Source organism: Malurus melanocephalus, unplaced genomic scaffold (assembly GCF_030028575.1).
Source record: "Malurus melanocephalus ecotype Western Australia unplaced genomic scaffold, MMel_1.1 scaffold_299, whole genome shotgun sequence".
NCBI classification, from domain to species: domain Eukaryota; kingdom Metazoa; phylum Chordata; class Aves; order Passeriformes; family Maluridae; genus Malurus; species Malurus melanocephalus.
This window is the reverse complement of record NW_026623531.1, coordinates 429,604-537,288: the sequence shown is the minus strand read 5'-3', so window position 1 is coordinate 537,288 and position 107,685 is coordinate 429,604. Positions and strand designations below refer to the sequence as shown.

General features: G+C 38.8%; 2 protein-coding genes across 7 annotated transcripts in view; both read right to left on the bottom strand.

The window, feature by feature from the left end:
• Positions 1-7,174: 7,174 nt before the first annotated feature.
• On the bottom strand, positions 7,175-100,607 carry USP54 (ubiquitin specific peptidase 54). Of its 6 annotated transcripts, none has more exons than XM_057377099.1 (23): positions 100,535-100,607; positions 54,242-55,071; positions 51,689-51,781; positions 41,698-41,832; positions 40,552-40,665; positions 40,302-40,384; positions 38,310-38,415; positions 36,253-36,399; positions 34,741-34,890; positions 33,351-33,519; positions 31,927-32,097; positions 27,779-27,910; positions 27,114-27,494; positions 25,853-26,087; positions 24,949-25,088; positions 23,739-23,912; positions 20,737-20,856; positions 19,398-19,590; positions 15,711-17,164; positions 13,446-13,564; positions 12,206-12,346; positions 10,519-10,705; positions 7,175-9,787 (listed from the first exon to the last, which is right to left on the bottom strand). In XM_057377099.1, the coding sequence occupies exons 2-23, from the start codon at positions 54,386-54,388 to the stop codon at positions 9,135-9,137; spliced, it is 5,244 nt and encodes a 1,747-aa protein (XP_057233082.1). In that variant the 5' UTR covers positions 54,389-55,071; positions 100,535-100,607; the 3' UTR covers positions 7,175-9,134. The 6 variants fall into 6 exon arrangements, with proteins under 6 accessions (XP_057233082.1, XP_057233083.1, XP_057233081.1 ...); XM_057377100.1 differs by lacking the exon at positions 100,535-100,607 and adding an exon at positions 100,209-100,449; XM_057377098.1 differs by lacking the exon at positions 100,535-100,607 and adding an exon at positions 78,303-78,483.
• Positions 100,608-105,745: 5,138 nt separating this feature from the next.
• The window catches only part of MYOZ1 (myozenin 1), an 8,335-nt gene continuing 6,395 nt past the window's right edge, over positions 105,746-107,685 (bottom strand). The window contains exons 4-5 of the mRNA XM_057377046.1: positions 107,145-107,304; positions 105,746-106,303 (exon numbers count right to left, since the gene is read on the bottom strand). Coding sequence (XP_057233029.1) covers positions 106,072-106,303; positions 107,145-107,304 — 392 coding nt within the window. The 3' untranslated portion in view covers positions 105,746-106,071. The remainder of the gene's footprint in view (positions 106,304-107,144; positions 107,305-107,685) is intronic.

Below are 107,685 nucleotides of genomic sequence, written 5' to 3'. Positions count from 1 at the left end.
TGGATTAAACTTGCTTTGAATGAGACATCACAGAAAAACATTCAAGGAAGCAAATGAAACTTTTAAAACGATAAACCCTTGGGGTACTTATTAGAGCAGTTGCAAGACCAAAGTTTTGGAAAAAAAGAATTCTAGTAATTCCATRCCCACAAGTAAAATGTGTGCCTGCATGCAAAAAGAGAACTGGGATACATTACAGTATCATGGAAAAAATCCTGGATGACTATTTGGGATTTAATCGCTAAGCTTTCCAGCAGCAGGAATTACGATTTTATACCACATGTTCTGCAAATGTCTGTCATTGTACAAGCAATTTAGAGGGTTTTTAAAGAGAACAAAAGCTCATTTCCTTCAACAGCAAGGATGTATATCCATTCAGACTGTGCAGGGAGAGCATAGGACAAGAAAGGGCAGTACATAAATGCTGCTACTACTGATTTTAACATTAGTTGAAAGTAGATGGGCTGAAACAAAGAGTGGGGGAATTAATAAAGTCTCATATTTAAAATCAAAATAAGTCCAGTAAAAAAAAGCAGTTTGAATATCTGACAGCATGAAACAGCAGAGAGCTCCATAATATAAAAAAAATGCATTTATCCATACATTTCCAAACACACAGGGAGCCRGAGACCTTGCTGAGTGTTGTCAGGAATCTCCACCGCATCTGAAATGCAGTTGCAAGAGATGCCTTATTTATTTGTTCACTTCTCTCAAGAGCCTGCAGCCATGTCCCCTGAGGTGTGAAGTAAAAGGGGCTGACACGGTCAGAATGCTCATCGAGGAAAAACCACAGCACAATATTATTTTGTTATGATGCTGTGCTAGAAGGAGACTATCAGCTTCTAGGCAGCATATCTACTGCCCTGCATGCTGAAACACTTCCAGTTATATCCAGGCATCACCTGAAGAAAAGGCTCATTGCATGAAATCTTGCCGGGTTTGTTCCCCCCAATACATCTGGTTGGTAGGAAAAATGGTATTATGTCTCCCTACAAATTACCCCTCCTAAAAACATTAAAAATAATTATTTTACCATTTTTATTGACAAAAACAGCTAGAAAAAGAAGTTGGCTAGCACAGTTACCTTAGCATTTTATTGTCATTTTTTAGACATAGTCTGTCTTATATTATTAAAATGCTCAGTATATGCCATTGTCATTAAGACATCATCAAAATCTTCATTAGGCAGACGYATGTAGTTGCCTCTCTCCCTAAGCCCTTTACCTGGTCCTGGAAGCTATTCATGTGGTATTGTCTCTAAACCTGTTAAGAGACTCTGAGAGCGAYACTCACATTGCCCCAATTTACCTCATGGTGAAGGCAAAGATGATTGATTTSATACATCTTGTGTTCAAGGAATCAAACATCTCCCACCAGCACAAGTAGCATTATGATTGTAGGAACTTATGATGTAATTACGAACAGAAATACAGGTAGAAGGCAGTGTGCCTTTGTAATCTTGTGAGTTCCCCACAAATGCCCACAAATCTGAAAAGYAGTCACGTTTTACTTCCTGTTCAGTTTTGCCACCAAGTGGCCATTCTGTTCCACACATTGCAACACCAAACTGAAAAAAAAAAGCCCGATTATTTCCTATTCTGACAGTATTCCAAACCATTACCTAGCTGCTAGCACTGAACTGCTTTCTGAACAACTGCTTTCGTAATGGAGAAACAGTTCAGCAGGAGAAGCACATGGAATAATCAAACCAATTCATCTCCTTCTCTACCATGGGGAATGGGACCTTTCGGGATGCAGATTATCACTGATTTTCTTCTGCTCCATCTCAAAGCAGTACCTGCTGAAGCTGCATGCCAGAGCTGTTTAAACAAAAAGATGCAATGCCAAAATCTAGACTTTCCTCACACCTCCCCTGATGGATGGCTGCAAGGTACAGTAGCAACTATGTATTTTAGTTAATCGTTGCCCCAGACAAGTGCTGTTTACTGGAGTTCAGGCAGAAGTCAGACAGAAAAATGATTATGTGAAATTTTGTAGCCATCTCGTGCAGGGGGACAGATGATCAGAAGAGTCTCTTCTGACTCTAGCAGCGACATACCTTAGAAACTGGCACAATATAATGTCCCAGAATCATCTAATTACCCAAGAACTTCTTGAAAACTAAGAAGGAAATTGATTCACAGGAGAGAGAGATATATTCCAGATCCCAAGAGAAAGATGCACAGAACAAATCTTGCAAAGATAAACCAGGTCTGAGAGGGGAAGACRTGATATAAGCAGCAGAGTTGGATGAAAACTTTCAAGAAGTTGTTCYATTTCATTGACTCTCACTAGTGATTGTTTGAAGCTGTCCCTTCCAAAATAYTAAAAATGGTATTCAGGTTGGTATAAACAGTAAGACTGCCTCAAAACCAGGCATATATTATTTTAAACATATTTTCACATATTTCTGTACTGAGTTTCAATATCAATACTTGAAAAGCTTTAAGATGGCACAAGATTTCCATCCTGTTCCAAATCAGATCTTTTATGACAAATGTCATCATCTGTAACACAGCGGCATTTTCCAGAAAGGTTGAAAGCACTGTCTTAAGCCAGCATCACAAAGTGATTATCACTGCAATACTACAGCTCCCAGTGTCATACAGGATTGAGAAACTGCACTCACTTAAGAGGAAAACCGAAACAAAATTATTAAATAGCTGCTGCTACAAAAYGACAAGCTACTTGACTGTAACAGACTATCCTGTCCCACTCCCTTCCTGCCCACATTTCTGTCATTGCCTGATAACCTCTGTGAACAGGCTGAGGAAGTACAGACTATGTTAAAAAAGCTAGTCAAGGCCACAGGTATTACTTGCATTATAAAACAATTGCAAAAAACAGCTAAAGCAACCCAACCTGACTCCAGAATTTTAGGTGATTTTTACATTCCAAACCCTATCAGCCACATCTGTAATTTAAATTTCACACTTCTAGAGTGATGGCACCTCAAACTCTTCCTTGAGTTCCTCAAACCATCACTTTCTCTGCTTAAAGCATTCCTTCCCCTGCCCTTATTATCTAGTTCAAACTTTTCCTTCCTTAGCCTTAAGCAATTGCTCTTTCTCCTACCATCTGAGACCAACCAATTCCCTCCCTTCATTTATCTTACTACCTTAATGATATTAATAGACTATTAATAGTCACCTCTACTCACTCTAAAAATTGAGTTCACTCTGCTTTTTGCTGCCCTCCTTTGTGCTCTCTCATTTCCTCAGCACCTCCACAAGCAAGAGACTTAACTGACAAGGTACTCAAGGTAAGCAGGTCTACGTATAGACCTTGCAAAAAACCACAAAACACCTCACACTTAYTGCTCTCTAACAGGAAGTATGACAGAAAATAATGTGATACATTTTATTAATTTTTTTTAACTTTGTTGATCCATGAACATGATGTTCTACAGATCAGAGAAATCCCATAAATCAATTTTAAAGGAAAGCATGGGGGGAGAACAAACCCACAAAAGGCAGATATGACAACAACTCAGTTGCTKAAGAGTTCATGCACTCTTTTCTCACAAACTTGTCTGGCCATTGTTACTACATGGTGAACGTGCAACTGAGCTTTCAGCTTACCCCTCTGCATCCTCCCAAATTCCTGAGACCAAACACCATGAACTACTGGTAAGAATTAACTGTTACATTGGGATCGGATAGGGCTGAAGAAAGGGTTGAACAAAAAATTACCTTTGTAATTGGGCAACCCTGAGGTCATGAAAAATGTTATGCAGAAAATGGTATCTCAAGGATATCCCAAAGGATGTATCAAAATAATCYCACGTGGACATTTAGAAGCTCTTCCACTACATATTCTTTCCTAGTAACTTTATATGCAAACAGACAATTCTAAAACCACTGGGGAGATGTGGGCTTCCCCCACCACCCACCATGAGAAGTCATTACAATTTTATTTTCTTGTCTGTAACACTGAGCTCTTCACATGAATTACATCCTTGTGTTCAAATCAGTATCTTACTGATCAGTCCTGACTCCCATACACATGCTTTCTTCTCTCTCTTCAGATGAGTAAGATGTCAAAAACCTGGCTTGTTACAGCTGCTGTATTAGATAGTTTCTTTTAWGCTTCTAAAGGCAGTTATCCAAAAGCAGTCTATAGCACTGAAATAGTTGTTTAATGTAAACTGAGATTTTTTTCAACTACTTGGAGAAATTAATTGAATTACCAAAAAAAAAAAAAAAGGAAATATATATTCATTATTTCATCCCATTAGAAACAATACATAGTGCCATGAACAATTGGTTATTTATTCTTCAGTGTAYTTTAAAACACATACCTGATTCCTAAAAACCTGCAGCTGACTTAACTGTAGTATAAAGTTACCTTCCATTTGACTGACATATTTTAGATCTTTAAAAAAGTCAGTCTGAATCTTCACAGGGATACTGCMTGTTAATATGCTCATGCTTTAATGTGCTTTCAGCAACTTAAGACAATCTTGAATAGTTCGACTTTAATTTTTTTTTTTTTAAGTAGCAAGAGTTCTGTGCTTGGAGCTCCCTCAATTGACAGTCRCATAATAATTAACTGGTACAAATTTTGCATAAAACCCTGGAATGGTACATTGTCATCAAAATCTCTTTGCCTGAATAGTAAAGAAATYGCTAAAAATATTGCTAAAATTTAGCAATATTACATTATTCTTAGTTATTACTGGAGTACAGCTTTATTGTGCTCACTTTTCTCAGGTGCTCATATTTAAAATTATTTTGATCAGTGATACATACACACATAAAACTTCTCAAGCCTGTGATTCACTGGTGAATCATCTGGGACTGGGACAGCCAAAACTTAAGATAATCCTCCTTCAACAAACCTAATCCAAGTTAGTTTACAAACAGACACTTGACCTTATTCGTGAGTATATTCCGTGCTTACTCACTCAAGAATTAATATTAAAACAATTCTGTTGATGCCAATAAGGAAGTTTGTGTTTTTTCAGCAGAACTTTTCCATTTGCATCTGCTTCCACAAACATGCTAGTGAAAATATCATTGTTCTAAAGTGACTGCATAGCTGGCCTTAGTATTTTTCCTTTAATCAAAAAGCAATCTTAAAAATGTTTCTAAGTTATATTGTTTTTGTTTTAAAAGGTCAAAAAAAATTTCAATGAACTAAAAGAATGATGCAGATAGCAAGAAAATWAAAAAAKAATTGATCTAATATGCTTTCCTAAAATGTTTGCTGAAAGGTAATTCCATCAGCAATGGCAATGGTAAAGAATTAGCCTTTAAAAAGCATTACAAATATCTGACTAGACTTGAAAAGATTCTGTACTACAGAGTGATAAAATGCTAGAGGCAGCAAGCACAAATGGATGAAAATATCACACTTTTGTTTTTAACCAACCACAGCATTGAATAGGAGACAGCACAGTGTTAGGAGACTCCATAAGACATCTGACTTCAGTGAGGTGTTTGTAAATYCAAAGCACCTTTTTGTCTTTGCCCAAGCTGGCACAAACGCAAACTGKCCAGTGTCTATACATATGGCAGCAGTATGAAAGTGCTTTTGCACAGTTTCATTTATCATGGCAGGAATATAACTAAAGATTGCTACTAAGAACATTGCCTACTCTCTCCATCAGTCAATCTTCCCTTCTCCAAAGCTTCAGCATCCCAACGGTACCGAGGAACATTTCTGTACAAGGATCTAACTACTGAAAGAAGGAAAGAAAAATTACACTGATTACTGAGTGTTCCTTGAAAAGAGACAAATCTGAGCAAAGATAAGCACATTTTCTTTCATTTTGCCTTTTTCACCTATCCATCTGTTCCTTCCTATTCCAATCCACCCTTTCTTTTGCTTTCCTTCTTCTCCCTGTACCTCTGCCCTGTCCCTCTCCCTACACAGCATTAGATGCAAAACCTGCACGAATTCCAGTATTCTGGAACCCTGCCTGTCCTTTCTGTGCCCTACCCAACCATCACTGTTAAGTACATTCCAGCAATGTCAGCAATCGGGGAAAATCTCCATAAGACAGTTCCTCCCCTCTTCCCAAATCTCTCCATTTTCATGTGGGTGCAGTAACCTTTGTTTAAAAAGAAACAGGCACTTCCCTTTTCTAAAGCAGAGCATTTTGGATGACTCTCAAGTGCTGCACGTTCCAGCCCATGCTCCATTGGAGCACATCCGCTGCTCAGCAGGTCTGWATATGACTTCCACAAACAGCAGGTACAAACTTGGTTGCCTTCTACAGAAGAAACTGTGCTAGCTAGTTCCTCTTCCATACACAGAAGGATCATAGTTACATAATTTTGCTACTGCTAGGACACCAAGTAACTTTTCCTTTCATTATTGCCWTTTTTTTGCTTCCTACAGTTAGGTCTAAATGCACATTACAAATACAATGAAYGCTTACAGAAATATAGGGAATAGGAATATTATTTTTAGGAGGACTGACATTCACTTATTTTAGAAAGGTGAATTTAAGTGTGTATGGCATTTTTTTTTAATTCCATCCAATAACATAGTCTTCAGCCAGGGACAAAGAAAAGGTTATATTGGATCAAAGCTTACAAACTGTAAACTCTTAAGAATTCTAAATAGCTGCTGAATTCCAGTGGGAACTCCCTCTTCACCCTTCCTATGGGCAACAGTGAACTTTAACAAGCTATTAAACTGCTATGTAATTGATTTTTGCACGGTACAAATATCACTGAAAAGACAAGTTAGTCAAATGAATTACAAAGCAAATATTATCTTACTGACCTTACTAAAATTTGTGGGCACAAGCTGAAGTAATGGTATTTTTTCAGTCTCACGTTTTCTCCCATTAATGTTAAATACATTGCTGAATGTCCTTCAGTTTGTTTCCCTTCAGATGTACTAATACATTGCCCGGTATGGACCCAGCTTTTCCTTTTCAGACCTCTGGCTAACTTCAGAGAAAGAAACTGATACACCAAGGACATTTAAAAGAGTTTTGAAACATGATAGCTAGAACTATAATGGATTAAACACAATAGTTCCCTTAAAAAAACCCACCTGGTTACCACTGATTATTTAAATAAATTGCATCAACTCAGATTTATTCTGCAGAGCTTTATGCAAGCATACTTCCATTCTTTCCTGGTCACTAAAACATAATAAAGCTACACACGCACATTGCCTTTAGTTTCAAATTTTGTATTTTATTTTGATTCTTGAAGAGATTACTTTGTACTTTAATTTGGAGCTTATTTTTTTAGGTAATCAAGACTATTCAGTCTCAGTCTGCAACCTGATTTTTTACAGGTGTAGTCAAGCAAAGTAAATATTTATCCATGTCCTCATTTCCATCCTGGAGCTACTACAGCTTTCACCACTGCTGAAGGTATCAAAAAGATGGAAACAGAAGTGGCTGTGGCACGAGAGACTAACAATTCTGCATCTGTTGGGAAACCTGAATCAAGTAGTTGTTTCAACTAAAATACAAACTCCATTTGTTTGTATTTAGAAAATTTGTTGAAAGTTTCCTATTATGAAGTTTGCAAAACCATTATGTAAAAAAAGTCAAAAAGTCATGAGGGTTTTTTTGGACTAAAGGTGTGGGAGAACAGTGTTTTGTTCCGGTAACCACTGCTAGTGGGGCAGTTAGGTACAAATGAGTATGCAACATGTAAAATGTAGTTACCAGAGATTACAACAACAACAGAAACAACAGTAATCATTTCAAAACAAGAGGCTGACAAATTACACTGAGAAGAATGAGACTCAATCTCAGGCTAAAMAGCAACAAGTGGTGGATTCCACTAAGCCCTGAGGGGCAAACCATGAAACGAGAGCCAAGTCCCTCGGGTCACGGAGCACAGGGTATGAGGAGCACTGCACATGACAGGACAGGGCAGGGCAGCCCTTCCACCTGCACTGGCACTGCCACAGCTCCACTTCCACTCCCAACAGAACCATGTACCAGAACAAGCATGGAACAGAACCCTCCATGCTTTTGAACACCTCATATCCACCACACCTGGAAACATCTGCAGAGCAAGAGTGCAAGGGTGATAAAAATGAYACTTCTCACCACACCAGTAATTTCTAATGATTTTTCTGTCTATCTGCATGCACTATCTTGCATAGATGTAGTAGTCTTCCTTGAAACAAGTCAGTCTCAAAATACTTTCTGAAGGACATTTAATTACTGTCCATTATATGAGGAGAAATTTAAGTACAGAGTAGGAATGAAACACATCAAGTCCAGAGTCAAAATTAGGCAAGTCCTCCAATCTAAGTCTTTATTACTTAAAGTTTGTTAATGAACTTGAATAAACAACTTAATCATGTTTGGTCACGTGTGAGAAAATTAATCAGAAGTTTCCAGCCAGCTGATGAGTAGAGCTAAACAGGAAAGAAAGCTCAAACACAGACAGGTAAATAGAACTATTTTCATAGATTTATTTGAAAAATACTTACAAAAGCAAGTATGTTTGACACTAAAATAGTTAAACTTATTCTGTGTTTACATTGGTGTAGTTAAGCGTGCAGCATTAACAGTCTTTTCTGTTTGAAGCATTGTTAGTTTGCCTTACAGAAGTGGGAAAAATTGGGGTTTACTGATGAACAATGTCTCCCTGTCACTTCCTCTGCAGCAACTACAGCTGCAATCTCTGTATGAGATCTCAGATCATCAAAAGCTGTGTTTGCTTTACTGCCACCTGCCAAGTACAGATTTACTGGAACCTGGAAGGTGAGTCAGGCTTTTTTTTTTCTCTAGGAAGGAACAAGAGAGAGGAAGAAAACAAAAGGATTGGTTTCTTTATGTGAAGAATTTACCAAAGCTACATTTAATGAAAAACAGTCATTAAAAATGTCTTTTGTTAGTCGCCATCTTCCTTCAAAACATATGCACAACTCTGAACTTACCCGTAAGCCAATTACCATTCCTATAGCACTTGTTTGCTAGGAGAGGCCAGGACTAGAATAGCTAAGATTCCCCATCCAGACAGCAGTTCAGTAGTGTCAGAAACAAAACACAGTGCAATTAGTTTCCACATACTGTATAGCTACATTTTAGGACAAAACTGGCACAGATATTGATTGAAAGAGTTTCCTGTCTCCATGCAATCCACACTCTGGCAACAACCATAGTCCACAGGGCAGTGTAGTGGGCACATGGAGTGGACGGGATCTCACCAGCCRTTATTTTGCATGGTGCCAGTAGCTGCTGCTGCTCGAGCCAGCATATTTCTGTGTGCCTCRGAAGCAGAAGTCCCATCCATCACACGCATTGGCAGCATTCGCCTTCTGCCAGGCTGAGGGGTGTAGCTGTTCTGTCGCCAGTCTTCTTCTGGRGGCATATCAACTCTCCTTGGACCCGGGGCCTTAGCGCAAGAGGGGGGCACAGGGCAACCTTGAGCAGCACCGGGATCCCAAGAAGGCTCACGTGGTATTCTTAAAGTGCTGTAGTCTGTGCTGGCTGGTAGTCTGCAACCGATGGTGTGAGATTCATGCATTTGATGTTGTGAAGGCTGCTGGAGGAAGCCTTCCTGTAAACTCTTGCCTGGCTGGCCAGCCTGTTTCCCCCAGAGCACTGTTCGCTTATCTGGTAACGTGGCTGTTTGCCCAGCAGGGTAACTTGTGTTCAGCAAACAGCCAGAGACATTTGATGCTCCACTTCCTAAATGCAAATTAACAAGAGGCTTTTGCCCCTGGGAGAGGGTGCCTTTGGGTACACAAGGGAGACTCCCATAGCTCAGTGCCACACCTGGGTAGTCTTCACCTTGGAAAGCTTCACCCCTGTCAGGCACAACCAGAAGTTTCTGGATGACGTTCTTCTGATCTCCTGAAATAAAGTCAAAAAAAAAAAAAAAAAACGGGTTTGCTTAGTTACATTTTTTGTTTCATCCTCTCTGAACTTTCAGCTGTGGCCAGCAGGTGACAGAGAAACAATGAAATCACTAGTACATCCAGTTACTGGCTGACATGCAATTCTGAATAAAAGCTAGCTGTACCTTTTCCAGCACTCATTTTCCTCATTGTATTTCCTCTCTTTATCCTATTGCAGCTGCTGTCACAGATTTCAGATTTCTTTACTAGCCCCTTGTGTCATCATAGAGTAGCCCAACAAAGTATTTCAAGGCTGGTAAAGCAAACTGGTTTTGATGCTGTCACAGGGAAAATAATTCTCATGCAGGAATTAGTTATTTCTACTGGCACATGTGTGATTCATGGGAATGAGTAACTTGTGGAAGTACTCTCATAATGGCAACAAGGTGGGGGGTCTTACTGGTACTTTTATATTAAAGCAAATACCTCACAAAAATATTACTACTATTCGATATAAATCCATCATAAAATTTCCATAAAGGTCATTGGCTTTGGTTATGCACATTTAGCACAGAACCACAGAAAAACTCCAAAGGGCAGAGAAGAAGAAATGTGGTATGTCCTTCCAGATTTCTGGAGGAATTCAGGCAGATGGTGAAAATCCATTATGAAAGACAAGAATTGAGGAGCTGTATTTCAGCAATATTTCTGATCACGAAGAAGGATGAAAAGTCCTGTGATTATTACCTGACAGTTTACGTGCCTTGCCCACCATGCTGGGCATCAGTACATCATGGGGTGGGTGCTGCAACTGGTTTGGGTTGTGCTTGGGATCAAAGGGAAATACAGGAGGATCATGGGGGAAAGGAAGGGAAGTGGAGCTGGAAGAACGGTGGCTGGTGTCCACTGGCATTTTCCTCGTATTTGGTGCTTCCTTTTATAAAATGAGAAAGGAGAAGAACAGAACATAAAATGATGAGTAAACACAGAGTTGGGTTGAATCGAGCAAAGGTGGTATTGATCCAGGGAAGAAAGGGATGAGTCACTGGAACACAAAAACATGCATCTGCATAAGAAAATGACAAATAAAAACTGCATCAATCCAGTAAGGCTCTTACTGAAGTGGTGGGCTACTTAGGATCATTAGACTGGAATTACACCAAAAAGAAAAAGCCAAAACAAACACAAACCACTCCCGGAGTTTTGGTTGACAAACTGAGTATACAAAACAATGTCAGGCCACTCAGCATTGGAAATGGTATGCTACACAAAAGAGATGATTTMTAGAGCTGATTCTTCCTTTCTATTTTCTAGCAGGCTTTACTGAAAGCTCTGGTTCCAGACTACAAACAGATTCACCTATCACAGCTGAAGTATTTACCTGGTTGTACCATTTCCCTCTGTTAGGAGATACCTACCCCAAAACGCAGGGATGGCTGAACGGCACAATAACAAACCATGACAGACTTGAGCYCAGTGCCTAACTTGATGAGTAATAACAGACAACCATCTTATTGGCTGCTTGTGCTGTGGGTATAAAACCTTAGCAGAAAGAGTGGGTCTTGGACAGCTAGAGGTTTTTAATTGTTTCTGCCAGCAYTTGCAGGTATGTGTTAGAGCCCTTAACTAAAGCACGCTGAGCAGCAAGTTCTCCAAAGTTACATATACTTAGTTTATGATACACAGCAGAAAGATGCAATTGGACCAACCCATCTAAATAACTGATTCTGCAACTGATACTCTTCTACACCTATTACACAGTTGGTTTCAAATAAAAACTTAAGTACAGTTGGCAAAAAAATCAGTTCAAGCCAAAACTTGACATATCTAGTCATGTTATGTTACTAAACACTCTGTTACTGTTTTTCTGACACTTTTAAATTGCATCTAAGACTACTTAACAGAGAGGACAAAGGAAAGATCAACCTCCTTACTTTTAGTTATTTTCTGTATGCAACTGTCTGCATGTTATGCACCAAGTCTTGAATTGCCTCCCCTTTAATGCTGACTTTTACTCTCTAAAAATCTGCCTGCTTAATATACTCACAAGAGAGCAGAAACTTTCAGACTGGTATTGGTTTGTTTCTTTGAAATTACAGGTGTATGAGAAGCTTTCTTAAAAATACTTTAAGTCAACTGAAAAAAAAATAAGTTTATACTGGGTGTTTTTGCATTCTGGCAAGTAATGTCAGCTGTCATGCCTATCAGCYGCAGCAGCCACTCCTCTGCAATAACACCTGAAGAAGATGGCTTTGTTACTTATATAAAAGTTGACTTTTCTTCCCAAGAGAGAACAAAAGAGACAGGCTTTTATCATGGCTTATTACTGAGTTGTCTTCCGTCTTGTTTGTTAGGTACTAAATACAGACAGAGAAAACAGCAACTCTACAGACAGATGATGGCTCTTTGGAAAGCTGCACATCATTCTACTTACAAAACTGTGAGAAGAGACCAAGGTCTCTTCTCTGTTTGAGATAACTGTCCCACTGAGACTGCGAGCAATGCGACGGAAATTCTCTGCACTGTATATTTCCTCCTCTTCTGGTTCCCTGCTATGTTCTCTGGTATATGTGACCTGTGGATAATATTACACATTTCAAACAAGGTTCTTCATAATATCAATTCTGTACATTAATTATAGGGAACAGATGAATAGAAACACAACAGAGCATACTTGATTGATATTTAATGACCTTTTCTTTCTTAAAATCCTTCATTCAGGTACTACTTTGAAAATTTAGGATTGAGTCTGTTTAGATCTGGTGATTAAAAGTATTATTCCTGATAGCCCTTCTTCTGTCAGTAAATACATGGATTGATTTATCAAAATGAGATTCGTACTTTTGTAAATATCTAAAGCCAGAACAAAATGTCTCCAGTGGGATGAACCTTCCTAAAAGACTGACTGCTGCTACAGGCATCACTGCCTCTGGAAAGACAATCATGGCTGCAGCTGACAGTCATCATATAAACAAAAACTACTACAGTCATCTCATTAAAAAAATCTAGGATTATTTGATGAATGGTGGAAGCTTGTTAATCTTATGCTAGCAAGGGAAATATTTATTCCATTTTTCCTTTCCTTTGTTCTATAAAGGAACAGACTTTGAACTCCCTTTATCAAGTACAGAGATATTACAGGAAATGTCATTCTCTTTGAAAATACTTTCATGTCTTCATATACAGGCATTGATATGTAACTGCCAGTTATTTAAACAGTTGCTTCCCAGGAAAAAAAGGAAAAAAAAAAATCTCCCACTCTGAGGTGACTAACTACCAACTGCAAATACCAAATTATCCCCCACTTTAAAAATATGTAGTGACACAGTGAAAAAAAAAAGCCTGTGCCCCTGCAAGTGATAACATTAAGGAGCAGTTATCATTGGTTGTGACACAAGGGAGTTCACGTCACTACGTTCAAAGAGACTGGAGCTTAGTTTTCAGGGGTGTGTTCCTCCAAGCCAAGATTTGGATCATTTGCATGCAAGCTGCACAGACCACAAGTCACTGGTATTTTAGCTAGCTAATCTTTAGCACTTAAAATTCCCTCTAATATTCATATCAATGACCCCAGTATCTTTTTCATAATGTATTTCCTTTGTCCCACTGTAAATTATTTCTTGCACAGGTCAAGTCCTTCCCTTTCCAGTACATCTTAAGTAACCAAAGGTCACCTTGGAGACAGAAGAGACAGTGGATCCACACAGACTGCGCTCGATCTCCGCTGTTGGGGTTTTCGAGAGACCCATGCCAGCTGTAGCAGGCAGCTTCCTCACATTCAGGTTCACAGGGACTGGGAAGGAAAACACTGTAATTAAATTCAACGTCTGCTTGCACATTATGACATATTCCTGACTATCTTAGATCTGACTCCAGCAAAGACACAAGGACTATGTACACAGAACAAGAAGTCAGAGTTCTTTGGAACATTAATACATCAGCTAACTGCCAACATTTCAAGGGAGACAGTCTGTCAGGATATTGTGCCTACTTCCCTGGCCCTTCTGCAGGCTTCAGGAGAGCAGTTAAATAGTTAAAGGTGTTATTTTAAACTAGGATCGCTACAATTGCTTCATTTCAATGCAATGGACAAAAACCAGTTACAATCCTAAAATTTCTCACAGAACAGACAGATCAAGGACTAATAAAACTGGTCACAGGAAGTTCCTCTGTAAAGGAAGAAAGGTGATATGCTGATAACACCTTTTCTGCAATGAGGTGGTTGCATTTGGAGAAGCAAGTCTTAGCTTTAGCTCTGCTGAAAAGCCCCCCTAATGAAACAGGCATTTTCAACATGATTCTGAATGCAAAGGTCTGAAAAGCCAGTTGATACTTTGAGCAGCATTTGCAAATGAAGAGGTAATCCAAGTTAAAAGAAAGTAAGAGCTATCCTAGACTCAACTCGGGTGAATTTCATGCAGTTCGTGACAGTAGATGCACTGGTTCAAACTTTTCAGTTTTATACAGGATTTGCAGAACTTAGAAAGAAATAACTGAAAGTTACAGCAGACTGGAAAATCGCAAACACAAACTTYACTTTAGAAGAATAACCATATCTCATATCCCTCATGTATGTGATGGGAAAATAGGAAAGGAAAGTCAACATAAGAAATGGGTCGTTTGATGACAGAACTCTGGAACTCTAACACTAAAGCAATTAGGCTTTATCCTGGTAGATTTCTAAAAGAACTGCCAAAATCAGTCAACTAAGTAGGAACATGTAAGACCTTCTGATTCAAGTCCATTCAAGAGAGTRTCTGCAAAGTTGTGAGGTCAGATCCAGCCTAACTCTGAAAGAAAATCAAAAGGGTAACAAATGCTAAATGGCCACATTTTGATGTCTTAACTCGTCTGTGTGTGGACTGCAAGATATGAGAGCTCCAGAGAAAACTCAAGCTGTTAAACAAAAACCTGTTCAAGAGTTTACTGCAGTATTCACTCTGGTCACAGCCAGATTGTCAGGAATAATGGAGGCTCCACCTCCATGGGTGCAGGACAGGGGAAAACATGTCTTGTGTATGCATGGCAATATATATCATATGTGTATAGCTATGTCTGTGTCATTTCAGTACCCTTCCAATTTCAGGCTGCCTTGCATTTAACCAGAAAGTTCATAGCTTTAATTCTATGACACAGATTATAAAGAAATAATTCATAGCTTTAATGCTATGACACAGATTATAAAGAAATTTGCTTCACTTGTGAAGCAGAGAAACAAGGTTGCCCTATCTCAGGCAAGAGATTAGATCATTTTAAGTGGAACTGGACTCCTGTCATCAGATTCTAACTGAATGTCTAACAGCTGGATGTCCTCACCAACAGAATCTGTTCATTTTCTTTTGGCAACAACTAATCCACAGGGTCTCATGGATCTTAGTACAGGTCATTTACCCTCAGTGCTGCTTTCACAAGTCATTTTCCAGATTTTAAAGCATGCAGTCCTTAGTAAAATACAGGTTCAACTCTCACAGATCTGGAATCACTTTTAAAATTAAGTTATTCCCCTCAGCTAGGTAGATATTAAAATCTCAATTACAACACAATCAGTTAAAATTCATCAATGTGGAAAACATTAACATCAGGCAYAGAAACAGTTTCTTAAACTCCAGAGGCGATGTAGGACTTTCAAACAGCAGAATTCATAACCCTGACGTAAGAGCTAGTTCCCTACTTGACACCAGAATCAATTATTTCTATGTTACTCTTAACAGATGTTGCTCCCCATTTGCCAAGATCAACAGCTACTCCGCAGCCTCCCCAGGCAGTGCTATCACCGCTTTCTCTAGTTAGCAGGAATGTTCCAGAGTCTACAACCTGGATTTTTCTGCATCTSTGCACAAATTAATGCCCGTTTAACTAAATCGACTGGAAAATGCATCTTCACCTACACTGGAGTACACAGGCAGGTCAACCAAGAAAAACAACTGCATCATTCTTACCTGATTGGTCAAATGGATACCTAGCACTGTCCTGTCTTCCCAAGAAAGGCCTAGTGGCCTGAGATGCCTGCAGACTAGTCTGATAGAGGGATTCCAGTTCTGAGAGCTCCTGTTCTGTGTCTTGATTCCACTGTGGATGCAGATGTACTGGGATCCTGCTCAAGTCATCTCCAACTGCTCTCTGATCAGAAAGGAGTGGACTCCTCCCAGGTACAGGAAGCCATTCAGTATTCTTATTAGCCTTCTGAGAACTGTAATACCTAGTAACATTATTCACCCAACGGTCCACAGGCATAGAGGCAACCACGCTACTAGCAGCTCCATCATCCACCTCTTTCATTCCTCCATCATGACAGTGCCTTTCCACGCAGGGTGCAGGGTCTGCTATATTCTGTCCACCTCTTCTACACAGTTCTTCACTGTGAGAACAAAAACTCATAGAAGAAACATTTTGGGCACTAAAACCCTTCAAAGAAACTACCCCATCCCTAATATCCACAGTTGAGTGTAATTTTTCAGAAGATTGGTTTTTGTTTTCTTGGTTTTGATGGATTAGCTGTCTGTAACCAGAAGATGAATGGTTGATGAAAGATTTTTGTGTTAACTTTGGAGACTTCTCATCCTGACACACTGCAGTAATCCAGTCTTTTTCATGAGTACCTTTTCTCTGGGAGACTGCATGCATTTTCTGAAACTGCTCTGCCAAGGAGCGAACATGTCCCTTTGTACTAAAAGCCTCAAATTTACAACCTTCTGCTGTGCCATATTCACCCTGTGAGGGTAATAAAATCTCCTGGCTGTTTGCTCTGGAGTACTTATTTTTCTGCAAAGGATCCAAGGAGCACTGCTGTGTTGGGGATGAAGTTGCAGGGGTCACTGCATGATAGGCCCCTAAATGATCAATGCTGGGCCGCACTGGAGAGCTTGCAAGTTTGGAACAAGGACTGTGCTGGCCATCCTTTCCAGGAGATGCTGCTTGTGGTGGATGTGGACAGGGAAACAGTGCAGGCAAAGACCCAGAGTTTACTGTGTTAGCCTTGGATTGGTACTGAGGTGTGAGAACAGGCATTATGTTATGAACCTCTTCTAACTTGCTGCTGCTGCAGCATTCCCTATAGTTTTTTGGCCCTGCGGCTGTGGTGTCAGCAAATTCCCCATTATTATGGGCATCATTCTCAGTTCTTGCAGACCTCTCTGCCAACCCTTGCCTATAGGGAAAAGAGGGAACTTGGTCATGAAAATCAGCAGAAGCAGACTGGAAGTTTGGAGAGATCCTGTTGGATGGATTGCTTTCAGAAGGGGGCAAGGAGGAAGACTCTGGATATAATGATGAGTGCAATTCATGGCAGGAAGCAGGTGGGTGGAAGAAAGAACTGGACCCAAATTCCACTTCTTTGTTGGGTTCCAGTGGTACCTCCTGGCTCAGCAGTACTTGGAGCGGGCCAGTCTGTTCACTAAAACACAGAAGAGTAAATGATTAGCAGTAGTCATTGCTTAGGTTTATCCCTAGGGTACAGACCTTGCGCTAAGTGACATACAGCTCAACACACTTAGCTCACTGTATTCGGATAAAGACTCGGCATTTATTCACTAGACACATACATGCTAGTCCTTTGCCTCTAACTTTGTTTTCCTACTCTAACAATCCAACTGAACCCATTTCATATTTTTAAGAGTACTTYGCTACAATTAGGCTCTATATGAAGTACTCTTGTACAGCACCAGAGGCATTTCAACCAGCACATTGAGTACATGAGTAGGGATAACTGTTAAGAATGGTAAAAATAACATTAATATAAAATAAAGTAACTGTTTTCAACAGCAGCATCTTAGTTATCTTTTAAAATATTCTGGACATGTTTGGGATCTGCACATGAACTGACAGTGTTTCTGTAAAGCCCCCTCTCTCCAAGCAACTCCATGAAGAACAACTTGACAAATGGAAGGAACAGGCTGAAATTTTTCTTGTATCTTTATATTCTCATTTTTGAGATATTTATCCAAAATGTTAAGTAAAGTTCAAGTTAAATATGTAACTATTATTCTGCAATGATTTGTATCCTAAGCATACTGCTAGCAAATAATTCATCCTTTTATGTACCAGTGCAAGACAGTTATATTCTTGGGTCATATATGTCCCTRGCATTTTTCTGCATTCAGTTAGCATTTTAATATACAGACAGGTCAAACAGTACTAAGTCCATTGCCTATGAGAAAACAACAGACTACATCAGCTCCAGCGGAAAACTTAAGGCAACTGTAAGATCAGTGCTTTGTTTCTTCCTTGAGATGCAGGAAAGGAAAGTTACCATGAAGACCTGGTTGATGTGTATAGCAAAACAACATTATTTATGATGAATTGCACACTTTGTAATGTCTACTATATTATTTGCATCAAAGCTGGAGTACAGATCTCTGGCTATGAATAGGGTTTTGTTTTCATTGGCTGAAATGTTAACATTTGGTTGGATATAACTTTTTGCAGAAGTAATGCTCTTCACAGAGCAGCAGTGAGCAAGTTTAGCATTAACAAAACTAGTTAAGAAAGTGTCTTTCATTTTCTTAGAATTTGCCAAAATGCCTATGTGAGTCTGCATTTCTCCTGTGAAAGAGGATTTAATGGACCCCTGATTGACAAAAAGATCAGCTTTCATTACATGTAATTCAGGTACTGCAAGAAAAGAAAAGAACGTTATGAACTATAGCCTGGCAGGCGTGCAAATTAACTGGGTTTGTATATAGCTGTACATGACATTTTACAGAAAGGAACATAAAAAGGATTCTCATCCGAGATTTTATCTAAGCTTCTGATATTACAACATGTAAGAAAGGGGAGAGGGAAAAAAATAACAGTTGAAGAAATAGCCTAAAAATTGGATAGGGATGGTCTAGTGCTAGGAGGGAATGGCATGGGAAGAAAGGAGGATTAAGCTGCATGCTAAAGAGGGTAGGAAGAAAGGATCARTTATAGCAGAGAGTTAATTATGCTGTAGTTAAAGTCAGTATGGAAGAAAGAATCATGAARAGACACTGAGGAGTGCTGGTAAGCCAGGCTACGGGATGCTGGGAAGCACAGAAAGAAAATGAAGAATGATGGAGTAGTCAAGGTGACAGGATCAGGATCTGGATTCAAGAGTTGTACCAGTGCACCACTAGAGAAGTGGTCTAGAAAGAAAAGATCAGTGTACTTGACAATTTTCAAACTACAGAGCACTAAACACACTGGCYGATGTTCCCAATATAAAAGCAACTATAGCAAGATTTTTACTGTAGTATAGTCTTTTACTGACCGAGTCCTGAAACTGCTCCTGCTTATGAACAGTCACATTTYATCCTAACACACCCCATTCTTTTATCCAGATTATTGTTGGTTGTATTTTTCCCTTGGTGCATGAGACATCAATGCTGCCAGGTACTGACTGCTACAATTCTCTGTCACAGATCACATTTTGAACACGTGCACATTGGACTTTTCTATACAGACTGGGGAAAGGGTGGTGGGGAGGAGGAAAATGGGGTAATTGACTGTTTTATAATAGGATTTAATCTAGAGAAGAAAAGAAGAGGGTGTAACACAGTAGGACTTGGACTATCCGGGGAAATATATACATAGTTTGCTTTTTGTTTCCAGACTGCACTGCTTGCAGATGCAGCCCGGCTCCGGGGCCAGTGAGGGACTCGCACTACCTTGTAGACTGGGCCATGGTGCCGCCCTGTGGTGGGTGGCAGGCTGGCGGAGGCAGCGGCTGCGGTGGCTGTTGGTGCTGCATGCGATCCTGGAGGCTTCGSGCTTTTCGGATACTGATTTGCAGCTTCTTATCGACTAGGGCTCTGCTGTGAGTGCTAGCGCTGGCATCATGCATGGCAAGTCTTAGTTTAGCTAAAATGCAAAAGAAAACATAGCAGAAAACAAACAGAAAAAAGGAATAAAATTGAAAAAGAAAAAAAAAAGGAAAAAGATGCAGCAGGAACAAAAAACATGGACCATGCAAATACTGCCACAAAAGAATTCACAAGGATGCTACTGTTTCTATTAATGCACATTCAGCTTAGCCAGGGGTACAAACACATTAATTGAAACCAAACCAAAATAAAATTTGAAAAAAATCCTTGTTTTAGCCCATTTTCTCATCCCTACACAGAAGCTCTTTCTAACCCTACCACAATGATATTTCATTCTGTCAACTACTCTTCACCTGAATCCTCCATACTTCGGACTCTTTTTATGTGCAGGAATATCCAGCTGGGATTTGAGATTCCTTGCTGGAATGGAAGCTAACAGAGTTTCCACCACAGTTGTATGCTGCACCCTTTAATTCTGCAGTCCATAAAAGCCAATTCCTAAATGCAAACAGCACAGGAGCTACCCACCCTGTCTGCAGCCATTCCACACAGACAGAGGGGAGCATGGGGTGAGACAGCCAGCCAGTCATAATGGAAAAACACCAAAAATAAAATGAAATCACATAGCACACATTCTCAAAGGTCACAATGCATTTAAGCACTTCGATGTCCTAATGCTTTTTTCTTCATGGAAGTTAAAGTACAGCATAGTTCACTCCTGCTAACCCAGAGGACTCAAGAGTGGGCTACCATTTTCTTCCTATGCTACACCCTCCRTGAAAAACAGAGGAGCTTAATGGCCTTTGCAATTTGGCCTGCCAAATGGGGAAAAATTTTAAGGACCAACTGGCAAGGGGAACCACCTACCAGGGTGCTTGCTGAAACACACCATAGAGCACCAAAAAGGGTWCATCAGCACCCCAGTGCTTTTACTACCTTAGCACTGGCGAGAACAACAAAATGAACGCAAACATGAAAAAGGAGAGATGAAGAGGAACAGGACTAAAATCCCCAAATGGGAATGCTTAYAAAAATGAGAAACTCTGTCTATCTGCATGTTCCTAAAGATCAGCCAGATTCCCACTKTACTACCTGACCACTTAATGTGATTTAGCATTTCAGACTCTGTTCTGTATTAGTACACAGTCAAAGCGCAGTAGCTCAGGCGGTTAAGGTTACTTACATATAGCTTCGTTACAGAGAGCCAAAGCTGCAGCACAATCCCCCTTCTGCTCCTGATTCAGGGACTCTTCAAAGATTGAATCTGCCTCCTGCATCGACTTCTCAAAGCCATCACTCCTCCCTGCAAAGGGGCAGCACCCTTCATTTTGGTTTCATTCATTGCAGAACCCTCACTTACCCTCAGCCCATTTGTGACCGGCAAATCCTTTCACATGCGGGTTCTTGTAGAGGCTGTGCACATCCCAGCCTGCACCACCTAACCCTCCCTAAGCAGAAATACATCTTGAGCACCCTGACACACCCAACATCCACACAATAAAACAACGTGAAATGGATTTTTTCCCTCAAATTTTCTTTGGTTGAAAGAGTTGTAAGGGCTTATTCTATCTTTTTCAACGCTTTGAATCAGTACAAAAGATGGTACGGACATATCACAGAGTCAGTTCAAATAACCTGTCAAGTAGGAATTAAACTAAATTTAGAATCAAATCTAAACCAAAATGTATMAGTAAAAGAAATACAGTGGATCCAGGTTTTCTCATTGTACGTTAAGTTTCCTGACAAAACCCATCAGTCTCTTTTTCATCAAAATAGGAACAAACTGAAACAACTAATGTGTCTGGGGAAGAAAACTCGGACGTGARTGTGAACATAAATACCTGCATGAAATACTTATATAACCAGCTCAGTACATACACCTAACTGCTGTAAGTAACATACAGAATACAAAAACTCAACAGCCTTGTAGCTTGAAAAACAAGATGTATGAACTGAGAAGAAAGGGACAACTGTCAAGAATTCTTCTTGCAACAGTTTAGAAAACAGTRCTGGAGAAGAGAAGGATAAATCATCTTTGGACACAAAAAAACCCRGCATCCTGGCATCATAACATGCATTTCTGAGAGGAAAAAATGCCCAMACTATTTGGTGTCACCTACCAGGCATTATGCAAATTATGCACTAAAATGTAAACATTCAAATGAAGCAGGGAAAACAGAAACTGCAAATTGACTTTTTTCTTTCTTTATCAGCCAACAATTAATTACATTGTCTCAATCTGCATAACACATACTATGGCCTGCCCTGCTCCCCAACACCCCTGTGAACAGATGTAAATAAAAACTTCATATAAATCCCAAAGAACCTGCATGAAAAGCTAGTACTGGAGAGAGAAGTGAGTTGTTAGAGCAATGAGTTAATCAAGCAGCACATTCAGTTTCAAAATCAAGGCAACTGAGGCTTGCAATCAAGGGCAGAACACTAAAGTTAGCTTTCTTTGCATGAATTTAGCAGTTTACTTGAGGGGAAAATGAGTCACAAGTGTTCTGGAGTTCTGCACACAAGCAAGCCTTCCAGGCAGTCAAGCAGTCTGTTAATGTTAAGCTATTGTATCTCTGATTGGGGTGGAGAAAGACTTAAAAGGAATAAAACAGAGGCTTTTCTAGATCTTAAGTCAATGCATCTGAACTCCTCAAACATTCTACTGAATTCTTTTTTGAGTAAGCATTAGTCTAGTTTACCTTGTTTTTAACAAAGAAAAGCTAAGCAAACTTTGCTGCTACCAACTAATAGAAGAGATCAAAACCAGGGGTAATATACTGGAGAATATGCTATTTTCTTTCGTGCAGGAGAAGCAGAGAAGACAACATGCTCAGCAACAGAGGTTTACTTTTCAATTTTTAAATCATTAGCATTTGTGTTGCAGAAGTAAACACTGTACTAATAAAAAAGAAATCCATCTACTCTGGTACATCAGAGTTTTTCTCTTGGTTAACAGCAGGGCATAATAGGACAGTAAAGCGTAACTGATGGTCAGTAAAACATTCTCATGGAGATCATGTTATTCAGCTGCCATTGGCACAGAGTCATTCTGGCTGCTGCTGAGCAATTGGCATGACTGTAGGGTGCACAGCACCATCAGGATTGTGTCCAGAAYTGGTGCTGCTGTGGGCTGTCCCTCTCCTTCCTCCTTGAGCAGCAAACCAGGAACCTCAACTCTTTTCTACATCAGGTTAGAGGAAGCAGCACGSAGATGCCAGGAGGCCTGGCAATCACAGGATGCCATGGCAGGATTGCCCTGATCATGCAGACATTCCTTAGACCAGAGCCCAGGTGTTCACCTCTCCTGGCTCTGCTCACCCTCCAGTGACCCCCAGTTAGGTGTTACAGTATGTTTCAGGGTTCACTCTTGACTGAGTCAGTGCATTTTATCCCACCTTCCTCCTGAATCCCCCTACTGGCTGATGGAAATTCAGGGCTAAAACAACGGTATTACATGTGAATCCTGTCATCTTCCCTCTGCTACAGCTGCACCCTTCAATTAAACCTCTTTTGCTGCCATCTCCTGCCAGAAAGATGAGGAGCCTTGGAAAACACAACCAAACTTCAAATTTGGCTTTTATTTTTTTAAAAATTCTTTTTCCCTAGAAAAGCTATAYAACCCAAACCCAGCTCGGATTTTCAATTAGATCCAGCCAGAGCACTTATCCCCTTGCCACCCCTGGGGGTGCACAGCTGGGCAGGGAGACAAACTGGAAAGCACAAGAGCAGGGACGAGCAGAATTGTGTAGGGCTGAAAAGGTAYTAAAATCAATCAGAAACAGAACAACATGAACAACCTCTGCTGTGGGTGAAGCTAAGATGCCTGAAAAGTAGAAACAGCCCTGCTCATTCCAAGATGCTGGYTAAAGGCTTACAGCTAAATCTAGATATCATACTATTAACAATGTATATCATTGTAAAAATGGAAAGATGCAGATATACTAAGAATACCTCTACATTACTTTGTTTTCTCATTTAAGAAGAAATTTGTTCACAATATCAGTTTTTTCACTTTCCACAGGTTTGAAATGGATGATATTTCATCACCTGAAGGTACAAAATTATAATGGGGAGGTGGATGCGGCGAGAGAGACACACACAGAATTAAAACAGGAAATTACATTCAAATGTTAAAAAGCTTCAGCACTACCATCCTGCAAAACGTGGCATTCAAAAGGTTACCCTGATTCTGCAGTTCATCTAGATCCATGAACCTGCTGGGACGGGGATTAAAGCCTATTGCTGCCTCCATTTCCTTTTCTCTCTTTCTGCGCAGTTCTTGCTCATGGGCTCTCCTTGCCACCTCTTCTTGCAATTCATCCAGCTCACTCTTTAAAGGAACAAAGATGTCTCCACCTTCAAAACAAACAAACCAACCAAACTTTTTTGCTAGCTACATCTCTTAGAGTATCCCTTGAAAGACAAAGWAGTATTAATGGAGAATAAAATTAACATTAGAAAATAATAGTCTGACAAAGCAAAGACCACAGAATTTTACAACATAAATTTTCCTTTGTTCAATTTCTAAATTTTACTTATAAACCCCASCCAACACAGCAGTGCTTCAAGCTCTCCTGCAGCACAGCCTAACCCTGGATTCACCGACCCAGGAAAAGAGCAGATGGAACAGGGAGAACCACTGGAAGAAATGACCCTAAGATGATGATGAAATCTTGAGGCTTCTTACTGTGTTTTAATTTGTAAATAATGCTATGTCAAATTAGTCAGATCACTAGCATTTGAAAGTTAAATGGATTCCAAGTGAGATGTTTCTCATCTAACTGCATAAAACGGATGAAAATGGAAGGAACATAAAGCATATCAGTATCTTACACAACAGAAATCCATCAGCTGTCATTCTCAGTTCAACGATTACCAGTACTCAGAAAGTGTCTCCCCTCCTGCCTTTCCCTTCCCCAGACTCTCTGGAATAAAGCACGTCTCAAAATGTGACATTAGCAGAAAAGCTTTGCCTCAGCCCAAACATCTTGTAAAAAAACATTCACAGTTGTGACARTTTTGAATTTTGTATAGAATTACAAGCTTGTTTTCAGGACTCTACTAAGTTATGAGTTATGCTTGGGAGGGTATTTTTGACCAATGGCTGAATACTGAGTTATAAGAAAGAATAGGAAAAATAGCTTTATTTTGTCAGGTAAGTCAATACACAAAAGAGATGGCAGAACAATTAAATCGAAGGAATATTCCAAAGAAGGCTTTTTCCAATTCCTTCAGGTAAATCTTATAAYGGTTTCTTGTAAAACTGTTATGTTCCTCAGAATCTCTTTACCCTTTCCTTATAATTTCCCCATGAACATAAACATCCAGAAAGTGAAGAACAACTCCAATACAATTTTACCTTGCACAACCACCCCTACAAAGTGTATCTTACCATTTCCAATGGTGTGTGGGCTGTTTGTCCAGCTCCCAATTGATGAAGCAGACTCCACTTCCAAGATGCTGCTACTGTGAGACTTCGGGATGTTACGCCAAGCRGGAACAAATGCACTCGGTCGCTTCATATGAACATCCCTCCAAGAAGAGAGTAATTACAGTTTACCATTTGACTAATCTCTAAAGGAGAAATTGTATCTACCTTTTTCGTATCCACACAAACAYACACTGGCATTTTATTTTATTTTTAAATTAGGTCTACCGTAAGAAAATCTTGGGAGAAACAGGGAAAGAGGAAGTTAACAAGGAGGACAGTAATTCTATTCTCCTCCATAAGATTATGCAATAMATATTATAATTGTGGTCCCAGAATTGTTCAGAATCGATTCTTACAGCTGAAAATCTACAGTTCTGGCCATAAACAGTGCMAGTTTGTGGYTACCTGAAGCTTCCTAAATCAAGGAAGGAAAACACATTGTGCTATTTGTTTTTACATACAAATACTGCAAGTATGTCTGAAACACAAATTTCTATRCAAGACTATTGATTTCTCATTTTGTACAAGGTGTCCATGAATCAATGGTTTAATTGAAACAAAAAGGACTATGAGCTACTCAAAGTACAAACTGTGGTTTAAAACTACAGACTAAGGCTACAACTATTTCAGATGAATCACTTCAGACAATATTTCTCACTCAACYRAGCCCCATTTTTTTSTCTTCTCACTRRMRRKAAGTTATCAATACACTGAAAAGAAYAGGCTCTCATTTCCCTACTATTTTTCACCTGTCCCAATGCAGCTGTATTTCAAACTAGGACCACTGCCTTGCAAAATGTTCTACACCATTACGTAACAAGAAATCAAGACATCAGTCATGCCAAACAAAGTTTGCTGCAATTACCTGTGGGTGCTTGAGCTTTCAGACAAGGGCATGTCCAGACTCACTGGGCTGTTGCTGTTGCGCTCACTGCTCTCGTAGCCAGACTCCATCCTCTGTATTAGATGAGGATGCTGATCTGCCATATGGTGCTGGGTGCCCCGGCCCAGCACACCACGCTTGTATCTGACATTTGACTGGCTTGACCTCGTGTCGTGAACAGCGTGGTCCTTCACCTCATTCTCAGTAAGTTCTTTACCTGTCAAGATAAAACAATATAGCTTGGTAGAAGATATAAGCTTCAGTACCAGCAGCATGTTAGCTTCTCAGCTATGGTTAAACCAGAAGCACCATCCTTAATTTAGTGTAAAACTTGCAATATTAAGCAAGAAAAATCCAACACTTTTACAGCTTTCCTAGCAATACTTCGCAATAACCAGTTCAACCAATTCATCTTTGAATCTTTCCCCTTTAGTATAACTTACCATATTCCTCCTAAGATAATTGCGCCTGTAATGAAAATCCTTTCCTCCCCATAATAGCTTGCATTTGTACAAGGTAATTTTACAGTAGTCAATTGTATTTCCAGCACTCTGTCATATCTATTTCAAATCATTGAAAAAAAMCCTTTTCTTTACATTGTTTATTTTGCTATTTATCATTTATTCCAGCTTATATAGAGGACAGGAAAACTTGGGCTTTTTAAATTCTTCCTCACACATTTCCCTGTCTTTCTATCTAATTCTTGTTTGATTTCCCTTCCTTCCCTGGAGCTGTGTTCTCTTCAACTTCCCTATACATATTCCTTTATGCCTCCCAATTATTTTCAACTGTCAAAACCAGCAAAGCTGAGGACAACGTCTCCATGTAAATGCTGCACAGCTTCTAAGGTGTAAAATATTCCCACATAAATCATCACTAGCTTCCAGGCTCTTATCCTCACAATAAGAACTCTGTACTGATACACAAAGTACTTTCTGCACCATACTTTGAACCATCAAGTAAAAATACCATGGTGAGCCAGAAGAAAAACCAGGGCAATACAAAAGGACGAACTTCAGACATTTAGCCGTATAGCCTGTGTCCATTTAAGCAGGGGAGATGGTAATATTTCCCTTATTATTCCATTAGACAGAAAAGGCAGCATACAGAAATCAGTTATCATACATGCAGTATGAATACCCACACAGGAATTAGTTTTCACAGACATGACTCACCACTGACCTAAATTTCATGTTCAAAATTTCACTTCCCACACATTCTGAAATAAATCTCAAGCTCTTACCTGCTTCTTCGGAGAAAGGGCTAAGCTGAGTGTAGCCACAATGTTTCCTCTTGTCTTTACTGAAGATGCTGTCTATATTCAGAGATTCTCTTTTGGGTCTCCACGTTGGCCGGTACCTGCTAGATGAACTGGATTTAGACTCGCTGCTGGTACTCTCCACTTCCCAGTCTCGAGTGTGTGCAGACAGGCTTTTTGAGGGTCGTGTTTCTGCCTGATCCACGCTACTCCCTCCACGAGGGGAAGTCTGGACGGTTTGAGAAACCTGCTGTGGTCTGCTGTGGATCATATTGCTCACTGTCTCTTTAAATTCCCTCAGCCTGCTGGTGCTGCTGGATGGTTTGGGGGCAGTTCTGGGGGCTTGTTTCTCCTTTAAGGTTTCTCCTGCAGTTTACAGAGACACAAAAGCCACAAAAATAACTTCAATTAAACTAGCAGCCCCACTTGCAGACTTTGAAAAGTGCAATCCAAAACAACAAAATTATAATTAAAAAAACAACAGTCCCCAAACAAACAAACCAAAAGAGAACAAAACACCAAAAACCAAAGAGAGGACTAAATAAAGACAGAGATGGAAGAAATTATGAGGGAAATGCTCATGTACACAACAAGAATATTAAAAACATTCAGAAAGATATTGATATTTAAAAGAAAGTAACATCTCTTGCCTTCACTATGGTATCCTGATGACTGAGCCTCATCTCCTTTCCGCCGAGACCGGCTAGAACTCCTCTTGCGGTCTGCCAGCGAGCTCTTCTTTGAAACATGCCTCTGATTGCACTCACTGTCAGTCAGGTGGCCTGAAAGGGGAAGAACACAGCAGAGATGACAAGAGCCTTCAGATCAAGTGCTCACTGCGCTAAGAGCAGCAGGACTCTCTTGCTCCTTAGGAGCTGCAGACACTCCACTGCTAACTGGCAAGTACCTGTAARTTTTTGGTTTTGTCTTGGAGAGGATGTTCAATTTTTAAGGTCATACAAGAACAACACAGCCCCTCCAAAGACTCTGCTTAATGACAGCTTATCCACAGGCCAAGGAAAAGATTGACTCTGCCTTGTCTTCTAATAGTCTAAGGACACCACTCTTTCTTGCTGTCAGTTTTAATGACCATGAACATGAAACTCCTGAGGACATCTTGCTAGACATTACTCTGTTGAATAAAGACTCAAACACACGAACAAGCTACCATCTAATAATAAATTACTGCACATCAGCATCTGCTCTGTACTAACGATCCATCTACACTCTCTTTGCCTGTAGCAATCACTAAGTAATCTGAGTTAGTCTAGTCTACAGTGAAGAAGCCTCACTTGGCTCTCAAGGGCCAAGCCAGCTAATTCACATCTGCCACAAGCTAAGAGCACATGCACAAACCATGAACATGAATGAACTGACACACAACATTCCCTTACTACAGCTTAAGTGTCTGAGTGTCAGTATTTTCTCTTGAACACAATTTACTCCCCATTTCCTCACATCAAATGTGAATTAAGGCTATTTACATCTCAGGTTTTCTGTATTGCCTTTGCTTAATTTTATAGTTCTCACACATTCACAGTCCTAAACCTGCAAGCACAAACACACGCATGGCTTTACTCACGTGAGTAGTCCCAAGCAGAGATGCAGGATAAGAAGGGAATTTATGAATAAGATACAAAGACTTTTTTCTAGCCTTTATATCACAAATTTTTACCTTGCATAGGATGACAGAAAACAAAAATTCCTACTAGCAAATAGTAGCCTAACAGCCCCCAGACTACAAACCTGGCCCTCCTGAGCCTTCTCCCTTCTCTAGAGATTAGCATAAAAATCAACATTTAAAGCAGATTTTACATACAAAATTGTACCTTCAACAGTTAAACCAATWAACTGAAACTACAATTCTACTAAGATTTTAAAATAAATTCGTGTGAAGGAATTGAAACAATAAAAAGCAAGCTACACAAGGCTTGTTTTGCTTTTCATTTGCAAAGCAAGTTTTGTGGCCAAATTTTTTAGAAACAAGCCGACTGTGTAAAAGAAATTAAGGAAGCAAAAAAGGAATGCTGGCAATGAAGACAGAAGATGTATAGCATTTTGGTGACTGAACATGAGTCTGTGCTTTGGAGGGWTTTTTTAATTTCCTTTATAGCATGGGCTGCAACATATCTTTTAGGAACTTCAAGAGCAGTATATCTTATACCTTGTAGTGGCTCCCCTCAAGACAGAAGAGACTTTTGTTTCATTTCAGTATGCACAACTTCTCTAATAGTTAAACATTCCAATCTGATATGGATTGCTGGTCAGCATTCTTCAACTACTAAGAGAAACTATTTGACAATATTTACTGCTATAAGCACTATCTTGGTGTTTGCATAGAATAAAGCCCTTTTAGGATTAGGGCTGCTAGCTTTGCATTAGTATTTTCCCCGCTTCCAAAGATCGCAAATATTGCCGCACTGTCATCAGACATTTAATAGCCACAGAGGAGATGTCAAGAATCAGAAGTCTGCAGGACCCAGGCTTTTTTGTCTTTATTTGGACACTCTGAAACAAAGACTAAATGCAACATAATGTGTGAATATAGGAATTAAAATCCCAAGAATATAAATTAATGCTTAACATTCACTTTTCAAAATTCACTAAAATAACAAGCCCGGACTTCTGAGTGCCTAACAATATACTTGAAAGGTGTCTCTTGATGAATGTATCACTTAAATACTTCATCTTCCAGACTTGGGATGGCTTCACAAGCAAACAGCTTGTTTTCAAAAGAATTCAAAGGAAAAGTTTGGTTTTGCAGGAGTTATGTGTGTGTCTAAGAACATGTTAGAGAAGAAAATGAAATCAAAATGAATTAAGACAAAACATCCCCTACTCCCTCCCCCTGAAATCTCAGTTGCATGAGTAGGGCACCAAGAATACGCACATTTTTCTCAGCAGCAGAGGTTGGTAGGAGCAAAGAGAGGGCTTATGCAGCCACTCTCCTGGCCCCATTCTGAAGTACCCAGGAGCCTGAGGTCATACAACCCAATGGTGCTCCTTCCCCGGAGGATGATATGGGATAGGGTCCATAATTTTCTGGGCTGGAGTAGTGGGCAATTGGCCATTAAATGAAGAATCCTGCTCTTGCCCAGAACGATTCAGTTGACAAGTCAATGTGGATGGCTTCTTTATAGCCCCACGGATCAGCATTTGATGACTGAGCAGCTGTATTAGTTGGCAGACTGACTTTTTTTGGAAAGGTTGTGGGTAGGTGAAAAAAGAGGGGAAATGCCCAGACAAGTAGCTAGCTAAGGGGACAGACTGACAATAGCTAAGGCTGAATCAGGGAAGATAAGGACAACTGAATTTAGGTGGAGAGATGGGCTAAGATGAAGGGAATAACACAGGATAGAATCAGTAGGAGAAGAAAGAAAAAGAAAAGGACAAAGTCACCAAAAATGACAGAACAAAAGGTTACATGCTGAACTTCATGCTTACAATGCTTGCGACCATGCCCCTTACTCTCCTTTGCTGCTCACTTCTGCATGGCAAGTTTTGCAGGCAGGAACCTAATCCAATAAATTCTGTGCCATTTTGGCAGACTATTTAAATAAAATACTACTAGCACTTTCAATTCTGTCTTCTTTGTACTCTGAAGACAAACACACATTTTGTATCCTCATCACTCAATTTCTGTTCCAACTTTCTTTTCTTTCTCACACCCTACCTAAGACCATCACTGATCCCTACAGAATTAGGAATTCACTAAAATATTAAAAGGACTGTTGGGCTACCTTGTGAATTTTACAGTTCTCACACATTCAGTTTCTTGGACCTCTGATGATGAATGCAAGAATACTGAATAAAATGAACTTTAAACCTTTCTTTCAGATTTTGACATACCACAGATTGTTTCAAATGAACCAGTGATGATACAAGAGAGCAACAATTTTACAAAGTCCAAAGTGGTGTGACAGCTTTGACACTCTGGCGCTACYAACAGCTGCTGATTTAACTCTCAGGTCTTCTTAGAAAACCTATTTAAGGCACAATAAAATAACTTTCCAAACAGATATAGCAGATCTTATTTCTGATGCCAGAGAAKTCTGACCGTAGCTTACGCACTACTTTTTTAGAAGTGATGTTAGAAGCTACTGTAAGCAGAAACAGGCTGACTGTGGTCACTGGCCATGAATAATTGAGGTGATCAAGTGTTCAGACTTCCAGTTAACCTCTTTTCAACTCAAGAATGTTCAGAGAGACAGTTCAGCTGCCCAAAGGAACATATATACAGATTGTCTTCTCACTGCATATTCCAGCTTAACTTGCTTTCATAGCACAGGCAGGACATTATCTTATGCTCCTCACTGGTGCAGCAAACACTACCAACACCCACATACACACAAAGTCCTTCGTTCCCAAGTATGAGGGATTCTGGTGATGAAAGCRCCTTTCCCAGATAGCTGCAACTCCTGAAATTGAGTAACTGCCTGTAGATGAGTAAGCAGCACACACGACACTTATCAAACCCTACAACGGGGTGGGGTTGTCCAGACTCCAGCTCACAGAATAGTGTAACAAAGAGAGCAGGCAGTACTGTGCCTAACAGAAAAACAAATCTGTAAATTCCTGTCTGCTAGATACAAATCCACAAAACCCAACAAGACCTTTAAATCATGCTATTTTTGGTGAAATGCCAACAGTTCACTACAGATTAAAAATTTAGGATATTAAACACTGTTTACTCTTCTATTATAGGTTATGTGTATATTGAGAGGTATTTTTTACTAGAAACCACAGCAGTCATCTTATCTAATGACAATAATCACACAGATGTAATGGCCTCTGCTACCTGTGTCCCTGCTGCTTTGTGAAGCTGCATCATTCTCCACATTGTAGATCACTGTCCCCTGGGAGTCAGAGGAGAAGTGACTGACCACAGATTCATGGTGTGCCTGTTTGTAAGGATAGCTCTCTGTAGAGGAATCTGTCCTGGTATCACTCGAGATGGAAGGTTCTCTCCCTGGGGAAGAAAGAAATGTCAAGGAAGCCATGTCAAATTTCAATCTTTTTCAGCTATTATGAAAGTCAAGAAAGGCTAAAAAAAAAGAGAAGATGGGCAACTATGTAGAAATTAACAGAAAAACCAAAGATAATAATGCAGATGCAAGGACACTAGAGATTATGGAAAAGGTCTGCTCCTTTGCAAGCTGGGAGAGAGTGTCACTCCCTCTGAAAACCTCTTCCTTTCTTCCTGTCTTTCTCTTTGGTAACTCCAAAAATATCAAATCCTTTTAACATGTAAAATTAAACTACATCCATTGGGCTGAAAGTACACATTAGTACCATACTGAAAATATTGTTAGTTTTCAACACAGTTGAGAACAACTACAAGAYGAAACACGCTGCTTCAGGGAAAGTAAAAAAATTACTCAAATATGAAATATTAAGTAATCAATTAAGGATAATAAGATTATCATATCATAATAATTAACAGGTTTTATCTATTATGAAGCAAAAGCTTATCTAGAATAAACTTTTTACTGAAATACTTTTATCTAAAGCAAAGTAACCTTCTCCTTCTTAAGAAGCCAGCATTGATCCCCTACTGTAAAGTATGAAGCACCATGATGAAGTTTAACTACACCAATTCCTGAACTCATTAAAGGAGGTGAAAAGGCAATCTCCTCTCTCCACTTTTAGTACAGGAAAGTAAAAAAGTGAACAGTTTGAAGACTGTTGGTCGTTTTACGTATGTGAAGTATACACTCCTTAATACACAGGACATGAGTTTCATACTCATTTCACAGTGGAAAAATTAAAGAAGAAAAAATATAACAAAGAAGGAAGCCATTCTTATGTTTAACTGCAAACACTGAGCCTGAGGGCACTTCACATTTTTGGTGAGCACAAGTCCTGCTGTAAATAGCCCATTTAAGGATGGCTTAGAACTTTTCAAGTCAGAAACTTCAATCATTGAAGTCATCAGTAGTGCTCCTTTTCTACATCTGCACCACACCAGGTCCTTCACTTTTTTTTTTCCACCCCCAGTTTCTTTCTCCAAACATTTTCGGAAGATTGCTACCCAAACAATCATCAGTCTCAGACCAAGAACAGGAGTTCACAGATGAAACAATGAAAATCCTCCTCAGAATTCTCATCAKCTTTAACAAGCAACAAGGACCCCTGCTGACAATAATACCCTCAAAAGAAGAAAAGCGTTTCACGTGCCACATTTCAGCACGAAGGTACAAGCACAAAGCACACACTGCTTACCCGAGTCCTCGCTGTCATAGCAAGTCCTGCTGTATTGCTGTAAATCCACCTGAGGGGGCAAGTCTTGTGTTGACACTGGAGTTCCTCTTGGATCCGCATAGAGCAGCAGCAAAGGCTGATAGTGACCCTTAATGCACTTTGTCACAACATCTTTCCATTTTGGACCAATCTGAATTGACAACCAAAAAGAAAACCAAGAAAATCTTTCTGTCATCATTTGCTATAGTAAGTTCTCTTTTCCTCTGTTGCAATTCTTTCACAGTTTTATTTTCCACTGACATTAACTCTTTCTATAGTCAGCATTGACCTGGACTCAGCAAGAAAGCTCTTGAATTTAACCAAGCTAAAAACAAGGCATTCACCTATGAACAGATTACAATTCATGCTAAAAATACAACTACRAAAATAATCCTTTCCTTTCAAATTTTTTTCCATAAAAAACTTTTCACCCTCTGAGATGTTCTAACTTTGCAACAACCAAAAAGAATTTGTTAATGAATAAAATGAACAATAAAAGCTATCAGGACAGTAAATTCAAGTCAAAGCCAAATATTTCAGTGTAAATATTTCTGCTGTGACAGACTATCTGCAAGGATTGATAGGCCAGGCACTTCATTCACATAAATCTTCCCCATGTACTAATACAGGTTTCACCTGATACAGTGAACATTTGCTCCACAAATTTGCTCCATACATGAGTGGTCTACTAAAGCACTGCAGTACCCATCCCTGCCAAAACTTTTCTGCAGAAAAGTGTGACTGAACAAATGCATCAGAATTTTCTCCCTTTGAGACTGTGTTTGGCTTCACTACAGGAAAAAAATTTCCTCTCTCACCTTTGTGATTCCATGACTGGAAGGAAAAAAAGAGAGTGGTATGAAATAATGCAAAACAAACYAATGGGTTATAATGTCATGCCAAGATCCCAGCACTGGTTTCTTTCATGTMAAGGACCTCACGCTTGGTGAAAAGRCTGAAAAAAAGCACTRACAGAAGAAGCAGAAAATTTGTTGTTGGAAGCAAGCACTAGGGAAGACTGGCATGTAGACACTTCAGCAGAGTCCAAACACAGGCACTAAATAGCTGCACTCTTATCAGCAAGGAAAAGAGAAATGTGTTAGCTGTATGCCCAAGCAAACTGTAGGTTTTTAAACAAGGTAAAAAAAAGACTGAGAGCCAACAGAAGAGAACTAAGAATAGGGCTTCTGTGATTTCTGCTATGTTTTTGAAAATACTTCACTTTGCTGAGAAAAAAAGGAGTAACAAATCTGTGAATCCTGAGTGGAAAACCAGCAAAAAAATCTCTAAAACGGTAAAAAGAACTATGGATTTACACACAAGCAGCTAACAAATTTCCAACTGATTATTTTCTTGAACATTTTTTKCTCACCTCTTTGACGTGAGCATCATCAAAGTACATCCACTTGCGGATTTTAGTTTGGAAGAAGAAGGTYGAATAATGTTTTCCATAGTAACAGATCATTCCCACCAAATACAGCTCTGAGTGTTTTGCTCTGTCATCAGTTACTCTGAAGAAGAGCTTCAAGAAGGGAGATAAGAAAAATGAAAGGRGAAATTAATAAAGTGCTCAGAATTTTACATAATGTTTTATGTTCAAAGACCACAAAGTATGACAGAGGTGTCAGGTTTTTACTTCAAAAGGTAGAAAAACCAAGGCAATAAATAAGTAATCAAGCAATGTTTAAGCAAACACACACACACACACACACACACCAGATATGGGTTCTGACCAACTCACCAGAGGCTCATAAATAGAGCTGGACTTGGAGTCTGTGTCTACTTGAAGGATGGTATTTACAACAGTAATAAAATACCTGTTACAGAATTGTGGTTCTATTATAAAAATTTTATTCCGTGTCATGCTTGCTGATTATATCATATACTGCTTAAAACATTCATTCACTTTTGCAGAAACAAAGCTGTTTGGACAATAAACAGCGGGCATTTATTCTAGCATTTAGCAAGAGCTATCCAGAATTTAGCAAGGACCTGTTTATGATACTAACACAAAAAAGATCAACTGAAGACAGAAGCACATCAAAAGAATTCAGCACACAGAAAAGAAAAACCCACCTTTTCAATTTAATTGAATTTTATTAATTTAAAATGCACAGGTCTCATTTTTTAGCGCACTAGTACTTTACTACGCAAAGATCACACTTTGATAATCACATTTCCATCAGCTCACACTGATCCTAGTACACTGTGCATTGGACAATACATTTTTTAACCATAATTGCGTGTATATACATYAACTATTTTATGTAGCATCTCAATGCTACAATAAGACTCAGCTACAGCTGGGTATACCCCAAYTCCAATGCATCAGCTAATGTAGAGTAAGTGAATCCTCCAGGGGACAAATCTCTGAATCCGATTTAATCCAGTCTGTCATTCAATCACACAGTGCCAGCCACTACCTCTTAGAGACTGTTCAGTTACAAATAACTCTTACATGTTATGACCAGTGTTATGAACACTTCACCAGAAAGAGGAGCTAAAGGTCAAAAAAAAAAGAGGTGCGAAGACCATAAAACTACATTTTGTCTTCCAAATAAATAGAAATAAACCTCTGTTCTTCAAAATGAAAGAGCACATATGTATTTTCATAGAAATAGCACAACCCCAATCCACAATTTTCTTTCACCTTMAAGTATTTTTACAATTCAGACATTTCCCAAACTGAAGAATATATGGCTCACAGGTTTTTCTAAGGCTTTCAGAGATAGGTCAGAGCCTTGGTTCTGCTCTCTTTTCCTCTATTTATGGACAACAAAAARGTAAAAGTTGGTGACTTTGTATTTATCCCAATTTGCTAGTATAGACTACCATGAAGGAAAAGGGTCTTTTTCTAGGTAGTGCCAAAATACAAAAAACTCACATCTCCCAGTTTAAGGCAAGTTCCCAGACTGTGAATCACATCCTCAGCCAGATCAGAGTGGTCTGAGTCCCAAACCAAGCCAATGGTGATGATTTGTGGCGAGTTCATCAGCACACGACGAATMCGGATCTTTTCCCCACAGTTACTCTGAGGATATAAATAAAACAAGACCTTGAATATAATCCTTCTCTTACTATAATGTTAKAGCAAGGCACTAACAAGTGTAAGTCTCAGAAGCACAGCTTCCAAAGAGGAGGTGGTGAAGCACAGCAGACATGCTCAGTGCTGAGGTAGAGCTTCTCACGTCACAGAAGAGATGTGCTATCAAGACTCTCTGGTATTCTCAATGTTTAAAGTGAACACTGCTGATTCTTCTTCATGCTACTGATAATGATTAAAACACAGAACACAAAAATAAGCTTATTTAAAAAAGATACGCAAGCATACATGGAAGATCCCAGTAACATTCTTTGGAACTRGAGAGAAAGGTCACTTTTGATTAGAATCTCAAATTAAAAATTGTATTTACAGAGACCAATGCTTTACATGACAGTGCCAGAAAAAGTTTCAAAGTCCTGCTTTGCTGTTAAATTTGAGTGATTTCACAGGGTACCTCAAGCATCCCATCTTAGACAGTACAGTTAGGTCAGTATTTATACAAACATGAGAACAGCAGCTGGAAGATCAGGAAAATAAGATTTGCTTTAGTAACTCATAGGAGTTCTAYGATTCTTATTTCCTGTTTTCATTTTTCTTCACAGTTTTTACTTTTTAAATAACTACTACTGCATTTTTGGGGATGGTGTAGACAGAAGGGGGTGTGGGGGGACATGACAAAAACTATGACAAAGTCCATTTGCAACATTCCCTTTTCCCTAAGGCACATGACAAAGGTACCCCTGCAAGACTCCAGGGGGAAAGAAAATCATTTTCATACCAAGAATTGTTTCTCTGGTCTACAGAGTCCAGGTTCTCAATTGGAAATAATAATTTCTGACACTAAAACCAGGGAAGAGATCACAAAGCATCTCTTGCCCAAAGCAATCTAGAAAAATCAACCAGAATTTCAGTCCCAACCACCAGTGAGAGACAAAATGAAAAATTAAAAAAAAAAAACAAACAACAAAAAAACAGAAAGAAAACTGTGCAGGACTCTGATGTTTAAATGTAGATATGAGGTTTTAATATTGAGACTTTACTCACACATGTTTTGAAAGGGTCATTCAAAGCACAAGCAGTTTTGTGTATCTTACTCTCAAATTGTCTTCTTTGCTTCAGCATTTTCAGCATGACAGCAGGAACATGGCATCCTGATAAAAAGCTTCCCATTGTATAAATTTGAGGCCACACTTAGGTAAACCTCAATAGCTAATTTTTTTGAGTGTAAAAAGAAAGGGACAGCAAATGCTGGTACGCAGTTTCATCCAACTGATTATTTCACAGTCGAACAGCAGTTTCCCCTGACCAAGAGTGTCTATTATGTTTCACACATTTTGGTTATTAAAGAGCTGGACTCATATGCATCTTTTAAATGATGAAAAAATACCTTCATTTCTTTTACTTAGATAACTGAGCCACTATTTGTCAACATAAAAAAAAAATCCATATTTCAATGGAGACTTTTAATTAAGGTTTCAGAGTTAGAAATTGGGAGGGGGCCACATGTAAAATGGAAATACTTACACTGCCCCAGGGAGCAGGCACACAAGCCCTCCTATTAGAGCCTGTATTGCTTCACTGGGGATTTGTAATGCACCTAACAACAGTATCATCACAGGAAGCAACAACTATGCAGCTGTTTCCTGCCCTACCTACTAACCAATATGTAAAAATGTTTGATGATAGGTCTTTTTGCGTATTTATTAAAAGGCAAAACAAGATATTAAACTCTTACTTTAGAAATCTAGTACTTATGATACATATAAAAAATAAACATCTATTCCTGCTCTTAATAGTATCTAGTCAAAGAAGCACCTGTCATTACTAATTTTTYCCCTCCTTCACTGAATAACTGTGAGATACTGAATTCACACCCCAAGAAAACAAAGGCTACTCACTGGACAATTTCGCAGGTCCCCCATAGTGCTGGCGTTCTGCAGGAGCTCCCCAAACATATCTGGAGTTGGTTTCTCTCGCCTCTCCAACATACAAATTGCTTGATTGCTTTAGTACAGACRAAGTATGGAAAACAAAAGTTTAATAATAAAATAAAAACACAAACCCATGTTAAACTAGTATACATTTCACCTAAATTTTGTTGAAGTTAAAAAACTTAAAATACTCAACACTTTTTATATTTAACATTGTAGTAGAGAAAAATCCACATAATCATGTGTGAATTACTACATCTGCCGCAAAAATACTACATAAAGAAAACAAGTAAAACTCAAAATAGAAATAGATTGTTTCACTTAAATTTTATATCTTAAAAGAATATTTTAGCTTTTCAATAAATACTTGGTTTCAAAATGAAGTATTTGCTTTAAAAAATATTTCCTCCCCTCTTCAATAAGCACAACTGCAGAATAGTAACACAATAAGGCACACACTTAATAAAATTACAAAAAAAGTACAATACCCAATGTATTTCACTGTCCAAGTTTAAAGAAAGATGACAGTATGTACATAAGAATATTAGTGCTCAAAGCATGTTCAAGCTTAAAATGGTTTCAGAGGTAAATAAATATATTACTATGTATTAGTGCTTTTAAAATAATGCATTACTTTAGATCTATTGTGATATTTCATATAAAATGCTGATTATCACTTACGTAACTATTTTCCCCTCTCTCTAATAAATAATATTCTGATAAAGTGTCTACTGGAACCTAATAAAAAACTACAACTCAATGGAACAGCAGGCAGCAGCCACAAGGGGGATGCTTTACACTCYTGTTACACGGGTGAAGTGATACCTTTTCAAAGATCTGCATGTGAAGAGCAACTATCATTTTTCAAGACTTTTCTTTCAGGCTCTCTAACTACATATCTTACATGCCRAATATAAAACAAGAGGTTATAATCCCAATAAAAACTTCAAGACAGAAACTAATAACAGATTTCTGCCTCAATCAGATTTATTAAGTTTTGAACTGAGCAGCCATCTACTCAAAGAAGACTTGACCAGCATTAGTTCAATCTGCTATAGACCTGGAGCTCATGATCTGCACACCACCTTCAACGAAAGGTCACAGTGACCAGGGCAGTTCTCCCTTAACTAGATTAAACAACAGCTATACATTCATCTGAGAAAAGAGGATTTGAGGAACTGCAGGCTGGTCAGACTCACTCCACCACCTGGGGCCCTGACAGACCAAATCAATCCCATTGGAAATCAACTCCAGGCATATGAAGGACCAGGGGAGTCAGAGCAGCCAGTGTGGACTTACCAAGGGCAAACYGTGTCTGAACTCGAGTGAGAATTTCCCTTTCTGCATCCTCCCCTAGTTATCAGGGAACTGCCCTGTTCACCATGAAGGAGGAAAAAAGCCTTCCAGTTCAGAACTGGAACAGGCAGCCCAGAGAAGTCACGGAATTTTTGTCCTTTAAACACTTTCAAAACTCAGTACACACAAGCCCAAGCAGCCTGATGTAGCTTTGAAGGTAGCCCTGCTTTGAACAGGAGGCTGCAGCAGATGTCCAAAGGTCCTTTTCAATGTCATTTTTTTCAYTGTTTGCCTTATCTGCCTTCTTAAATCACCTGCTCACACTTTAAAGTCTTCCAAAATGTACATGAGTCCTTGCCACTACAGTTGTCAAGATTCAGAATCATAAACAAGCAGACATACTGATCTACGCYGAAATTGCAATCTTCTGCTTCACTAAATCCTCATGTCCTTTATCACAGTTCTCAGAGCTCTACCAACTTTAAACAAAGCATGTTCTAGACATGCAATCAACAAAGATCATAAAGATCAAACTGCAATACCAATACGGGGGGAAAAGAAAAAGCAAAAAAAAAAAAAAAAAAAAAAAAAAAAAAAAAAAAAAAAAAAGGAAGAAAAAAGGGAGTGGAGGCGGAAAGGCTCCATGTGAAAAACTCAACTCACCAGAGTGAGGTTGTGGAAATATAATGTACCATCTGGATGAAAGGTAAYGGGTCAGAGGTGGCACCACAGCTGGTACAAACACACTAGAGAGAAACAAAATACAACACAATATGTTGACAAGATCAAACAGGTATTTCCATTGCAACTCTTCTGCCTGCACACTTCTTTACCATGGCAGTGCAAGTTTTAGGAATGAAAACACAAAACTTGAGTACTGGTGATTGGTATTAAGCATATATCATTACCTCACCTGTTCAAATAAAGTCATTGCAAACTTTTGATGGGAAACACAATGTGGTGCAGTGCAAATATCTTCCTTTGTCTCATCTGCAATGTGGAAGTGAATTCGCATTAACAGGTTTTCCTAGCCAAAGGAAAAAAAGGAAAAAATGCATTAGATAATTTCAACTGCAGACAAAAGTTAAGATACGAGGCACAAAAGCATGTCTGATGCAATAATGTTACAGACAGAAGGCTCCTCCATTTGTGAAAGTTGCTCAAAAACAAAGAAGTTGGTATTTCTTGGATTAAAAAGGAAAATGGCCTCAATTTCTGATTTGAAATGCTGCACCATTTATTTTATTTACTATCACTGCTGAAGATTCTGCTGCTGATTTTTCTGTCTCATTCTCAACCATGGATAGATATGACCAGATGAAAGACAGAGCACCTACACAGTTTTAGAAATCACTCTATTGACACCAACTTCTCATCAACACAAAATCAAAACGGGGAGTAACTAATAAATGAAGAAGCAGGCTAAATTCTGTATGAAATAAAMGGACTGAACATGTTCTAGACATTATTTCATACAACTACATCTGTTTTAAAGTTCCCAGGAGTTCTTGACCCAAGACATTCTCTGTTGCCAACATTAATCAGTGGATGCCATAAGTCTCTTGACACCTCTTCCAACAGAATACCATCACTATCACTATCAGCAGCCTGGGTGGTCTACAAGCYTGCAATAAACAGGCCAAGATCAATTATTTGGCAAAATAGCTCTAACCTTGCACAAATTCCATTGAAAATTTTTCCTTTGAAAACACCATTTCAGAAAACTGGCAAACAAAACGTTCTTTTACCCTTCTGAGGTGATCCTTAGAACTAGAATCTTGGATCATTCTTTTAGTGCAATTGTTTCATTATACATATCTAAAACACACTTGAGAGTACGAGAAGTACATGTGCAAAAGTAACTGTAAAAATGGTTAACAATGATACCAGCATTTCCAAATCATTAGCTTGAGGATCTCTCCGTGCACTTTTCCAGGCCATACATGCAAAGTCWGTTGCAATTTGGGGAAAGGAGAAATGGAGGAGAAAAAAATCAGGGAGGATTGGGTAGTGGTGATCCACACCTGTGCCTGTCAAACCATCTTTCAGTTATACTCACAAAACATTCAGCAGCATCATCCATGATGCCCAGCTGGAAGCGTTGCTCATCCTGAAATGTCTTTGCAAGTGCTGTGCGCAGGGCATCAGAAGGCAGTACCTTCTCACTGCTACACTGAAATTGGTTGAATATACCCTAATAAAAAACCAAAAAGATAGTTAAGTTACTGTATTTTCAAAATATGWCTCCATTTATCTGAAAACAAACAGCAAACATTTAACTTGCTTGGATRCTGCAACACACAGATATCTGTATGRTACACAGACCATGAGARAAAATCCTGAAAGTTCCTCCTTTGAAATTGTATGTACCTTCATGCATTTTTTTCCTTTCCTTTTACATATACAAGGGAAGGTTAGGAGTTGAAGAGCAAATGTCCCTCAGTATCAATCCCCCCTGGATCTTTCTTTCTCCAAATCTTATTCTTGAAGCCAATACAATGAACACCAAAACTTCTTTCCTATTTACTCCAATTTCTCCCTCTCCATTTAACTTTCTCACTTCCAGCTTACACATGCCTCTTGTTTCCTCTTTCAAGCAACCCTTCCCAAACATCTTAGCCCTTAAACAGCCACAACTTGCAACTTGAACACTTTAAGGAATTTACCTTTCATAAATCCAAGTGCATAAAACTTAAATGGCTTTTGTGTCAACATGCAGGAGGGAAAASGCACAACGTGAATAGGAASAACAGTTCCTACCTATASCCAGCTGTTCACTTTCTGCCATAAACCTGCGTTTTTATAACTGTCACTCACACATCACCTGGGTAACCATTTGCAAGGATGAGGAGTTCTAAAAAGACATTATTGTCTCAAGTGTGGGTTATATGCATGAAGTTCAGTACACACCCCCAACTGATTAAACCCCCTCATTTATTTTGTGTTCTTACATGCACATGTGTCTGAAGTATCCAAAACATCATCTGAACAGTTATTTAACTTTCACTATGCCCCTCCTACAAAAAAGGAACATAATTCTCAATGAAAGAYCCTCAGTTTAAGTAAAAAACTTCCAGTCCTTATTTTCATACAAGACAACTCTCCATCATCACTGTGCTCTACTTTCTACCTCATTTCATATGACAAGCAAACATCTTCATCAGTGTCAATCTCAGAATTCTGCTTGTCCTTTCCTATAAATCTTTCCTCACAATTTCTGTAAAGACTGTGGAAAAGCTCAATTCTTACTGCAAGAAAGGAAAAAAAGGATTACCTTTAATTGTGCACCAGTCATGTTTTCTGCCTTCTGAACTTAGTAAAACAAGGAGAAAAGCAAACTTTGCCTGTTTGGTTTACTTTCACATCTATAYTAATCTGCAGTGATCCACAATTCATGTAGGACTTCATCCTTTAATTACAGAAGGCTTCTCCTTAACATCAGGATCTATATCAGTTGAAACTAATCTAAATATTTCCCTCCTTTAACTATTCTTACTTGTTCCTTATCAGGAAATGAGAAGATAAACTGCAAGGTTTGCCAAATGGTACAATCTTCTCTGTTCCAAGGAAGCTGGAAAGAGTGCAGAGCACAGCTGTCACTGCACAGGCAGCACACCAACCTCCACCCCTCTGCCATTTCTGCCCATAGGAATGGTACAATTTACAGTGCTAACATAATCTCACATACATGTAATATGCCTATCCCTCTTTACTGCACCTTTTATTTAAATAATCCTCAAGGTGTTCATTCACGGATGAAGCCCACAGTTCTTCTACTATTGCCTTTATTAGAATGTCACAGAATCAGGAGCAAAGTAGTGAAGAGAAGGCCATGAGGCAATGTCAAGTATGACAAAATACAGGCAATACCTCTCCTCAGGTTTTTTTCACACATACATACATAAAATTGAAAGAATGAYSAAGTCTCTGCACTTAAACTCAATCRCCATTTTTGTCACTCTAATAACTGAGCAAGTTTCATGTTTCATTAGTGAATTTTCTAATTTCAATGAACCTCAAAAAAAAGGGCAGTGAAACGTAACTCCAGCCTGCTTCACATTTTACATTACATGATTTAAGAGCACTTGAAAATATTCACAACTGTGCTTTAGAAATGTGTTTATTCRATCTCACTTCACAGATCAGGAAACTGAGACACTTGTCTAGCAACTGGTCCACAACCTCACTGCCATATGAGCTGATGGACAGGACCTGGTTTGCTTCAATGAGACCCCTCAAATGGCTTTGCACTCCTGGGGAGCGAGAATTACTGCAGGCTCTAAACTAGGTAAAAGGAGAAGCAAGCAAACTCTTCTTTTAAATGTCYATCTTTAAAGAAATAGTATACTTACCATGGAACAAAAAATAATCAAGCAATGTCAAAGAATTCTGTGAAGAATGCAGAAATTAGGAAATAAAAGATCYCAATATGGAAGAATGCTTCCTCAAATTTGTAATGACATAGCACACAATGGTAYAGTCTTATTTAGATTACAAGGGAAAAAAAATCTTAAAACCAATGAGTAATTGTGCATTTTAATCTAATAAAGATCAAATACTATCATGTCATTGCAGAATGCAGTTCAGAGCACAMTGGAACTCAGTGCTTGTAGGAAGTCCTTAAAGCACCTCAAATGGAGACAAAAGCACTTKGAATACAGGCGAGTTTGACTTTTCTTAGGTTTTAGTCAGCGAGGTGGGGCWGGGGTTTTTTGGGGGAGATGAGGTTGTTGCAGTTGATTCCCCTTTACTTTTCAAGATAGGTTCTTTGYTCCCCTTCTGAACAGGCCTTTCTTGTCTCTCAACCTAAGATGGAAGGGTGTGGCATTTCCCGCAATTTCATCATTTTAAATTATCTAAGTCAATCTTCCTCCTTAATTTAAGGTCCTGCCTGTGAGCGATACTGTTAATTGCTAAGACATTTGTTCCATACACAGGTATGAAAGTCAGCTGAGTGTAGACCAGGAAAACACTCCTGATTCTGCCCCAGGATTTCTCACAGCTCCTTTCTTCCAACTGTTTACAGAACCTGAGAACTTCATATATGAAACATTCAACTTCCTTCTGCTCCAAAAAGTTCTTCAACTGAAACTGAAGCTGCTGGAAATCCCATCAATGTACTCACTGCACTGATAATCTCTTTCAATAGCTACATTCCAACACAAATGAGTGTGTCCCTAACAGTGACAACAATATGAATGGATACTGATAAAAGCCCCATGAAAATGGCAAGCTTCTTTTATGTTACTAGTTTTCAGTAACTAAAATCAAGGATGCAGAACAAAAAAATAATTTGTTTAATWTAGAATATAAGAATTACTAATAGCTTATTAATAGCAGTAGTTTGATTTCTACACTGATGACATGTTCTTGGCACATTGGTCAGTCTACAAGCCAAGACAACAGTATGAGCAAGGGATTTTTCATATAAGAAGTCTGTGTTCTAGTTGCACTGCATTCCTGAGGTCTATGMATAAAAGAAGCCCATCTTCCTTCATAAACCCTTCCCTACTGCTCTTCAAAAGTCTGGAAAGGGTAGCACAGAAGGGAATTGCGAAGTAGAAGTGTTCCTTAAGACCAATAAACTCCCAAAGTCCATCTAGCTGCATATTCCAGAAACACTTCCCCAAACACTAAGTCAAGATCAACTCCAATTACATTGTTATCTTCTACCAGCTTGCTCTCAGATGGGTCCAAACCTGGAACTTCCTCCCTAACCATCCCAAACTATCAATTGTAGGGCCTCACTTGGTTTTTCCCCCAGTTTTTTAACTGAAGGCYTCATATCCTTTCTACTACTGCAYGCTGGGCTTCTGACACACATCAGARCAAAGCCAAATGTCTTCYACTTTGRGAAGAGTGGGTATCAGTATGAGCTTTCTAGGTGCATACTGATCAAGGATCAAATAAAGGAAAACAACCTAAGGTTTGACATAAGCAACATTTATCATGCAACTCCCTCAAGTGGAAAACCTTGACGATGTTTCAGAAAACTATAATTTACCTGCATGATCATAATCCAAGTTATTTTTCACCTGGTTCAGAGAATAAAGATAGCAAATATTCTTTAGGTAATTTATGGGATTGACATGMATTCTTGGGAGTTCTTTTAAAGATWTGAAWTTTGCAATAGCTGTGAACACCTCTRTAGTTTTCAAGATCTGCTCCCAATTATCATTAACAGTGTTTGAAATCAACTTCCTCCCTAGGAAAGGAGTATTCCATTTATTTGGGGTAACCTGACATCTGCAGCGTGTAACTAACCATAATGAAACAAATGTAACTAACCATGAAACAAACCAAACTTGATATACAAGCACATGTGACTTTTTAACCAAGCATGTAGAAGTAGGCCGACATAAGAATAAATTGATGTCTGAAGACAATAGGCAACAGCTACTGAATCAGATCAGTGTTCATGCAATGTAAATTTGATTTGTGTCCTTGGCAGCTTTCTGAGAACTAACTACTTCCTTCCAGAATTACGCAGACATCTCTTCTGTATGAGGATATCACTGGAGCTCTAGTGGGATTTCTTTCAAAGAACAAAAATGTTTCCCTCAAATGCCTGAGTATTCCAAACATTAATCAATTGTTTCTGGGTTTTCATGATGGGGTTTTGTTGGTATAATTTTTTTAAACTCCATTTCAACAGCGTGCCCTTTTTACCCTATTCAATTCACTGAACCTTTTTCTCTTGCTTATATTACCTAATCTCTCATTCAGAACATCACAATCTCCCAGAGAAGACTCTTACTTAGTACAACAACCTGTTTCGAATTCTGGCTGGTAAAAATCACTTTTCTCCTATCCAAACACATCAGCCTCCGCCCACAATACTTCCACTAGCTCACATKTCTTCCCCACATTTCCTCATGTTATATTCACCTTCAAGGTTGTAATAAATTCTAGCTCTATTTGGTTTTGTGTCTTTTGATMTCTTTTCAAACCTCCAAGTCTGATAACAATCAACTTGGATTTCCATTTATTCCTTTCCTTTTGTGTCTCTTCTATTTGTACTCACACTGTACCATGAATACTAAGATCAAGCCCCCCAGTACAAACTGTCAAGTCAGGCATCCCTGCCTACTAYCAAAATCAAGTGAAAAAAATACTTTCCACAAGTGCTGTTTAAGAGGGTGGCAGGAACAGAAAAATCACAGAATGTGCACATCTACTAGGTAACAACTMATTAACTGCTTGATCAAGATTAAAACTGGCAATTGTTATTTGGAAGCTTCAATTACCAGTTTATTAACTCAGGAAACTGTACTTGTTGCTAGTTGATTCAGCAGGCAGTTAATTGCATGTGCCATAGAAAACAAAAAGTAATTATATTATGTATTTTGACTACTGTTTTACCCTGAAATCCTATTGTGAATTGAAAAAAACATAAAGAGGACGAAATCTTTGCAAGCAATCTACTACTGTCTCAACCACATGATTAGTATTTCATAATAAATCACTCCATTTCAAGCAAGTGCCTTATCAGAACCAACTAGAGCCATTCCACTTTTTGAAAGCACTGTAAAACTTTACTGTTCTCCATTTTCATCTTRGACAACAACATCATTTCTACACAGAAAATTCACATTCTTCCTGCTTTTGTTGCACATGACAAAACAACAGAAAAACACTGCCCTATTGGAATTTATCAATCAATAGAGCATTCTTCTTTGTGACCTACAAAAAMCACTCTGTCCTATATCCTGGCACTATGGAGCTCCCAGCACAATCCCTGGAAGAAGAACAAACTCTCTGTGGCATGCTCAATACAGTGGACGGATTTCCCYCTTCCTACCCTCTTCAGCTGTGATAAACAAACACTAAAGCAAAGTCATGCTGAAAAGAAAGGAAAATAAACTTAATCATAGTAGACTTCAGCATAAATAATAAATCAAAAAGCTATTCCAGGGTTACAGTAGGCAAACCACATAGTAGTAAGGACAGCTTATGTATTGAAAAAAATATTTAAATGCCACATCTTAAAGAAAAGTGTTTGGGATTCCAGCACAGAGTCTGCAGCTTTCCCTTTTTTTTAGCTATTGATGCAGGGTTCTTTAAAATAACCAAGGAATATGAGTCTGGAATGATTTCAAGGTTTATTTTCTATAAGAAAACATAGTCAGATAGCACATCAAGTTTTAAAATCACTTCAAGAATTTGTGCAATGAAAGTCTTCAATGGGGTACAAAAATTAAATGTGATTCAATCAGGTATGACATCATGTCCTGTGATCCCATATTTGAAATTACAAGTAATGTTTAGAGACTTAGCTGAGCATTTATAGTAAATACTGTGAATGACATCAGAATCCCTAGAAACAGTTGCAGTAAGCCAAGAAAGCATGGAAAAAATACAACTTCTTCAGTGTTATTCAAAGGCTAAATTTAGCTTAGAGAAGAACTATCTTCCTCTAGAGTCAAAACGAAGAGGGTGTCACATTCAGAGCAACATTTCTGAGCCGGAGAAGAGTGTGGACCCTCTCTGCACACCACTGGAGGTGTCACGTATGCTGTGAAGGGACCCTGAAGTGAAGCACACTTGAAGGGGGAACACAACATAGACTCCTCCCCATTAGTATTGTCCCTTTCCCAGGCCAGGCTGGAATCTGAACATGCCAGCATGCTCTGAAGAAGAGTAAACATGTCCTGCCTCCACCTTGCTTGGTCTGGACAAGTATTTTGGGCAGATCCACCTGACAGCATGCAAGGCTAATTACCTCTCCCCAGACCCTAATAGGAGATTTTCGCATGGTATAGAGCTCCAAATTCTGGTGTTCCCACTGGATCCAGCCACTTCTTCTCCCTCATCTTAGCAAAGCCTAAGGCAAGATTCAAGAGAAAGAGGATGTCAAAGACCTGGAGGCTAAGCCAGCATTACTCTGGCAGGACAACAGTAAAAGGCTTCCAGAGCAGAAAGGAGAGCTAGGGGCAGGGGAAGAGATGAGCACAGAAGGGAGGGGATGACCCTGCTGCACCGGGACACAAAACATGCTCTTAGTGATGCTTGCAGTATTAGGTGCACATTAAGCACATTATTCCACTTGTCTTATACAAGTTCACACATACCATGTACCAGACAGACGAACTCTTACAGGAGAAAAAAAAATAGAGCAATTTGAAAATACTGATCCAGAGGGCAGCAGAGAACAAGTAAATACCTTAAGCAGCCTTTTCCCCCCTTAAACTGCCTGMTGAAGGAGTTTATGAAGATGAATGTGAGCATGTCCACAGTTTGGGGCTGTCCCTTGTCAATACCCCTAYCTTTTCTGCTGCATTCAAGCAAGACAACCTATGTTTCTGGTGCACAGAGGTTTTTTGGAGGGGCTGAAGAGAGGTTTGCACCCCCAATTTCATTTAGAGTTAAGCGCCAGCCTTTATAACTCACCTTTATAATAATATTTGACTTGACGACAACACAAAAAGGGGAGGAGGGGAACTCTGAAGTACTTATGTACACACATCAACACTAATAAAGGTGAAACACTTAATAAAGGTGAAAGCTTGGCACACTATCACTGAGAGAAAGAGGTTCTGGAACAGACTTGGGCAGAACATACAGCAATCTCCCATGAAGGACAGACTGTAGATAGTGAAAATGCTAACCTTTTGATTTGATTTGGAAKTTGGAATTTATTTATTTTTTCAAGAATTGGTTACTGCTCACATTCATAAACACATGTCCAAGTAAATCTTTAATTGTTTATGCATTCTTAAGAGTTTTTGTGCACTCTAGGAATTCTGCACGCAGATGCAAACTTCCCAAAAGGTGCAAAAGTAGTAGAGGATTTGGTGCAACATTATTGCTGTATTGGAACTTAAGGGTTGTAACACCTCCCAGAAAGGCACATCATTATTAAGAACTTCAGGTGGGAAAAATACAAACAAAACCAAAACTACACACACACACACACACACACACACACACACACACACACACACACACACACACACAAATCCTTGCAGATATCTGAGAGTGAGAAGAGAGAGCAGCAACTTTTTCAAACACTGCCTAATTTTAAAAATAAGCATATTGCTGCAGGCATAGAATTTGTGAATTCTGACACTCCACCTGTCACTTCCAAGTTTATAATAGCATATTACACACTTCAAGACATCAAAAGCAAGGATTTTACAAAACTAAACATTCTTTGACCTAATGTCTGTTTTTAAAACATGTATCCCAGAGATTCTGTCATCTTCCAGTTTTACTGTAGTGATTTCCCTGTCCTACCAGTACTGCTAACCCACATGCATCTTTGTCCACAGTTCATCCCTCAAGACCMGTTCTGCAAAGGTTCATCCTCTCTCATTTTTCCTGTAATATCCTTTCACACCCCTCTCCCTCTTTTCCAGTTCTCTACACAAAGACTTTCAACTATTATCTTTATATTAAAACCTCAACTCTGGTGCAGAACTGAGAGTCTACTTTCATTCATGGCAGAACCTGTCTGATCTCCTGGTATTTCCTTGATAGATCATGATGTTAGTTTAAACCTCAGAATGGCAAAAGCTTACATCCACAGTAATTTCATAAATCCTTCCTGACCTCATCTTGGATAACAAAGAATTCCAACCATCACTTGGCAACACTCAAGGGTATGACCCGAAAAATACCTTTAAATTATCCCACTGAACTTAATGAACTCAAACCAGATCGTGACTAAGTCTTGTCACTCCCCTTCAAGGAAGAGGATCTATTTAATACTTTATCTTTTCTTTGTCTGAATARCTGTATGTCACTTCAAATGCACTACCTTGCTCTTAACCCACTGTTATATCCTCTCCTGATGATACCGCTGTAAATRTCATCCTGTCTCATCATTTCAACAGTAATGTCTTGAGATGAATTTCCCTTCCAGAAAAAAAATCTCTTACTTCATGCCTTAATAGTCTCCTCTTTGCCATTCATTTGCAAGGGAAAGTCCCTCAACAACAGCCCAAAACCTCACTAGATAATTAATTTCAAGCCTATCTCTACCAGAGCACTTGTGATGTCACTTAACAGCAACAAGACAGCTATTATACCATAAATATTGCCTAAGAATGTCAAATGATCTTAATTTAAACCTCTATTTTTGCACTCTCTATTTTACCATCTTTTGAAGACATGCTGTCTTTACTGCACACAGAATTCATGACACAAATTCTCCCACAATTAATTTATACATTTAGTTGGATTTTACAATACATTTGTGATCAAAGAAAATGTCTCAGTCTCAATTTCAGAAAGGAAAATCATTGCTCAGGAAGATTAAAGCTGGTATGTTCATGATGTTTGCATCATATCCTTTTCTCCCACAAGAAGCTGTGGGTTTGAGCTAGCAAAATTTAGAAAGGAGGTCGCAAAAAACCCCAAAAGTGCTACACATTAATTGATAGAGACAAACAGAGACACAGGATTGCACAATTTACTCAAGTGCATAGCAGTACTCAGAATCAGAGCTAGCATCTAGATCTTACTGCCCAGGCAGCCTCTATGACAGTCAGCTATTGCATCTGCAGCTACAAACAGAATTGATGTTTTTTAAAACAGAGACTACAAAGAGCGGAGCCATTTAATACAGACATCAATATTTACAGTAGAAAATAGCCTTTTAGTCTTACATAATCAACAGTTTTGAACAGAAAAGCTTAGCTAAAGGCCCTCTCCATCCTGACGTTTAAAGTAGCTCTGAAGCAAAAGGGGAAAGTTTATGAGCATCCTAACTACATATAGTAAAGTATTTGCACACCAAATGACAAACTGGAAAATATTAGGCCAACTTATATTTTACTGCCCAAACTAATGGAGGCTTACAATGACATGCACACATTGAGAAGAGTCCTTGTAACTGAAACTTTAACAACAGTATTTTCACAATTTTTTGGCCTCAACACATTTTAGAAACTGTGCTATAAGAATCTAGCTGGACCAGTATCTATCAGATTTACCTTGCTCTCACAAATTTTCAGGTGCAAGTTTGATTATATATACTGGTTAAATATCATAAATATTTCTGTTCAATTTTTTTTAAAAACTGCTTTCAATGTATTTCTAACTTTTACCTTAAGAGCACAGAAGATGCAAGAATCGCCCATACATTTGTGCGTTGATATCTGCCGGAAACTGCGGCGAAAAATGTCCAGGTGCCAGAGAACCTGAAACACAAAAAGGTGCACAGCCAWTTTTATGACTCTGGAATAAAATACTGCATAAACTTCTGATTAAAACTGCACATGCTGAATAAGCCAAGAAGTGTACCTACGCCAACAATGAACATCACCTTTAAAAAGCAATGCATTTTATCTAACTGCAAGTTGATGTTTCAACTTCCTTTAGTTGTAACCTACAGATGTTAATTTATAGTAGGACCTTCCTCTGAATTTCTTGCCACGTGCTTTTAGATTAGAAAACTGGCTTCTTTATCCATGTGGCAGTGCTAGTTTAAACAGYACATGCTCTGACTGCTCCTCTGTGCTGGCACCATGGCCAGTCACTGGGCACCACGAGGCTGAGCAGAGCTGCCAAGGGCATCCCATCGACTGCTGGGGATGAAACTCTTCCCTTCTTCCAATCCTAAASAGCTTTCTTGTTCTAAGCAGAAAGCCCAAATGCTGGAACAATGGAGTGCCAAGAGTATACACATGAACGAGTTTGTGCAAGTAAAAATGATAAAATACTAAAATCCGTTATGCCCAATATTATCATTACTAAGTGCACTCACAGGCCATGATTACTAACCTCAGCCTGTTAGAGGAGTTACACCTTTCTCTCAGGACAGGTACGGCGGTAATAGCAGGTGTGTGACTRGGTACGGTCACAGCACAGAAAAGCAAGCAGCCTTTTACATGTTCTGCTAGCGATAGTTAGAGATGACATTTGATCTAACAGCACTATATTTTATTTGCAAGTTTTACCGCTAAATCTGYGCACTCATGAGAAACTATTCAAATTTGTATCTGTAAAACAGTAACAACACACACCTCWGAGGTGTCTCACAGTCAGCTCTTAAAATGTGGTCAGCACCAGCTATTTCAGCTTCAACTAACAGTAACTGGACGTTCCTGCAAGCCAGAGTCACCAGCCTTTCAGAAGGCAGAAGCTTGCACTGAAAAAGGCCCTGACCTAAATCACGTCCTACCAGGTTCCGGACAGAGCAGCAAGGTCCAGGCTAACATGTGACTTGCTAAATGCTTCATTAGCACAAACAGAGGAACCAAACTTTTAATTTCTGATTAATTTGTCTACAGCAACTGGCTACAAAAAATTTAGCACCCTGACAAAATTTGTGCTGGTTTCAAGAAGTGTTTCCAACTAGAACAGTCTGTTATTTAAACCACAGTAATATGTAACATTCAGTAAACAYATTTTAAAATATAATCTGCAAGTTTCCCAACCTTCATAATTGCCRTGGCTATGTTTATACTCAAACTATCCCTGTACTTAAGGGCCTGGGAGGCAACAGAAGCCTTGAAAACATCTGATTACACACMAACATTCCTGATGAACTTCTGCAGACTTTACAAAAGGACAAAAGAATTACATTTAGGAATAAGTCCAATTTTTTTTTATGTAGTTGCCTTTGGAGTTTAGCTTGAATGTTTATAGAAATTCATAAGAGTAAGTAACAAGCATGCAAGAGCATCTTAGACTAAATGTTAAAAAATTAAGAGAAACCCCAGAAGTATGTATTTTATGAAATAATTACCACCTTTTTTTTTTTTTAATTTAGCTCTGATTATTAGTACTTTCAGTATACGATCTCTCTTGAGCTTTAAAAGAAAAGGGTTTCTGCAGCAGACTAAAGATCAAGTCRTATGTTTTCATTTTCATGTACGGCATGCAGCTGACATTCGGATCTACTCACTCYTGACCTAGGTTCAGTAACTCAGTATTAACAGGTAGCCAGTGATTATACCTTACCGTTTAATAAAGGTAATTGATACAGAACATCACTGGAAAATTTTCTTAGTCCTTATTTGCTAAGATATTAAGCCTATTGAGGCGCATAGGTATTTACATTGGTATTATTGCAGTGGGGCTATATGGAAGCCTGAAGTTAGTCAAGAACCTGACTGTGCCCATGGAAAACAAAACCAAAAAAACAGAAAAACAAACCCACAGTGACACAGTCTGTGCCACACAGACAAGTCATATGAAGGGACAGAAACTGATGTGAAGGGATTTTAAACCCTGCTGCCAAAATGACTGAATCTCAACCATCAGACATTCAAAACATCTAAATGGTGACAATACCTCTATCACTCCATTGAATTTGGCACCAGAAAAGGTTTTTCTACTAAATCAAAAAATAAACAGTCATTTAAAGCAAACTACAAAACAGCAGCCACAAAAGAAAACTGAACTACATAAAAAGGATCTTGYATAGGTATTATCATACCTTGACTGGTTCAACAAAAAAGTTAAATTTACTTTTAAGGAGTACACATTCTGCAAACTATGCAATATTCTATTACTTTAAAATAAATATTCTACTTATATTTTTATCTTTGGTTGACATTCTACAAGCTTACACAAGACATTCAAGTACACTAAATTATAACTACTGCAACACACAGAGGGCAAAACCAGAAACATTCTTTATTCTGTGCTCTTACCTGTAGCGCACTGTTCAGGAAGCAACTGTTCTGTCCTGGTTCATTGCTGAGACCTTTACTGGGTGCTATTGAGGTGGTATTTCGTGGCGTAAACATGCCCTGCACAGTCCCCCGACCCACAGAAAAGTAGTTTCTTTTCCAAGACATCTTCCAGTTTCAGTTGTAGAAAATGCAGGTTTAARCTGATCAGATCCTTCCTTTCAAAACATTTGAAAATGGACCAACATCCAATCTTCTTTAAATTATAGTTTAAACAGTATTTATCCTTTTGCCAGGACACAAGCAGTTTGCTTCTTTTAAATCCAGCCTGGGATGCTATTCTTCATTTGCTTGTTAYGCATGCAAAAACCTCCTTTACAAGCAGCCACATGGAACATTTGCAAAGGGAAGGAATCCATAGTTGTGCAAGTTCATATTATGCTGCTTCTCCCTTTTCCAAACAGGCAGTAACTTCAGAGAACAAATCGCAAAACAAGGAGGTCCCAGACTCAAGACCAGAAAAACAACAACTTCCTCCCACAGCCCCAAAAACACAGCTTCTGTAATCCTTCTATAATCCTTCTGCAGAAGATAGGAAAAATCCAATTTGTAAGGGAGCAAAGAAACCAAAACACAACCTTGGCAGCTCCCTTTCAGTTACATCTATCTTGGGTGATGAAAGAGACATTATCCTCGCAGGGGAAAAAGAAGTAACTCCAGAACTTGAGAGCGAAGAGCTTTAAAGAAGCAAWAAGTCTCCGACACAGTTCTTCTAATTCTGCATGCGATCTTTAGAAATTTCTTCTCTTGATCCTCCTTTTGCAATTGGAATGCCCAGCCGTGCCAGAAAGCTTCAGAGAGAAAAATAATCAAAAGCTTGCGTCATTTAATTACTCTCTTGGTTTTGTAGTGTTCTGCCAAGACCAGTGTTGCCTCACCTCCCACAATACACTCAATCTCCCGAGACAAAGAAAAAAAATACAAACGCTCCTCCACCCAAAAAACCAAAATAATACAGAAAAGAGCAGGGGATTCTGAGAAATGCATCTAARAGCAAGGAGGCTTACAATATGTTGGAAGGGTTAAGAAGAAAACCAGATTAAAAAAAAAAAATAAAACATAACATTCAAGTGAACTCCTTGGCAGTATTCAAACATATCCTTTGCAGTCTTGTAGTGCTGTTTTGTTTTTTTTTTAACCTATCTTATTCATTCAAACAGTTCCACAAGGATTTGTGGTTCTATGAATACATGCTAGATGTTCTCCACAGTAGAACTTGGATTTTGCACATGGAAGGCATAAGGCTCTTGCCTGACTCAGCAACCCCCAGCTCTTTCCAGAAAAAAGTCTCCACATTTCCTGCATCAGAAACTGTGTGTACCTCTAAAATGCTACTTGATCTAGGCACATGGGATAAATGATGTCTTATAAAAGGCATACAAGCTTCTGAAGAAGCCAAAACAATTATTCAACAGAAAGTGCTCTTCCCACCACAAGTTCACTTTCCCCCTCATCTCACAGGAAATTGAAATTAAAAAAATGAAGAAATTCCTAGAAACAGGAACTACCAGATTCCTATCAAAACTTTTTTTAAGTTCTCTCAAGTGTAGACCACAAAAACCAGAATAACATTTTCCAGGCACATTCCCAATGACATCTAAAATTACACCATTTTTTTATGCACATGATAACAATTAAAATTACTGATTATGGCTGATAATCCAAATGCCCTTAAGTATTAATTGCAGCATCAAGTCACTACAAAATAGACATATGTAGGATTTGTGCATTGGTAAGAATTAACTCAGAGTATAGTACCTTACAAAGATACCCTGGGTATCTGTGAAGGCACATTCTTCACCTTTTGCACAATCAAAAWTTTTTCTATCTTCTGTCAAAACACAAAGAACTTCCTAAATATCTGTAAATGTGTTACAGCAGCCTAATATATTCAGTTCCAGTAATAATTCATTTGTACTTCTGTTAAACTCACTCTACAAATATTAATGAAGTATCAGCATTGCTGTAAGGCAGGCAAATATCCACATACAGATGAGCAGTCTTCTTAGTTGCCAGTGCGCCATGCAAAATTTCAGATGTGCTTGCAAGCCTGGAGACACAGACCATTACCGTGCCCGTCACACAACATTCCTGAGTGCTGAACTTATACAAGATTCATTTCAAAGCAATTTCAGCCTCAGCCTCCTTTCTTTGCTCAATCCCTTAATGAACCATGAGCCAACCATACTGTGTGAGCTATTTAGGGATCAATTTAGGGACCTCTGTAAAGCAACACCGATTGCAATAGGTGCACTGCCTAAGCCTGTGTCACAGACGGAGCAGAGTGCTGCCTGTAATGAGCCAAGACAGGCAGGCTCTGTGCTGCTTCACAAAAACCACTGAGCCAAACTGTCTTCACAGTCTTCTTTCCACAGCACCTACCAAAAAAAGAAAAATACAATCCAAAACATGCCCAAGACGTACAGCTGAAAGCTGCACCTATTCCACAGATTTCAAGTTCAAAACATGATTTTGCTCACAAAATGGGCTGCAAAACTGACTTTTGAGTATTTTTTTTGTGCAAAGCTACCTCAAATACGACAAAGTAAGTAATTTTTTTTTTTTAATTTTATTGTCTTGGAACAAAATTCAAGACTAGAGGCTTTGCAATTCACCTGTCATTGCAGAAGACTTTCAAGCTGGCCTCACCCTGATGGTAACCRTGCAAGCTGAGTACCTGCACTGCTTCTGCATAGGCTTAGCAGAACTGACTTCTTACCACAAGTTCAGCATGGCKGCTCACAGGAGCACGTTCGGTTTGCTCAGTGGTTACACGGCCTTTGCAGAGCTAAGAACAAGCAGAATACACCAAAGCTGATAACCACCCAATTAGGACAAAACCAGACCCCCAGATCACAGCTTCGCACTCTGCCAACCTCTAAAACACTTAACAACAACAATTAATATTAAATAAATATAATAGAGAGGTTGTAATAAGGAATAAATAAAATATTAAAATAGATAAAGACTATGCAATGAAAAGCCAGCCCAACATTCTAGATCTTCCTGCTGCTGGCTTCAGGAAGGCCAGCCACAGAGACAGGCTCAGCAGATGAGAGAGGCATGGGGCATCACTCCAGCAATACMGCCCCAGAGCAAAGCTGGCCATGGTTCAGCACATACTTCTGCCCTGAAGAAACCAGAGCCTGTCCTTTGACAGCAGAGCACAACACTCTACAAGATGTACCACAGAAGATTTCAAGACCCTGTTTATCCCCATATTCCCTTGCATGGAAACATAACATCTCACGTTGCATCCTTTGCTCTCTGGCAAGGCCCCACTATCATTGTTCATTTTGGGGTGGTGGCGGAATGTAACCTCTCTTGCTGCAGTCCCATGCAGCCAAACATTTTAGGCTATTGTTTGCACCCCCAATCCAGGCACATGGCCGAATTAGAACAACCCTGTTCAGGAACAAAAATACTTCCACATATAGCACTAGGTATGGTTGAAATCACCAATTAAATATTTATCACACTATTAAATAAAAACAGAGGTCTTGAATTTACTGTTCATTACTTATATTTCTGAAAAAACCTTCCAAACACAGAACAAAGTAAATGCTTCAACGTGTGAATGTGTCTGATTTTAGACAAGAGACTCCTTGCCCCCAAGATCCTCCCACCTACTCTGATGGTAGAGAGTAGATTAATGGTGTTGAGGTCAAATAATCCCTTCACATGCTGCTACACCTCTAAAACCTAAAGAGGTGAAAAAGAGCTTTGAAATCATTTACTCAAATATCTTTGTCATAACAAAAAGACTGTCTTATCCAAGACAATGATTTTGTTGAAAGTTTTCACCAGATGGCTCCTGCACTTGTGACTCCTTCAGTGAAGAGGCACAAGAATAATGCCCCTGATTGATCCCATGGCTGTTCTCACCTAGAGGGAAGATTTTCAGAACKTGAGGCTTGAGAACATACTTTCTCCATTTTCCTGCAATGATTAAAGTATTTGCTAATTTCTGCATAGATTAAATTACGCTTAATTGCAGAGTTATCAATATTACAGTCTTCATTTAGTTTGGACATCCAAAAGATAGTCACTTTTCAAGTCAGTTTAAATTCAGTCTTGAAGGTAATGAAACAAAACAGAGGGGTGGAAAAACTTCCCAATACCAAATAACCATGAGGCTGGATAAAAAAAGTGAACAGGGCAGTGACCTGACAGAAGCAAAAGGAGATGTTTTCCATCTCTTGAGATGTCTCTTCTTTTTGAAATTCTTAGCTAGCCAGAAGTATGGAACAGATTTATTTGCACACCTAGACAATAAAGTGCAACTACAAGAAGGTAGATTTAATTCATGTCTATTGGCAAGAGTTTTTTCACAGTACAAATGGGACAACAGAGGGGAAAAATTTCTGCTTAATGCATGTATTTTCTCAGCCTTGATTTTTTTGCTGGGAGGAAAGGGCAGGAAGGCATCTGTAATGCTGTCAAGCTTGTACCCATATGGCAGTTTTCATCTTAAAGGAAAAACTTGATTACCTGGCTCTGTGCTGCTTGTGCCTACTGGGTGGAACCAGGAACTGGGGACTGACAGCACCTCACAGTGCCACTGTGCCCACAACAGGCTCATACTGATGTTCCTTGTTTTCCATGAGCTATTGCACAAGGCTCAGTGTTGTAAAGTTAAAACAAAGCTTTGAGTACCAGAGACCTCAGGCTAATTTCCCAGAGYCCTTCTGGAAAATACACTCAGAGTTTGTCAAGGTTATGATAAACAACCTTTCAGACACCAGGGAAATCCTTCCACTTCCCAGATGCAAATTATCAGACTGTTTGGCTAAAAGTTGCTGATAAAGAACATAAAAATGATCTTGGAGTGAAGACTAAAAACATGTTTCCCCAAATCCATGGATGTACTTCTTCAGAGGGTACAGGTACAACAAGCCTGAACAAACAAAACAGGTTTCTCCAGAAGACACAGCGAAGGCCATTTCTGRGAGATCAGCTCAAGATAATGCAAACAAAAACTGAAAGGACTAGACAGAACAGCAAGCAAACTAGCATAACAAACATCTAGTTTTGGTCATTACCACTATATTTGTACAGCCTACCAACCAACATAACAAACTGTAGTCAAAACACGATGGGTCAACCACCTTCTAGGCATGCAGTTCCCTAAAGTGGCAATGCTGGCATTTCTATAGATAGCTTAATGCTTCTACAGTGACTGGAAGGAAAAAAAAATACTGAATGATTTGATGAAGAAAGAATATGTTCTTTTATCAACTTTTGAAACCAACAACCAATAAACCATGAAAACCAACACATTCTACATTTCTGTTAACTGCTCAGACCAACAAGAGACACGGAGAGACCGCATTCTGCAGAAACACCACAAAGTGAAACTCTGCAAGCTGCTGGGGTCAGTATAGCTTCATACTGCATGAAAATACTCTTTATAGCAAACCATTCTCCAACTTTCTCATCCAAAGTGCTTATAAGTTCTATAAAACTCTGGTGGACTGCCTCTTAAAACAGTGTAATGAAGTCTTGCAAACACTTACCTAATCTGGATCATTTGATTTTGAGCCTGACAGTCAGCCAAATCTATTTCAAGAGCATCTTTCACACTAAAAAACAAAAATTTAAAAAAACCCCAACCAAAACCCAGCAGAAAGCCATTGGCTTTGAAATGCAGAAGACTTCTCCAGGGTTACAAAGTCTTAGCAGCTATTTCTGCAGCCCTTTCTGAAATAAGGACATCAGCTGATAAACACCTGTGTTATGCGTAAACTTAGAACCACACAGACTTTTGTTCAGAATAATGGAAAAGTATGTCATTTATCCTATACAGCTATAAAGACAGTAAGATAGCTGTATCCAGACWTTAATATAGCAGTTAAGAGGACTCAAAATCCATCTGGCTCTCAAATAACGAGAAAAGCCATTAAAACCCATCTGGTAAAGAGCTCCAGTACAACATGACAACTATTCAAAAGCAAATTATAATGAAAAGATAAATTAAAAGTCAAAAATGCACAGCTTTCAATATCTAAAGCCAGCATTACAGCCTTTTCTGATCAACAACTAAACCTGCAAGATGATCTAGAAGTTTTTAGAGTAAAGCATATCTTCTTAAAGACTGCAATTAATAAAGGCACGATGTTGGGTAGAGTAATAAAGGGCTTCTGTTCAAACACACATAATGAGAGAGTGGAGGTTAGAGCTAAAGATGCAAATGTCACATTATTTATTCTCTGTGTAGGGCTTATTGCCAAAACACATTTTCCTCCCCAGATAAAACTTCTACTGATACGAAAACCATTATATTAATAAACACTGATCTCATCCACCACAGTACTTTCAGCACATGTATTTGCTGTGGAGGTTACAGGGAATGGAGGCAGACGAGCCCACTGGTCCTACTCGCAAAATCCTTTGGAAGCAGCTGCCATCTTACTATTACACAGCCCTGTTATCTCAGCAACTCTTCTCTGACACTTGAAGAGGCAAGAAACACAGATAAAAGTAAGAAAGTCTGCCCAGTCCTAAGTAAATTCAAACCCTTTCAAAACAATCTGCACTCTCTTCAGATCGACCCTTCACAGCTGTTCGACTCTAGGACTGCTGTACATGACAATAAAAGCCTGCCTTTTAACTCACCTGGATTTCCAAAGTTCTTATCCTCAAGTTTTCTATTACTTTCTACATAAAATCTAAGTCTGTTCTCCCAAGCCTATATTTAAAAAACACCCTACCTTACTCCCAAGCCTATATTTAAAAAACACCCTACCTTACTCCAGGTTGGTGCTGGGCATTTCACAAGGAAGAAGGGTAGGGTAAAACCTGTGGGCTTTTCATCCCACTCCACATGGAGCTTGTGGAGTTTGGATAAATGGGAAAAACACAGCAGCTTCAAATGTTATGCAATCGCTCAAAAGCAGTTAAACATCGCTAATCAATCCTGTGTTACACTGAAAAACATGACAAATAGGCAGCTGTCAACCATATGGTGAAATGGAAGGTTCTGGTTTCATTCAAGCAAAAGCTCAGCCAGCCTCTTGCTACCAGTTATTCCCTTTCCAAATCTTTACCTGGGCTTTCCAAAGTGGAGCTTCAAGATGAATTCAGTATTTGATCCAGTCTCCAGACTGAAACATTTTGATTGMGAAATTCTGTATTTTACAGCAATCAGGTGTTGCCAAAAGATTTCAAGGCCATTTTCCTATGGCACATTACTAACAAAATCTCATCTCTCTTCCAATTACAACACTGATCCAAAAAAACCAAGAGATTTGTACTCTGGCTTGTGAATCCAGCCCAACAATGACTTAAGAGCCTGAGAAGCTTTCAGAAGTAGTCAGCAGTATTCAACAACATATGGCTTAATGACTGATAACTTTTTACATCTTAAAATCCTGCTGCCATTCTTCTCCTGACCTTGCACATTTTCACTGCTGAATAGAAAAATTCTTTCTCTTCTGTAACTGCTACCTTGTTATAACTGTGAGTTCTCCTGTCAATCTTCACATCCCTTTCCTTGCTTAAAACAGAAGTCAGTAGCAATCAACTCCCAAATGATATGCTGTTCACATTACAGTACCACAAACCCCTCTGTTTTATGAAACCCTCTACAAAACCAATGATTTCAGATACATTAGAATGTGGCAGTACACACACGTCCATAGAGTAACAACCACAAGCATACAAGAAATAGATATTGCACGAAAACAAGCCAAGAGAAGTCCAGCACCATCAGTATTTTTGATGTCAAGTGAAAAACAAATTAAGATTAAGGAAGGCAGCAACACATTGGGAGCAGCAACAGACTTTAACCAAACAGATGGACAGACTTTGGGTAGAAAATCAGGTCTTTCTGTTGATGTGTTAAGAATTGCAAAGTCAAATATTGCAATGCACTGTTCTCTTCATGTAGTGCTCAAGAGGAAAGATGACACCCAGGGCAGAAATCAGTTTCCTCAACACATGCACATAATGGATTTTTGAYAACATTGACTAATGAAAACTTCCACAGAGGGTGGGCAGACAATTCCCACCTCCCTTGTGATCAACAGCTGGAGCCACATAATACATCTGTTAGTACCATAAAACCATTTTTCCCCTCCCTCTTTGCTTCGGACAGTATTTGGTATTACAGTAATAGCTCTAGATTAAAGTATTAGTTCATTGTATTTTGTGTTTTATCTATCCCATCATTACCACATATCGAGACACATTGTATTTCTCACATTCTTGACAGACTAGTAACATACCAAGGTGTAAAATTAAAGCAGTATAGGGGAACTMACATAAAGACAGAGTGAGCAGCAGTTTATGGTACCTTTGCTGGATCCCAGTATTAAATGCTTACATCATTTTTTTCCTGTTTTGCTAGAACTGACAAGCAGAAGGAGCACTGCTGCACTGCAGAACATTATATAGATTCATACTTCACATAAAAATATAAAGCCATTGCTCCCAGCATCCACAACATGCTAATTATTCCTCTTTTTAAAAGCACTCATCTGTGCTGTATAGCTATAAATAATATTTCAGCAGAATCACGAGTGTGCACACACATGCATAAGTTTAAAATGAATACTGTGTAGTTTTACAGGAATAAGTGTAACTAATAAGAACAGCAAAACTAATTTTTGCTTCATTTGACTCTACAGAGAAGTATTTGCCATGAAAACCACGGAAGACCTCAGAACAGTAGGAAAAACACTTGCACACCCCACAAAGCTTACTTACTCAAAACATCCCATATCCAACAGCAGTTAGTAGCATATGGAAGAGTAAAACAAACAGGTTGGGGGAAACGTACCAGGACACCACACACCTCACCAACAACCTGGAACAGACAAGCAGGTATAGTAGGACTATACAAGCAACAGACTAGCAGAAGAAAACATCTGATGAACACATTTAGGGAAATTACAGGAAAAGACTCTCTGCTAGCTGATGAGCTGGGATATTTCCTTTTCAAAATATGAAGCAAATATGCCTCATAGACACGACCAAATCTCAAGCGTTTACATCCCAAACCAGCAAATAAAGTGTTTGCAATGCACTGCCATGGCTTCCCTGAGGCTCCTGCACCCCAAGACCAGAYCAGCCAATTTGTCCATAGCTGCCTGAGCCGACAGCAGTGGACCTACTGTGCAGACTCTGCAGCTGCAGACTCATTCCATCCTATCACCTCATGAAGTAAAGAGCCATTTTCCAGGTCTCTATGTTTTTTTTAAAAAAGAGGATAACAACAACTTAATGCACAACAATCCTGAACTCACAGCTAAAAACATCAAATATAGGCAAGGTCATGAAATGGTTCCTGCAAACACAGGAAAGGARCCTTTGTATTGACAAAAGGATGTGCAGTTACCTCTTTTACCAGAAATTTTACTTTCATTAAGAAGCCACTTACAAATAGATAAATTGCTTAAATTCTTCTGGTATAAAACATCTTCTGARAGATTGTAAAGAAAGCCTTAAAGCAAAGTTTAACTCATTTCACAATATGAAAGTTGGAGTAGATGGCTAAACAGGCAAAGGATACTTTCTTTGACTGTCATACACAGTATACTTGTCAAACATTCCAGAAACTAAAACATTAGAGAATACACATAGTATACACAAATGAAAGCTTCATGTGCGCAAAGCAGATTGTTGTATAAACAAGTTTTCTGAAATACAGATCTTTCATTTTATGTTAGAACTAATAAGGTGAAGCCATGAGATTGGGTATGAACTCTCACAAAACTCTGGCCTCATTGAATTCAAAGTCTGAATTCAAATTTTTAAGTTATAAATCAAAGAAACTGGTTTTCTAAGTCCTAACAGATGCTACCGCAAGAAACCAATTCCATACTGATTTTAAAAACTTACATTAAAATCTGCAAGTAATCTGCTGGGAAAAAACCCCAAACAAACCGTTGTTCATTTTATAAGATGCAGAAACAATAACACAATTTCCTTGCATCAAAACCAGGYTTATGGAAATGATGTTATTGTTTTCATTCAGAAATGTTATTTTATCTTCACTAGAAAAGTACTGTGAAACTACCAAATGCAAAAGGGATTATTTTGTGTCCTGCTGTGGCTTGGAGAGATCCACAAAGCATGAAAGAGACTCTTGTTAAGCACAAACAGGCTCTGTCCTAATGGGTCACAGAAGCAGAAGCTGTGCAAATGCAGTATAATACAAGCTGAACAGACCAGTTGGGTGTTGGGGTAAGAAAAAGAAGAATGATGTCAACAGCTTTATTTTTTTTTCTGCCTGGTAATAAAATGACCCAACTGAGTGGCACCAGAAGCTCCCTACAAAAACAAAACAAAAACACAAAAAACCCCAAACCCAACTAAAAAAAAAATCCAAACCCACCCCTGTACTTCCCCCAAAAAAACAAAACATCCCTTGGCCACAAAGAAAGCCCTAGTCCCAGGAAGCACTTAAGAGGAGGTATATACCCTGAAAGGGGTCTTTCCACATTATTTGTGGGTTGCTCATAAGCAGAAAAAGATCATTAAGAGGAAGGTCACAAGTGTTCTTCTCTTTGCAACTGGAAGGGTTAAAGATTAAATTAAAACAGAATTCTGAAGGTGCCCAGGAAAGTTGTAATACATTTAACCAACTAGTACACGTGGAAAGAAAAACACTCTTAATGAAACTTGTTGCTGTAATTATTTTAAATCAGAATGACAAGGAGCAAATTTAAGGGATATGTACATATGCCTTCACACACAAAAAGGAGGCCTTCAGGATTGGAAAGTACCCAGCCAACAATAAATGTTAAAGTCACCAAGTTCACCACTGAAAGAGTAGCTAGAGAAAACTGCAGTCTAGCTCAACATCAGACAATAGGATTTCAGCCTGTACTATTAAAAAAAAAAAAAGATGCTTACTTCAGAGATTCAGTTTAATTCCTTTCAGTGGTAATTCAACTTTTTCAGTGCTGATGTGGGTCTGAGCTCTACAGWAAAGCAAGCAGGTATTTCTGTTACTCTCTCAAATCTGATTCTGCAATGGCTGAAATAATTTGTGAAACAATCAAAACACAACCCACATACCCTTTTAATAGTGACTCCCAGGAGTKGTGCAAGGTTAAGCACCAAGGATTATCCAGATTCTGGCTTAGTCCAGCACAGAACACACAAAATTTAGAAAGCATAGCTTCTTAAACTTGTATCTTATATTGTGTACTCAGTTCCTCTTTTTTCTTCCCCCATAGAGAAAAATGGCCAGCCTACAATGATGCGTGTCACCCCTTAAGCAAASTGCTTCAGGGAACAGCGCTGGAGCATGGAGAAGCTATGGGGAAAGGTCTCAGGCAAGAGACAACAGCAGCTCTAGGGCTTCTTCCACCCCATCACACACAGCAGGGAACAGCAAAGTAACTGGGTCTCACGATGATAACGTTTATGTAAGCATTTGGTTTCTGGCTTCTAATTATGGGTGTAATTCTTTAAGAGTGTGGCTGTACCACRTAGCACCCCTAAGGGCAGGGGTACAGCCCCTTCCTGCCCTCTTGGTGAGATACCAAGGATGTTCAAAGATGAGGGCTCCAGGGATTGCACTGCATGGCTGGTCTTAGGCAGCACAAAATTTCCAGTAAGACATTTGGGACCACTCAGTGGCTGACAGACTGGGAAGGTGAGACAGAGTTGGTAAGAGGAAACGTGCACATAAGCCTATTCCACTTTGTCTTCCCTAGATTTTTTTTTTTTTAATTTTCTCTCTTTAAAAAAGCAGCATTTCTATTACAATTTTAATAAAACTTGGATTTTTTGATGTTCAAATTCTTTCAGTCTTTTGGGAACTCACCACAGCAGAAGGGTTAGGCACATCCACCTCAAAAACTGTGGAGGACTCCACATCCTGCCATGGCAATCCAAAATGGTCTCCAAGGCTTCCTTCTTCCTACAGGCTCCAGTCCCGTAAAACAGGCACCACTCCCCACACCCCTAGAGCTGGTCACAGGACAGAATCTCCACCTTCCAGTTGAACAGCAGTCACATGTTGCCCACACCTTTTCTTGCCAAATCCTGTTAGTGCAAGACCAGCTGATATTGCTCCAGGCTTGCGTCTACAAGCATTGTAATGCTGTACAATGGAACTTGTTTTCCCTAGAATTCCCTAGACAATATGCCAGCAACACAAGAAGCTGCCGAAGGGATGCAACTGTTGCATTAGCAACTTGGTGCACCAAAAAAATCAGATCCAGAACACCAGCAGGGAAATAAAAGGACAAAACSAAACAGTGTCCTGCTTAAAAGTCCTCTCCCCTCAGAACAACCAGGCTTCAAGGAACCTGACATCTGGGAAAACATCTGTCACAGCTATCCTTATCAAGAAGGGTTACTACACCACAATGGTATTTTCAGTCTTGCCATTACACCATGATAAACATTTTGTTAAGAAATAATTTACAAAATTTTCCTTCAATACTAGACCAAAGCATTCAGACACTCTGTTACTATAATTATTATCCATTGCTTAACCAGCATTAAAACAAGTCACACTTCCTTATACACACACCTGTAAGGGAAACAGGAAAAAATAAGAATATTTTATCCAGATTAAGAGTCTGTGCATCCTTCCTCTGTGATTAAGGAAATAAAATAAATCATGTACATGTGTCCACGCACATGTGCAACTAAATGGATGATCCGGAAAAATCTTACATTTTTGGTCAATCAGCACTGAAGTCACTTCATTTGAAGTTAAACTGCTCTGAGCGTGAGCCAAAAAGTACAGTATTATATGCATTTTCTTTGCTAGACTAAAGGAATGGTTTTCTGGCTTTTTAGCATTCTTGTTTTTTCCTTTTACACCTAAGTTCTCCAATTCCAATATATTCTGGTGACCCAGGTACTCAACCATTTAGGACAGCAATAYCCTCTTGTGAAATCAAGTACATGAGACACTTCAGAGAAAATTTGTATTAATATGTAGGGGATTACACAACAATTAAAAAGACTACTATTATGATTACACCAGAATGTGAATAGACACAAATGGAAAATTGATGAAGGGAGATAGCTGTGACATAGGACTCTTTGGAACAAGTGATCTGGTCTCACATCTTATATGTGTCAAATTCTAAGAGAAGCATAAACTGAATAGCATCAGTTGGAACATGGTGCAGTTGAAAAACTGTCATACTGAAAAATCTTTTTCCAAATGCATTTGTTTCAGCTCCCTTAATTTTGCTTCTTGATTATGTTTATATCTACTCAAAGGGGTGCGAGCATAAATGTCTCTAACACATTGCTTTGACTATATCMAATTATTTCCCCTTCCCATGATCCATCAGTTTCCCTGTATTTYGTTTTAAGGGTCCTCAAGTTTAGCACATTATTGACTGTCACATTTCTAAATGCTTCATTAAATCCTGCCCCAAAAGATGATGGTACCAGTCTTTCAACCAGCCATTAGTTACATTTTAAAGCAAGTGCTTCTGTTTTCTCTCCCTCAGAGAACATGGAAACAGACCAAAAACATCTACAAAACTATCTGGTTATCCTCCAAATCACTCCTTTCTTGCCAAGCACGGAGAAGCTCAGCAGCAAAGCAGCAGGTGTGCCAAAACCATTGTTCATCCTGACAGCCACCACAGTCTGCTTCCTTCACTCCTCAGGCTGTTTGTCATGTCTCTCTGGCCTTAAACACAGAACTCTTTAGCCTGGAATCATTCTGTTTGGATTTTTAAGATGTCTAAAACTCTGAAAACCACTGCCATAATCTATAGACATAACTACATTATAAATTAACAACTTCAGAAAACACAAACTCCTGCATGTCTACTGCAACACTTCTCTGCCATAAAAAACCCAAGAAGTTTATAAACTGTGAGTAATAATAATAATAATAATAATAATAATAATAATAATATAAAAATATAAATAATAATAATCAAACTCCCACGAAATACAGTGTGATAAGAAAGAGGATGTATCATCTCAGACAACCTCTGGGAGGAACCAGATTAAATAACCAAATGAAGCCAAAATCCCAGGGCCACCAGAGCAGTGTGAAAAGGGTACTTCTCCCTCCACACCAGTGCTCTAGACCAGGCAGTTCACACTTAGGCTCACAGAAACAAATTCAGCTCACAAAATTAGCACTTTTGGAGAGCTGGCCAGAGGGGAGGAGGGGCCTTGCTTTATTTCTTACTAGGTTAGTGACCTGAATCAGCTTCTCAACAAGTTATAGTTAAGGCAAGAAGAGTGGGACTTGATCTTCCAGCAAGGGATCAGATGAATCATGCCTCTGAAGACTATGGTCAATACATTTGTAATTCTGGTCCTTTTTTAAGATGCTTGAGAAGTTAGTCCCTCAAAAAAAATTGGAATGCATTAGATTAGGCAGAATGTTCATGATACTGAATGACAAGGACTGGAACTGATACAGAGATTATACCTCTCTCCTTTGCCCTCTCTAATGACAAAGTCTGGAACTGGACTTGTCATTCTGTGGAATTAAAACTTCTACTTAGTGTCACCAAACAAATCAAAATAACRTGAGGGGGTTGGTTTCTTTTTTTTCCAAATCTAGAAATTTAAAAGTAAGTGGGATGGGAAGTGAACTGCCAACATCCCTTCCAGCTGTAACAATTGATATGGTGAGAAAAGATTCTGACTGGCTTTATCTTCAAATTTATCATGGATATTATGAGACAGAAAAAGCTRTGGTATGGTAGACCAGAAGCAGCTTATGGCTTAGAAAGTGCCTTTCACACAGGCAGAACATAAAAATAAAATGTACACATATGAAACAGCATTAGCCAGCAGGACTGGAACACTGAAAAGTAAACTATTAACAAACTGAAGCAATACTCTTTCTATCTTAGAAACAAAAGCAAGCCACACTGAAAAGCAGAGTTTTCCATCTTTCAGCACCATATATAGGAGAGAATTTCTATGACAATTCGAATTCAGTCAAAAAAGTTACATCACAGTGGTGGTGATGCTCAATTAAAATCAGAAAGACCTACCTTCAGAAGCTACTTTTTATTGTGTGAACTCCACGCTGGTATCACAACAGAAGCTGGAAATCAGAGCAAGTTGGGAAAATTCTGAGAACTCACTGCTAGAGTAACTGCTCTGAGTAATACTCGCACAGAAAAATTATTTAAGGGGGGAGGAGGAAAGAGCTACAATAGCATGGGAGGGAATAACCTGCTGTTTCAAACAATAGGAAGCTGTTAAAAAAACAAGGGCCTCCCTAAGCRCAGGAAAGTCTCATTCGAAAAGCATTGCCCCCACTGCCACCTACCAGGCAGGCAGCTCTGACAACTGAGATAAGGCCAGAGGCCCAGCCCTGCTTACCGACAACTCCCCTCAGACACAGGGCCAGGCAAAAAGGAGGAAGGGTTTTCAACCCCTTTTATAAAAGAGACCAGACTGAGGGCAGAGGAGGGGGAAATAGGGCTGCAASGGATGACTTCATTTTATAGCAGCAGCTTGCCCATGCAAGGCAGGGCTCCCCTCAGTGTGACAAGTGACCTGAAGAGGTTCCTGCAGACTCTGCAGTTAAACATCAAGGATTGTTTTCTTGTAGCAGAAATTGAAACCAGAAGCAACATGTCATCATTTAACAGAAAAAAATGGAAAGGACTCAAAGATGGCTTCAGTTTTGGTCTAGGTTTAGAGCCTTGCAGTTGCAATAGAAACTTATAAGCCAGTTTTCAAAGAACAATTATTACAAGACAATTCCTGGAACCATCCCCTGTGGTTCAAAGCCAGTGATATAGATCACGGAAAAAAGAAGTTTGTTCAAGAAAACTGCTTCCTACTCCCAAAAGCTCCCATAAGCTCAGCAGTAGCATTACTACATGATTATTCCCAGACACTCCTACAGTACAGCTCGAGGACACGGGTGCCATCTGCATTCAGCATCAATTTGTTCTTTCAACACGGTCACGTTTAGAGCATAGACAGAGAGACCTACTGTATATCCAAGACCAAAACAGCTTTAAAGGAAACTTTGGTTATGTTACAAAAAAAAACCCCAAACCAATCCACACCATTGTCTCGCTGCCCCAGCACAATATAATGTTAACAGAATCAGATTGAAATATAATAATGCTTTGGACCATACAAGGAATTGAAGATACTATCCCCACYGGGACCATTTACCTAACAGAAACAAACAATGCAAAAAGGAAGCAGTTGGAATACAATTAAACTGGGTTTGCCTTAAAAACAATTTAGTCTTGCAGGATAGAAGGGGCTGAGCCAAGTTTTAACTATGTCTTTCCATAATGATAGACTTTTGGAGAGACAAAAATAGGAGAACAAGAAAGGAAAAAATACAGAAAAGACATAATACTCTAAACAGTTTTAGTTCATGATGCTGCTATATAGCTTTTTTCTTTAAGATTTAGTGTGTGCAAATTTCAAATAAAGTAATTTTCTAAAGTGCACTGACAGTGCCGTAATTGTGAACTAAAAACAGTCCAATGTTCAATAATCATGCTGGGCTCAAAACCTCCTCCACAGCTGTGCGTGGTTAAAAMAGCATGTTAGCTCTGTAGCACTCTTTTCTCAAACAGCTTGTTTCAAGGAAGCCAAATCACTTAAAAACACACTCTGCAACACCAACACAGACTTTTTCCAGGCAAAAGCAATATGCCAATCCTCATTTTTACAAGACACCAAGTCTTCCAGGTGTCACGCTATTACTTAGACCTGTATGTTTACTCTCAAATATCTGTACAATTTTACCAAGAGTTAGCAAATCCATTTGTTCAAGTGGCATTATTTCCACAGCTAATGACATGAGGTTGGCAAGCACCCTTGCAGAGAAAACAGTCTCTACACTCCCTGAGTGCTTCTCCTTCCAAAGSACAAAGCATTTGCCTTTCCTCCTCAGACACAAAGACCACATACATCACCCATGACTCCACTGACTTCCTTGCTGAGGTGATGCTGGCCAGTGCTCACAAAATGGCAGGGGCATCTAAATCAGTAACATCAAGAGTTTTGTGGTACTCATGTTTACAAATTCCTATTTGCTTCAGCCTTTGCTTCCATCATTTTAGAACTCTTTTTCAGCTTTTTAATAAAATGCTTCAGGTGCCCACACATGCTTGGGTAACTTCTGGAAATATGGATCAAATTGTGGGCATTTTCAAACACCTGCTGTGACATGATTCTGCACAATCTCTCAGCACATGGATAGTGGAGACTATCGGTTACCTGCCTAAACAACAACCATCAGTTACCTGTCTAAACAACAACCAGCTCTTCAACACTTCAGTGCATGAAGAAATCATGGAAATTATTTCTAAATGCTCAGTTTTAAAGCAAGATTAGTTCTGCTTCCATCACACCTAAAAATAAAACTTTTTAKAATCATGTAGCAGCAAAGGACAAGTAAGTGTTTTACTACTAAACAAATCCCTCTACATTAGACAGAAAATAAGAGTTCACTCTGTGCTGATGAAGGTCAGACAGTTAAAACAGCAAGCAGGGCTCCATGCCCTGAACAGAAGCAGGGGGACAGGACCCCAGCCGAAGAACAACACTGCTGCACTYACAAAAGAGATCTCTGCCAAACATACCAGCGAAGAATCTGACTCACTGCCACCAAACTAAGAAAGAATTCAGAGCAATTACCACATTTCTGCACAGAACAGGAAGAAGTGGAGGGGGGGGGAAAGCATTTCAACTCTTCTAACATTTAATCTAAATTAGGACAGCACAGCAACTCTCAAACTGTTCTGGTCAAGTACTGCAGCCCCTAGGGCAACTGGGACAGCAATGCTAGCAATTATACAGCCATCCACATAGCTACCTCAGATTGAAATGAGGCAGGAAAACCAAGCAAACTAAAGCAACGGAGACAAGCCTGTAATTTCTCTGCCTTCCCCGCTTTTCTGCTTTGGTTCAGACATCAGCAATCTGAAGCAAATGTATTTGCAAATGTATTAGCCCTATCTATTAGGAGCATGCATGCCTACAGCATACCTTCATGGCTGGCAAGATAGAGATTGCTAAGAAAAATGACAAAAGCATAAGTTAAAAAAAACTGAAAAAAGAAAGTATAGATGACAGAGATGAAACAACCATTCTCTTAAGACTGAAAACAGCTATTTTYCCAATGTCTGCAGAGTCATATGATTTTGGCTTCCTTCTGCTGTTGCAGATCTTGTAGCTTCCTACCTAGCAAAGGCTATGCTAGCCYTTCCCTTCACCTTCGTATAATTTTCCACCACAGCACTCCCACTCACAGAGCTGTAAATGTCAGCACACTTAGTACAGTTTAAATACCATAAGTTTGTCTACATGGAGAAGTTTGTCAGGAATAAATGCTACATGGTAAAGATGGAATTTCTTGACTGCCAAGAAAGAAGCTGGTTGCAGAAGTTCCTGACCACCTTTCACAGATGAATTCTTACCATTGTCATCTGATGATCTGTTCTGCAGGTGGCTCTGCAGTGTAGGATCACTTACCTACAAATTGCCTCATGAAAATAATCTGGGTTAAAAATAACCAGGAAATAAAAGTATGAAGTGGGCTACTCCTATAATTTCACTTATTCAGAATACAGAGCAGTCCTACAGTATGCACTTGTAACTGGCACAACAAAGACCAGCAAATTGCACGGGGGTACAGGAGCAGAGAAGCAGTAGTTAGAGCAGCTTCTTTATGAGCTTTGCCACTAAAGCCATGACACCATGTAGATATACWAGCAGATCCACCAATTTCTAGCACTGGTAACTTACAGTTTGTTTCATGATACAGCTGTGCCAATCTGACAGCTGCTACTAGGGTGGATCTGTTCACCATCATGTGCCCCTTCCACTCCCCTTATGCTAACACTGCTAAGTTTGCAAAATGACGTATAATAGGGTGGCAAGTTGGCAAAAAAACAACTCTACGAATGGAAATTTATTTTTWTATCAGCTTTCTCACTCAAATGGATAAAAGCAGACCTGGTGAACAATGCTTCCTGACAGTGGCCTGAAGTGAGATCCTCCTACCCAGATAACAAAGCTGCCCCTCCATCTGCAGTCACACGGCTGTGCAGTAATCAGCGACAGAATGAAGGTGAAGTTTCATTTAACTGAGGGAAACAGCAGACTGTGGCAGTCTGTTTGCTTTCCCKAGCCTCACACTCCCACTGCTTCCGAGCATTGCACTGCGCTGAAAGTGGCAGGAGCCACTTCAACCAAGMGCTAAACAAGGAGAGAGCAGCAGCACCCAGTCAAGACCCAGCCATCTGCCCTGCCCTGTCCTTAAGCAGCCACAGWGAAGTTGCACTACCAGGAAAGATGAGTTCAAAATAACTGATGCAAATTAAACCCCCTGGTTAATATTTTATAGCCTCTTTCAAGTAAGTTCTTTCTTCTAGGACACYGGCTTTTAATTTGGAGAATGTATCCCCTGGACTTTCAAGAAGTCTGAAAGCAGGTATTTCCCCTTTTCACTGAAAATATTTGAGGTCAAAAAAGCTAATTCTGTGGATAGAAAGCACTGACCATCGACAATTTCTTTTTGGGGGGGCTGAGGAGGATGAAGGAAGTGGGTTAAGAAAAAGAAGCTCATGTTCTCACATCAACAGTGCAATTTTCAAGAGGATGGAAAAAAGCCAATGAAAAAAATAAGCTAACAACAGTCTAACAAACTTTAGGGCAATGTGTTCAAACATATTGGGCAAATACATATGCTGTACTCAGCTGACCTTTTCCACATGGCAAGACAACTGTTTAAGGAAGGTCTGAGAAGTGGGGAGGCACGGCAAAATCTTGATTTTTACTTCATTGACATAGCSTTAGAATCAAATGGTTTTGATGACACAAAATGAATACAAATCYGTTCTGTATTCTCTTACCACCCAAGTTACTCTTTTAATAATCAGGCAACCCAGAGCTATTCAAGTAGTTTGTAAATTACGAGAGGAGCAAAAATATTTTTTTGCCTTTTCTCAAATAAAAGAATAACCAAGCATAGTGTTGTTTTGATAGTTACTAAAAGAGAATCAAACAGTGACAGAGTTTTTATGCCCCCACTTTCCTTCAGCCGCCCTCAACTGCTCATTCTCACCCTTGTCCAACCCTTCAACATGGCAATACAACAACCTGATCAGGGTAAACAGCCAGGTGGAAAGACAGACCAGGGTAGTTTGAAGACAGATCTGTTCCTCAGTGTACCAAACATAGCCCCCACATGCATTTTTTGTGTGGAGTGACTTGRGGTAGTAGTACTGGTTAAATTAGCCTAGACCACATCTGCTCAAACAAAATGTAAACTAGCTTTAAAAACAAACTTAGGACCAAAGAATTGGAAAGGATTCCTTTGTACGTAAAGGCCAGTTCTTGTTATCAAGAATACTACTGTCATAATTCCATTCTAAACCTCCTATCTGACAAATTAATCTGCCTCATTTTTGATTTTAAAAGTAAAAAGTTGGTATATACACTCAATATTTTCTACTTAATTGATACAAGCTGTCTTATTTCTTATGTATATGTGCTACGAAGCAGAGCACTCCTCATTGAACCCAGTCTTTCTTTTGGCAGATGATTCAAACAAAGAAATACTGGGAGAAAAACAAAGTGCTAATAACTTGAGCACATTACTATGAACATATCCTGCTAGCAATTTGACTTTCTACATCTAGGAACTCTTAAGTGATTCARACTAGTTCTACCTGTAGCACTGGAAGTCTGGGAATCTACAAAAGCCAGGATTTAAGTTACCAAAGACAAGCAAGAACAAAATACCACTCTTTACCACAGAGGTAACACCACAAATACCACAAATAACTGCACTTCTTGTTTCTATTGCCCTCCTAAAACCACCACAAAAACAAGAAAAGGAATTCTATTGCTTACTTACTTAATGACTGCCAAACCCAGTACACTGCATTTAATCCATCCTGCCTCTTCTAACTTCCACCTCAGCAAGCAGACCAAAGCCAAATGAATGTTTTATAAATATCCTATCAAAAAGAGATGGCAAAAGGTMTTCTTGACTACAAGCAGGACATCAGGTTATAGATGCCTGTTAATCAAACAAAACACTAAATTAAATTCCTTGGTCAAAGCATGAGCACATTGTTTGAATGACTGTGATGCCGTGCCGTGTCCAAACTCAAAGACAATTCTCTCATCACCTCTACAGATAGGAAAGACACACACCGACACACAGTTGTATACCTTAAGAAGCATGGTACAAAATAATTTTCCTGTAGAAAAATGAATTTCCTGTGGTTTAAATACGATCTCAGGATATTCAGGAATAATTTATAGTTAAGTTGGGAATCAGAAAACAACTTTTCCTACGTAGAGCACACATACGGCACAGAACAAGCATAACTAGAGTGATAAATTTCTACCCATTTTTCCTACAGTCATCAAGAACTTACATAATTTTGTGATCCTAAATTACAGCACACAACCTTTAAACCTTGAATCTTAGCAATGCTGTGGTCCTTGATGAAAGACTTTAAAGAAGTCTTGAGAAAAAAAAAWAWGCAMGTTTGTTTCACCTGCCTGCATGAAATAAAACCAATGCTTTTCAGCCTATTATGTGACATAAAAAAGGAGATGACAAGTTGAAGGTGTAAGATTCACTTTGGAAACTAACTTGTATCAATGTGAAATCCAAGTGAAAGTAAGTTTGGCTGAATTACTTAACTTTTGTATCAATTTAATAGAAAAACAAGATCACAGAGCCACAGAAACAGAGACGGTAATGAGACTCATAAATTTTTATCTTATACAATTTCACATCCTGCATTAATTATTTTCTGTTCTGTCTTATTTTTGTCCTATGACTGAACCTTGGCAGACTGATAYGCAGCCAGGAGGTACATATAGCATAGAACTCTCTATGGCATTTAAAACCATGCCACAATACCGAAGAGCTGAAAACAAAAGTAAATGCCACATGTGATTCCAGGAATCATCTCAATCACTATGGGGGAATCAGTATTTTAAAACAAGCTTTTATTTGCAATTCATAAAACTAAGTCCTCTATGAAAATCTGCCATTAGAAACAAGAGGGGAAGAAACAGCAATTCTTAAGTCAGCTTTCTTTTCACCTTGAAATATTTTCTAATCATTTCATTAGAGCAGCTATTATTTCTTAAAACTTCATGCAACTACAAAAGCTGCTGCAGATTCCTACAATTCAGTGACTTTTTCTACAGTAAACACAACCACATGTTRTGATGGCTATTACTTACTTCACAACCAGTGAAATTAAACTGGTTTAAGATGCTAAAATATGAACAAAGAGGGTAAGAAATAGCTGATGAACTTCCAGGAAACAGTAAGCCACTTGCCAAAAATCTGTGGAAAGTCACATCTGTCAYAGTAATAGGTGCTGTAATGAAAAAATATACTTAAAAGTTAAAGAGATTTCCAGGTAGCAAAGTAATTGACCAGATTTCACCCTGTGAACTAATCCTGCTATGCCCTGGATTACATACTTGTTCACTTTAGCTTGGTGTTCTAATGTTGGAACACACCATGACTACAAACCTGCTTCTGACAGAACACCCATACTGTCTGCACAAATATGGGGGAAGAAAAAAGACTAGTAACTAAACACTGTCATGATGTGTTTCATTCAGTTTCCTCTCCCTGATGTGTGATGCATGCATAAAGAATAAGTATACATTAATACACCTAAAGACTCCACTGGCCTTAAAGCATGCTAAATTAACATACTTCATCCCTTTAAAAAGCCTACTGTTAATAAGTCAACTGGGATGATGCATTTTCCAGGACAAAGGCCATTGGGGCTGATCTATCTATGCAGGATGCCCACTACAAACAGCAATACAGAATACCAASTAGTATATGAACATCAGCAGCTAAATTTAGAGAGCAAAAACATCACCCCTTGCATACTGATTAGACTGAAATGCTATCAAGGCAACAGAAAAAAGAAACCTGCAGAATGATGGATTCAGAGGTATGCATTCAAAACCAAAACCAGCACATCCCTTAATACATACACACATACACACATATGAGTATTTTGTTTGTTTTAACAAGAAGTTACTCCAGAGCCCTGCTCTGCATATTASAAGAGACGAAATCTGCTCTGAAAGCTAATGCAAAAAATTAGAGGTGGTAGAGATGGGCATTTCCGAATCAGGACTTCAAAGAGAAGTCTTAGCCTACATTTTTAACATAAGAATGCCAAAGAGACCTTTTTCTCGTCTAAAGAATCAAGCCTGCTAAAGCCATGTCTTACTTGGTCACATCCTTCTGCTACCCAGAAAATAACAGAGGCCCTCCTGCCAACTTTATCATCTCATGGTGATTCCCTTGAGCAGGGATTTTTTTCATTGTTTATTTCTGCAAATTTTAACTTATTTGGTAAAAAGTAAACATATTAGCCAGAAATTAGAACTGCAAATATAGAAGTCCATTTATCATGAAGATTAAGGGAACGTTCAAAGAAAGGTTGCAATGTCTCCTCTCATATAGAAGAAAAATCCCAACAAACTAAAAATACAAAACCCTAAGTCCCAACCAAAGCCACAAGTAATACTTTGCTGGTTCTGATAAAGAAAGGCAAATACGATTCCTGTGCCTACATATATTTAGGCAGTGTAAATTTCACAAGGGGTTACACATTCTCACCTAACTGGCAAATGGTATTTTCCATACAGGTGGRATATAATCTTCCATTGGCAAAGGAGGAAGAGAAGCTTCTAAGACATTTGACATCCCTCCTCTACTCCAAACCTGAACGTTTGGAATTGCCTTGATTTACCGAAGTACGAAGAGTTAAATTTCACGCAGCACTTTCTATCAAGGACAGTAGGTACACAGCACAATTCATCACCATGGAAAACAGAATCAACTAAGGCAGTATCTGGTGTTCACTTACTATCTAAGCAACAGTTCAAACAAGTAAATACAAATGAAACATGCAACATGATGGATGGCTGTATATAAAAAAAAAAAAAAACCTAACAATTCCATTTACAAATAATTAAACACCCTGCACGCAGCACATTTTTCCTGTCTAGCCTGCTGAAAGAAAAAACCTTTCATGTGCTTGTACGGCAGGCAACCCCACACAGAACAAGCCAACACCTGCTGCAGCGGCCCCGCGTCGAGACGCCTTCCCGCCGTGTCCCGGCTCCCGCCGTGTCCCGGTTCCCGCCGTGTCCCGGTTCCCGCCGTGTCCCGGTTCCCGCCGTGTCCCGGCTCCCGCCGTGTCCCGGTTCCCGCCGTGTCCCGGCTCCAGCCGCCCCCGGCCCGCGCGGCCCCGCGCGCTCTCCGCCGCCCCGCGCACGTGCGCAGCCGCCACCGCCCCGTCCCGCGGCGCGGGCAGCGCGAGCCGAGACCCCGCCCCCATGACGTCACCGSTCCGGCCGCGCACCTGATCCCCGGCAGGTCGCGCCTTAAAGGGGCCGCTGCGGCCGCAACCCCGCGGGGAAGGGCGGCGGCAGCAACAGCCGCGCTCAGGTGACGCTCACCTTTCCCCAGCAGGGCACCCTGTGCCGCCCGGCGCCTTTCAGCGCCTCTCCGCCACCTCTTGGCAACGCCAAGASACCCATAAGCCGCGCCCTACCACGGACCACTGCAGCCCTCTTCCCCGCAAAGAGCTATCCTACGGTGCCGATTATGTAAATAATTTGGGAAAGCAAACCACTCACCTGGTGGATTTTAGCGGAACACTTCAAATCGTTTCCCCTTGTTTCCACAGCTCTTTGCAAGAGGCGGCGTGGCCATAGTAAGATGTGTGTAAGGTGTGTCTCTCTGACACACCTCCATCCACAATTCCAAACAGCTGCAGTTTTTATGCACCTGACAACCACAACTTTCCTCTTTCACCCCAAAACCGCAGTGCCAGTTTGCCCATTGGTAAAGGACAGCTTGGGCATTCTCAGCGTCGTGTGCAGAACGAGATATTGAACAAGAACTGTAGTATTTCTGCCAGAGGAAACCCAACCAATGTAGCATGGCACAGAACTGATAATCCTATAGTTTGTATCAACGCCTGGCAAACGCAGTACACTCAAAACGCAAGGGGACAAATCAAACTTACCACTATCATCCTCCCTAATCAAAATCAATTGTCCTCTTACCCTGCTCAGTGATCCTTTCTACGAAGGAAATGTGCTGGAGGACAAGAGACCTTTAAATCAGATCTGCATCACTTCAACTCAAAAAGGCAAATAACATGAAATGGGGAAGAGAGTAGAATGAAATGGAAGATACAAATACCAAAACTTGCTATTCAAAACGCAAATTTGAACAAAAACATGGCAGCTTCTATACTGTCATCCTTTCTATTTCTAGATATCCATATCTATCTATTTTTATACTATTTATATCTAATCYGTACAGAAGAATACTGTTCTTACAAAGCCAAACATGAAAACACATCACTATTACCAAAACCTCGAGGAGGTTGCTGGGAACTCTCAAGGTGCAGACACCTTTTTACTTCTCTCACTACTGTTAYCAGCAATCAGTCTAGACAGATTACCGGGATTAATCGTCATGTCCTCCAACTTTCAGGGCAACTTCATGCAAATCATTTCATCCCTGTCTGTCCCAATTCCTCATTTGTAAAATGGACAAATGCCACTTACTTTCCTAATTCTCATACATGCTCGCAGGGATAGTTCTTAYTTTCAGATATCAAAGGTGAAGTAATAATAGAGCATAGTGTCACTCATCCAATTAGGTTTTATTTAACCTTCTACAGCTATTTCCAAATAATTATTTGATTCTGCAAAAGCTCCCCTTTTTCYTTGTTTCTACTCATGGATTCCACCATCAATTATACCAGCACTCATCAAAGACAGTGTTGGCCATTGGAAGTGCAGCATTCAGAACAAAGGAGAGACACTGTTCGGCTGTGCACATGGGAACAGGCTGAACTGTACTTTAAAACAGTATATTATAGCCTCATACACAAGCTTTTGCTTCTTGCATTATTAATAAGGGAGATATAAATATATACATAATCAGATACTTCCACTCAACTCTCGTTTTCCTTCATACAGATCATTGCTTCTGCCCCCATGACATTTGTAGGCATCCAGATGTCCAAAAACATGTTCTTCATGTTTAGTCCCCTTTTGCCACCTCTTTTCCTGAGTACTTCTAAAATCTGTGTTTCTGCTTTAGTGAGCTGAGTTGCCTAAGATTACCATACTAAATGATCAGGACTGTTTTTCAGAAAATGGTGACTGTGATACAGCATGTTTTCTAAAAGAGAATTTYGCTTTCATACTAATCTCAGACTGCATGTGGACAGAAGTTATGCAACCTTATTTCATTTAACTACCTTAAAGAAAAAGTAAATGCTTAACACTTCTAGAACTAAGGCATTTGATTCCCTCATCTCCCTAGGCTATTAGTCAAACATGAAAATTTTTTGCTTTTTATATCTTTCATTCTAAGATGAGAAAGTGTGTGGAACAATCAAAACAGYTATGTCTGCACTATAATTAAAACCACCCACTTATTGTCAAAAGCTAGGTTGCCAGTTCATTAGTGCTAGTTTCAATTCAGCACCTTGTTTGCTAAAATTTTAGTGGCAAACAAGTAGTGGGATTTTATTTCAAAGTATATTCAGAACAATTATCTTAATTATTGATAACAATAAATGTGTATTTTAAATACACTCAAATACACTTTTCCCTAAATAAAAGTAATTTTAATCAGTTAAAAATGTCACATTAAAAAAAAACCTGAAACCCGTGTTTGATTGTTATGATTGTTATCCCTGCTGTTTGGTGCCCTTTTGATCACTGAGCTCCCACCCTTARAGAGACGGCTGTGCAACTTCAGTTGGAGCCTGGAAGTCAGCTCTTCACAGCTGACAGATCAACTATTGTCTGTTGTATGTCTGCAGTGCTATTGCTTATCCAGACTATTGTGCTTCCTGTTGCCTTCCCCTAAAATTAACCATTAATTAATGCAACATATTTACACATATTACCATCCAACACAGCTATCCCACTAGGAGTATTGAGTAAGCAAGACTTATAATTACAGCTCAGTTCTGTCTTGCACAGTGAAATCACAACAAAATCACTTCTGAACTTTATGTAAGGAACACTGGATTTTTACCCATATTTCAGTAGCCTAAATAAATTCGGGGTACTTTTAGGCCTCCAAATAAATTGATGTCGCTTAAAAGCACTTAGCTACTAASTTTCTAATGTAACATTAATTTGATTTACTTCTCTTGCAACAAGATACTTCARCCTTCACTTTACCCAGAAAGTGGCTGCATCTGTCTYGATAAATTTCAAGTTTGGATTGTAWTTCTGCTAACAGAGTCTTCACAACACCACACTTTATGCTTATAAACAAAGCTTATATTACRCTTTTTAATATAATTCTACAAAGAGACAGACAAATACTAGGTACTATGACATCCAATAGCCTAATCCTGTATYGCACAAAGAGCAGCATACTTCCTTTACCAAATAAAGCAAAGCTAAAGTAATTTTTGTTGGTCCTAAGTCAATTATCTTCATTAAGTCAAGCATAGAAAGTACAACACGATGTAGCATAAACAGTAAGATAAGTCCGTTCTTCCCCAGTAAATTTGCAAGTGCAGCTAAGCGAGGAACACCAATTCCAGAAAACTTAAATTATTTAAGGCATGTACATTCCAGTCTAAGAAAAAATAAAGCCATGAATTTTCTGACCTACCTATGGCTTTCAAAAACAATAGGTAATATGCAACATGAAATTACCCACTGATGCTGTAAATTTCATTCCAGCCATGCAAGGGGAAAACAGCACTAGTGTCCTAACCTCGAGGACTGGCATGAGCTCAGCACTCAGCAGCRTCACAGAACTCCCAAACCCCAGGCCTTTTTAGCTCCATCATTTGAATCACACCAAATGCTGGTTTGGCCTCCTACATCCAGTACTTAGGRCTGGTTGATGAGGCTGCAACATCTTGCAACTTCTATACTACAGCATCTCTTTATTATACATTCCTCCTACACAGCAGTCTTACCCTCCAGTTCCAACGACACATGCTACTGGCATTCTCTCTGAGACTAATATTCTGGACATAATTTTCAAAGACTATTTTATCACTGAGTATTCATGGACAATAACTACCTTCCTTGGCACTCCACTACATTAAGGGTCCTCCTATTTATTCCTGGTGTCTATATCACCTACTGTATTCATACAGCTTCCTTATTTTCTACTTTAAAGCAAAAGTTTCTGGCTCTGGTGATCAAAAATAATACCATTAAAATATGACCAGAGCCTGGAAAAGCACCAACCTGTGAGTCTTCTACATAGATTTGTCTGGAAATTTGAATGATCAATATTTAAATGATCAATGTCAGCAGTAACTTTTCTTGCAGATWATACAAATAAACATCCATCTAGGAAAGCAAGGAATGTGATGCAGGAGAATATTAGAATTTTGACTTTAGCTCAAATTCACTATGTGATGGAGAAGCAAAATAGTAGTAGCAGAGGAGAGAGACAGGAGTGCAAATCATCCCCTCATAACCAAAACAGTAACAAATCTTTTCAAGTCATCCTGATCCTTTCTGTAAGATGCAAAAACCTACACCTCTTAAAAGCTCCAGTGTCTCCCTACAGGATGCTGGACCCCAAATGCTTCCATATCAGACATCTGCCCTATGTTTAAAGACTGCCAGTGGAAGAAAGGAAGGGAAATATTAGGCAAAAATGTAAAATGAGAGCAGCTCTTAGTAAGTTATTAGAAAGAAGAAATACTAAAATGATGGCAGTTCCTTCCCATTTTCTTAAACAAAAAGCCCCATTAAAACGTGCTTGGAGCTGTGACAAATTCCATTCTCAGGCACAAAATTCAGGTTTGGCTGGCTACACTGTACACAGGCTGTTGGCTTTGACTCATAAAATCTCCCCGAACAAATAGAAACTAAAAATGCTAAGTAAGGTAATTTCCAACTGTGATGATTAAAGACACACATTCTAAAGTGTAACAATGCAAATAGAGACTCACCAACAACATGTGTTACACCCTCAGGTAACTGAGGCTTGCATTAATTTCTCAYTGGAGAAACAGACAATGGAAACTGGGAAAGATTTTATAAACAAAACAATTGCCAACACTACACTCCTTGTTTTCATATGCTAATAATAAGTCCAGTCCCCAGAGTGATGGAGCAACAACTGAAGTCATTACGAAACTAGGAAAGAAATASAAGTTAACTACAGACAGGCTTGGTAAGGTCCTCTGAAAAGGAAAAAAAGAGCTGAAAATCTTGTGTGGTACAACACGTACTTGCATACTGTGATATCAACAAAAAAAAAAAAGGCTACTGAGTTAGAAGATGTTAAAGGACTGGAAATATGGAGACTTGCATYACCATTTTGTGAAGTGGATACTGTGTCAGGGTAAATTGTCTCCAGGTACAAAGGGTTCATTTTTTAATCAGTAACATTCCAAAAAGTCTATATGTACTSTTCATCAATCTTAAAATAATGYTGTTGTTAAAAAMACAGTTTRATAAAATTCTTTAGGAGAAAGACCAGTCAGTTATCTCTAAAACTGGTCCTTGGTTCCTGATCTGAGACCTAATSTGCATTTTYTGCAGWAATTTAAGATCACTCATCTTTCTCYYATGGATGGCCCTTACACCTGACAACTTCTTGCCTTCCTGAAATTGCCTACTACATGCACACAAATTGACTTCTGGTTCTCTTTTTGGTGCTTGCACACTCATTCCTCTCCCTGGTTCAAATKATTTCAGTCTTTCCAATTAGGTCTCATTTTCTAGACCTCAAATTGTTTGATTGCTCTTCTCCTTGTCTCCATTCAGGTGACCTCTATTTTCTTGGGGCATTTGCCCTAGTGAGATGCCACACTTGAACAGAGGACTTACGGATAAAGAAGAAAAAAATATTGTTCTGTATCTTTTTATCCCTCCTGATAGAACACTTGTCCTTTTACATCAGGAATTCTGGAGAATTATCATCTAATTACTTGTTCCCTACAGTCTAATTGTGTATTCATGATTTCTGTTAAGTGTAAAACTTCAATCTGTCCCTGTTTATCTCCTAAGGTTTTCTTAATTTTCTCAAAATAATTTTGTRCTCATAAACTTGTGTCTGTCCTATGTATATATATTCCCTCCAAGTTCTGGGGGCATTTTTAGTGAATCAATTTTGTAAGCACATTCTCTATCATCAAGGTCATTAACAAGAAGATTGAAGTGAAGCAGAATGAGTACAGACCCAACAGACCGTGGCGGATCCACATTCAATACAATCATTTCATTTTGACAGACAATCGTTAGTAACCACCTACTAGGCACAGTCCTCCAACAAGTCTTGCTCCTATTCTACAAGAGTTCCTTTCAGGTCATATTTCTTTACTTGTTTGCAATATTATAGCAAGAAACACTGCCAAAGAACTCACTAACATGAAAAATGCTACCAGTCACATTTTCTTGTCAATTCACTGGCCTTACTGTCATGCTACAGAAGAAAATTAAACTGGCATGACTATTTACTCTTCCTAAATTCATCGTGCTTGTGCCTCATGCTCTTGTTGTCTCCCTGAGTTTCATACTTTCTGCAAGAATTYGTTCAAAATGTGGAAGATGAGAGGAAAGGTCTATAGTTTCCCATCTTTTACCCCACCCTCTTTATATTTTCAAGTCTTCCAGCATCTCAGAGGATAGCTAATTGTACTGAGATAGCTTTGATCACTTGTTTTATCCTTAACCAGTCAAAGGATGCATGTTAGCAGCATCCAACCTATTAAAACCTACCCAAATAGGTTTTACATGCTAAGAAGTATGCTTTTTATTTCCTCCTTTTGCAAACTGCTGCTCATTTATACTCCTCTTCTGACAATGTTTTGAGGATATTTTCATAGTTGCAAGCACCAAAAAGAGAACCAGAAGTCATAATTTTGTGTGTATGTAGTAGGCAATTTCAGGAAGGCAAGAAGTTGTCGGGTGTAAGGGCCATCCAAGAGAAAAAGATGGGTGATCTTAAATTGCTGCAAAAAATGCAGGTTAGGTCTCAGATCAGGAACCAGAGCTCTACAATCCAGACTTGATATTCGCACCAGCAAGGGGAGACCAATTACCAGATCATTTGAAGCATATTAGCATCGCTTCTGTGTCAATTATGGAATCTGTCTCCACACCCAGCCGGGCAGATGGAGCTGAGCTGGATGAGACAAACCCACACATACTTTGCTCACAAAATTCATGCATATACACTGAACAAGGAATTGCAGACAAAAAGCTAGATTAAGCCTTACACAGATGATCCTACAGATACTATGGCTCTCACAGTGTATTTCCTCTGATAGCACAGCACACGAACCCAGCAACCCTTCTATACATTCCTACATTGTTATACTATTACTTTTAAAATGTTAATAACTTCCTGTTCTTGCCGAAAATTAAACTACATAATAATACCCTTATTACAGGACATGTGTATGTACCAGTTTAAGATGTAAATGTTTGATTACATTATATTAAAATAGCAATGAAGAACAGGAAGAAAAAAGTTTAAAAAACATAAGTTTAAAGATCAGAAAATTTAGGTATTAATTAAGTGTATTGTAGGTTATTCACCATGCACCCAAACTGTTTATTTCCTTTTCACAAGAATTGCACCATGATTACATAACACTGAAAAACTGTTCATTATCTTTCGGGCACACTAAGCATGCTTGTAGCCTTCTAGCCCTTCCCTTTATTGAAGTTTAATCTTCCCAAGAATACATGAGACCAAAAGAAGTGATACAATTGTAAATTATTAAAAACAGTTAGGATGCAAAAGTATCTTCAAAATTAATTAGTTCCCCTAAGATTATCCAAAATTCATCTGACACGTTTTATAATTTGATGACAATACTTTGTAAATAGCAGAGAAAAATCTAACAAGTTTAACATTACAAGAAAAAGAACAAAAATATTATTTGTGTGAATTAACGTGGTAAATGAATACTTAGCTTTTGGGGAGCATCTGATTTTATTTAATTAAAAGTACAAATACTAAAGTTGTTGAAAAATAAAAAGTACCATAATAAAYATACCTGCTTTGTTCCCCACAGAAGGAAAGGCTAAAACACTGATTTATCATGACTTAACAAGATACTGACCACCAGTTGAACTGCATTAACTGATTGATSCATTTCTAGTCCAATTACCCTGAGAAGCAAAACAAGTTAGTGTAAATCACTAGTAAATTAACTATATATACTCAGGGAAATCTCAGACAATCTAACAAAAGAAAAATTACACTGAAAATGATCAGTCACTAGTTTGCACCTTATCACATTTTTCCTCATGAGATAAAGTAATATACAAGGAAAAACATTCAGGCTTCAATTGGTGGGATTTGGGAGCGGGATTTTGTTTTGTTTGCTTATTTGCYTTTTACTGTAGGCACATTAAAAGATTAACGTTTGGAAGCTAGTAAAAACTGTTACAAATTATATTAATCTTGAATACTAATCGCTAATCACAACTAATCACAAAATAAATAGCATTTTACTGGCCAATTTGAAGTGGGCTGGCATTCAGTATTTTGGAACAGACATTAAATTAACAACTGTTTGATTTTTCTTTTGCATGAAGTAGATTGATTACTAGTTCCCATAACAATCATTTCAACTCAGAGCTCAAGAACTTAATGTGTTTAGGAAAATTTGCATCATAAGAGGCACATCACCTTGCTGACTTTGTACTGCTGCTTCATATTTATGATAGCTATTGATAGAAAAAAAGATCACATTGATGCAGGCTCCTAATATTACCTTTGAACTTGGAAAGAAGTAAGAACTCTCTCCTATCTAATTCACTGCCTACTACATGATAGCTGGGAATGTAACAAGTTTGCTCTATTCACAACCACACTGGAATTCAATCCAAACATATCYAGTTTATTATTTCTCTAACTAATTTAATAGTTCTCTAATCATTTGAACACTCAGTACAATCTGTATTCACAATGCTTGTTTGTGCTTAGTTTTAGCTAAAAGCTCAGTTGCCTCCTGTCTATATGGTCAGGACCCAAAACAAGAAATAATTGCTGCTAATAATAAGAAATAATAACTGCTGATAACTGTTCTATGAAGATGATCTTTGGAATTAAATCTAATTTTTGTCTCCTGGGTATAGATATGCACACAAGTTATATTAGCAAAATCACTTGCTAACTCAAAAGCATTAATTGTAATGTTTCRTTATGCTACTTTGCATATCCTCCAAGAATTTCCACTCCAGTAGAACTTAACAGATTTTAGAACTATTTCTGCAAGAAGATGACAGACAGTTCAAGATCTGGTTCCTCTTCTCATTGAACTGGGGATGTGACAGCACTGGAACAGCCAGAACACCCAAATTTTATTCTGAGTTCTACACTAACATCTTCTGACAAGCCAAGCCTCTGTGCCCATCCATTCTGGCTACTTATGATACCATGCCAAAGTTACTTTTGCTGAAATGTCTGGACTGAAMGACACGAAGGAGAATTCGGGTAAAAAACAAAAGGTGAAAAACATGTTCAGAACTGAGTTCACCAGGATTAATTTGAATTTTCAAACAGTAGAAGGAATTCTGCCTGCTTATGTAGCAAAGACAAGAAATAAATCCTCAACCTCTTGCTTGTCAGAGGATGCCTTGTTTCTGGACATTGCTGACAAGCAKCAAGGGAACGGTGCCATATAAAGCAGCTGACCCTGACTACAACACATGCATGTCTGGGTAACAGCTACATACAATTTGACTGGGAAGGCTGGAATGGATGCTGATGTAATAAATACCTAGTGGAAACTAATGTAGTAGCGGCCCAGTTCTCATTCCTCTAAAATTTTAAGTGCTGTCATTTTTTCTATAGTATCAACCCACCAAGAGTCACTATTTGAATAAGCTAAACATAAAGACATTATTGGAGTAAAATAAATTGTGCAGATTCCTTTCTTAAGTATTTACCAGCCCACCAGCCTGATCTCCTTTGTACTTACTTCCCCTTTGATAAATCAACAGCTTTGCAACTTAAAAAAATGGATGCAAAAGTGCAGTGAGCAAACTTGCTATTAAGGCTCACAAATGTCCGAAATAAAAACACCTAACTCAAGTTCTTCTGAATTTTCCTTTGYATTTTAATTCTCCTTATTGCAAAGGATCTGAAAGAGCTGAGTAAGCAAGTGATATCATTAGATTTCATAAAAGAGGCAGAAATTGCATAAAGCGTAAGGATGCAAGGCACATAAATTTATTTCCCAATTACTTACAGAATAAGCATCATTTTTATTAGTACATCTTGCATAATTTACACTATTTTAAACATGTATTCTAATATTTTGCCTAGCAATTGTACTTGATTATCCACTAGGAAGAGTTATATTTCTAATTAAAACATAACTAAATATGCAATCAAGAAATATATAAAACCTATGTCACTCATAGCACAAAGCTTTCAATGTTGGCATCCTGGCTGCATCCAGAAATCTGAAGGTACCACTAAACATATTTTCCTGTTATGCCCTTCAACTAGAATAAAAGGGTCACAAGGCTGGAATTTAAACAACCTAAGAAAGCAGGACTGATTCCTGCTGTAAATATGTCTGCAATTTCAGTCTTCGTTTGCTGCCTAAGGCAGCAACAGCCAGTGAACTCATAGAAATTCCCTCCTGGTAGAAACTTCTGTCTGCAAGAAAGAGGCTAGTCTAGTTGCGGAAACAGAACTGACATCATAAAAAAGGAGACAAATCCTGCARTACATTATCTTAGTCTAAACTCCAAATCATTTCAGCAGTACCAGTGCATCCTAATGCAACAGAGGAAAAATTTTCCTAATGACCCTTTTAAAGAATCTCCAAAGCAATTCCACCCTGAAAATACACAAAGTATTTCCTCCAGTATCGGTTTCTTTATAAAAATATCAAATGGATTTTCGGTAGCCATCATAACTTTCCTATTTCAACTTTCAATTTTCAAAACCATGATTTTAAAGACCTCAGTCTGCCAATGGGAAAATTTGTGACATTAAGTCCAAGTAAGCTTAGAGAAATGCAATGCCAAATCCAGTGCCTTTCCCAAAGAACACASAGATGACAGGCAAACCCATGTACATGCTCCACCCTCTGTCCCTCAATTCAAAAACCAAGATATTTAAGTGAATGCCTTTGAGGCAGAAGAACATAATTTTCCCTCTCTAAAATCAACGGCATAATTATACCCTGCAAATAGTGCTGAACACTCGAACGAACAATCAGTAATTAGACTTTGTGCTTCTGTTTCATAGAAGAAAAAAGTTGACACATATACCTGTTTGACCATTATCTTATTTGGGAAGTTCCGACTAATATAACAAGTTACAAGTGTCCATGTTTCAAAAGTCAGAATCCAAGCAATTGGCTTTGTCTAGACTGATCTATGTAGTGTTCCATTAGCATTATTATGTTTTTACCAGATCARTAATAAAATCCTTTGTGAAAGCTGACTGGAAAACCACAAAGAAAGACCTACATATCAGACATATCAGCTACTGTTGCAAACACACGTTTTATTCATTGTGCTATTTTTTCTATTTCTTCTGAGCAGGTAAACTGCTTATGAGATGAAGAGTTAAGGACAGCACTATTAACRACAGAACTAGTAACCAAGAGCCTTCACGCTGTCCTGAGTTAGGGCACTCATGGATAATAAGGTAAAAATGCTGGCCTTCTTTAAAAGACACTGAGGGTTTATCAAGATGGAGAATTTTTCCACAACTGCTTTAGAGCACCTCAATGCTGGCCTTCACTAGTCCTTAACAGATTCAAAACCATGATCACTGCTTCTCGTTTATGTGGCAATATTATCAGTCAGTGGAAAATTCCTTTGGTAAGCAGCCAAGGCAACTTATCTCCGCACCAAAAAAAGAAAAAAAAAAAATTAAAAAACCCACACAAACTAAACAGATTGATATTCATATAAAAGGGGAGAATTGAAGAGATCCTTTGTTTCATTTGACACCACTTTCCTCTATACTGTATCTGTTTGGATTTTTTTTTTTTTAAGAACAAAGGATGTTGGCAGAATTAAAACTGCATGACTACACACCTAAATAAGGGGAGTGGGCAGAGGAAGAAAAAAATCAAACACTAATTTACATGCTAAAATTCTATTTATTGSCTACAGTCATCATGTGAGACAACAGATATCAAATCATTATTAGGAAAAGTAAGAGGCAAGGTATTTTTTAACTATTTTTAGTTTTTCAGTTTCTACCACCTGTGTGCAGTCCAAAACAAGCAGCTGGATCTCACTTTGGCATTCACAGTAGAAAGCACTGCCATCACCTCCTTATATTGGAGTAAATTGGCAAACCAGACCAGCAATGCAGAACATCCCTGAGCAGAGCCAGCAGCTCTGCTGAGGCATGCAGGCACTCAACCTGGAGCTCTCTGTAAAAGCACGCACATGAAAATCAACTATTAGATCAYCATCCCACACCAAAGGATAGCACTAAAATGTAAAGTGGGTATTTCAAACCAAACTAGCCTAAGTCTAGGATTAGTTTCATCAAAAAAATATTACTGGATAGAGAAATAAGACTTCTTCCTCCCCACTGTAACCTCAAGCAGATATTAACCTCTTCATAAAATGTTATTAGTTGTAGGCATAAAATATGAATGTTTCTACAATTTTTCCTATCTCATGACAACTCTGAAGACAAAAGAATTTTTTATAGTGTCAAAGAAAAAAATCTCCCAAAGAGATTTAAATCTAAATACATTTTTTCTTTATATGCAAAGAATCAAAAGTAACTGACAATGCTATTCTTGAAAAACATTTATGCAGTTCAGTCTGCTTGACAGCTGACTGCAATTTAACAAAATGTCTTTTTGGCCTCCTTTGTTTATATCACTAACAAAATTTAAAATTTAAAAAAMAAAGTTTAGTTGAAGCAACTAYCTCAGCAACAAGCAAATTATACAATGCCTTAGTGGCTTCCTGCTAAACTCTTTTGGAACGTCTGAAATTTTGCCTGTTTCATTAGAAGAAAAAATGTGCAAGCTCCCTTGCTTTAATTCTTCTTGCCTGCATTATATCCAAGTTATGCTGTGTCCTACTAAGAGTTATGATTTGTTCTGAATATTATGCAATATCTGTGAGAATCCTCTATTTCTTGTACAAAAATTAATGTTTGTTTAATTAAGTTCCTGCATAGTTTATTAAAATTTAGAACGAAGAATTTATTTGTTTGGTTACGTCCTCTTAGGAAAATAACTTAATCCATACTAAATTTTCACAGAAATATTCTTCAAAGCAGGAGTTAATCTGTCCACAGCCTCAGCTGCTTATCAAGACAGTTGGCACAGCAATTTGCCTGCACTCCCTTTCCTCCTGAGCTGGTGCCTCTAATTCTCCAGTCTCATCTGATGTCACTCTTACCAAAGGAATTTACTGAGCACTCCAAATGAACAGCTCATGCAGTAAAGAAGAAAGAATGCTGAAAATGACTGTGAYCAACAAATACATCAGAACCACAGAATAACTGAGGCTAGAAAGGATCCCAGAGGAGGTCTCTATCCTAACCTCACACTGAAAGCATGGCTAAGAGGTCAGATCAGGTTGCTCTGGGCTTTATCCAGTTGAGACTTAAAATCCTCTCAGGATGTTAACTGGACAGCCTCTTACTCAAATGCATGGCTGTCAATGGAGTGGGGGAAATATCTTCCTTAGCACCAGTCAGAACCTTTCTTGTTTCAGTTTCAGACCATAAATTAATAACATACTTCACATGCTTCCTAAGGAAAGTTCCTMCTTCACATTTATAAGTTATTTTCACAAACCAAATGAGAACATTAGTTTGGCTGGACAAGTGAAGACATTTTTAAGTTCTGTTTAAAGCGAAGACATATTGGCAATCCCATATCAGCTCAATAGGCTGGCATTACACAGAAGGACTGAAAATTTAGTATGCCGAAAACAAGCAATTGCCACTGAGAATTCTCAGAATTCACCTCAAGAAYAGTATTCTCATTGTTTTATTGAAGTAATAATCAAAATCTGAGTGCTATTAATACTCAAGGCCATTCCAAATTACAGCCAAAGATGAGTATCATAATTTATTCACATCTTTGGATAAGAATATGGGCTCTGGCATTTAGCATATATGTCATTACTCAAATTAACTCCTGATAAGCTGGGACAGGAAGGAGGAAAGCCAAGGAACAACCAGGAATATTGTTCCACTGTTTTTACTGATACCATTAGCATAAAGTGGGAYAGCAGAAACATGAGGGAAGTGCTACAACACAACCATTTTCAGACCTACCAGAGACAGCTACATATGAAGTAAAACAATATTCAAACAAGTTAGTATTTGATGTCTTCTACTATGAAAATCCAAATTAAAAAAAAAATCCAAAGATTTTTAAAGCGCATAGGATTCATGAGGAATTTTATTTTAGGTTTTCGATTCTTGTTCAAACAACTTCAAGTAATTTTTATTTATTATGCATACAAGAAATAAATCAAAGATTAAAATTTATTGACAAATGGCATTTCAATCATAACTCCTGTACAAACAGTACATACACTCCTTATCAGAGGAAGAAAACAAAACAAATTTGTAACTGATACTTGAAGTATCGTATTTCAGAAGAGAATTAAGCAATTCAGTTGGGCATGAGATCGCAATATTCATATATTTTCCATGTTTTCTCTCCCAAAACCTACCAAATCTCAARTATTCCTTTGCAGAATAATCCTGAAAAATAGGATCTTCCCAGCACTGCTGCTTTTGTCGAGAAATGTTCCTGAAGCTATGCAGTCAGAAAAAGCAACTTCAATTTGAAAATGTCCCTCTTGATCCCTAAGCCTAAGAAGGCCTCTCCTCTAGTGGAGATAACAAGACTCTACCATCTTCTGCCTGTSATTGCTGCTGGTTCCTACCATGCAAGAATTGAATACAGTGGAATTGCCCAGGTAACTTTAAAGGCTGCAGCTGCAACATCAGACAAACAGGCAGAGGAGAATCCATCACATGCAGAGAGTGAACAGAGAAAAACATAATGTGTAAGTGCTAAATAACTTAATTTTTCTGTTAATTATACAGCTGAATATGACTTACAATTATTAACAATAARCGGACTGATTGAAGAAATACATTACTAAATTATTTAAACTATTTTATATTACTGAACTTTCTATCCCAAAAATGAAGAGCCCTTAAAGAAAACACATTTGGACAACAGAAGTTATTTCTTAGAAGAGGGCTATTTCCATAATAAAACCACAATCTTAACCCAGCTAGTTTTTCCTAGCAGGAAATAAACATTCTCTCCTTCTCCATCCTCTCCTGAAGCAATGCATTGTAAGAAAAGTATCTAAAATGAAGTTTTAAAAAAACTTCCCTGTAATGTTTGTGGAAGTTGTCTGTCTTTAAGAATTTACACAAATTAGGAATATCATAAAAACACATCAAAGAAAACGGCAATATTGCCAAACTCACACCACAGTGGTTTTGCCTGATTTGCTTTGAGAGAAATAAATAAACCTCTAATTAAAATCTATCAAGCATCCATAATCACAGAATCCTAACATTTTTGCCGGCAATGGCTTTTTAACATACTTCAAAAGTATTTACATAAGCTCCCCAGATATTATCTGTTACAAGTACTGCATAGACTGTTGTGTTAAGTGWCCATAACAGACATCAGAGAGAGTGCTGCAGTTTATTTACTATCACAATGTTTATGAAGTTTTGCTGTCCATTAGCACACCTCAGATACAGCATAATGAAAAAGTTTTAAGGAACAGGCAGCGTAAAAAAAMCAAGGTTTTTTTTTTCTTTTTAATTTTCCCTCCCTTTCCTCTACCATGACCTATTTTCTTGAACCACATGCAGATCTACTGAGGACATTAACCTGTTTCCATGTCACAGTAACAGCACATGTACCAACATGCTGAGATGCATTAGCTGTTGTTTATTGATCCATTTGTAAGTTCATTGTACTGGGAATACAAACCAGAGGATTATAAAGTCTTTTGCTATCCTTTGCTTTGTGACACACTTCAGTGATTAACTATTTCCCAGAATACATTTATTTCCATGTTTTGTGGAAATACTTACRTAAGTTTCCTCCTCTTCAAACAGTCTTTCACGTCTGAATCACTCTCACATATTTTTAGTCCATTCATTATTTCCAAAATTCAAAATGTAATAAACCACATACCATTTTTTAAAAAATGAAACCATAAGAATTACATCCACCAAACATTATCTACTACAAATACTGATTTACATTTACCAAGTATTARAAATAAATGAGCAGATAGGGAAAAAAAGAAGTTAATTTCCCCTTGATTCCTTCCTTCTCATATGCAAACTGTTCCCACCACACATACAATATGCAGAGTGTACCTCTGCATAAATTCTGATGAGCCAAACTGTACCATGAAAAAGGCATTCTAGTCAAAACACTAATTTGTGATCATTAGTTATTACAGTTCACCTACCTTTGAACCAGTAGTTACTTACTGCTTATTTGTAATGCACATATTGAAACCCCCTCTTTTGTGCCAGTTTGTGGCACTAAATACCATCTAGCAAGCTTGACAACATTGTAAAAACATATCTACAATAAACCCACATTCACTGCTCCAATTTAAATACGATGGGAAAGCAGCTGAGGTTTAACTGACTTAATTTTTCAGAGCTGTAAAAGACAAAGGGGAAAATAATTCCAAAAGCCAGACTTCTAGCCTTCAAATTGAAGGACTGCATGCTTGATCAAACGCACACATGAAATCAATTATGGCAGAATGKAACAAGCCAGCACCTTTTGCAAAACAGTTAAAAGATCACCAAGGTTCATGTTCTGCCACACTTTTACAGACAATCATAATTCAGTGAAATCTTATCTGCATCAAGAAGAAAAAAAAMCCAACATAAAACAGCATTGTGTCAGGTTTAGAGAGATATTTGAAAGAAGGAAACATTCACAAATTGTATCTATGAGTTTTAAAATCCTAATTTCTCCAATTCTCAAAAACCTCCAAGGATTCAGACATTTTGCTTTCAATGACAGAAGCCCTGGAAGATGACTGCAGTACCATGAAAGGAGTGGGGGAAAAAAATATTACAAAAGAAATACAGCTCACATCCCGTCTACCAGAAATGCCATACAAAAAGGAAAGTACTTCTCCAAGAGGGATGCTCTAGCTGAAAATGGGAGAGAAAACAAACGGGACCAAGGATACGTCAGACAGCATAATCATATGCCTTGTTTCACCTAGTAACTAGGCAGTAATTTATTTTTGTTGCCCATAGAAGCATCTGATGAAAATAGGTTTCCTTCCAATACCTCTTGAATCAGTTGACTAATTTCCAACATTTTGAAATAAAACCCCCAGAGATGTCAAAAATAATTATGTTCCTATAAACTACATGAAAATTAATGGTCAGATAGAGGAAATAGCTCTAATTTGCTCTGRTCGTGAGGGGAAAGTAGGAAAATTCACCTCTTTATATTTGATTTGGCCACAGGTCAATCCTTAGACACAGCAGCGTCTGTTGCTACAAACTAGAATGAGATTAAGGATTGAAGGAGAAGGGATAAGAAGATAAAAAGACAATCCAAATACATACAAATGTTAATTTTATTATTTCTGTAGCTCACTGAAACTCTGACTTGCAGACAATAACTTGTCCCAATAGCCTTAGAAACTAAGAACCACTTGCCCAAGTATCTACATTTGCTGATCTCCTCCTGTTCAGTAGTTGCCTGGGAACATCTTACCTCAGAATGAATGGGAAAATTGTTTACAAGCACCTGTCTGCACACTTCAAAATTTTTTTAATCTATTTTATGAAATCCATAAATGGTTTTCCATTATACTTTTTTACAGCATTAAAGATAATCAACAAAGAAGAAAGTAGACCAGTAATAAAGATAATATACTCTGAAAAGGCTTTCATAGATAAATACCAACCTGGATACAACATGCAGAAGTGTTGATGGGATGACTCAGCTCCTAATGATATTTTATAATGATATTTAAGTTCATTTTCTTAGCAGTAGTCTGACGTTATTAATAACTCCCAGTATGCTACTTAGAGCTGTAGATTCATTTTCCTGTTAATGGCAGCAAAAGGTTCTTTGTTAATGGTTTTAGGATAATGCTGGGTTTTGCCATATGGTTGGGTTTGTATGAGGGTTTCTCATGAAAAGCCAGAGAGTGTAAGAAATTGTTACTATATTTAACTGCAGTGTCCTCACACGCACAGCAGACAACTGGAATGGACACTATTCTAATATTTACAAGTGCAAATTATGCTCAATATTTACTGCATGTTCTGTTTAAGAGGACTACTGGGACTTTAAACAAGAGAACATATGGATAGATCAGAGGATTCATAATATAATACTGAGCTTTTCACCTCTAGGTCATGGGTTCAAATCTAAACTGGTCGGTAATGAAGGCAAGCTATTATCATCTGACAGCCCTGGCCTTTGCAAATTGATTTGTCAGGCTTAGTCCTGTGTCCATCAAACTCAAAATTCAACATGACAATTTCCCTTTCTGAAAACAACTCCAGCAACGTAAGGGAAAAATGAACAAACAGAAGAAATCTCTTTCTCCACAGCTACCATCTCCAGACCAAAGGAACAGTGAAAATTATACCACTAGTAGCACAACATACCCTTCCATGGATAAAGGTTACTTCTGACTCTCAGATACGCAATTACAATTTMCTCTGTACCAGTATAAAGCTTTCAGGGGTTTTATTAATAAAGAAAAGACAAGAAAGAAGAGACACTAATATGCAGGTCTTAAAGCTGCAATTTCACAGTCCTGCTTAAAGATCTTCAGACAACTTGTTGAAAGGTACATTTCTTAAGGCTGAAGGTTTTGAAAAAAATTGTCAAAAGTACCCTATAAAAGGAATAACTTTAATTTCCAACTTGTTATGACATATTGGTAGTCAAAATGTTTAAACAATACTTGTAGCAGCAACATTTAAGARTTTTATTACTTTCAGACAGGTTCAATTCAGAAATGGACTAATTTACAAGTTTTTGTGAATAATACTAGAGGAGAGGAATATTTTTACAGTATTTCTTCAAAATTATGTCAGACAGAGAAAGTACATATTATGCCATAACAGTACATAATTTTCCACATGCTTTCATAATTTGAACTAAAATGGTTTTAAGCTAGACAAAACCATGTCTAGCTCTTTCCTTTGCCTCTGACTATCTTGGGAGCAATCACATTAAACGCTCAGCAGGTACCAAAGTACTCCATTTGTGAACAGACACACCAGCTTTTAATGTAATATCTTTAAGATTACCTTTACTTCACATACTTAGGGAACTAGACAACAAAATCTATTGAAAGTTGAACACTCTATGAACATGAAATGTTACTTCTAATATTTAAGACTAGAACAGAATACATACAACTCAGTGATCTTGGAAATAATCAAAAAATAAGAGCCTCCTGCCTTCCTTGCAGGTTCCTTGGCTTTTACTAAGGTGTTGATAAACTGAAGTTTTTCCTTCCTTTTCCAAAAACTCCAGATATAAAGCATTTACTGTAACATTTGGAAAAGGACGACAGGTTAACTTCCCAGCTGAATGATTGTACAAAGATCTTTAAGCTGAGTAATTAAGATGGTAAATAGTCTATTGCTATAAAACCAGAGTAGCATGACCAAGTCATATCCTACTTTGGGTAAACATGAGTGTCCATAGACAGGGGTCTCACATGCTGGTGAGATGCACCCAAACCCAACTTACCCTGCTCACAGAACAAGAAACCCCATGCATCAAATGACATAATGGAAAAAAAGAAGAAATAAACTGCATGCTAAACTTCCATGTCAAGAGATACAGTAAGAGACCTACTAAATTGTGTCACTTGTTTTAGAAAGTGTCCAGATCACACCAGTAGATGGTTTCCCCCAGCAGTCTCACACACAGAGTGTAAGCTGAGAGAACAGGGCTGCCTACAGAGGAAGGCAAAATCCTAAACACTGGGGATTGCCCCTTGCTTGACTTGCAGTTAACAGGACCAATAGAGAGATCCAAACAAGTGGATCAAAAAATCTTTGACAGTAATAAAATTTTGTGCTGCTGCTCTCTACCATCAAGCACTGCGTATCTATTCTAGGGAATGACATTCAGTGACAGAATACAAAATGACATTGGAATTGTGACTGTAACCACTACTGACAGAAAATAAAGAAATTAAAATCAAATAAGAAGCATTTCAGAGAACAAATTAAAATAAACTGTGTGAACAAATGTGTGTGGAACATATGTCAGGAAACTGAAGAATGTATAAGGTATTCAGAAGGCTGTATGAGGAAAAATGAAAAGACTAATAAGTTCTACAGGTATCAGCAGGCATGTTAATTATAAGACACTTTTATTGGTCCCGAAGTTAGATAAGCAGATTTAAAAAAAAAAAAACAAACAAAACCAAACAATAGTTGTGACTTTTTATTACTCTTTCATCCTCTTACCTCAGTCTTCATACCATCTGTTGCATTTTGCAYAGTTGGACCAAAAGTGATTCTGGACAGCCACAACTGTTCTTTACACAGGTATGTTTACAGAACCCTCAAACTCAATGAGMCTCTCAAGGTAACAAACTTTTTGAAGCTCCACCAACTGGGAAATAAACACACTTTCTCTTCTATGTACTCTCCATGAAAACTCGCCTAAGAAGGCTTAATGCCTAATAACATCTCCAAGACTAGATAGAGGATTTAAATTTCCATTATCCTTTTTAACGAACTTGTGMCTACAGTCTCAAAATAGACTCTTAACCCAGAAATAAGAGAAGAACTGACATATTTGTTACCTGCAATGCCTGAAAAAAATGAACTGAAATATTTTTACAGCTGTCACCAGCATAAAAAAAAGCCCTCCAAAATTTCTAAATTATCTGGGATAACTGTAAGTTTGTCTGCACTGGACATATCAAGCACACCCTTACTCCTCACTGCACCATAAGAACGTTTTGGCAAAAGGCTTCATAGCTGACATCACCCAGGTGAGGAAGAAACAAACGAGCAAAAAAATTAAAGCTCCTATTTAATTCAGTCTGAATGACATGAAGCAAGCTTGATTAGATATGGTTTTGATTAGGTGATGAAATAGAGCATACGGAGTATCCTGTCTAGTTAAAMTGTTATTATTGCTATCACTTCCTAAATGAGAACAGATTTCAACAGGCTGACAAATATTTTTCAGCCCATAATACCTTTTTTTAAATTATTTTTAAAAGCTGTCATATTCAAATCACCAGCCGAGTTCTTAGCACAGCAGTACTTTCCTTCCCTCTGGAAGCAAACAGAAGACTATCTATATGGCTATTGTTTTCCAAAACTGCTATTCAATGTCAAGTATATTGCAGCACAAAATCTTTCAGTTGTAGGGTTTTTTCAAGTCTGAAAACACCACAAGCTTAGAAAGATTTTTACAGTACATAAGTCTTTCTTTCAAGCTGCATGAAAAATACATAACTATTTTCCCTCCCTTTTCACACGCATATTTTCCCCATGATTAAAACACTCAGAATKGGTTTTGAAATCTGAAAAGCTTCTTGCATCTTTTTCCCACACCCAGCCACTATAATACCCACTACAAGTTCACGTAGCTGAAAGACCAGAAAGCCATTGTGYCTGCAACTTTTTAAAACCAGAGAGTACGTATTGTTATGGCTTCTATTTATGGCTGTAATCCTCATGAATGTCCACTCATAATCCTTCTACTGAAAGAAAGGTTTCAAGAGAAATAAGACCCTGGAAAAGCAAAGAGCTTCTGCTGTCTTTTAAAGGAGAAGAAAAAAAAAAGCACATGGTTTTGCCTACCTTAGACCAACATAGTAAATTAAATGCTGAGGAGGTTCTTCTAACCAACAGCAGCTCCTAWGCAAGTTTAACTTTTAACGAGGGCAGCTGATCACGCCTCGATAATTAACCAAGATAATGCAACATCTCTTATTAGTTCAAAGACCCCCGCTAATAAAATACCTTTTCAGCCGCTAGTATCATCTTCTTCTCATACCTGCTACTCCTTTTCTCTTGTGCGGGCGTGCAGAGAAGGGCCCTGTGCCCGCAGTCCCGCCGGAGATCGGGCTGGGTTTGGGGCCCGGCCGAGTCCCGCACAGACCCCGCTGCGGCCCGGCCGAGGCGGGCGGGGGCTGCGCCGCTGCAGAGAGGGGGGGTCGGCACCGGCAGGGCTCCGGGCACCCGCTCCAGCAGCCAGCGAACAGCCGCGTCTGGCCGTGCTTTGTCCCGAGGGACCAGGACGAGAGGAGAGGAATCCCCAGTATTCCAGGGGCGGTTTCAGTCCCTACCTGTCCCCACGCGCGGGTCCCGCCGGGCGCGCTCATCCCCCGCTGCCATAGCTACGGGCAGCCGCGCCATCCGCCTCTCGCGAGAGCCGCCATGTTCCCGCGAGAGCCGCGGGCCGCGCCGGCGGCGGGCGCCTCCTCTGGCGAGAGGGCTGAGGGGGCGCGGGGCGGGGCGGAGCCGGCTCGGCTGAGGGAACGGGGGTGTCTCTGCCGCAAAACAAATAGGTGTGCTGGCCCGGCGCTTAAAGGAGTGCTAACAACTGCGGAGAATGGGCAGGGATAGCTGCGGAGCACGGCTGGAAACAGAGGAAACTGTCAGACACGTTCATGTCTAGCAAAAGTTTGCTTGTAGTTCATGTGAGCTGAGTTAGCTGACGGGTCAGAGCCAAAACATGGTGTGTGCAACATCCCACATACCTCAGGTGTTAATTGGACCATCTCAAGATGAGGGAAAATTCGAATAAGTTATTTTAGAAATTTGTAGTTTGATTTTCTGAATACTAGACAACATGTACAGTTATTATTGAACTCACATGCCCTGAACTGCATCAGCTGCCCGCTGATGTACCCCCATCAGTACATTGCAGTATGTGGTTTTCCTGTCACCAGTGCAGACTGGTGTGTGTATGAACTCTGTTAGTATGAACTCTGGCATAACAGTATTCTTGGTGATACCCAAGAAAAACGTTTCAAGATCACTGAAATGAATGGGTTTTTCTAGAATTCAGAATCATGTACATAGGGAGAGGATGAATTAAGGGACTATTTCCATGACCAGTGGGTATCTCAGTGGTGCCTGGATAAACAATGGTATTAATTACTCAGACTGAAACATGAAGACATAAGAGTTAATAAATTTTCTTTTCTACTCTTATTTCCAGTGTTCCCAACACCTGACAGATASAGCTTTTGTAGCAATCCTTAGAGAAGTGCCGCCACCTCTGTAAGTGTACAGGAAGTTCTTTTTGTTTAGTTGTTGAGCCCATTGTTATCGAAGAGAAGTGAGTTGATGCACGGTGTTCTGCATCTAAAAGATATATGCCAGAATTGTCAGCTTCTGATAATTCGGGTATCCTGTCAGTGGTGTACCAGATGCATTGAGTGGTCCTGGGGGACTGGGACTGTTTGTTCTGCCTAGAGCAAATCCTCAAAGCGTACTGTTTGTAAATATGTATCTCCAATAGTGTTCATGCTGCTGCTGTTAGTATGGCATTTCTAAACCACTAAAACCACTAAAAAAAAAGTTAGTGTATTTGGAAGAATACTTGTTTACTTGTTGTGTCTTCCCATACCRTTTCAGTCTTCTTCTTTGGGAATCAAACCAACTATAGTGGAAGAGAAAGCAAATGAGGAAGGCCTCAAGCCTCTCTTAGGGACCAAAGATAATTAAGAGAAACRTTTAGAGAGAGTAGATATAATGAAGCCCTGAATATGTGCTAGCTTCAGGCCCATGAAATTATGGCTGTTTTTGTAATAGAATATGGAAGTAATTGCATGTCTGAGCCAGGCACTGTGGGGTTTGACAGAGGCGCTCCTCGGTGTAATTGAATTTGTATAGCATCTGTGAGCAGGGGAGGTCCTGTGCCACAAGGCCCATAGGGTGTCCTTAGGCTGGCCAGCAGAAAGTTTCTCATTTGTTTGTCCCTCCTTCCAGGGACCACTTTGTTTTCCCTGCAGTGAACGATGTATAATGAGATTGTTGCTTAAAGCAGAAACTTCTCCCAGTGAGAACRAGAAGTCCACAGAGTCCTTATTTACCCTTTGGTGTAGAGGGATATTTTGGAGCATTGCTTAGTGGCTAGCTTTTTCAGTGCTCCTTGTATGCTTTTTTTCCTCCCTTGCTCCAAATGCAGGAACCTGGAGTAAAGCAATGATGCTTCCCTTGGCTCATGTCTGAACCTGGGAAGAGTTGAGACCTTTGTCAGCCTTGTGTAATGTAATTGTGCTGTCTCTGTCTGAATTTCCAGAAAACAATTGTTCCAAGTAACAAGAACCAGGAAGAATAACTATTTTGATTTGGCACCTGAAGAACTTATAACCAGAATTATAATCACCTTATGCATTTATTTGTTCACTGTGGATTTTTGAAAGGCAAATGTTTGTTATSTTTCTGGCTTGAGCCAGAAATTTGGTCATAGACAAGATTGCATATTAATGTCTTAAAGTGCTGTGAGCCAGCAGGATGGCTTGTAAACTTATAATATTCAATCAAGAGAGACTCGTACATGTGCTGCTAATGGTCAGCAGTGGCCCCTATAAGTTRCCAGAGCAGTGTTAACAGCAGACAGTTGTGCCAAGGGGCAGTCCTTTGGAAGTAGGACATTTTCTGGATGRTCACACCTGGAGCAGTCTTCTGTGGAAGAGCACACATACTTGCAGACAAGCTAGCTAGGAAGAAACCTCCCTGCYGTGGAACTGCAAGTTGGAGCCTTGTGCCACAAAGCTGTGCTTCCCACGGAGGGATGGCCAAGTGCAGATCTCTGCTCTGCAGCAGAAATACCATATTCAGGCTCTAGGCTGTCTGGTGCCTGCCATCTTGTATAAGAAAAGTGAATACATTTTATATAGTCACAGTATGATTTTTTTTTTTTTTAGAAGAGTCGAAAAGGCAAAGCTCATACTCTCTTAACAGCCTGAAACTCTTACAGATTTTATTTCAGAGAGACTAAGTCTAAYGACAAAGCCATCTCCTCTAAATGATCTGCCAGTAACAAGACAAACTGTTCCCTTTGATTAGGSACTACAGTGCAGTCAAATGGAAGATTTTCTTCACAACACGGAGAAGCGTGCTAACTGTGCTACTACCTGCCGAATATTTATGCCATCAGCTGTAACTTCAGGTAAGGTTTTAAAACATCTGAGTCCRTATTTCTGGATAGTATTGCTGAGTTTCTGTTAGATGCTTTCCTTTTACATTAATATGTGGGCACTATTTTTTAATGTACTTTTATCATGGCTTGGATTCTTTATTATAGAAGTTGTCTTCATAAAGGAGAAACATTTCAAAGCTTGGAAACTGTAAAATAGTATTCCTAGAAATTATGGTGTAAATAACCAAAAATGTGTGAACATTTTGTTTTTGAATGAAAGATCTGAATGTCACAAAATTCTATGCAATCTGTTTTTTCAAGGGTCAGCCCCTCTCTATTAAATGGATTTTTAGCTGCTGTTCYATGGAGTATAAGCTTAATATCCAGTATATCCTATATAAGGGAACTATAGCCTTTTCAAGAGGATAGGATGAATAATTTGTTCTTTTTTATCTCTAACTATGATGATCCTGCTTAAAAGCAGATGACTGACTTTCCATTCTGTAGCTTCTACTAYGTGGGAGAAAATCCACTGTAATTAAATCTTGTAAAATCCTCTAATTCCCAATATAAACAATTCTCTGACATAGGCAATTCCCCGGAGTCTACATCACAGCCCAAGGAAGACAAAGAGCAGGAACTATTTCTTACTTCTTTTTAAATATTTGATCATTTAGGACAAACTACTGCCCTCATTACAGTAGCTGCAAGCCTTACTTAAAATTAATTATTTTTGAGACAGAGTTTGGATTACTGGTTTTTCTCTCACTTGTAATGTTACTTTGAATAAACACTAAACTAGCATGTAATTTGGACTGTGTAAACAACAAGACAATAGTTGTCTGAATTGTTCTACAACATGCAATGTATTTCTCATTYTGTACTAAAAGTAAAGCACATAAATCCTGCTTGACAGGATTTGAGATTGAAAGTGCACTGGCAAAAGAAGAGCTATATGCCTCATTAAGCAGATGTACCAAAACTGAGGGAACCTCTTAGTTTACAAGTATGAATTATAGCAATAATAATTTGCTGTGATATAAAACTAATTTCAAGGACATTGCAGCTTTTATTCCCATTTAGAGTTTGGGTTAATGGRGTGTGTCGACAAAACCCCTTGTCCAGTAGTATATTGTGAACTGGAGACAGCTTTGGGTATATCCCCAGCCCCTTCTCTGCTTGCAGGACCATGCTGCCTTCCTTCTACCTGGGAACTTTGAAACTACGCCACCAGAGAGCACTGTGCTATTTCTGCATGTATTCCTTACCTGTGTCTGAGTGTTTAAGGGCCTATTTTATTCAGTGGTTTTTTTCTATGAAACAGTAGAACTCAAGTGGTTGTGATTCTACTGGAATTCCCAAGCATTTTGCTGTCGTCCTGTGTGTACCCTGTATGCAGCCCTTCCTTGACCTGACTAATCTCATGTGGGACCTTCATCCACTTATGGCCCAGAAATCCCTTTCACACTCAAACCGGGTCCTGAGGTCCTTGTCTGAACAATGTTGTAGAGGTGCTGGCCTGCACTCTTGTCTTCTGTGTGGGCCTGAGATCTGTGCTGTGCTTGTCTGGGGCCAGCGCCTCCTCGGAGCAGCCAGCCCTCTCTGCACCTTGGCATTCCTTAACTGGCCCGTGAGCTGGAGCACCTGCTACTGAAAATAGACCATGACATCCTACTACCACACTATCTTGTTTCTGCTCTTCCTGACATATTTACCATGAAAGCATAATGTATTTCACCTTAAAAAAAAAAAAAATAAAAAAAAATCATGGAATTCTATATTACAGTAGTCYAAAATCTGCGTCAGAAAAGGGGAGACAATAAATGGCTTGTTTAGTGGGAGAATATTTTGTTTAATATACCTAGTTTTCTCTGAAATTTCCTCTGACTTACTAAATTTCTGGCCTCATTGTGGATTCTTGTTGTTATTAAATAATTTCTTTTCTTGCTCTGTAGCTATGGGCAATCTGTCTCACTTGGATGTGCCCCTGTTCCATCTCAACCTATTGACTTTATGATCTCTGTGGAAAAAAAAAAACTAAAAAAGAAGCGACCAAAAAACTGCTTAAGCTGTCTCCTGATTTGTTCTTTGTAGAACTGGGGAATCTTAGGTAGCAGTGAAATACYTTAAGCTGTTCGTTTTGCTGACCAGCTGACTTGCTATTTCATCTCTGATGCTGTTCTAATTTCCTCTCAAAGTCATCGTTCTTCCCCACCATTTTGGCAGTATTTATCCAAGCCACCTGGATGTACATAAATCTTATGACCATCCCTGTCAATCCCTGATCTTTCTTCCCAAGCTAATAGTCTAGTTGTAAGATTGAAACTTCTGTTATTGTTAATCCTCAAATTCATATTGCAACACTTTTTAAGGAGAAAACACAAAAGCTGTTTTCATCTTGGTGTTTTATTTTTTCTTGATATATGACAAAACAGGTTTATTATCAATCAGACAGGCAGCATTTAGCATTGCTGTACAGARAAACACTTCCTTAGTCTTGGCCTCTTATGGCCTGTTGCTGGTGAATAAAAAGCTCCTTTTCCTCAAACTGTGTCTGATACAGATTAACAACATGGTGAAGAGAAGTTTAGAACCTGCTAGGAACTTGTCTTGGCCAAGAGCAAAAGAAAGGAAGGGCTGACAGAACTAGAGTTGCACTTTTCTGCTCCTTACTATCAACTTGCTAGCAGAAAGGGTTGAGAAAAAAGGTAAGGTGTTGGCAGTGGGGATTTACAGCTCTTCTGTTTCACCACACACTGGCACATTGACTGCAGTAGGGTAGTCTGAGAAGTCTCCTGAAGGCATCCAAGGTATTGGGGTTCTGTTGAAGGAGGGTCTTTTGCTGAAATTTTGATTATATATCATGAGAGATTCTGGGAGCARAGGGCAGATATCAAATTGAGGCACTTTGAAGGTCATCCGTTTGGCTGCTTTYTCATAACCCCCATAAGGCATGGCAGTCCTGGCATAAGAGAATACATGGAGTTAGCAAATGGAGCGCAGGTAAACAACAGGATTTACAAAATAAGTAGTCAAAGTTCTGTATCAAGATTCTAAATTTTGCTACTGTTGCAGTTGACTGGCCAACAAATTCTTGAGGAGAACATAGATATATCCATGGCCCATGTACTAAAAATTATGTAAACACACACATACGCTGTTGTGCACTTCCTTCACCCCTGTTGCATCAATCTCCATCGAATGATAAACCTCTTACACCTATTAGCACTCTGTACATGTAGCAGGCAGAGGCTGCATTATTGCAGAAATGAGTGGGATGTGAGTTTGTCCTAAGTACTGATGTCCTGAGGCTATGGAGGCRGGTGGCAAAACCAGGTTTTGTTAACCAGAGAGGTTAACAAAAAATTGTTGYTGCCTTAGAAATAGTTGTAGTTTTTCAGTTCTTATCAGAAACAGTAGCAACATCCTGATTCATATATGAAGTTCTGAGAAGTTCTGCTGATCATAAATATTTTTCCTGACCTCTTGACCTTTGAAGGGTTGCAGTAAAAAAACAGTGGCAAGCTAAATCTTTTGGTCAGATGGGAAGAGAAAGAAAGGGAAATAGAATTAAAGTCCTCTTACCCAACTGCATAGGTTTTTTGACCATAATCTGAATTAAAATCTCTAGCTCTTACTGCATTTTGTCTTTGTAGTCTTCCAGACATTTGATCCACAGGAGACTGTGCTAAACAAAATGACATGCAATTTAAACTTATTTATGCAAGACAGGAGGGCTATAGTCAGAGTTACTGTGTTTTCTCTTACTAAATAAACTGCATTGAATATCTAAGAAGACTTACCGGTTAAAAGACTTGTAATGGGGGAAATCAGCTTTGGGACTGTATGACAGTAAGTCCGTGCTGAACTGACTTTTGTCCTCAGGGCTGATACCCATCGCACGTTCCCAAGGGGAAATGTAAGTTTTAAATATAGTGACTTTTTTGCCTCCTGACTTTCCATCTGTAAACAGAGGAAGGTAAAGTTAGATGGCACTCTAACTGCATTGTGTTTCTGTATTCTGTTATTGAAGTTGAGGCACCAGCTTTATTTCCAGATTCTGTAACTCCTAGATCAATTCGAGCTCTTATGGTTAGATTTCTTTTTAAAAAAGATGATCATACACCACTTCTGCCCTTATCCACAAAAACAGGTGTACCATAGTCTAAGARCCACTTATCCAGGAATTTGCATTAAAGCATATATTTGAAAGCTAATTTTTTATTCTCTTTGGTTGCTCATATAGAAAGAACTGAAGTCCTTACCTCATCATCTCTTCCACTAACATGGGGGATGCTTTATATGAGGGAATATGCTATCTAATTTCTTAATTTACTTTTMTGT